Raw genomic sequence first — 136,565 nt, 5'->3', positions numbered from 1 at the left:
GGGTGGCTCAGTCGTTAAGCATCTGCCTTCAGCTCAGGTCATGATCCGGGTCCTGGGATCGAGCCCCGCATCGGGCTCCCTGCTAGGCGGGAAGCCTGCTTCTCCCTTTCCCACTCCCCCTGCTTGTGTTCCCTCTCTCACTATATCTCTCTCTCTGTCAAATAAATAAAATCTTAAAAAAAAAAAAGAAGTGAGGTTCAGGGGCACCTGGGTGGCTCAGTCAGCTGAGTGTCTCTCTCTTAGTTTTGGCTTGGGTCATGATCTTAGAGTTGTGGGATCGAGCCCTGCATCAGGCTCTGCACTCAGCGAGGTGTCTGCTTGAGATTCTTTCCCTCTCCCTCTGTCCGCCCCCCCAAATAAATAAAAGTGGGGCACCTGGGTGGCTCAGTCGATTAAGTGTCTGCCTTCGGCTCAGGTCATGATCTCAGGGTTCTGAGATCGAGCCCTGCATTGGGCTTCCTGCTCAGTGGGGAATCTGCTTCTCTCTCTCTCTCTCCCCCTCTACCCCTTCCCACCACTTGTTCCCTCTCTCAAAATCTTTAAACAGAAGGTGAGGTTCATAAAAAAGAGCAATGCTTGAGGATCCTCTAGGGATATAGGATGAAAGTAAGCAAAAATGAGCACTCAGGCTGGCTTTTAGTCAAGGGGATGCTTCCAATATTTCTGTGGTTGTCCTGATTTTCTTAGATTTGAGATCTGCATTAATCCTATAAAAGTGAGCTCTAGAATATTGACTAAATGGTCAAAGGTAAACTGACTTGGACAGAATTTTTTCTGTCCTCCCACTTCAAATGGGGAAGACTTTGGACACTTAGCTTTCTGGGAGTGGGAAGGAGAATAGTTGTATATCAGGCATGTGGAGGTTGACTTGTTCAAAGCCTCTGTTTACTTTGGGAAATTTTTATGGAGTTTCTAGCTTCATTTCAAGCTGGTGACCCAGATGGGCTTCTCCAAGGTTCTGAGTACTAGGCAAGGAAACTAGGAAAGTAAAACCCTGAGTTGAGATTAAGATGGGCTCCTCCTCTCTCTTTTAAGCCAGGAAAGTCTGTGAGTGAAAATGAATTTGGTATTATATAAGGGTATAATACTGTTTGTTGGATACCTCTGGGCTGCCCTAGTGTTCTCTGTGATGCGGATCGAGCTTCCTAGAGTTGCTCTGCTGTTTGTACACGTTTTCATACACAGTGCTACCTCCCTCTCCCCCTAGACCTCCAGCCTAACTGCAGGCTTCCCATGAGCCCTTAACGCTTGGGAGCCCTAACACAAAGTCTTGGCTGGTGTTGCTACAGTGTCTAAAGATTACCTACCGTGGGGTGATAGCAATTTTGACCTCACTCATCTTTTTGGAATTCTTTGTTTTGATAGAGTATCACACGAACCTAAGGATACCTGTACTGGCAGAGAAAGAGGTTGTTCCAAATATGAAGTATATTAGTAAATAAATAAGAAGTACTCCTCTATTGTCACCAAAGGGAGAAATTGACTCCATATTTTGCGGGCTATTTAGCTGTCAGGGCTAACTGGGTGCTTCTGTGACTAGTTCTGACCAGGCTAGAGCAGTTCTGAGTGTGGTGGCTCCTACAGAATAGATCCTTGCCCTTGTGAATCTTACATTCTAGGAGTAGCAGGACAAAATCCAAACCCATAACTCCCATGGGGGCCCCTGGTGACTTTCTGAAAGTAAGTGTTCTGTCCAGGTCACCAGACACAGCTTGGTGGGCAGCAGCTTTTTGTGAATAACCGCTTGGAAAAGGCCCCCCTTCCTCTATGTGGACAGCCCCATGCCAGGCTCATGGCTTCACAAGTGCCAACAAGAGTGTGATTTGGATTACAACCCCTCTTGCCTCCTCAACTGAGTGCCCTTGTCTGGTGCATGACTGTACATGACCATAAATAGCTTTGATTATTCTGTTTAATGTTCCAGTTGCCTGCCCATTTATAGATGTCTCTCTCCCCCATATCCCCCTCATCACCAAATTCTGTCAGCTCTGCCTCCAAAATACTCCCTTTATGCCTCTGTCACCACCACCCAAGCAGCCGTCTTCCGTGTGGACCACTGTGACAACCTCTTCCTGGCCACTCACTTTCCCTCATCTGTTCATTAGAGAGCAACCAGGATGGCCTTCCTTGGCAGACTTGATCATGGCATTCCCTTGCTTAAAAAATCCTTTAGTGCTTCCTCTTAATCATACACAGTCTGCATTCCATACAATGGCCTACATGGAAGTGCTCACCTTTTCCTCAGCCTGCCTTAGTCTCTGCTCTTGGCAGGCTTTCCTTTCAGCTTCTCAGATGAGGGGCACCTGGCTGGCTCTAGCATGCCACTCTTGATTTTGGGGTCGTGAGTACAAGCCCCATGTTGGGCATAGTGATTACTTAAAGGAGGGGAGCAAATCAGCTTCTCAGATGAAAGCCCTTGCCCATTCTAGGACCTCCCTCCCCCCCAGCTCTGATCTACTGTCTTGGTTCCAGCTTAAATGTTACTTCCTCAGAGATGCCTTCCCTGAATCCCTAAATCTCATAATCAGTCACATCATTTACCTTCATGGTGCTCATCTCATACTGTGATTATATATTTCTGTGGTAATTACATTCCATCTCTGTTAGACTGTAAGTCCGCTCCAGCAGGGCAGGAGCTACATGTGATTTGTTCATTCCATCTTGAGAGTCCAGCACAGAGCCTGGCTCACAGCAGACAATACATGTTTATTGAACGAAGAATGTTTCCTTCAGAGTTTTTAGTGCTGGGGAACAGGGACCCAGCCGATTACCTCTCAGCTGCTGTCTCTAGTTTTCCTGATCTTGGGTATGCTCAAAGACTAGGTTCATTTTAATGTGAGAGTAAAACCCATTTAGGAATGTCCTTCTGTTGCAGAAACATGAAATGTTTGTTAAAGCCTAGTCTCAAGGGTTTGGGTCCTTTCCTGTGGCCATGTTCCTTTCCTTTTGCATAGAAGGAGAGGTGACTGGATCACTTAGAGGGGACCTATATTCATAAATGAAGATTATTCACTGGTTGTATCTTTTTAATTTTAATTCCAGTGTGAACATACAGTGCTATATTAGTTTTAGGCGTATGATACAGTGATCCAACAGTTCCATACGTTACTCAGTGCTCATCACGACAAGTGCACTCTTGGGGCGTCTGGCTGTCTCAGTCCAGAGAGCATGTGACTCTTGATCTCAGGGTTGTGAGTTCAAGCCCCACATTGAGTGTAGAGATTACTTAATTAAAAAAAAAAAAAAAAAAAGGTGCATTCTTAACCCCCTTTACCCATTTCACCCATCCCTCCACCCTCCTCCCCTCTGGTAACTGATGTTCTCTATAGTTAAGAGTCTGTTTTTTGGTTTGTCTCTTTCCCCTTTGTTCATTTATTTTGTTTCTGAAATTCTATATAGGAGTGAAATCATACAGTATTTGTCTTTATCTGATTGGCTTATTTTATTTAGCATTATACTCTCCAGTTCCATCCATGTTATTGGGAATGGCAAGATTTCTTTTTTTTTAAAGCACCCCAACTCTTTTTTTAAGTGCCTTTTTTTTTTTTTTTTTTGAGAGAAAGGGAGAGAGCAAGGGAGTGTGGGATTGGGGAGGGGCAGAGGGAGAGGGAGAAAGAATCTGAAGCAGACTCCGCACTGAGTGCATAATCTGATGCCGGGTTCGATCTCAGGACCACGAGATCGTGACCTGAGCCAAAACCAAGAGTCGGACAGTTAACCCAGTGAGCCACCCAGGCACCCCGACTCTTTTTTTTTTTTTTTGCAAAGATTCCATTTTTTTTATGACTGAATAATATTCCTGTGTGTGCGCGCGCACGCGTGCTGTACCTCACATCTTTATCCATTCATCAATCGGTAGATACTTGCTTGGGCTGCTTCCATAGTTTGGCTATTGTAAATAACGCTGCAATAAACCTAGGGGTGCATATATCTCTTTGAATTAGTGTTTTTGTATTCTTTGGGTAAATACCCAGTAGGGAAATTACTGGATCATAGGGTAGTGCCATTTTTAACTTTTTGAGGAAACTCCATAAGGTTTTCCACAATGGCTGCACCAGTTTGCATTCCCACCAACAGTGCATATGGGTTCCTCACTAGTTGTCTTATTTTTAATTTCTAGTTTTCACAGTACTTTCTTTTTCTTTTCCTTTTTTAAAAGATTTTATTTATTTATTTGACAGAGAGAGAGTGCAGAAGCAGGTGAAGCGGCAGGCAGAGGGAGAGGGAGAAGCAGCCTAACCACTGAGCAGGGAGCCCGATGTGGGGCTCGATCCCAGGACCCTGGGATCATGACCTGAGCTGAAGGCAGACGCTTAACTGAGCCACTCAGGCGTCCTTAGCAATACTTTCAAAAAGACCGAACCCCATTACCAATAATGTCAAGATTACGTCCAAATTATTTTGGCCTAAAATGCCAATTGTAATGGAAGTAGCTTAATATATCCTGGACACTATTCAAAGTAATTACTTCTTACCTTGCCATTTGGGTCTCAATAACATAAACCTCAGAGGCAGCAAGTCAAGAATGCAGCTAAAAGAGGCAAGGTCCTTGTGAATTCTTTCTGTAAATTATAGTAAAGGGCATGACCCCACTCTAGTATCAAGGTGGGTTGGAAATAAAGAGAAAATTGGCCTGAGTCTGGGGCCCAAATCCTTTTAGGAGCCTTGTGATAGAACAAGAAAGAAGGAGAAAGCCAGATCCCATCCCCAAAAAAGAATGTAATAAGAGGAAGTGGTTTATTTAAATTCTTTGGCCACATCTTTTCTTCCAGTAGAATCAGGTTCTTCCTCTACTTTCACTTTTTCTTTTGAATAAAAAATTGCCCCAGTTTCTCATTTCCCATGTTAGGCATGCCTGTGGGATTAGATTTATGTTTGAACCAGCTAGTTGCTTCTTGTTTCTTAGCAAGCTCTGCCATATGATCAAGGGCAGTCTTCTTGTTGTCATGACGACCGACATTTACATAAGCAAGAACTGGGGGAGAACACTGTTGTTTGGAATGGGATTTGTGGTAAACTTCATCGTAATGGAAAGATAAAGCACTGACTTGGCGGGCTAGCAGCTAGAATTGGAACAACAGAGCAGACTTCCTATTCCTTTTAGTGAGATCTATTTGATAGGTACCACTTTTGGCTATCATAAGTAACTGCCATACCTGGAAAAAAAAAAAAAGGAAAGAATGTGATCATCTTTAATTCTGTCTTTAATCACGTTGTCAGTAGCAATCAGGATATTGTGTGTTTGTGGGAGGGGGAGAGAGGCCTGTTCTTCTAAAGCAAAGGTTATTGATCCAGGATCTTTTGACCCCTAGGGGATCCGGAGATAGACCTCATAAGGGGTATGGCAGAGATTACTCATTCAAGTCCATGTTCTCTTCTGTGCACACTGCCTGACTCCCTTGCCGTTGTGTATGACCGCATGATTGAGTTCAGCCAATGGACTGTGCAGGAGTGGCTGCGTCCCTCTCAGGCCTGGCTTATGGAAACCTGCCGCAGGTGCTCCTCCATGTTCTCTGTTTCCATCGGGCTGGAATGGAGCTGACACCAGGGCAGAGACTTCATCCACCTGCCCTTAAATGATTGCACGAAGAAGGGCCTTTCCAGCTTAGTTACCAGCTAGGTAGCAAGAAATAAACTTATGTTCAACTGTTATATGGGGGCATCGGGCTGGGTCAGTTGGTGGAGCACATGACTCGATCTCGGGGTTGTAAGATTGAGCCCCGTGTTGGGAGTAGTGATTACTTAAAAATAAAATCTTTTAAAATTTTAAATAAATTTTAAAAATCTTCTTAAAAAAAACCACTATATGTTTTGAGGTCAAATAGTTGCAGCAGTTAACCCATTCTAATACAAAGGAGTTGAATCGGATAGGCGAGAGGCTAACCAGCTGGAAGGTTATGACCTCATGTGACACCAAAGCTTTGTAGAAATTAGTAAGATGCTAGAATCACCTCAGATAGCCAACAATTTTGTAGTGTAAGTATGTCCCATGTAATATCTGAAATTGAAATTAAACTGAGTATCCTGTTTTTATTTGCTAAACCTGGCAGTTCTATCCCTGGCTGCCCTTTGGAGAAATACTGCTGTGGGCTGCCGCTCCTTCCTCCAGGGGTACTGCCTTCCTTCTGAAGCATAAACAGGCCACACCTGGACATCTGGGGCCAACCCGCTCATTCCGTCCCTCATACTCTTGTCATCTTGCTAATTGCCCCAAGGGTAAGTCCCCCCATCACCTCTCATTTTGTTCCTGGCATCCTCAAGCTGCACTGGGTCTTCTCTGAACGTATGGAACCCCATTTTGGACTTTACTCCATCTTTGAAGCTCTTGCCATCCGATTATGCTCCCTACCCAGTTTACGGTCATCAACCAACCTCCCTCTCATTTATGAAAGATTTTGACATCTGGTTTACAGTGTCTCTTCGCCTCAAGGCCTGCTGTCATCTGGGGTGACCCATCCATTACCTTGGCCTCTCTCTCTTTTTTTTTTTTTTTTTTTTTGTCCGCTTAAAATCCATTATCTTGTACTCTTACATCCTGGAATCTTAAACATTTTACTCTCTGACCTCTACCTTCTAGACTTCCAGTTCTTTCACTTTTCCCAAAGCCCTTCTTTCATTTCAAGGATTCCTCTAGTCCCTAAATTTCTCAACCATCAGCCACCTCCTATCCTTTTATTTTTCTAAGTTAGATAATGAGCAAATATATAAAATATTGTCATGTCTTAGAGATATCTAACTGCCTGCTAGACCTCTCCATTTGGATGTCCTGAAGTCACCACATATTCCAAACTGAATTCATCATCTCTTCCCTTTTCTTCCTCCCTCCCTTCCTTCCTTCCTTCCTTAGATTTTAAGTAATCTCTACACCCAATGTGGGCCTCAAACTTACAAGCCTGAGATCAAGAATCGCATGCTCTACTGACTGAGCCAGCCAGGCACCCCTTCTCCTCCCCTGTCTGCTCCTCATCCACATTCCCTATCTCAGTTCTGTCCGCATTTGGCCAACCCCAAAACCTGGGACCATCCTTTATTCCCTCTTCTCGTTCATCATCCCATTTCCAGTCGCTTACCAAATCTAAACTCCTAAGCATCTATAAAATCAATCCACTTAACTTCATCCCCACTATTGCTACCTTAGTTCAAACTGCCAACTTCTCTCATCCAGACGACCTCAATAGCCACCTAACTGGTCTCCTGCTTCTGGTCTCAGCCCTTCCAGTCCCTCTGTCACATTGCAGTCCTAGTGAACTTTCTTTTTCTTTTTCTTTTTTTTTTTAAGATTTTATTTATTTTTGCGAAAGAGAGAGAAAGCACAAGTGGGGGGGGGGGCAGAGAGAGAAGCAGGCTCCCCGCTGAGCAGGGAGCCCAATGTGGGACTCAGTCCCAGGACCCCGGGATCAGACCTGAGCCAAAGGCAGACGCTTAACTGACTGAGCCACCCAGGCGCCCCTAGTGAGCTTTCTATAATTCATATTATATTTGATTACATTCTCCTGCAGCAGATTAGACAGAAGCTCTTTTATGTTCCAGTTCCTGCTTCTCTCTCCAGCCTTAGCTTTCCTTGCTCTCCCTCCCGTACTCTGGGCTCTAGCCACACTGAATTTCTTGACCTTTCTTTACCCGACCCGCCTACTGGCCCCTCTAGGCTTTCGTTTACAGTCTGTACCTCTATCTGACTCATCTTCTCTCTCACCTTCAATTACCAGTCTTATCTGACACTCTAATTTGGGTTAGATGTCTGTCCCATGTCCTCTGTTGGCAATATGTGCTTACCATTGTAACATCACACTGAACTGAAATTACCTGTACATGTCTGTCACCAGACCAAGATTGCTCATTGGTTTATTTCCAATACCCAACTCTGCTTGAACACACAGTAGTATTTTTGACCCAAAAAAAAAAAAAAAAAGAAAGAAAAAGAAAAACAGAAGATAGGCTAGATATCATCAAAAGCCAAGTGGGAGCAGTGGGCAGTAATAATCCTAGGGACATAAGAAAATTACTGTGTCAGGGCTCCTGGCTGGCTCAGTCAGAAGAGCATATAACTCTTGATATCTGGGTCATGAGTTTGAGCCCCATGTTGGGTGTAGAGATTGCTTAAATAAATAAATATTTTAAAAAAAGAAAAGAAAAGAGAAAGTTACTGTATCAGTTAGCTTTTGCTGCAAAATAAACCATGTCAATACTTAGTGGCTTAAAACAATAATCACTGGGATGTCTGGCTGGCTCAGTCGGTAGAGTATGTGACTCTTGATCTCTGGGTAGTAAGTTTGAGCCCCATGTTGGATAGAGATTACTTAAAAAATTAAAAAAAAAAACAGAACCACAAAATTTTATTTATCTTACAGTTCTGCAGCTTAGCAATTTGGGTTGACTCAGCTGGACCATTCTTCTGGTCTACTTAGCTTCTGATTGTGGGCTGGCTGGTCTTGGATGGCCCTCAGCTGACACAGTTTATCTCTGCTTCATGTCCTCCAGCAGAGTAGCCTGGACTGGTTTTCATGGCTATTAACAGAGTTCCAAAAGAACAGGCAGAATCACACAGAGCCTCTTAAGGCCTGGCCTTAAAACTGGCACAATGCCAATTCCACTGCATTCTATTGATCAAAGTGAGTCTCAAGGCCAGCCAGGATTCCAGAATTGAGGAAATAGACTCCACCTCTTGATGGGATGAGCTGTAAAGGGGATATTGCAAAGGGGAGCAGATATAGGAAGAGGTAAGGATTGTGGCAATTTTTGCAATCTACAGAAGATACCCCATAAAATGAACTATTTGACTAAAATGTATAAAGAAGCACAAATTACTAGGAAGCATCCTAGTGATGACTAGACAAGTCAATACCCAAATGTTTATAGTTTTTCTTTTTTTTTTTATTATTTTTCGGTAGGCTCCAAGTGCAACACGGGGTTCGAAGTCATGACCCTGAGATCAAGAGTTGCACGTTCTACAGACTGAGCCAGCCGGGTGCCCTATAGTTTCTCTTTATTTTATTTTATAACTTGACTATTTTGCATGTGCAAGCATGATTTTTAATTTATTTTATTTTCTTAAGTTATCTCTACACCCAACATGGGGCTTGATTGAACTCGACCGAGAGGAAGAGTCGCATGCTCTACCCACTGAGCCCGCCTGGCGCCCCAACCATGATTTTCAGCACCTGCCAAAGTAGGTGTTTGGAACTGGGACTTGGGGACTGAGAGGAAAGGCACATGGGAAGAGATTACTGCGAATGGAAAGACTCTGACAGTGAACTTCTTAAGGTCAGGGTTGTGTCCAGTTTATTCACTTTTATCTGTAGCACCTCACATGATTACCACATGGAAAACACTCAGCAAATATTTGTTAATGACTAATAGTAAACCTCTCTTTACTATCATAAAGGAGAACTAAATGTCTAGTCTTACTAGCAGTGCTGCTGCGTGTGGATGTAGAGGTTATGACCTAACCAAGGACGCGTGGGGCACGGAGGAAGGGACTTGAAATCCAGCCTGGGCTCTGCTGGCCAAGACTCAGGCCTGGTTCCTGGCTTTACCTGCCTGCAGGGGGCATAGTTTTAAATCCAACCAGCCCCCTTTAGCTTGCTAAGCAGCGAGCCTCTAAGTCTAGGGGTTGGAGGGGCACCGTTTTATAAAGCTCACAGCAGTTCCCTGTGGGCCGGCAGCGCCCTGATAATCTGGGGGAGCAGAGAACGGGTAACTGAGGAACACAAGATGGCACGAAATGCACAAAGCAAGAAAAGCATAAACCTAGAGACACTGTTCTTAAAAATTAACGTAAATGAGGGATTGAGAGAAATAGGAGCAAGGAAAAAAAAAAGGTAGAGTGCAGTTAATATGTCTGAATCCAAAGGAGAAACCAACCAAGAGTTAACAGAGAGACCAAAACAGCGGGGCACACAAAACATGATTTGTTTCTGTAAAGGGCAAATCTATGAGACAGAAAATAGATTAACGGCTGCCTGGGGCTGGGAGTAGGAATGGGGATTGACTGTAAATGGGCTCAAAAGTTTCATTTTAGTGTGATGGAAATGTTCTAAAATTAGATTGCGGCAACGGGTATATAACTCTGTAAATACACTAAAATTCATTAAATTTTATGCTTAAAACAGGTGGATTCATGGTGTGTAAATTATATCTCAATAAAGTTATTTAAAAATATTTGTCTCAAAAAATAAATAAAAATAAATAAATAGTAAAAATATTTGTCTCGGCAAGAAATAACAAGTGTTGGGGTGCCTGGCTGGTCAGTTGGTAAAGCATGCCACTCTTGATCTTGGGGTCGTGAGTTGAGGTCACGAGCCCCGTGTTGGATGTAGAGATTGCTTAAAAATAAATAGGGGCGCCTGGGTGGCTCAGTCGTTAAGCGTCTGCCTTCGGCTCAGGTCGTGATCCCAGGGTCCTGGGATGGAGCCCCGCATCAGGCTCCCGGCTCAGCGAGAAGCCTGCTTCTCCCTCTCCCACTCCCCCTGCTTGTGTTCCCTCTCTCGCTGTGTCTCTCTCTGTCAAATAAATAAAATCTTTAAAAAAAAATTAAAAATAGAAATACCATATGATCCAGTAATTCCATTACTATTTACCCCCAAAAGTGAAAACACTAATTTGAAAAGATATATGCACCCCTATGTTTATTGCAGCATTATTTACAATAGCCAAGATATGGAAGCAACCCAAGGGTCCATCAAGAGATGAATGGATAGGGACGCCTGGGTGGCTCAGTGGGTTAAGCGTCTACCTTCAGCTCAGGTCATGATCTCAGGGTCCTGGGATCGAGTCCCGCATCGGGCTCCCTGCTCAGCGGGAGGCCTGCTCCTCCCTCTCCCACTCCCCCTGCTTGTGTTCCCTCTCTGGCTGTGTCTCTCTCTGTCAAATAAATAGATAAAATCTTCTTAAAGAAATAGATGAATAGATAAAGAAGATGTGGTAGTAAATATATATATATATATATATATAGTGGAATATTACTCAGCCATAAAAAAGAATGAGATCTTGCCATTTGTGACAACATGGATGGACCTAAAGAGTATTACGCTAAGGGAAATAAGTGAGACAGAGAAAGACAAATAGCATATGATTTTACTCTAAAAAACAAATCAAACAAAAAACCAAACAGACTCTTAAATACAGAAAACAAACTGGTAGTTGCCAAGGGGAGATGACTGGGGACAGAATAGGTGAAGGGGACTAAGAGATACAAATTTCCAGTAATAAAAGAAATAAATCATGATAATGAAAAGTACAGCATAGGAAATATAGTAAATAATGTAATAACATTGAATGGTGACAGATGGTGACCACATTTACCGTGGTGAGCACTGAATGATGTGTTGCCAAATCCCCATGTTGCACACCTGAAACTAATATAACATTGTATACTGCATAATAATTATATTTCAATGGTACAGAAAATTTTTAAAAAACCATTGTTCTGAGTATAATAAAATTATTATTTGTCTCTTGTCAGTGTTAGCCACACTAAAAGTGAACAAGACCTTGAGTGTATCTGATGGATACAACAGGAAGCACCACCTCTAAGGCATTAAAATAAAAATTAAAAAATTGAACCTGACTCTAATCCAGCTATCAGTTCACAGGAAATATGAGAAATACAGGAACAAGTTAAATAACCCCATAAGGAAGTGAAGAAACAAATCCAGGATGTGAGATATTCTACAAGACAAATGGCCCAGTTTCTTCTCAAATAAATGGTATGAAAAAGAAAAGGGACAGGAAGGAAGATCTGTTATGGATAAAAAGAGACTTAAGAGCTCTATCAAGTGATATATTTTGTGAGTTTAGTTTGTATCCTGATTCAGGTAAACCAATGGGGAAAAAAAAACCATTTGAGACAAACATGGGAAGTTGAACATGGGCTGAATATTAGATGATATTAGAAAATAGGGGCACCTGGGTGGCTCAGTCGAGTGTCCAACTCTTGGTTTTGGCTCAGGTCATGATCTTGGGTTCGTGAGATTGAGCCCTGCATCGGGCTCCACGCTCAGCGGGGAGTCTGCTTCTCCTCCTCCCTCTGCCCCTCCCCCCTGTTTGTGCCCTCTCTCTCTCAAATAAATAAAATCTTAAAAAAATAAAAATGAATGAATAAATAAATGTTAATCTTGTTGGGTGTAATAATGATATTGTGGCTATATTAACAAAATCTGTTCGTGATACTGTGCAATACAAAACAATGGTCCTCCAAAGATGTCCACATCTTAATCCCTAGAACCTGTGAATATGTTACTTTACATGGCAAAAGGGATTTTGCAGTTGTGAATAAGGATGTCAACATGGGAAGATTATTCTGGATTACCTGGTAGTTCCAATGCAATCACAAGTATCTTTGTAAGAGGGATGAAGGATGAGTCAGAGTCAGAAAAGGAGATATGACAATGGAATCAGAGGTTCCAAGAAGGTGCCTTGAAGATGGAGGAAGGGGCAATAAGCCCAGTAACACAGGCTGACTCTAGAAGTTGAAAATGTCAAGAACATAGATTCACCCCCAGAGCCTCCGGAAGGAACACAGCCGCCCTGGTGACACCTGGATTTTAGGACTTCTTTATCCCCCAGAACTATAATATATTTGTGTTGTTTTAAGTCACAAAATTTGTTGTAATTTCTTACAGTAGTAATAGGAAAACATTACAAATACCTTCATGAATACAGCCTTTGGTTTAACCAAATTATTTTTAGCCTAAATTCCCAGGAGTAGGTTTACTGGGTCATGGCTATCACCACATTTGAATATTTTGCTTTCCAAAGGGTGTTTACCCATTGTCCACACTGCCAGCGAGTAACCTGGAAAGCATGGAACACCATTCGATTTTTTTTCATCATTCAACTTAAAAAAAATAGTGAATTTAAAAGTACATCTTGGGGTGCTTGGCTGGCTCACTCTATAGAGCACGTGACTCTTGATCTTGGGATTGTGAGTTTGAGCCCCACATTAGGTATAGAGATTCCTTAAAAAAATCTTAGGGTTGCCTGAGTGGCTCAGTTGGTTAGACGTCTGACTTTTGATTTCATCTCAGATCATGATCTCAGGATCATGAGAACGAGCCCCGCATTGAGCTTCACGCTCAGTGTAGAGTCGGCTTGTCCCTCTCCCTCCCCATCTGCCCCTCTACCCACTCTCACGAACGCTCTCTCTCTCTCAAATAAATAAATAAAATATTTAGAAACAAATAAAATAAAATATTAAAAAAATGGTTAAGATGGCTCAACTAAAAGAAAAATTTTTAATAAAAAAATAAAACGAAGTTCTAAAAATATAAAAAGGTTAAGATGATAAATTTTTTGTGTATTTTACCATAGTTTAAAATTTTTTAAAAAGATTTTATTTATTTATTTGACAGAGAGAGACTCAGCAAGAGAGGGAACACAAGCAGGGGGAGTGGGAGAGGGAGAAGCAGGCTTCCTGCGGAGCAGGGAGCCCGGTGTGGGGCTCGATCCTAGGACCCTGGGACCATGACCTGAGCTGAAGGCAGACGCTTAATGACTGAGCCACCCAGGCACCCCCATAGTTAAAATATTTTTAAAATTTTAATTTAAAAAATTAATTTTTCAAAAAGTATATCTCAGGCACTTTATTTGTATATTTTTATTACCAGTGAGAATGAATATATTTCCATTTATTTACCCCTTGAATTTTCTCATGTATGAATCAGGTTATACCCTTTTTCTATTTTATTTATTGGATTTACTATTTAAAGATTTGTTTATTTAAGAGAGAGAGAGAGAAGGTACATGTGCAAGCTGTGGGGGGAGGGGCAGAGGGAGAGGGAGAGAGAGTCTCCTAAGCCAGCTCCACGCTGAGCACGGAGCCCCATGCAGGGCTTGATCCCACAACCCTGAGATCACGACCTGAGCTGAAATCTAGAGTCAGACACGTAACTGCCTGTGCCAGGATTTACTATTTATTCAAATAGTCAATTTTTACTTTCAATGCTAAAAAACCTTATTCCAGAGATCTGAGTTATTTGATTCTATTTTATGCTAGTATTTCTCTAAGTTGATTCTTTTTTTTTTAAAGATTTTATTTATTTGACAGAGCACAAGCGGAGGGAGAAGCAGACAGAGGGAGAGGGAGAAGCAGGCTCCTTGGGATCCCGATGTGGGGCTCCATCCCAGGATCCTGGGATCATGACCTGAGCCAAAGGCAAATGCTTAACCGACCGGCACCCCTCTGTAAGTTGATTCTTAACCTTACTTTGTCAAATTTAAAAACCAATTGGCAAGTGGCATAAAGTGTAGACCTAACTTCTCTCTCTAATTTACTATTGTCCTCAAGCCACTTATTAGATAAACTTTCCTTCTTCCTAAGTCATGGAATCTTAAGAGATTTGGAAGTGATGGGTTTTACTAGTGATTTAGAGAATAGCAGACTCTTGTTTGGGATCAGCCACAAAAGCAGAAGGATGCAGATGTGGTGGATTGTTCATACGCCCAAGCCTCTCCTTGGCACCTGACAGGAGCATTGAGGAGAGATGGCAGGACGGAGAGGAGGGGCCCGGGGAGCCACCTGTACTCCCATCTTTTGGCACAATATAAAAGTGGGTATTTTCCGGTGGGTCAAACGAACAAGACAGTAATTTGCTGGGCTGAACCCACTTGCCTGTAACCTACCAAGAGGGGAAGCCCTTCAGAACCCTCCCAACAAATGTACACAGGTGTCCTCAAGCAAGCTAGCCGCTGGCTGCCTGCCATATATATATAACTAAGGAGAAGTTATCCCAGCAGTGTAAATATGAGTCCATATTAATATAATTTACCATACTTACTCATTAAAGAAAAATAGTTCATAAAAATAGAGCCCAAAAAGTATGCAGTAAAAAGTCAACACCCTTTTAAAAAAAATTCTTTAGTTTCTATACCCAGTGTGAGGCTCGAACTCACAACCCCAAGCTCAAGAGCCACAGGCTCTCCTGACTGAGCCAGCCAGGTGCCCCAACACTCACTCATTTTTTTTTTTTCACGTAGACTGCTCGTTTATTAGCACTGGTGCTGCGACATAACGGTTTCCAGTGAAGATGCTGAGCTGCGTGGAGGTGGCAGAACAGGGTGAGGCTCAGATGGGTGAGTGGCGGGCTCCTATTTCTTCCACTCGTTCTCGTCGTTGTCCCACTTGGCTGAGAAGGCCTGAATCGGGCTGACCTTCATGTCGAGCATCCTCTTGGTCTGCTTGACCACTCACTCCTCTTCAAAGGTGTGCGGGCCGGGAGGTGCACATAGTGCTTCTCCCAAATCAGAATGAGAGCGATGAAGCCCAAGAACATGGTGGTGCCCACAACCATCTTCTACTCATTCGTGCTCCTGTTCATTTCAGCAAAGCTCTCGTTGAACGGGATGCGGTACAATCAACCTTCTCATCAGTGGAGGGCTGCTCCAGGGAGCCTTCTCCTTCTCTTTCTTTTATTTTTTATTTTTTATTTTTTTACATTTTTTTTACTGTTATGTTAATCCCCATACATTACATCATTAGTTTTAGATATAGTGTTCCATGATTCATTGTTTGTGTCTCCTTCTCTTTCAAGGCCTTCAGGCTGGCAGAGAGGTTCTTGTCGGGGGCCACATCGGGCAGGGGATAGTCACAGACTATCTGTCCCCTGGACAGAACTCGGGAGAGCATAGCCTTCACTCTTCACGACGCTTCCATGCGCTCGTACACACAGTGAGGTGGAAATTGCTCTCTTGCCAATTAGGCTAAACACTCTGGTAGCCAACATTCGCCCGCTGCCCTCTGCCCACCGCGACCGGAAGAGTTAAACTCATTTTTTTTTTTTTTAAGATTTTATTTATTTATTTGACACAGAGAGACACAGCGAGAGAGGGAACACAAGCAGGGGGCGTGGGAGAAGGAGAAGCAGGCTTCCCGCTGAGCAGGGAGCCCGATGTGGGGCTCGATCCCAGGACCCTGGGATCATGACCTGAGCTGAAGGCAGACGCTCAACGACTGAGCCACCCAGGTGCCCCTAAACTCATTTTTTGATAAACATTCTTACCAAATTAGAAATAGAAGGATCTCTTTAACTTGATTAAACAAACAAACAAACAAACAAACAAAAACTAGGGGCACCTGGGTTAAGTGTCCTACTCTTGATCTCAACTCAGGTCTTGATCTCAGGGTCGTGAGTTCAAGAAAAAACAAAACAAAACAAAAACAACAATAACTACTTATCAGAAACCAATAGAAAACATTACTCTTAATGGTGAAATATTAGACATTTCCATTAAAATATGGATTTTAACAATAAATGCCCATATTGATCTCTTATTCAATATTCCTCTGATGCTCCATAGATATGGAGAAAAGCGAATAGGAGCTATATATGTATTCTAAAGGTAGAGACAAAATTTTCATCAGTGCACTCTGGAAAGCCAAGCCAATGAACTGAAAAACTATTAGAATAGGAGCGCCTGGGTTGCTCAGTTGGTTAAGTGACCAACTCTTGATTTCAGCTCAGGTCATGATCATGATCTCAAGGTTTCGAGATAGAGCCCCTCGTTGGGTCCACTCTCAACGGGGAGTCTGCTGGAGATTCTCTCTCCCTCTCCCTCTGCCCCCCAACCCCGTGCTCTCTTTCTCTCTCTCAAATAAATAAATAAATAAATAAATAAATAACTGTTAGAATAAAGTCCAGTGAGGCAGATGGATGTAAGGTAAATTCAAGAATCCTTAATTCTTGTATATATTAGCAGTGATGATCAGAAATAAAAAGCAGGGGGCGCCTGGGTGGCTCAGATGGTTAAGCGTCTGCCTTCAGCTCAGGTCATGATCCCGGGGTCCTGGGATCGAGCCCCGCATCGGGCTCCCTGCCCCGCGGGAAGCTTGCTTCTCCCTGTCCCACTCCCCCTGCTTGTGTTCCCTCTCTCGCTGTGTCTCTCTCTGTCAAATAAATAAATAAAATCTTAAAAAAAATAAATAAATAAAAAGCAGAAGGAAACCCCATTTATAATATCAATAGTCTCTTAAATACTTGGAAACAAAATTAAATGGAAATACATAAGATCTCTAGAAATCTAATTATTTAAAATAATTAAGATCATACCAAAGACACTTGAAGAAAATTAGAGAAATGTATTCCTAAAGGGGAAGATGTATTTTTTAAAAGATTCCCAATTTTCTCCTAATCAATCTATAAATTCAGGACAACTCGATCAAAATCAAAATGGATCTTGAGAGAATGTTTCAAGTTGATTCTCCAGTTCATCTGGGAAACTAATAATACAAAATGAGTGAAATTTTGAAAAAATTTACCCTATCACATATGATAATGTGCTGTAAAACTATTGTAATAAATAATATCATATTGGGTCACCTGGGTGGCTCAGTCAGTTAAGCATCTGCCTTCGGCTCAGGTCATGATCCCGGGGTCCTGGGATCAAGCCCCGCATCGGGCTCCTTGCTCAGCAGGAAGCCTGCTTCTCCCTCTGCCTGCCGCTCCCCCTGCTTGTGCTCTCTTTCTCTGACAAATAAATAAATCTTAAAAACCCTGATTTTCGGGGCACCTGGGTGGCTCAGTTGGTTAAGCAACTGCCTTCAGCTCAGGTCGTGATCCTGGAGTCCCAGGATCGAGTCCCACATCAGGCTCCCTGCTTAGCGGGGAGTCTGCTTCTCCCTCTGACCTCTCCCCTCTCATGCTCTCTCTCATTCTCTCTCTCTCTCTCAAATAAATAAATAAAATCTTAAAAAAAAACCCTGATTTTAACCTTCTTTTAATGCATTTTTTATTGTTTTCTAAGTATAATTGTATTTTTAACAATGCAATAATACTGAACATGTGATCTTATTTCTTGGCTTTTATACTTAATCACACATTGTGAGAATTTTTTTATGTGCATTTTCATATATACATCTATATTGTAAAGGTAATTCATATATTTTAAAAATTTAAACAAATTCAAAAGATTTAAAATAAAATAATTAGCCTGTTTTTACAAATAAAAACACAATGATAACTTAAAAAAACAACAACAACTAAACTGCAAGGTCCTGGAGGCAATGACTCATCGTATTTTTTTATGTCCTATTTCCTTCTTGTAGTGCTTAGTACACTACCATGTATGGATACTTTACTCAAGACAGGTCAGGTGAGGTCTTGTTTCCATTAGAGGAAATTTTTCAATGAAGTTGGGAGATTTTTAGGTAAGGGCGTGATTTAATGACCTGGTGATTGTTTTAAAGGATTTTCAATGGAGTAGGAAGTACTCATTAACACAGGAACTGTGAGAAGAGCAGTACCATACTGTGAGAGCCACCTCAATACAGCACCATGATTTTCTTTTTTAAGTGATCTCTCCACCCAACGTGGAGCTCAAACTCATGACCCTGAGATCAAGAGTCACAAGTCCTACGGACTGAGCCAGCCAGCGCCCTGTGCACCATGATTTTTTATAACTGTTTATAGTCCCAGATGCTATATCAAAAATGCTTCTGCTTATTTATTTATTTTTAAAAAATTCTTTTTTTTTTTAAGATTTTATTTATCTGACAGAGAGAGACACAGAGAGAGAGGGAACACAAGCAGGGGGAGTGGGAGAGGGAGAAGCAGGCTTCCTGCAGAGCAGAGAGCCCGTTGCCAGGCTCCATCCCAGGACGCTGGGATCATGACCTGAGCCGAAGGCAGACGCTTAACGACTGAGCCACCCAGGCGCCCCTGCTTCTACTTTTTTATTCAACATAGTACTGGAAGTCTGAGCCACAGAAATCAAACAAGAAAAAGAAAAAGAAATGAAAGACATCCAAATTGGTCAGGAAAAAGTAAAATTTTCACTATATTTTTAACAGATGTAAACTATTTATTGAATATTTGCCACCAAATTTTGTTAAATACATTATCTTGCAGCATATCACTTTCAAGGATTGATTATTTATTTATTTATTTATTTACTGGGGGGAGAGAGAGAGAGAGCACAAGCAGGGGGAGCGGCAGGCAGAGGGAGAAGCAGGCTCCCAGCTGAGCAAGGAGTCCCAGGCAGGACTCAATCCCAGGACCCTGAGATCATGACCTGAGCTGAAGGCAGATGTTTAACAACTGAGCCACCCAGGCGCCCTCTGCTTAAGATTCTTTCCCTCTCCCTCTCCCCCTCCTCTCTCTCAAATAAATAAATAAATAAATTACCTTTTAAAAAACTTTCACTATTTTCAGAAGACACGATACTATATATAGAAAACTCCACCTAAAGTCCTAAAGACTCCACCAAAAACAACGATAAGTGATAAGTGAATTCAGTAAGGTCACAGGATACAAAATCAATGTACAGAGATCCATTGCATTTCTACACACTAATAATGAAGTAGTAGGAAGATAAATTAAGAAAACAATCCCATGTATAATTGCACCAAAAATAATAAAATACCTAGGAATAAACTCAACCAAAGAGATGAAAGACCTATACTCTGAAAACTATAAAACACTGATGAAAGAAATTGAAGACAACACAAACAAGTGGAAAGATAGTCCATGCTCATGGATTGGAAGAACAAATATTGTTAAAATGTCCATACTACCCAAAACAATCTACGGATTTAATGCAATCCCTATCAAAATACCAACAGTATTTTTCACAGAACTAGAACAAATAATCCTAAAATTTGTATGGAATCACAAAAGACTCCGAATAGCCAAAGCAGTCTTAAAAAAAGAAAAAGCTGTAGGTAACGCAATCCCAGATTTCAAGATACACTACCAAGCGGTAGTAGTCAAAACAGTTCTGTGGTTGCACAAAAATAGACACACAGATCAATGGAACAGAATAGAGAGACCAGCAAATGACACATCCAATAAAGGGTTAGTATCCAAAATATATAAATAACTTATGCAACCCGAAACCAAAAGAACCCCCAAATAATCCAATTAAAAAATGGGCAGGAGACATGAACAGATGGCCAACAGACACATGACAAGATGTTCAACATCACTCATCAGGGAAATTCAAATCAAAACCACAATGAAATAGCACCTCACAACTGTGAGAATGCCTAAAATCAAAAACACAAGAAACAGCAAGTGTTGGTGAGGATGTGGAGAAAAAAGGAACCCTCTTACACTGTTGGTGGGAATATAAGCTGGTGCAGCCACTATGAAAAACAGTATGGAGCTTCCTCCAAAAAATTAAAATTAGAACTACCATGTGATCTAGTAATTCCACTACTGGGTATTTACCCAAAGAATACCAAAACACTAATTCAAAAAGATATATGCAGGGAGCCTGGGTGGCTCAGTCGTTAAGCGTCTGCCTTCGGTTCAGGTCATGATCCCAGGGTCCTGGGACCGAGTCACGAATCAGGCTCCCTGCTCAGAGGGGAGTCTGCTTCTCCCTCTGCCCCTCCCCCACCCCCCACTCATGCTCCCTTGCTCACTTGCTCTCTCTCACAAAAACTAAAATATTTTTTAAAAAGATATATGCACACTTATTTTTATTGCAGCATTATTTACAATAGCCAAACTATGGAAGCAGCCCAAGTGTCCACCAGTAGATGAATGGACAAAGAAGATGTGGTGTATATACACAATGGAATATTATTCAGCCATAAAAAAGAATGAAATCTTGTCATTTGCAACAACATGGATGGATCTAGAGAATATAATGTAAAGTAAAATAACCAGTCAGAGAAAGACAAACACCTTACAAAACAAGTAAGGATGCCTGGGTGGTTCAGTCGGTTAAGCATCCGACTCAATTTTGGCTCAGGTCATGATCTCAGGGTCATGAGATGGAGCCCTTCGTTGGGCTCCACGCTGGGCAGGGAGCCATCTTAAGATTTTCTCTCTCTCCTTCTGCTTCTGACACCCCCTGCTCCCCCCCCCCCGTTAATTGCATGTGCACTCTCTAGCTCTAAAAAAAGGGGGGGGGAGGAAAAAGGAAGAAAAAAAGGAGACAAACCAAAAATACTTTTTTTTTTTTTTAAAGTAGGCTCCACGCCCAGTGTGGAGCTCAACACGGCGCTTGAACTCACATCCCTGAGACCAAGACCTGAGCTGAGATCAAGAGTAGGACGCTTAATGGGCGCCTGGGTGGCTCAGATGGTTAAGCGTCTGCCTTCGGCTCAGGTCATGATCCCAGGATCCTGGGATCAAGTCCCACATCGGGCTCCCTGCTCCTTGGGAGCCTGCTTCTCCCTCTGCCTCTCTCTCTCTCTCTGTCTCTCATGAATAAATAAATAAAATCTTTAAAAAAAAAAAGAGTAGGACGCTTAATGACTGAGCCACCCAGGAGCCCCCCAAAACACTCTTAACTGTAGAGAACAAACTGATGGTTCGCAGGGGGGAGGTGGGGGGGGTGGAATAGGTGATGGGGATATCCCGATGGGCACTGAGTCACGTATAGAGTTGTTGAGTCACTGTATTGTACGCCTGAAGCTAAGATAACACTGTATGTTAACTATACGGAGATTAACATTTTAAAAAATGTTTCTGTTGATATTTTTGTTGCCTTGTCAGTTATTTCTGTCCCTCGTAGTTCTGTGTGTTGAGAGGACAGGCAGGACAGTCAGAGAATCAATCTCGGTTTAAGATTTCTGCCTTCTCAGCAGTTTCTTAGGAAGAGGCAGCTTCAGACAGACCTCAGCCGGTCTCAGGAGACACTGTTCAGGAGAGAATACCAAGTGGTTGAAAGGAGGTCACCTCAAATCTCTGCATGTCCATGACAGACAGCCCTGTCGTCAGCATGGCAGCAGAGCGAGCTTTGGAGGCTGAGGTACGTTTTGTGAGAATGGGGGCCGGCGTGGCTACCTCTGGAGGCCACTCGTTTCTCTAAAATGACCACTCTCTACCTCTTCACTGCTATTCTTCTCAAGAGAACTCCATACTTACTGTTCCCACTTTCTTGCCTCCTTTGTGCTTTAGTCAAATGCGGTCTGGCCTCCAACATCCCTTTAAAACTGCTCCTGAAGGTCGCTCGTGACCTACTTGCTATATCCAATGGCTTTTCCTCATGGCTTATCTCGATGTCTCTGTAGAATTTAATATGGCTGACGACCTCCTTGTTTTTGAACTCTTCTCATTCGTTTTATATATATATTTTTAATTTATTTTTATTTTTTTAAGTTTTTTTTTTGGTGGGGGGGGAGAGAGAGAGAGAGAGAGAACACAAGCAGGGGGAGGGGCAGAGGCAGAGGGAGAAGCAGACTCCCCGCTGAGCAGGGAGCCCGATGCGGGGCTCGATCCCAGAACCCTGGGATCATGACCTGAGCCGAAGGCAGACGCTTAACTGACTGAGCCACCCAGCCGCCCCTCACTTGTTTTTTATGACACTAACTTCTTTTTTTTTTTTTTTTTTTAAAGATTTTATTTATTTATTTGAGAGAGAGAGAGAGCACATGAGGGGGGGAGGGTCAGAGGGAGAAGCAGACTCCCTGCTGAGCAGGGAGCCCGATGCGGGACTCGATCCCGGGACTCCAGGATCATGACCTGAGCCGAAGGCAGTCGCTTAACCAACTGAGCCACCCAGGCGCCCCTATGACACTAACTTCTGATTCTCGCTCAAGCTTGAACCATGAAAACAATAAATATAGCTAACCTTCATTGAGTATCAGGTTCTTTTCATGAAATCTCCCTTTCAGTTCTCATTTGTATGAGGAAAATATCGTTTCCATTTTATAGATAAGAGAACAGAGGCTTGGGGCGCCTGGGTGGCTCAGTCGTTAAGCGTCTGCCTTCGGCTCAGGTCATGATCCCAGGGTGCTGGGATCGAGCCCTACATCGGGCTCCCTGCTCAGCAGGAAGCCCGCTTCTCCCTCTCCCACTCCCCCTGCTTGTGTTCCCTCTCTCGCTGTGTCTCTCTCTGTCAAAATAAATAAATAAAATCTTAAAAAAAAAAAAAAAAGAAAACAGAGGCTTAAAGAAGTTGAGTAATTTGCTCCCCTTGCACAGGTGATAAGGACCCACGGAACCCAAGGAGTCTAGGAGCAGAACCCACGACCTTAACCATTGTAATGTTTCTGATTGAGCTGGAAGGTATTTCTAGAGGTCAGCAAATTCAGCCGCTTTACTTCATTTCTGGAAAATAAACAAACAGAAAAAGCCTTCGGGATTTTGATAGGGATTGCATCAAATCTGTATTATTGTTGTCTTAGCAATATTGAATCTTCCAGGGTGACTGGCTGTTCATTTGAATTGTTTTGTACTGCCCATTTGCTACTATACAAATATACAACTGATTTTTTGTCTTAATACTTTGTATTGAACTCTAATACAGACATTGTCAGAAAAAAATCCAAGAACTGGGTAAACTACAGATTTGATGGGCATCACACACAGCACTCAGGAACTGACAAATGAGAAGGAAAAAGCCTTGCAGGCACAAACATTAAAAGAAACGAGAAAAATATTTTGTTGTAGCTGTTAGTTATTTTTTTCATTATAAAAGTAATATATGCTTGCTTTTATATGTTCAAATAGTATCAAAGTATATAAAAAATTACAAGTTTCGGGGCATTTGGTTGGCTCAGTTGGTAGGGCATGTGACTCAATCTCAGGGTCGTGAGTTCAAGTCCTACGTTTGGTGTCGAGCTTGCTTACTTAAAAAAATATTAAAAGTTTCTCATTAAAAGTCTTATTAAAAAAATACAACTGATTTTGTGTGTTGATTTTGTATCCCTCAACTTTACTGAATTAGTTTAAAAGTTCTAACAGGGGCGCCTGGGTGGCTCAGTCGGTTAAGCGTCTGCCTTCAGCTCAGGTCATGATCCCAGGGCCCTGGGATTGAGCCCCGCATCGGGCTCACTGCACAGCGGAGAGCCTGCTTCTCCCTCTCCCTCTGCCTGCCATTCTGACTATCTGTGCTCTCTCTCTATCTCTCTGACAAATAAATAAATAAAATCTTTAAAATAAAATAAAAGTTCTAACAGGTTTTGTTTTGTTTTAAAGATTTTATTTATTTGACAGAGAGAGACAGCGAGAGAGGGAACACAAGCAGGGGGCGTGGGAGAGGGAGACGCAGGCTTCCCGTGGAGCAGGGAGCCCGATGGTGGGACTCGATCCCAGGACCCTTGGATTGTGACCTGAGCTGAAGGCAGACGCTCAACGACTGAGCCACCCAGGCGCCCCTTTGTTTTGTTTTTTGTTGGAACCTTTAGGGCTTTCTACTTATAGGTCAAGTCTGCAAACAGAAATTATTTTACTTCTTCCTTTATAATCTGAGTGCTTTTTAATTCTTTGTATTTCCTAAATGCTCTGGCTAGAACTTCCAGTACTATACTGAAAAGCTGGGAAAAGGGGACATTTTATCTTGTTCATGATATTAGGATATTAGGGGGACAGCTTTTAGTCTTTCACCACTGAGTATGATGTTAGCTGTGGGTTTTTCATATATGGTCTTTATTATGTTGAGGAAGTTCCCTCCTATTCCTAGTTTATTACCATGAAAGTTCTTTTTTTTTAAATATTTTATTTTATTTTATTTTTCAAAGATTTTACTTTTTTTTTTAAGATTTAATTTATTTATTTGACAGAGAGAGACATAGCAAGAGCAGGAAAACAAGCAGGGGGAGCAGGAGAGGGAGAAGCAGGCTTCCCGCTGAGCAGGGAGCCTGACGTGGGGCTCGATCCCAGAACCGTGGGATCATGACCTGAGCTGAAGGCAGACGCTTAACGACTGAGCCACCCAGTTGCCCCAAGATTTTACATCTTAAAGTAATCTCTACACCCAGCATGAGGCTCGAACTTACAACCCTGAGAGGAAGAGTCACATGTTCTACCAACTGAGCCAGCCAGACACCCCTAAAGATTTTATTTTATTAATCTTTTTCTAAAGATTTTGTTTTTAAATAATCTCTACACCCAATGTAGGGCTCGAACCTACAAGCTGGAGATCATGAATTGTATGCTCTACCAACTGAGCCAGCCAGGCACCCTGTTAAATGCTTTTTTTGGTATCAATTGAGCAGATCATGTTCTTTTTCCTCCTTCATTCTATTAATGTAGGGTATTAATTACATTGATTTTCTTAAAACATCTTTGCATTCCTGGTTAACTCTTATTTGTTCATGGTGTATAATCCTTTTACTATGCTGCTGAATTTATTTATTGATTTATTTGAAGATTTTACTTTTTTAAAAGATTTTATGTATTTATTTATTCATTCATTTAGAGAGTCAACAGGGGGAAGGGCTGAGGGAGAGGGAGAGAGAGAATCTCAGAGAGACTCCCTCCGGAGCGCAGAGCCAGAGGTCGGCCTCGATCTCACGACCCTGAGATCATGACCTGAACCGAAATCTAGAGTTGGGTATTTAACCCACTGAGCCACCCAGGCGCCCCTCTATGCTGTTGTATTTAGTTTGCTATTACTTTGTTGAAGATTTTTGCACCTATTCATAAAAGATATTGACCTGTAGTTTTCTTGTCATGTCTTTGTCCAGCTTTGGTGTGCTAGGTAAATGAGGTAGGAAGTGTTCTCTCAGCTATTTTTTGGAAGAGTTTAAGAAGGATTGGTGTTAATTCTTCTACTACTTTTTTTTTTCAAGTTCATTTGTAGTAGTCTCTACACCTAATGTGTGGCTCAAACTCACAACCCTGAGATCAAGAGCCTCATACTCCTCTGACTGAGCCAGCCAGGAATGCTATATTAATTCTTTTTTTCTTTATTTTAATTTTAATTTTTAAATTAAATTTATTTTGTTATTATTATTTATTAAATATTATATATTATTAAATATTATAAATATATTTATTTAATATATAATATATAATAATATAATATATAAATAATATTTATATATTAAATATTATCTATTAAATTTATTATTTTATTATTAAAGTTATTTTTAAAATAAATTTATTTTAAATTTATTATTATTTAATTTTTTAAAAAGCTTTTATTAATTTATTTGAGAGAGACAGAGATAGCAACAGAGAGCACGAGTGAGCACAAGCCAGGAGGAGAGGGAGAAGCCGACTCCCTGCCGAGGAGGGAGCCTGACACTGGGCTTGATCCCAGGACCCCGGGATCATGACCTGAGCAGAAGGAAGACGCTTAATGACTGAACCACCCAGGTGCCCCCAGTTTTTCTATTTCTTGAATCAGTTTTGGTACTTTGCATGTGCTATGATCTGTTTCTACACACAACACTTCTGATACCAAATATGTTGTGTTCCCACACCAAACGATTTTCCAATTATCTATGGATAATTGGATATCTATGAGTATCCTGCAAATTAAGTCAATTCTGATACTACCCAGAGTTAGTACAGACCCATGATATGGAGGTTAAGGGTTCCGTTCCACAAGACTGTTCCCCACTTCAGATGCCAATTGCAAGTAGTGGGTCTCCAGGTTATCCACACTTCTGTCCAACTTGGCTGCATTTTATGAATTACCACAATTTTTTCAGGTTTAATAATTTGCTGTAGTAGCTCACAGAATTCAGGGAAACGCTTTACTTATCCTTACTGGTTTATTATAAAGAATACAAACAACTAGATCAAGAAGCACATAAGGTAAATTCTGGAAGGGTCCCAACCACAGGAGCTTCTGACCCTGTGTGGTTTAGGGTATGCCATCCTCCTCCTGGCATGTGGATACATTCACCAACGTGGAATCTCTCTAAACCCCATTGTTTGGGGGGCACCTGGGTGGCTTAGTCAGTTGAGTATCCAACTCTTGATTTTGGCTCAGGTCATGGTCTCAGGGTTGTGAGATGGAGTCCGGAGTCAGGCTCCGAGATGGGCGTGGAACCTGCTTAAGATTCTCTCCCTCTGCCCCTCCCCTTGCTCTCTCTCTGTCTGTCTCAAAAAGGGGGGGCGCCTGGCTGGCTCAGTTGGTTAAGCGTCTGCCTTCGGCTCAGGTCATGATCTTGGGGTCCTGGGATCGAGCCCCGCGCCGTGCTCCCTGCTCAGTGGGGAACCTGCTTCTCCCTCTTCTTCTCCTTCTGCCCCTCCCCTCTGCTCGTGTTCTCTCTCTCTCAGATAAATAAAATCTTAAAAAAAAAAAAATAGAAAGGCGCTTATTATAAATAACAGAAGCTTCTCACCAGTATCACTTTGGAAGTTTTGAGAGTTTTAGGAGCTCTGTTCCAGGAACCAAGGATAAAGGCCAAATATATATATATATATATATATATATATATATATATATATATATATATTTTTTTTTTTTTACTATATCACAATATCACAGTATGTTTCTAGGAATTTGTCCATTTGTTATCCGGTTTATTGGCGTACCATTGTTCAGAATGCTCATACTCCTTATTTCTGTAAGGTTTGTAGTCATGTCACCACTTTCATTTCTGATTTTATACTTTTTTAAAAAAGATTTATTAATTTGATTTTTTAAAAAAGATTTTATTTATTTATTTGACAGAGAGAGACACAGCGAGAGAGGGAACACAAGCAGGGGGAGTGGGAGAGGGAGAAGCAGCCTAACGACTGAGCCACCCAGGCGCCCCCAAAAAAGATTTATTAATTTGAGAGAGAGCACGAGCAGGGTGAGAGACAGAGGGAATCTTCAAGCCGACTTCCTGCTGAGTGCAGAGCCCCACGTGGGGCTCCATCTTACGACCCATGAGATCACGACATGAGCCAAAACCAGGAGTCAGATGCTTAAGTGACTGAGCCACCCCACTGCCCCTATACTTTTTTTTTTTAAGATTTTATTGTAGAGAGAGAGAGTGAGAGTGAGTGCAGGGGGCAGAGGGAGAGAGAGAATCCCAAGCAGAGTCTGCACCCAGCACGAGCCTGACGGAGGGCTCGATCCCACCACCCTGAGATCATGACCTGATCTGAAATCAAGACTTGGACACTCAACTGACTGAGTCACCAGGTACCCCTTGTTTGATTTTAATTTTGAGCCTTTTTTTTTCTTCTTAATCTAATTAAAGGTTTTTCAATTTTGTTGATCTTTTCAAAGAACCAGCTTTTGTTTGGTAGATTTTTTTTTTTTTCCTACTCTCTATTTTATCTCCACTTTAATCTTTATGTTTATTTCCTTCTGCTAATTTTGGGTTTAGTTTGTTCTTTTTGTAGTTCCTTAAGGTGTACAGTTAGGTTATTAATTTGAGATCTTTCTTTTCTAGTGTAGGCATTTACAGCTATAAATTTCCCTCTTAGCACTATTTTTGCTGCATCTCAGAAGTTTTGGTATATCGTGTTTTTGCTTTTATTCATCTCAAGGTATTTTTTAATTTCCCTTGTGATTTCTTCTTTGCCCCATTAGTTATTTAACAGTGTTATTTAATTTCCACATATTTATTAATTTTCCAGTTTTCTTTATTTCTAGTTTCAATCCATTGTGATAGGAAATGATATTTTGTATGATTTCAGTCTTTTAACATTTATTAAGACTTGTTTTGTAGCCTATCATATGGTCTCCAGTTCCTTAAATTACAGAGGAACATGATGTTTGCTGAAGGTCACATATTTACTTATAGAATTAGGACTGGAAAACCTAGGTCTTTTCTCACTTTTACCATTAAATTTGATAAGTATGTTTAAAGTGTAAAGGGGCTTAGTTTAAAATGCAATAAGGAGCCACCCAGTCTCCTTAGCTGGCTCTTCTGCTTTCACAGATCTCTTAAAAGTAGCTATTCTTCAAGGTTTGTTTGGTCTTCTACCTGCACATATTCTCCAGTTGCTTCCATGGCAGCCTCCTTTCAGTTTGGAATGCCAGTCCCCTTTTCCAATTCCATGCTGGTAATTTCTATGTGGGTGATCTGTGAGAACCTTAGAACTAACATGTGCTAAAAGGAATTCACGTCATTCTGTGCAGTACATCAGCAACTTTCCCTACCAATCCTATTTTTTGTTAATGGTACTACCACTCATTATCCCAGTGACTCAGGGTGGGAAGATGGAAAGTCTATTTTAATTTTTGTTTCTCCTCACAAAATCACATCTGATCAGCTACAATTTTTTTTTTAAAGATGTTACTTTTTAAGTAATCTCTACACTCAGCTTGGGGCTTGAACTCACAACCCTGACGTCAAGAGGCACATGTTCTACCAACTGAGCCAGATGCCCCAGCTACAAACTCTTGCAGCTTTTCTCTGCAGTACTATTCCTATTTGTCCTTTCCTTCCCATTTTCACTGCAACCACGTATTCCTTTTACCTGTATTATTGTAGCCTGATAGTTTAATTTCTCCTTTAAGCATGGCTGTGCAATCTTTTTCGTTTGTTTAGTTTTTATTTCATCATCATAAATGTAACTCTGCAATCCAGCTAGACTTGGAGGGGAGTAAGGAAAATATATAATCCATAGAACTGCAGTGAGAGCACAAAGATTATAGAATATTTCAACCAGATGGGTGTGGAAGAGGTGTTCTCCTGAGCCACAGAAGGAATGGTGTGGTAGTTAAAACACAAGTCAAATTTATTAGATTTGTCCCCAGTCAGCAATGGTGATCTTCCTGCTGATCTTGCCATTTCTGGACCCAAAGCTCTCCACGGCTTCCACGATATTCATGCCCTCTTTCACCTTGCCAAAGACCACGTGTTTGCCATCCATCCAATCTCTCAATCTTGGCGGTGCAGACGAAAAACTTTGTGTTGGGTCCTGCATTTGCCACGCACAGATGCCAGAACCCATATGCTTCAGGATGAAATTCTCGTCATCAGATTTCTCCCCATAGACGGACTTGTCAGCACAGCCATTGATGGCCTGTGAAGCCACCACCCTGGCGCATACAACCCCAATAATCCTGAGAAAGCAGGAATCTTTATAACCAAATCCTTTCTTCCCAGTGCTCAGAGCACGGAAGTTTCCTGCTGTCTTTGGAACTTTGTCTGCAAACGGTTTGAAGGAGAGGGGGCCCAAGGGATCCCCATGCAGAGCGCTGTGGAAGAACGCGGTGTCCGTGTCCGTGTCTGGGCCGCAAGGTGGCTCCCAGGCGGCGGCTCTGCAGGGCCTGCTGTGCAGTCTTCATTAATCTTTTCAAAGTGTATCTATGATGGCATCCTCCGTGCAAAATCATAGAAACGTAACTCCCTTGTGCCCACGGCGTAAGGTGCAAACTTCCTAGCTCACCATCCAAGGCTCTTCATAATTTGGTTCCAAACTAGTTTTTTTAAAGTAGGCTCCTCGAACTCAGGACTCGGGATCCAGAGTTGCATGCTCCACAGACCGAGCCGACCAGCAGCCCCCAGTCTACTTTTTATTCCACATCTATCGCACACCCCACCAGATAGTTGTAATCTAACCTGATCTTCAGTCTTGCAACCAATACTCTATTGAGCACAAGTTGCTGGGAATCCATTGGGAAGCAAAACAGGCCAGGTTCTTTCCCAGTTCTGCCTCCTCGATCTCGATTAAGCTTGGTGCCACTCTTCCACACCTTGCACTCCAGACTAGACTTCTCTAACAACTTCCTTGTTCCTATCCATGGTGGGCCTAGGGTGGAAAAGAAGGCTAAAAGGGAGGAGAAAAGGATTGCGAAGTGCAAGGCTGAGCTGAGGTGTGAAAGCTGCGAGGCCCTTTTTCCTTACCATTTATAGCAGACCCCCACTCTTTACCCCGTGTCTAAATGGTATGAAAAGGCCCAGGGCTGGGCTCGGCTGAGAAAACGGGCAAGGTAGGAGAGAAGTTGGTTTCAGTGAGGAAGGCCTGCCATTACAAAAACCGTTACAGTTTTCTCTGCCCGCAGGTCTAGGCGTGGGCCCTCGGTCACAGCCCGGGATCCCTCGCTCACTCTCTTCAGGAGCGGTCCAGGCGGCTCCCCGCCTCATGCCCCCTCTCTCGGGGCTGCTCTCCCTCCCAGCCGTCGCAGTTCCCGCCTCAGCCCTCCAACGCCCGCCCAGCCCAGGGAGGAGGGACGTCTAGCTGGTTCCAGCCTCTTCGGGCTCTGGGCTCCCGGACCCGCCCCCCCGCGCCAGTTGCCAGGGAGCGGTTGCCATAGAGCTGAGCAGTTGTCCGCGTGCGCAGGCGGAAGTCCCGGATTGAGGCGCCGCCATTTTTGCTGCCCGGACACGGAGCGAGAGGCTGAGAGAGTCGGAGACGCTATCCGCTTCCATCCGTCGCGCAGACCCTGCCGGAGCCGCTGCCGCTATGGATGATCGGGAGGATCTGGTGTACCAGGCGAAGCTGGCCGAGCAGGCTGAGCGATACGACGGTGAGTTGGGGGGGCAACAGGGGGCTGGAATTCTCGGACCCTCTGCCGCCGCCCACAGAGGCCGGGAGCAGGAGACAAAATGGCGGCATCGTCTCCGAGCCTGGTCGGGAACGTGGATTCGGGAAGTAGGAAATGGCATGTGGGCTCCCGGATCGGTGGGAGGCCCCAGGCCCGGGAATTTGACCCCTTTGGCGTCCTTTGCTGCAGACACCCGCGGGCCAGGAGGCTGAGGCGAAAGGGTGGAGGAGTTGGTTGTAAAATGGCGGCTGGGGGGAGGGCGAGTCCCGGGGCGGGGGAGGGGGAGGAGATGGCGGGTGCTATCTCCGGGCGAGCGATCCCCAGGGGAGCTTCTGGGCCATCTTGGGATGTGGAGAACAATTGGGTGGGGTGATGGGGGGAAGAAACACCCGCCACATGGGGGAGAGTAGCACCAGGAGCTGCAGCGCGGGCGCCTTTCAGGGAAATATGGCGGGTGGGGGCGGTGGCTTTTCCCCGGAGGCCCAATGTGGGGCGGCGGCTGTGGAGTCTCACAAAGGAGAATCCTTGCGAGCGGAGGGCTTCTTGGGTTTGTGGTGGAGGGCAGTCTGGGCTGAGGGTTGGGGAAGGACAGAGTGGGAATCACTGCACTTCATCCTTGAGCGGAGGCCAGCTGAGATGCTGCGATCGGGATTTCCTTTCTGTAGGCCGGCACACCTTGTGTTGAGGGTTTTTTTAGCCTTTACGTTCAACCTCGCCTTCTTCTGGGGAGGTCTAGGAAAACCTCACTCACGGTCCCTTTCCTCGGACTTCTGGAGAGCTCGAAGTTCTTGTAATCATTTTCTGGCACCGTTAGTTGGGGGTTCTGGTGGATAGAGCTTTGAACAGGAAACAAGGAGACCATGACTCTCAGTCCCTCGAATGCCCGTGCCTCAGTTTACCAGTTTGTAAAAACGTTGATTTTCCTGTTGACACGCACCATTATGACAAATGGAAAGACCTGTGGGAAAATAAAGTTATTTCAAATAACGTTTAGTAACTGCCCTTTGGTCGACTCCCCGGGATCGGAATGCGTGTTTGTACTCCATTGAGGATCTTAACCTATCCCAAGCTCTCACCTTTTGGATTTTGAACATAGGGCATCCCGGAAGATCCTATTTTCTTTTTTCTATTTTAAATAAATGGCTTTGGGTACAGATTTGAACAGTTCTTTGTTCATTGCTTGTTTGCCCCTCAAGGTTCTTCATTTCTTCAGAACTTGATCGAAATGTCCATTGTGTCCGTTTAGTTATTCTCAGGCTGCTTTTTTTAAAATTGCCCCTCACTCCCTTCATTTTGGACCTAGGTACTTGAATTACCCCCATATCCGTTAAACTGTGGTATTATAAAAACAAAAATTCTTAAGTGTGGCTTCTGTGCTTTTAATGCTCTCTAGCGTGAGACAAGGTTGGAATCCAGTGCCATCGATCTTCAGATTTTTTCGTAATTACTGAATGTTTTGTAGGGCCCTTGCTTTCCTTGAATGCCAGGTTGGTCATGTGAATAGCCTCAAGGGTAGTCCCAGTGTATCATCATACATTTAGGATTCAGGAATTTGAAAATTGGGAAAAAAAGGCCAGGAACTCAAATCGAAGAAAGGTGTAGTGCACTAAATTTCGTTTTGTAAATCCTTCAATGTCTCTTTATTGAACAAAAGTCTTGGGAGGGGGAGGGAAATAAGATGGGGAAGTACAGCTCAAGGTCAGATTTGTCTTTATTTCAGTGTTTAAAAGTGAAACAATGTAGGTGTGCTGGTAGTGGAAGTTCTTTTTCTTTTATCCCCTATGCAACCAATGGGTTCCTCTCTCAATCTATTAGTGTCCTTGGGAGGAAACTTGAAATTATATTTGAATGCTTTCTGGTCGTAAGAATTTAGGCTTTGAGTAAACTTGCTATGATAACCAAAAAGGATGTGGAGGAGGTTTTGTTTTTGTTTCTTTTTTTTAATTTGTTTTAAAAACTGAATTTGGAAGCTCATGGTTGTAGCTTTCAAGTAAGTGACGGTTTAGTAGTAATATTTTGGATTTGGGTGCTGAGGAATTTTAATGAAAGCCCTTATTGGTTATTCAGCAGAGCACTATCTAGAGAGAGCCACATCGTTAGTTAAACGTTTTGTCTCCTTCAGGATAGAAAGTGGGAGGGAAATAGAATCTACCAGGTGGGGAGGAACTCCAGTGACTGTTGGGCACAGGACAGGGAGGAATTTATTGGAAAGGAAGAAAAGGAAGGCAGTCATCAGGAATCAGCCTTTACCTGTGTCCACTCTTTTATTGGGTACAGTAGTTCAGTTTTGTTTGTGGTGACTAAAATTCCCCATAGTTTTAGTCACCGAACAATAAGTGGTGTGGGGAGTGGAAGAAAGGAAAAGTGAGTTTGAATGATTTGGTTTTGGGTACTTGGATGTAAATACTGGCTTTTCTTGTTCCTGCAGTATCTTATTTTGCATACCCTGTTGAACTTTTTTGTAGCATTATTTAGTTATATCCTGGGGAATTGGAATCAGTTTATATGGATAATTTAATGGTACTAGAGGAAGAGCTAAGCTGTGTTGAGGAAAAAGACATTTGTGGGTTGCAGATAGGAAATATTGAAGTTTGGGACTAGGACTGTTCACCCTGAAGATTAAATTAAGTCAGAAGTCTAAGGAATAGTTTTTATAACATTTGTAGCTGTTTGAGTCAAATCTATTACCTTTTAGCATTCCTGAACCAAGTCTTACCCTCCCATATATATGAACCACACTAGTAAAGAGAAGAGATGATTTCACATTTTTCAGAGTGGAGGGGTCAGCATAAAGTACATTTGGGTTTGTGAGGTAGTTGCTCGCTTTGTCCTTTCCTTACCTTTTCCCTGTGATGATTGATGCCATCTGGGGTAAGAGTAAAGTTTTGATGGTCACTTTTGATCATTCATTCTGTGAATGCATCAATACTAGGAATGCATCTATTCTAGTCACTTACTTGAGAGCTGTCCCTTTTTTTTTTTTTTTTTTAAAGATTTTATTTATTTAACAGAGAGACAGCGAGAGAGGGAACACAAGCAGGGGGAGTGGGAGAGGGAGAAGCAGGCTTCTCGCGGAGCAGGGAGCCCGATGGTGGGGCTCGATCTCAGGACCCTGGGATCATGACCTGAGCCGAAGGCAGACGCCTAACGACTGAGCTACCCAGGCGCCCTGAGAGCTGTTCTTTTTAAAACACCAGAGCCTCATCTCTTTAGCTTATTCTGGTAGTCCGTGAAGGGTGGGGACGTGTTTTGAAATAACTCCTTAATACATGTTAGGAAAAAAATGGGTAAATAGTAAATTAACTTTATAGATTTATTTATTTTAGAGAGGGAGTGAGCAAGGCATGAGCAGAGGGAGATGGGGACAGAGAATCTTAAGCAGGCTCCACGCCCATCGAGAAGTCTGGTGCAGGGCTCGATCTCACGACCCTGAGATCATGATCTGAACCGAAACCAAGAGCCCGATGCTTAACCACGACTGAGCCAGCCAGGCACCCTAGGAAATTAACTTTAGTAATGAGTTTAAAACAGGTTGTGATGTTCTTTTACTTAGGCTAGTAATTTTTATTACTGCTTTTTCAGTTAATGGAGTCAACTTTATTGTATATATTTTTTCTCCTGCCTAAACATAAGCAGAATTGGGTAATGCAATAGGTAGCTTTTAGTCTTCATATTTAAAGCAGATGCTCTGTTGTGTTCAGAGTTTTATTTTTAGTATTTTTTTTTTTTTTTAAGTAAACCACCACATGTGGTTCTTGAACTCACCGACCCCAAGATCAAGAGTCACATGGCCCACCACCTGAGCCAGCCAGGCACCCCTACTTTAGACTTTTATACAATATTGTGCGTAGTGGGCAAATTTCAGTTTATTTTGTTGGCTTTCCAAACTATGGAATATAATGAAATCATTGTAATCTGAGATGACGGGAGTAAATTCTTACTACTGTGGACATTCCTCGGCATCCTTTTCACCTTTATATGAAAAGGTCTCAATTTGAATTCTGGTAAGAGGTAGAACACACAGTCTGAGCAAAATCTGGATTCAGTAAGTCAAGAAAACACATTGAAAGTTTATACAAACAAGCAGGCTTTTCATAATTATCTAATGGCTTGGTCAAGGGAATATGAAATATTTAAAAAATTTCCTGACTTTCACCTGGTATAGCAAGTGAATTTTCAGTCTGGTAACTTATGTACATAATTTTACAAATGAGTTACCAATACTTTAAGAAGTTGATCTGAAAGCCTAATTTTTTAAAAAGAGGCCTGTAAGGCTGATTTTGCAGCAGTTTTTTTTACGTTATGTTTGTGTGTATTTAATCAGTAATGACAGGAGTAGGGTAAAGGTTAAATTTTTAAACTATGTAGTGCCACATTTACATAGAATTTCACTCACAAACCACTTTCACAAACATTTTTTACTTATTTCACGTATCAGTGAACTAGATAATGTTACTTCCATTTTATGGTTCAGGAAAGTGAATTTGAGATTTAATGATTTTTTTTTTCCCTCTACCACATGACTGGTTGGCTAGTAAATGGCAAAGCCAGAACTTGTCTGGTGACTTTTAGACCAGTACTCCTATTTCTCCTAAGCCACTCACAAAAGACCTATGTGTAACTAAGTAAGGTGGTACCTTGGGGTGGGGGGGAGTGTGCTATTTCTTTAGCAGTTACTTCAAATAATATGTCTTGGTGTTTATGACTGGTATCCATCATAAATAGTAGATAAAATATCTTCATGCTTTTGTAAGGAAACCTCGTGCTTTCAAAACAATCCCATTTTGGGGTACCTGGCTGCCTCAGAAGAGCATGTGACTCTTGATCTTGGGGTCTTGAGTTCAAGCCCCATGTTGGGTTACTAAAAAAAATAGTCTTTAAAAAAAAATCCCATCTCAAGGCACAGTGAAAGAAGTTAGAATGAGGGATTTTAGGTAATCTCAAAATGTGTGTTTGCATACTGTTTCCTTGGTTTGTCATGATGTTTGTGCTGGGGTATGGCTAATGCCATGCATTTCTGCAAAAGCTTTTTTAAAAGCAATCCCCCCACCCCCACTTTTGTCTTGGTGGATGCAGCCTTTTAGTTGATGTAGTCAGAACACTTTTAGGAGGGGGAAAGGTTGGCAAATAATTTGCAAATGTTGTTCCAAATATTAGCCTAGATAGCCGTTAAACAGAATCCATTAAGGGGTAATGAGGAACAGCAACAAAAAGTTATGTCTACTATTTCTGAAATGGTTGGTTAACAGTTTGATACAGTTAAATACCGATGTACCCTAGATGACAAATTGGTTTGCCAACATAATTCTATGGTTTGAGCTCATTAACTAACTATTCATGTTAATGAGGTTACATAATAATAACTGGGTCATAATAACTGTCATAATAATTAAAGGGTCATCCAAATCAGGATGCCTTGAAACGAAGGGGTACCAATTCATGATAGTCCTGGGACAGTAAGCATAAACTATGATTGTCCTGAGCTGCAAACTTGCCTTATGGTTATCATACCTAACACCATTTGTTCTACTCATCTCATTTAGGTACATACAAAAGTTTTTAAGCTTTGTCCATCCCCTCTACCACAGAGGTATCTTAGATTTAAGTCCCTTTCTTTCTGAAATGAAGTCAACATTTGGCAGAACATAAGAGAAATCAAAGGCAGAGTGAAAGATTTCCTCCTTCCCTCTCCGCCAATTGGGAACTTGAAAAGTCAAGGATATGGTAGTTGCTGAAAATAGAGCTTGCTGGCATACCAACTAGTCAACCTGACTGATAGTGTCGGAGCCAAGTATGTTGGTTTTGTATATGTCTACCTTGAGCTAGATCAGTGTTTAAAAATACTTAGATGTTAGCAGCAGTGTTTGTCCCTAAGCTCAGAACTTTTTTCCCCAAATACGTTTTTACAGTCTCACCCATACCTTGTTAGGACTATTCGGTTTAGAACATTGAATTCTGTTTAGTTTAGAAACATGGCCATGATCCTGGTTTATCTTGTTTGAAATTTACCCTCTTGCCTGCTAATTTACAGGGTGGTTATGAAATTATAGGGTTTAGTAAAGGGCAGAGTATAATACTTGCCAGATAATATTATTTGTTGTGAAAAATACCTTTTTTCCAGTATGAAAGATGAAGTAAATGTTTTGCTGCTGATATACTATGGTCATATTAGAAGATGACCTACCTTTTTTGAGTTATTCCTAGCAAGCGTACTCTTGTGGTTTTAGTTTCCAAGTTAGATTTGCATAAAGAAAAACTAGTTCTCAAAATAAAATCCTTAATTGTAACTCAGATCTGAAAATTTGCATATCCCGAAAGTGAAGGTGGCTAACTTATTCCCAAGCAATATAATCTATAATTTGGCCATGTTGAGCTGCTTTGTAGTTCTTTTGATATTAATTTCAGGTTAATATTCAGGAGAATATGACTCTCTCCTTGGCAAATACAACACTTACATGTGGATTTGGAATGAAAGGTTCCGTAGAATAAAAATATAAAGTAATTCAGGGTTAAAATATTTTCTTTAGCAATCTCACATTACTGACTAGGAACATAATGATACTACCTATAACCAGTTTTGTGAATCGGGATTCTAAAGGCTTAGGATAAGCCTTGGGCAGTGAATGGGTTCTAATTAATAGAATGCTACCAATTAATATTACTTAATCCTTGGTGGTTAGTCATTTGAGGTCTTTGGAGGACCTTGGAATGGTTATTGAGAACACCTTTGTGTTGTAGAAATGTGTCCTACTTAAGAATTTGTGTGATTGATTTTGATTAATTGATTTTGTAAAAAAGATTTTATTTGAGGGGGGGAGGGGCAGAGGGACAAATAGACTCCCCACTGAGGGAGGAGCCCGACCCTGAGATCATGACCTGAGCTGGTCATATGCTTAACTGACTGAGCCACCCAGGCACCCCTTAATTGATTTTTTTTTTTTTTTTTTTTTTTGGTAATAGGTTAAATTTTAAGTAGTAAAACTTTATGAAAGTATTACCATGAAAATTTCAAAACATTGTGTGCTCTTTGACTGGAAAATATCACTGACAGTTATGATACTGTTTTTAGGTTTTCCAAAAGGAATTCATTAATGAAATTTTGACTTCTTTCTCACAACTTTAAAACGGCTGAAAAAATTTTTTTTTTTTTTTTTTTTAAGATTTTATTTATTTGACAGAGACACAGGGAACACAATCAGGGGGAGTGGGAGAGGAAGAAGCAGGCTTCCCGTGGAGCAGGGAGCCCGACGCGGGGCTCGATCCCAGGACCCTGGGATCATGACCTGAGCCGAAGGCAGACGCTTAACGACTGAGCCACCCAGGCACCCTGAAATTTTGATGAGGATTTCTTGTCTGTTCAGAGACTTAGGAAAGGTCACATTGGTAATAAATATGAATAAATAGTGTAATGTCTATCTTAAACTGTATCAGTACAAAGGTTATTTCTGGTCATCTTTTTTCCCAGATGTATTCTTTTTTTATTTTTTATGTATTTATTTTTTATTTTTTATTTTTTTAAAGATTTTATATATTTGACAGAGACACAGCGAGAGAGGGAACACAAGCAGGGGGAGTGGGAGAGGGAGACGCAGCCTCCCTGCCAATCAGGGAGCCCGATGCGGGGCTCGATCCCAGGACTCGGATCATGACCTGAGCTGCAGGCAGATGCTTAACCATCTGAGCCACCCAGGCGCCCCAACCCTGATGTATTCTAAAACAAAATTTTAATGTTTCTTGTTTGTGTCTTCTAATTCTACAGGAATTATGAGAAGAAATTTAGACCTTGAGCTCTTTTTTCCTTTTTCCCCCAATATATCAGTGTCTTAGGTCACTTACCTTGCCAATCTCTTACTTTCTGCCTCTATTTTCTTTGCACCTCATCTTTTTGGTTCTGCCACAGTTAAACATGTTTGGCTGCCTGAGGGAATATCCTCTTAAACTCTAAAAGGAGAAATCTCCTGCTTTGATGGAGGAAGAGGGAATTCCCCACCTCCCCCAATATTGAGACTGATAGGAGAGAGGTACTGTTTTGCAGTCATAATTACAGAATCTGGGTAGGTTGTCTTGTTTTTTACCTAACAATCTAATTGGAAGGTCTTTAGAAGGCTTAAACAAAAATTTTTCCCGTTTCTAGGGGAGATAGGAGTTAATTTTACAGTGAGAGGTACTTCTGTTTAGGCTGGTACCAGAAGAAAAGAAATAGTATGTGCCTGAATGTCAAGATTATTGGTTTTTTTTGAAAAGCTTTAGTATTTAGAGTATTAAAAGTAAGTTCCAAAGGCATTTGACAAATACATATTGAGATCCAACTATGTACCAGGCACTGTTCTAGACACTTGGGATTCATCATTAAACAAAATAGACAAAAGGTCTCTTTAAGGAGCTTATATTGTAGTGAATGTATAAATAGTTTTAGAATTATTCTTCTGTTAGTATGTGTAATTGAGTTAATTTGAATTAGTAACAACAGTGGTGTTGACCAGAATGGACTATATATACCTAATGCTGGTCCCTGTCCCATATCAAAGACTAGAAAACTACATGTGCTTTCTTTTCCTTTCTTTCTTTTTTTCTTTTTTTTTTTGAGTATGCTCCACGCCCAGCATGGAGCCCAGCATGGGGCTTGAACTCAAGACCTGAGGGGAGATCAAGAGTTGGATGCTTAACTGACTGAGGCACCCGGGCGCCCCTTAAACGTACTTCCTTTATTGACTACTATTGTCAAGTGGTGCTAATAAATTGAAAAGCTTTTAAAAATTTTTCATTGACTATATGATTATAAAACTCTATACCATTTATTATTAACAACTGTATGCCAGGTGCTTATCATTTCTCTCAATCCTCAATTAAAAAAACCCTGCAAAGTAGATATACCACCCATTTTACCGGTAAGGATTAAGAACTTTAGGAAAAGGTGACAGGTAATGGGTAACATCACTGGGATGGATCTCTCACTCCCAGGCTGATAAGACTGCCATACTTGTATGTAAACATTAAACTGCTTGAAGCACTATTTCTGTTCCTTAGATTTTAATTTTATAACTTAAAAGTTGCTTTGAACTTAATGTCTTTCTGTTTAGCATTTTCTTTCATACGAAGGAGACAGAAGGGTATGTAGGTTGAGTATATTTTCCAGTGGAGAGGCAACAAGAGACAGAACAAACACTGGACCAGAAGTCATTAAATTTAGGGGGGGGGGGTCCTGTAATGTCCAGACTTTACCTCAATTACTTTCCCTTTAGACATGTTACTTTCAGGGCCTGTTTTTCCCATCTGTATAATAAGAGATTTCGGAAAGTTATTTTATGAATTTGCGGCCTGATTTTTTTTTTTCCCTACTTCAGCCAACTTAGCTACTGGTTCGTGGAATAGAAAACTCCCATTCTCCAAATTTGCATTTATATTTGTACTTGTGTTGAATGAATTATAAGGTTGAACTATATGAAATTGCCAGTTTCAGTCATTTTTTTGGTTGAAATGTAGTTAACATATGATGTATACAGGTATACAGTGTGTAGTGATTCAATAATTCTATACATTATGCAGTGCTCAGCACAATAAGTGTAGTTATTGTCTGTCACCATACCAAGTTATTACAATATTATTGACTATATTCCCTATGGTGTATGTACTTTTTATCATTGTGATTTATATAACTGGAAGTTTGTACCTCAGGTTCAATCATTTTAAACCTACAAAAATGATCATTTTCTGTGGTACAACCTAAGTTAAGTGGTGGTTGGAAGGTCAGGAAGGTGAGACCTCCATTTCCCAAAAAGGCATTAAGCTTTTAAGGAAGTACCAGGGTAATTGAGGTACTGTACATGAATATTTTCTGAGGTTGGTTTTGCTTTTTGTACTTAGCTAATTGATTTTTACCTGTTTTCGTTTTCTAGGTCTGTCGTCTTTTTTTTCTCTCTCAGGATAATAGATTAAATTTGCTCTGTTTGCAGGTTGTTGTTTTTTCTTTTTTCTTTTCTTTTTTTTTTTAAAGATTTTATTTATTCATTTGACAGAGATAGATGCAGCGAGAGAGGGAACACAGCAGGGGGAGTGGGAGAGGGGGAAGCAGGCCTCCTGCTGAGGAGGAATCCCGATGTGGGGCTTGATCCCAGGACCCTGGGATCATGACCTGAGCCGAAGGCAGACGCTTAACGACTGAGCCACCCAGGTGCCCCTCTTTTTTCTTTTGTTTTTAAGATTTTATTTATTTGAGAGAGAGAGCGGGCATGAGAGGGGGAGGGTCAGAGGGAGAAGCAGACTCCCCATTGAGCAGGGAGCCTGATGTGGGACGTGATCCCGGGACCCTGGGATCATGACCTGAGCAGAAGGCAGTTGCTTAACCGACTGAGCTACCCAGGCTCCCTAAATAAATCTTAAAGAAAAAAAAAAAACCCAAAAAACTGGGTGCCTGGCCGGCTCAGTCAGTTAAGCGACTGCCTTCCGCTCAGGTCATGATCCTGGGGTGCGGGGATCGAGTCCCACATTGGGCTCCCCCTGCTCTGCAGGGAGCCTGCTTCTCCCGCTCCCTCTGCCTGCCACACCCCCTGCTTGTGTGCTCTCTCTCTGTCAAATAAATAAAATCTTTAAAAAAATTTTTTTTTTTTTTTTTAAGATTTTATTTATTTGCGAGAGAGACAATGAGAGAGAGAGAGCATGAGAGGGAGGAGGGTCAGAGGGAGAAGCAGACTCCCTGCTGAGCAGGGAGCCTGATGTGGGACTCGATCCCGGGACTCCAGGATCATGACCTGAGCCGAAGGCAGTCGCTTAACCAACTGAGCCACCCGGGCGCCCCTTTTAAAAAATTATTTATTTGAGAAAGAGACCTGGTGGGCGTACGAGTGGGGGTAGGGCAGAGGGAGGGGGAGGGAAAGAGAGATTCCCAAGCAGACTCCCCACTTAACCTGGAGCTCCACATGGGGCTCCATCTCACGACCCATGAGATCATAACCTGAGCTGAAATCATGAGTTGGATACTTAACCGACTGAGCCACCTAGCCGTCCCTGTTTGCAGTTCTTTTTTTCTTAAGATTTTATTAATTTTTTGAGAGAGAGAGAGTACAAAGGGAGAGTGAGAGGGAGCAGCAGACTCCCTGCTGAGCAGAGAGCCTGATATGGAAGTCGGCCCCAGGACCCTGAGATCATGACCCAGGCGTCCCTACAGTTCTTTTAACGAAGCACTTTTAGGGTCACTGTGTAGTACAACTTCTGGAACTGTGTAACAGGTACTGCAGATACGTTTTGAAAATTTTGGAGAAAAGGTGGCACACACAGTTTTTTCCCCCTCAAAATGAATCTTTGTTTTTTGTTTTTTTAAGGATTTTATTTAGTTTTTTGACGGAGAGAGATAGCAAGAGCAGGAACACAAGCAGGGGGAGTGGGAGAGGGAGAAGCAGGCTTCCCGCCAAGCAGGGAGCCCAATGCGGGGCTCGATCCCAGGACCCGGATCATGACCGGAGCTGAAGGCAGATGCTTAATGACTGAGCCACCCAGGCACCCCAAAATGAATCTTTAAAAAAAAAAAAAGATTTTTGTTTATTTAGATTTCTTTATTTGAGAAAGAGAGTGAGTGCACAAGTGGGGGGGGCAGAGGGAGAGTAGCAGATTCCCCTCTAAGCGTGGAGCCTGACTTGGGGCTGGATCTCACAACCCTGAGATCATGATCTGAGTGAAAATCAAGAATTGGGTGCTGAACCGACTGAGCCACCGAGGCACTCATAAAGATTTTATTTTTGAGTAATCTCTGCACCCAAAAAGGGACTAGAACTCAAAACCCTGAGATCAAGAATTGCACACTCACCAGCTGAGCCAGCTGGGCAGCCCAGAATTTATCCTTTTTGGCTAGTTGTCAGAATAAAAAGAATGGAAAAGACCACTGTACTTACTTTTCTTTCCAGAAGAAAATTGGTCTCAGTGATAATATTTCACAGTTGGTAAACTGCAGTTGTAAAAACAAGTTTGGATTTATTAGATTATGTAGTAGTAATATGCTTCCTTAACTGTAAACAGTAGAATCTCATTTGTAAATGTGGAAGTTTTCTTACTATTTATTTATTTATTTTAAAAAGATTTTACTTATTTTGAGGGAGAGTGCACAAGCAGGGGGAGGGGCAGAGGGAGAGGGAGAAGCAGGCTCCCCCACTTGAGCAGGGAGCCCAATGCGGGGCTCCATGCCAGGAGCCTGAGACCATGACCTGAGCCAAAGGCAGATGCTCAACCAGTTGAGCCACCCAGGCTCCCCTCTCTCTTTTTTTAGAGAACTGATACTCTCCCTCTTATCCCTCTCCCATTTCTAGCTTTGAAATCTAAGAAATCCTTGACTTATTTCTCAGCCTTCTAGCTTTTAACATGGCCGTTGAGTATGTTGAAATGTTATTTAATCAAGGAATAGAGAAATTAAAACAATGTTGAGCATAAGAAAATTACCACTGTTCGTAACTTCTTGATACGAGAGTAAAGCTTTATAACGGGCTGGATAGGAGAGAAACTCTGGGAACTTAATGATACAGCAATATGGCCCTCTACTTTTTTTCTCTTTTGAGTTTTATTTATTTAAGTAATCTCTACACCCAAAGTGGGGCTCGAACTTATGACCCTGAGATCAAGGGTTGCATGCCCTTCTGACTGAGCCAGCTGGGTGCCCCTGGCCGTCTACCTTCTCTTTATGTACCTTTTCAATATGTGGCTTTTTTTTTTTTTTAAAGATTTTATTTATTAGAGCACAAGCAGGGGGAGTGGCATGTAGAGGGAGAGGGAGAAGCAGTCTTCCCACTGAGCAGGGAGCCCAATGCGGGGGACTCCATCCCAGGACCCTGAGATCATGACCTGAGCCGAAGGCAAGACGCTTAATGACTGAGCCACCCAGGCGCCCTTTGCCAACATTTCTTTAGTCATTTTGTCTTTACCTTTAATTCTTGTCTATCAGACTGCAATAATATTGTTTACCACTTTTTCCTCCACTTTAAAAAGCTGAAAGTTTTGGAACACTAGTATATGTATAGTAGTCTATTTTATTTTAGTTTTGTATGGCTTTGAAGATCATTAGATTAAGAGAATGTTTGCTTTATGCCTATTTTAGGGACCAGTCTAAAGTCTTTAGGTCAAGTCTTGAGGTCAAGTCTAGATCAAGTAGATTTATTTCACTAATCAAGATGTTTAAAGAATCAAAATTACTTTTTTCTCTTATTTTTGACTTTCGGGTTTTTAAGCTTAAAAATCTGAAACTGATTTTTTAAGTTTACTGACACTTGTGAAGCAGAGGAATTTAGGAGGACAGTCATTACTAAAAATAGTAGTCGGCTAAATTGCATTAAAATTAACTTGAGCAACTGGGATATTTTCCAGCTGAAGTATCTGTTCAGTGTATTTTCTGGATTTTTTTTTTCAGTTTTGATATATTTATGTATTTATGGAAAATGTGAAAAATCAAAGGTAGGAAGAAAACTTGTATGAACTGGTGTTTTCTGTGCAGTAGTTTTTTTTCTTTTTTAAAGATTTTATTTTACAGAGAGAGACACAGCGAGAGAGAGAACACAGGCAGGGGGAGTGGGAGAGGGAGAAGCATGCTTCCGGCTGAGCAGGGAGCCTGATTCGGGGCTCGATCCCAGGACCCCAGGATCATGACCTGAGCCCGAAGGCAGATGCTTAACGACTGAGCCACCCAGGCGCCCTTGTGCAGTAGTTTTTTGTTCTGCTGTTTCATTGTGGGGTTTTTTGTTTGATTGTTTTTTATATATCTCTATATCCGGTTTTACTTAATTTTGCACTTTTTTTTTTTTAGACCTGAAAATATTTAAAATAAGCTCTGTGCCCAATGTGGGGCTTGACTTCACAACCCTGAGATCAAGAGTTGCATGCTTATGCTCCACCAACTGAGCCAGCCAGGTGCCACTGGTTTTACTTAATTTTTTTTAAATAAGGAGTTACTGTTTATATATTAGCAATAAGTATTTTATTTTTTATTTATTTTTATTTATTTATTTGACACAGAGAGAGAGAGAGCACTCAAGCACAAGCAGGGGGAGAAGCAGGCTCCCTGCTAAGCAGGGAGCCTGACGTGGGGCTCAATCCCAGGACCCTGGGATCATGACGTGAGCCAAAGGCAGCCATTTAACTGATTGAGCCACCCAGGCGCCCCTGGTTTCACTTAATTTTGTATCATGGACATTTTTCTTCTATCATGAACTATTTATAAATTTTTTAGAAAGAATTTATTGTTTTAGAGAGAGCAAGTGAGCTGAGTGTGCATGTGAGAACGGAGGGGAGGAGGGAGAGGCAGAGAGAATCTCAAGCAGACCCCTAGCTGAGTGCTGCGCCCTGAGCCCAATGAGGGGCTCAATCTCAGGGTGACCTTAGCTGAAATCAAGAGCCGGACGCTTAACTGACTGAACCACCCAGGTGCTCCTATTTGTAAATATTTTTTATTGGCTATAGACCTGCCCACTGACAAATTACTATAAGTTTTTGGGTAGTATATTGCTAGTAACAACTGCAGTGAAATACTTCTATCCAAAATAGAATTTTCTTTAATTTGGGCTATTTGCTTAGGAGAGATTCGGAGGAGTGGAATTTACTGGTGAAAGTAAATAAATGTAAAGCTTTTGGCTTCTTTGCTCTCGTTGTTCTCTGAAAGGATTTTTTTACAGTACCACCAATTTATAAATGTGCAGTGCATAATTTTTTCACCACAAAACTTCATATATTTAAGTATTTTAAATGTTACTTAAAATGTGAAATGCATACTTTTAATTTTTGAATTACAAAAATCTAAAATAAAATGTAAGAAAGTTAAATTGTGTAGTCCCACGAAATAAATACTGATAGCTACTCCGCCCTGCCAGTAGTTACTATTGTTATTGTTAATGGTTTGAATATACTTTGAGAACTTCATTTTGCTCAAGTGCTAATGCATGTATAAATGCAGAAACATACATCATTTTATAGACACCAACATGCTGTTGATTTAGCATGCATTATTATTTTAAATAACACCAATAAAGGAAAGTGCTGCCAATTGCACCATTGACACATCACTAAGAAAAATCTGGATTTCATTGATGTTACTGTGAAAATGTTTCCTAAAATAGCTGATGTACAATCTGCATTATATTTTTTTTGTGGAAACATAACATATTATTTAGCAACATGCCTTTTTTTCTCAACCACACATTGTGAATATTAAAAAATACTTTGGGGCAACTGGGTGGCTCATTTGGTTAAGCATCCGACTCTTGATTTTGGCTCAAGCCATGATCTCAAGGGTTGTGAGATCCACTCTCGGCATGGAGTCTGCTTAAGATTCTCTCTGCCCCTCCACCCTCTTAAAAAAAAAACTTTAAAAACAAATTGGATGGTTTTAGCCAGACTAACATGAAAACTTAACAAATGGTGTGTTGATATAGGTCAGTCTAATCTCTAAAAAAGAAAAACTTAAGGAATTTTAGTGTGCAGCCAGGGTTGAGAACCACTGGAATCAATCATTGTTTCTCATATGCCTCACTGAGTGTACTTATTAAAAATTTAAGCGTTTGGTCCGTATCTAAATTTAATTCATGTCTCTGGGTATACGGCTGGGTTTGACTAGATGACCTTGTAATGTTCCCTTCTGTGGGCTGTCTCAGCTGTTTTTTCAGCAGTTAAGTAATTGCCAGGGATTGAGTTTTAGAATATTGGAAGCTGTGTGTAGAATATTGGAAGCTGCATAGCTTTTTGTTTAAGTTTTGTCTGTTAAACTTTTAACAGACGATGGTTAATGGTTATGGATATAGTTGCCCAAGTGTGGTATTACAGGGTTAGTTACTGCCTTGCAAATGATGGAATATTTAACATAACTTTAGCTTTACTTTTTTTTATTTTTAAAAATTTATTTATTTATTTTTAAAGTAGGCTCCACCCCCGGTGTGGGGTTTGAACTCACAACCTTGAGATTGAGAGTTGGGTGCTCTACTGACTGAGCCAGTTAGGCACTCTATATAAATTAAGGTTTAAACTTAGCTATAAATGCTTATCAAATTTAACCTGACTTAAATACTATTTATCTTGTTTCAGGGTTGCACTGCACGCCTTATGGTCTAATGTTTCTTCCCTTCATTTACTGTAGCTTGTTGATTTCTGTCATTTTCCCCTGTATTGGCTTCTGTATTTTTTTTTTTTTAAAGATTTTATTTATTTTAGGGAGAGAAGAGTTGGCGCGTGTGCGCACAAGCTAGCGGAGGAGCAGAGGGAGAGGCACAGACTCCTTGCTGAGTGCAGAGCCGGATGTGGGACTCGATCCTGCGACCCTGAGATCATGACCTGAGCCGAATTCAAAAGTCGGGTGCTCAGCCGACTGAGCCAACAAAGTATTCCCATTCTTGGGGCTTTTTAATGAATAGATATTTCTTTAGTGAGTTTTGGGAATGAGTTTCCCCTTATAAATGATAAAAGAATTTATCATTGTACCTAATATAGAAGAGCTTACAGTCTAGTTTAAGGAAAATTGTGTCTAAAAAAAAGAATGAGGGGCAACTGGGTGGCTCAGTTGGTTAAGCGTCTGCCTTTGGCTCAGGTCATGATTGTAGGGTCCTGGGGTGAAGCCCCGCATGGGGCTGCCTGCTTGGTGGGGAGTCTGCTTCTCCCTCTGTCTTGTGTTCTCTCTATCTCTCAAATAAATAAATAAAATCTTAAGAAAAATAAAAACTGATTATTGCTAACTTCTGTGATAACAGGAATTTCAGAAAAGGGGAACTGAAGGCATTATGGGCTGTGGTTATCAGGGAAACTTGAGTAATAGAACCAAATAGATAGAATGAATTCATTGGGGTGGGTAAGATTTGGGTGGTGGGAGGAGGAGGTTCTTTCAGATACATCATCAAAAGTATAGTATTGGAATTAAGTACATGAGGCTTAAGAATGGAGTATCTAGGCTAGAAAGAAGAAATGGAGACAGATTATGCAATAGGTTGTATATATTAGGCTTAGATTCTAAACTCTTGTGTTCTTTATTTAGCTCATTAGTACATGAAGCACATTGTTAACATTTCTCTAAAGGGCTTACATCCTCCTGGATTCCTCCCTCCCCCTTTTTGTAAATCTTGGAAGACAGGCAAGCAAAGAAAAGCATTTTAACATATTGAGTTCTGTTATGTGCCAGAGAATTTGCCTATGCACTCTTAAGTCTCAGAAGCCAGTGAGAGATGGGTATCTCAAGTTGTAGATGAGGAAACAGGAAACAGTCTCATAGAGGTTATGTAATATAGGTCAAATAACATGTATGTAAATACTTAAGCCAGAATGAAAGTCTCATCTAAGTCTTTCTGGCTGTAAAGGTGGTGTTTTCCTAGCATTGCTGTGTTTCTCACAGTGTGTGTGTGTCTTTTGGTCCACCTAATAAGAGTACAAGTGATAAGTATATTTGACAAGAACAAATAAAATCTTAAAAAAAAAAAAAAAATGAAGTGTTATTAGAATAGGATGTCTTTAAAGAGACTTCCCCGTCCTCCTGTTTTCTGTTTCAAAAATCCTTTTTCATAGTACTCAACACAAGTGTACTTCTTTCTTTCTTTTTAGAGATTTTATTTATTTTAGAGGGAGCATGTGTGCCTGTGGAGGGGAGAGGAAGAGAGAAACCCAAGCAGACTATAAGCTGAGCACAGAGCCCGATGTGGGGCTTGATCCCATGAACCTGAGCCGAAAGGGTCAGATGCCTAACCGACTGGGCCCCCCCCCCGGCGCCCCCCACAAAGTGTACTTCTAAATCAATTTGTAATCCTGTCCACTTTAAGCCATTTAAACATTTGCTTAGTGGGGAACCTGGGTGGCTCGGTTGGTGTGTCTGCCTTGGCTCAGGTCACGATCCCAGGGGCTTGGGATTGAGCTCCACGTGGGGCTCCCTGCTCAGCAGGGAGCCTGCTTCTCCTTCTCCCTCTGCCTGCAGCTTCCCCTGCTTGTGCTCGCTCGCTCTCTCTGACAAATAAATGATATCTTTTAAAAAAGATTGGCTTAAAGAAAAATCCCAGGAGCAGTGTACAAATCTTGCCAAATTGTTCACTTCAAAGCCAAATTGTTTACTTCAAATTATTCCTTCCTTTATAACTCTTCTTCGTCTTCCCTTTTTTTTTTTTTAAGGTAATTTTTACATCCAATGTGGGACTCGAACTTGTGACCCTAAGATCAGGTGTCCTTTGCTCTACTGACTAAGCCAGCCATGCACACCTTTGTAATTCTTAACTGACTCTTAGGATACATGTCCTGGGGCACCTGGCTTGCTCAGTTGGTAGAGCATGTGACTCTTGATCTCAGGTTGGGGGTTGAGCCTACTTAAAATACATACATATATATATCCTAATATTTTGCGGGTTTTTAAATGTAGTCATCTTTACCATATTACAATAGCGTTTTATCTTTATAGGAAAATATAAGTGATACAAGACTCCTAAAGCTCACCTCAGGTTTTTATTGTAACCTTAGATCCTTTCTATATTATTTGCTATTGGAATTAAAGTAGTTAAGATTTTTGGGGCGCCTGGGTGGCTCAGTTGGTTAAGCGACTGCCTTCGGCTCAGGTCATGATCCCAGGGTCCTGGGATCGAGCCCCGCATCGGGCTCCCAGCTCGGCGGGAAGCCTGCTTCTCCCTCTCCCACTTCCCCTGCTTGTGTTCCCTCTCTCGCTGTCTCTCTCTACGTCAAATAAATAAATAAAATCTTTAAAAAAAAAAAAAAGTAGTTAAGATTTTTTTTAGGGGTGCCTGGGTGGCCCTGTCTGTTGGGCGACCAACTCTTGATTTCAGCTGGGGTCCTGGGATCAAGCCCTGCGTTGGACTCTGTGCTCAGTGGGGAGTCTGCTTGAGAATTCTCTCTTCCCCTCTCCCTCTGTACCCTTCACCCCCATGCTTGCTCTCTCTCAAATCTTTTTTTTAAAAAGTGGTTTTTTTTTTATAGATTATAGTTTTGAGTAATGTAAAATCTCAGTGTTTTAGCATCCCATAGAGCTCTTAAGTGATTTGGAAGCACACTCATACCAATGCAAATAGCCTTTAAAGTGATGGTACCACAACCTTTGAGTACACCTAAACAGATGAATTATTTATTTATTAAAGATTTATTTGAGAGAGATTGAGAGTGTGAGCAGGGGGAGGGACGGGCAGAGACGGGCAGAGGAAGAGGGGGAGAGAGAATCCCAAGCAGCCTCCCCGCTGAGCATGGAGCCTCACTTGGGGCTCAGTCTCACGACCCTGAGATCATGACCTGAGCCAAAACCAAGAGTCAGATGCTTAACCTGGGGTGCCTAGGTGGTTCAGTCAGTTAAGCATCTGACTCTTGGATCTCAGCTCAGGTCTTGATTAGGCTTGTGAGTTCGAACCTTGGTGGAGCCTACGTTAAAGAAAAAAAATGCCCTCACTGGTTTCATGAGACCAGAAATATCCAAGTGAAAACTGCTTCTCATTTCCTGTTACTATTTCCTTTTTAAGTAAAGATTCATATGGTAAGTCCCTCTTACAGTACGTTGGAAAATTCCCCCCAATAAACTTGCATACTTCTTTTTTATAAATAACAATAAAAACAATTTAACTTCAGACATTTTTTTTTTTTAAAGATTTCATTTTTTTTAGAGAGCGAGCACAGGCGGGGGGGAGGGGCAGAGGGACAAACAGATTCCCCACTGAGCAGAGAACAGGATATGGGGCTCGAACTCAGGACCCCGAGATCATGAACCAAAGTAGATACTTAGTTGACTAAGCTACCCAGCCACCCCATAACTTCGGACATTTTAAGTTGTTGCTTTAATTGCTGTTAAGCATAGACAAAATTTATGGTCTTATTAATTAATTGTTCATAATTCTTAAGTGTATCTCAGTGTCTGACTTGACAGCCTTTTTTTTTTTTTTTAAGATTTTATTTATTTGAGAGAGAGAATGAGAGAGAGCACATGAGAGGGGGGAGGGTCAGAGGGCGAAGCAGACTCCCTGCTGAGCAGGGAGCCTGATGCGGGACTCGATCCAGGGACTCCAGGATCATGACCTGAGCCGAAGGCAGTTGCTTAACCAACTGAGCCACCCAGGCGCCCCCCCCCCCTTTTTTTTTGAAGATTTCTTTATTTGAGAGAGTGCAAGTGAGCATGAGTGGGAGGGGCAGAGGGAGAGGGAGAGAGAATCTCAAGTGGACTCCACGCCGAGCACAGAGCCCCCAATTTAGGGCTCCATCTCACAACCCAGAGATCACTACCTGAGCTGAAACCCAAGAGTCTGCTGCTAAACCGGCTGTGCCACCCAGGCGCCCTGACTTGATGGCCTTTTTTATTTTAGTGTGGTTCCATTGGCTTTTCTTTTTCTTTTGACACACTGTAGTACTCCCTCTCCTCTTTTCCCAACTTCTGTACTTAGGTGGAAGGGCCATGTGAGCTGTTCTCATCAGTGAAACTTGAGCAGAACTTATGTAATTGTAGAGGCAGTGAAAACCCCTTTCCTGATTATTTTGTTCTTCCCTCTTCTGCTTTGACCAGGAATCCTCAACTACCAAAAGGGATAGGTCCTCATTTAAGAAACCTTTGTTGTGTGAAGTCTCTGAAATTTGGGGAGTAATTTGGTTCCCAAGCATTCCTATCCTATCCTTTCAGAATACAGAATTATCAGTCACAATTTAGGGTTATATCCTCCCCCTGCCCCCGGGGTTTATCAGTTCTTTAGAAAAGGTTTAAAACATGTTTACAGCCTGTTTTGTGTTTTCAATTTTGAGATGCTAAGTAGATTATATCTAGTCTACTTTGCTTTCCAGAATCTTAGGGGATTGTTTAAAATTATGTGCTAGCTTTGGGGCGCCTGGGTGGCTCAGTCGTTAAGCATGTGCCTTTGGCTCAGGTCATGATCCCAGGGTCCTGGGATCGAGCCCCGCATCGGGCTCCCTGCTCCGCGGGAAGCCTGCTTCTCCCTCTCTCACTCCCACTGCTTGTGTTCCCTCTCTCGCTGTGTCTCTCTGTCAAATAAATAAAATCTTAAAAAAAAAAAGTTATATGCATCCTTTTAAAAAAATAAAATTATGTGCTAGCTTCTTTGAAGATGAAAATTGTCCTTTGACTGTTAGCTTGAATACGTGCATGCCATATGAAGGACACTTTACTTCCATGGCTACCTCAGAACATGAATGAATCGTAAAGGGGCATGACACTTAACTTCTCTGTGTAGACTAATTCTCTGGTGGAATTCCTTCTTTTTATTCCTTAATTTCTAAACTGCATCTCTTAGAACTATGTACTGATATTTTAAAGGAGACATTCATCACATTAAAGTTCTGGCCAGCCAGAGCTCTTTTATCTTTAGGTCTTTTCGTTCTCCATTTGGCCCTCAATCTAGCACTTCTCCCAATTTATTTGCTGGCACAGGTCTGGGTTTATGTTTTTTATTCATTTGGGACTCACCCACCCCTCCACCCCCCATGCAGACATCAGGTTTTCCTTTGCTGCTGTACTTACTCCCTTTTTAGCCCAGAAGACACAAATATTTTTTCTACATATGGTGCAAGAGACATTCATCTTTTTTTTTTTTTTAAGATTTTATTTATTTATTTGACAGAGACACAGCGAGAGAGGGAACACAAGCGGGGAGGGGGAGAGGGAGAAGCAGGCTTCCTGCGGAGCAGGGAGCCAGATGCAGGGCTCGATCCCAGGACCCTGGGATCATGACCTGAGCCAAAGGCAGACGCTTAACGACTGAGCCACCCAGGCGCCCCTCAAGAGATATTCATCTTAATGCAGGGATCTCTGCTCTCATTGTTAACAGTATCTCTGATAATCATAAGATGGGAACATTGCTAAATTTAAGCTGTTGACACTCCTTCTAAGTTCACCTCTTTTTTATCATCAAAGGATAAAATACCTTTTTGCAGCAGCTGGGAAAATGCTGGAAGATGTTTTTTCTCTTACTTCTTGCTGTTCTGTTCTAGTGCAGATGGCTTTCTGTGATGGTAAGTCTCTATTGTATTTGTCCTTGTTTTTAGATTTTTGGTTATTTGTGAAGTATCTGTGTGGTAATTAATAGTCCTCATGTGATAAAGGAAAACTCAAGATGGTGGCATTTTATTGGGATGTATAGGTCTTAGACTGCCACTTACAATTGTACAGTAGATTCTCCTTTTTTTGGTAGAAGTATTCTGCATAGAAATTTTATCTCAGGTAAAGACTTCTCTATTGGTATATGCATATAAAATATATTCTGGTATATCTCAAACAATTTCAAACAGCCAGGCCTGAGAACTAATAATTAGTCTAGAGAGATTTTTACTCAGATGATTTTTATAATTATACCAAGGTGAATTGTACAGTTTTACAATTTACAGAGGTATCTTGCTTTTTTCTTGACCCCCCTCCGTCCATGATAGTTCTGCGTCATCCCTAAGATTGCTTTGCATTCTTTCCATTTGACATAGTGATTTGGGAAACTTGCCTTCATGCAAGCCAGTCTTTGGAGGAGTTTCTTTTCAACAGTCTCCAGTCAACTGAAGATTCCACTGTCGTCATCATCATGTTGTCATCCAAGTTACTTTTCACCGAAAGGGGGACTAGAGTTTGGAACGTAGCTACTTAATTAATTCATCTTAGTTTATTTTTTTAATTGTGTTAAAATACACAACAAAATTTAACCATTTTTACTTTTTTTAAAGGTCTTTATTTCCCTTAAAGATATTTTAGAGAGTGAGCGAGCGAGCAGGGGAGAAGGGCAGAGGGAGAGAGAGAATCCCAAGCAGACTCCCTGCAGGGTGTATAGCCTGAGGAGGGCCTTGATCCCAGGACCCCAAAATAATGCCCTGAGCTGAAACTAGGAGTCATTGGCTTAACCGACTGAGCAACAAAGCCCCCCCCCCCAAGATTTTATTTATTTGAGAGAAAGTGAACACGCACTTGCTGGGGGAGGAGGGGCAGATGGAGAGGGAGAGAGAGAATCCCAAACAGACTTCATGCCAAGTGCAGAGCCGACGTGGGGCTCGATCCCAGGACCCTGAGATCATGACCCGAGCCAAAATCAGAGTCTGATGATGAAGCGACTGAGCCACCCAGGCATCTCTGTCTTAACCATTTTTTTTTTTTTTTTAAGATTTTATTTATTTTACAGAGACACAGCGAGAGAGGGAACACAAGGGGGGGGGGAGTGGGGGAGGGAGAAGCAGGCTTCCCGCAGAGCAGGGAGCCCGATGCGGGGTTTGATCCCAGGACCCTGGGATCATGACCTGAGCTGAAGGCAGATGCTTAACAACTGAGCCACCCAGGCACCCCTGTCTTAACCATTTTTTTTTTTTTTTTTAAAGATTTTATTTATTTATTTGAGAGAGAGAGAATGAGAGACAGAGAGCATGAGAGGGAGGAGGGTCAGAGGGAGAAGCAGACTCCCTGCCGAGCAGGGAGCCCGATGCGGGACTCGATCCTGGGACTCCAGGATCATGACCTGAGCCGAAGGCAGTCGCTTAACCAACTGAGCCACCCAGGCGCCCCTGTCTTAACCATTTTTAAATGTACAATTCACTGGTATTGAATACATCACATTTCTGTGCAGTCATTACCACCATCTATCCTCCTATCCCTTTTCATCTTGTCAAACCAAAACTGTATACCCATTAAATAATAACTCTCCATTATCCCTCCCCCCAGCCTGTTACAATATCTGTCTTTATGATTTTGACTAAGTACCGCATGTAAGTGGAGTCATAACGGTATTTGTCTTTTTGCGATTGGCTTCTTTGACCTGGCACAATGTCAGGGTTCATCCATGTTGTAGCATATTGCAGAATTTTCTTTTTTTAAGGCTGAATAATATTTTATTGTGTTCATTTATTACATTTTGATTATCCATTTATCCAGTGATAGACACTTGGGTTGTTTCCATGTTTTAGCTATTGTGAATAATGCCGCTATGAATATGGGTGTACAAATAGTTTTCATGACCCTGCTTTCAATTTTTTTCATTATATTCTGAGAAGTGGAATTGTTGGGTCAAATGGTAATTGCATTTTACAAAGTTTTTGAGGAAAGAGCATATTGTTTTACACAGCAGCTGTACCATTTTGCATGCCCACCAACAGCACAGCGTCTTAATTTCTCCACTTCCCCCCCAATGCTTGTTTTCTGTTTGTTTGTTTGGGTGGTAGCCATCCTTAGTCTCTTTTTTTTTTAAGTTTTTATTTAAATTCCAGTTAGTTAAAACAGTGTAATGCTAGTTTCAGGTGTACAAAATAGTGATTGAATAATTCCGTACACATCAGCTGGTGGTCACCACAAGTGCACTCCTTAATCCCGATCACCTGTTTCACCCATCCCCCACCCACCTCCCTTCGGATAACCGTCAGTTTTCTACAGGAAAAAAAAGTCTGTTTCTTGGTTTGGCTGCCTCTTTTTTCCCCTTTACACATTTGTTTTGTTTCTTAAATTACACACATAGGTGAAATCATACGGTGTTTGTCTATCTCTGACTTACTTTGCTTGGCATAATATTCTCTAGCTCCATCTATGTTGGAAATAGCAAGATTTCATTCTTTTTTATGGCTGAGTAATATTTCATTGTGTATATATACCACATCTTATCATTCATCAGTTGATGGACACGGGCTCTTTCCATGATTTGGTTATTGTAAATAATGCTGCTATAAACATCGGGGTGCAGGTATCCCTTTGAATTGCTTTTTGTATTCTTTGGTTAAATACCTAGTAGTGTCATTGGTGGATTTGGAGGATAGTTCTATTTTTAAAACTATTTTTAGAACTTTTTATTTTATTTATTTATTTGAGAGAGAGAGATCATGAGTGAGCATACAAGCAGGGGGAACAGCAGAGGGAGAAGCAGACTACCCACCGAGCAAGGAGCCCAAGTGGGGCTCTATCTCAGGACCCTGAGATCATGACCTGAGCTGAAGGTAGCTGCTTAACCAGCTGAGACACCCAGGCACCCCTATTTTTAACTCTTTTTGAGGAACCTCCATACTGTTTTCCACAGTGGCCACGCCAGTTTGCGTTCTTAGTCTTTTAAATAGGATAAAGGAAAGAGCTAGGATTTTTCCTTCACTCTCTTGGTCTAAATGAACCCTAGGGGTTTTTGATTGGGAAAAGTGGCATTTTTTTAATCCTCTGCTATAGATTGCTTTGATGGGCTTATTTCCCACCCACCCCCCTTTTTTACACCAACCAGTCACTTTTCTGTATAAAAGACAAAGTACAGCCCTACTTCTTCTGCCTGCCTTTTCTTGATAATCTATAGCAGAGGAATTGGTAAGGCTTCTAGACCAGGTTCTCAGAATATCCCCAAATGCTTTGACTCTTGTAAATTATGAAATGGTGATAAAACCGTTAGTCCTTTGGTGTATAGGTAGGATTCAAGGTCAGATACTTAAGTCTTGTTAATTATTGTTGTTGTTTTTACAGAGCTGGGGGGGGGGGGGGGGAGAAAGAGAATCTCAGCCTCAATGCCCAGGGCTCCATCCCACAATGCTGAGACCATGACCTGATCCAAAATCAAGTCAGACGGTTAACTGACTGAGCCACCCAGGAGCCTTGTTAATTGGGAATATTATTTGAATGTATAGGCACTTGACCAAAGTGTGCTAACATAGGACACTATATTAAATTCCCCTTTATATATTTAAAGAACAGACCTCAGACCTTCAGGATGATACTTTGGGTCTCAGAGGACTTCCTCAGGGACAAATACAACTAAATTTTCTGCTAAATAATACTAGGTGCGGGAAATGGGGCACCTGGGTGGCTCAGTCGTTAAGCGTCTGCCTTCGGCTCGGGTCATGATCCCAGGGTCCTGGGATCGAGTCCCGCATCGGGCTCCCTGCTTGGCAGGGAGCCTGCTTTTCCCTCTCCCACTCCCCCTGCTTGTGTTCCTGCTCTTGCTATCTCTCTCTCTGTCAAATAAATAAGTAAAATCTTAAAAAAAAAAAAAATACTAGGTGCGGGAAAAAATGGCTATTGAAACTGCTGAGAAAGGACTTTAGACTCTCTGGTCCTACCTAGAGAGGGAATCCTTAAAGATTGATTTACCTCTGACCTATTCAGTCAGGGCCACCAGAATATATTTGTCATTCTTTTTATTTAACATATTTTGTCTTACCATTTTTATTCTTTCATCAAATGTTCGTGTGTCTTTTGTGGCATTAGATACGGTGTTCTTCTGGGAATATACAGATGAAGACACAGTTTATGCCCTTTTAAGAAGGTGATTAAATTTTTTTAGGAAGGTAATATTTGATGGGAGAAAAACACTGATCCTCAATACAGAGAAATATGAACATGGATTGAAAAGTACAGGAAGGCTTTACAGAAGAGATGTTTGAGTTTGATTCAGAGGGATGAATAGTTTCCCAGGCAGAGGAAGGGTCATTGGCCAACTAATCGACCTTTACATAAAGCAAACCAAAGATCTCTCCAGAACTTTGAGTGATAGAACCTTTTTAAGGCAGTGCCTGATGCTCTGGCCCTTTTCTTCTCTTGGGGTGATTACTTTCAGTGTTCTAGGACTTAAGAATTTGTTTCTTTGAGCACTTGGAAAGTTAGTTGAATGGAGTGGTTAAGAGTTCAGGCATTTAGGTTAGATTGTCTGGGTTCGAATTCTGGTTTTACAGCTTACTAGCTGTGTGGCTTGACAAGGCAAGTTATTCAGCTTTAAATTTTTTTTGTCTTTGAAGTCAGGATTATGTTTTGTAACAGCTGGCAATGTTTTATCTATGTTGGGAGTGATTATGGTTACGACCCTGGATGCTTCTTGAGTACAAGGTACATTAATTCTGTCAGCCAGTACAGTGCCTGCTCGTTTTCCCATGACTGATTCTGAACAGTTTGCTTCCATCCTGACCCTGGGTCTCATTAGGAACTGTAGAATTAGGCTTTGTGGTAACTTGTAGTCAGTCTAATAGGTGGAAACACACCCCCTTGCAGATTTGTACTTTATAAGATTATAAGACTCTTGAATCTCAACAGAGACTTGCTTTACCAGCTGTCAGGGACAGTCTTGGGAGAATGCTGTTTACTGGGATGTTGATGTAGAAATACTATTGGCATGGGAGTATCTGTCCTGCTAGGCATTGGCATTAAGCTTTTTGGAGATAATTATTCTGGAGGGTTAACTTGGTGGAAAAAGATGTGTTTTAAATGGGAACAGACCACGTTTTAATGTATTAAGCTTGTGTCTCTTGTCGTTGCAAGCATTTATTGCATCTGTTCTTAGAAAATCAGAGGATCCTGGGGCGCCTGGATGGGTGGCTCAGTTGGTTGAGCGTCCCGACTCTTGGTTTTGGCTCAGGTCAGATCTCAGGGTCCTGAGATGGAGCCCCATGGCGGGCACCTCGCTCAGTGGGAGTCTGCTTGAGATCCTCTTCCTCTGCCCCTCCCCCTGCTTGCATATGTGCTCCCTCTCTCTAAAAAATAAATAAATCTTAAAAAAATAAAAGCAAAGGATCCTGTCAATCATACTTTTAATGGAAAAAAAAGAGCAAGATCCCCATTCAGATGAATTCAAATAAATATTCAAATTTGAGGTAATATGATTAAATCACAGTACAGCTCTGGAGTCAGATTGTCTGGGTTTGTAATCTACTGAATTTGTGATTTTGAACAAGTTTAACCTCCATATTTTTCAGTTTCCTCATAAAATGGGGATAATACTGCTACCTACTTCAAAGGTTTATTGAGAAGGTTAAATGCGTTAATTCATGCAAAGTATTTGGAACAGTGCCTGGCATGATGTGTTTTATTTGTGAATGAGTTTATTGAATGAATATATTTACACAAATACTTCAAAGAGCAAAACCAAGAACCAAAGCTAAATTAAGGTCAGGATGAAAAATAATGGGACTCTCCTTCTGGTAGGATAGTCCAGTAATGAATAGAGGCAAGCTGGTTTAATGTAATGGATGTCTAACTAGGCTGTTACACAGTAAAGGGGAAATGACCTGGAACCAAACAGGCTTATTATTATTAGTATGTTTGATTAAGATGCCTTTTCAGTTGTGGATATTACAAATTTCAGAGTTTTTGTAACTGGTGATTTTCATTCAGGTACCCATTGTCCCCAAACTAATTGGAAGTCCCCAAAATTTTATTGCCCAGACATTATGTACCAAACTGCCTGTGCATCCACGTTGTAGTCATTGACTCTCCATTCGCTAGTTCATTAGTTATGATCATACCTGTTGCAAACCGATTTGACAGCCATCCTCCATCCCAGAAATGCTTAGATCACATTGATAAAATAGTTGTTGCAAAGATTTTATGAGGGGTGCCTGGATGGTTCAGTCAGTTAAGCGTCTGCCTTTGGCTCAGGTCATGATCCCAGGGTCCTGGGATCGAGCCCCACATTGGGCTCCTTACTCAGTGGGGAGCCTGCTTCTCCCTCTGCCTGCTGCTCCCCCTGCTTGTGCTCTCTCTCTCTCTCTGTGTCAAATAAATAAATAAAATCTTTAAGAAAAGATTTTATGAAATACTAGTTATGTTGAGAATTTTATGTGAATATAATTGTGTTAATTCTCTGCTGATGGTGGTTTTGAGGGTATGCCCAGTTTTGGGTAAATCTGAGCTTTCACATAAAGTTTTGGGATACATTATAGTTAGGATCATGTTTCTGTTGCTGATGTTAAAAGGGTAAGGATGACACCAAGGTTCTCCTGAGAGCTTCATTAGAGACATAATTTGTGCAAATTGGTACAAAGCATTGGTATAGAACTCCTAGGGGCTAGTAGGAAGTGCTTTCCTTTTCTGACTAATGCTACTACTCTCTCCCTTAATCTACTACCTTCAGGAATGGAGAAATTCCTGAAGATGAGGGGCTAAGAGGAGTAGGGTTTTAAAAGTTAAAGTAAATAACTCCTGGAATGCCTGGATGGCTCATTTGGTTAAGCATCAGCCTCTTGATTTTGACTCAGGTCATGATCTTGGGGTCATGAGATAGAGTCCTACGTCAGGTTCCATGCTGGGAGTGGAGTGGAGCCTGCATAAGATTCTCGCTCCCCACCCCCCGCACTCCTCTTCATAAATAAATAAATTAATAAACAGAGGTAAATAACTTCTACAACTCAGTAATAAAAATGCAAATAAGCCAGTTAAAAGGTTGGCAAACCAGGGTGCCTGGGTGGCTCAGTTGGTTGAGTGTGTGACTCTTGGTTTTGGTTCAGGTCATGATCTCAGGGTCCTGGGATCCTCCCACATCCAGCTCCGTGGGGAGTCTGCTTGTGATTCTCTCTCTCCCTCTGCCCCTCCCCCCCTTGTGTGCACACCCGCTCTCTCAAATAATTAAATTTAAAAAGGCAAAACATCTGAATATTTTTCAAAGAATACACAAATGGCCAATACACACATGAAAAGATGCTCAACATCATTAGCCATCGAAGAAATAAAAATCATGATCTATACAACTTTACATGCACTAAGGTGATTTTTTTTTTTAAAGATTTTATTTAGGGGCGCCTGGGTGGCTCAGTCATTAGGTGTCTGCCTTCGGCTCAGGTCATGATCCCAGGGTCCTGGGATCTAGCCCCGCATTGGGCTCCCTGCTCCGTGGGAAGCCTGTTCTCCCTCTCCCACTCCTCCTGCTTGCGTTCCCTCTCTCACTGTGTCTCTCTTTGTCAAAAAAATAAAATCTTTTTTTTTTTTTTTTTTTTTTTTAAAGATTTTATTTATTTATTTGAGACAGAGAGAATGAGATAGAGAGAGAGAGCATGAGAGGGGGGAGCGGGAGAGGGAGAAGCAGACTCCCCGCCGAGCAGGGAGCCCGATGCGGGACTCGATCCCGGGACTCCAGGATCATGACCCGAGCCGAAGGCAGTTGCTTAACCAACTGAGCCACCCAGGCGCCCCAAAAAATAAAATCTTTAAAAAAAAAATATTTATTTATTTGAGCGAGCGTGAGAGAGCACAAGTAGTGGGAGCCAGCAGAGGGAGAGGGAGAGGGAAAAGCAGGCTCCCTGCTGAGCAGGGACCCAGTGCGGGGCTTGATCCCAGGATCCTGAGATCATGACCTGAGCCCAAGGCCGACACTTAACCCACTGAGCCACCCAGGCGCGCCCCCCCTTCTAAGAAACTAGCAAATATTGGTGAGAGTATGGGGAAATTAGAATCTTCCTATATTGTTGGTAGGAATGTAAAAATAGTGCATGCCTCGAGAAAAAGAGTTTGGCAGTTCCTTCTTCAAAACGTTACTATGCCAGGGGAGGGGGTGGGGGGATGAGTTAGCCTGGTGATGGGTATTAAAGAGGGCACGTTCTGCATGGAGCACTGGGTGTTACACGCAAACAATGAATCATGGAACACTACATCAAAAACTAAGGATGTAATGTATGGTGATTAACATAACGTAATAAAAAAAACGTTATTATGCCTGCAGTTTCACTCCTAGGTATATATGCAAGAGACCTGAAAGCATACTTACATAAATTTATGTTCATAGCAGCATTATTCATAATAGCCAGAAAGTGAAAATTCACCTCAAATGTCCATTAACTATAAATGTATAAATAAAATGTGGTATATCCATGTAGTATATGAAGTATATGGTTAGGTGCTGCGCTCTGGGTGAACCTAGAGAAATGCTAAGGGAAAGAAGCCAGTTACAAGACAACATGTTACAGGCATACTTGGTGATATTGAGGGTTTGGTTCCGGACTACCGGAATAAAGTGAACATTGCAATAAAGCGAGTCAGATGAATTTTTTGGTTTGCCAGTGCCTGTAAAAGTTATCTTTACAATATACTGTAGTCTATTAAGTATGCGTGTCATGTCTAAAAAAAATTACATACCTTAATTAAAAATACTTTATTGCTAAAAAATGCTAACTGTATCTGAGTTTTCAGTGAGTCATCTTTTGCTGGTGGAAGGTATTGCCTCTCTGTTGATGGCTGCTGACTGATAAGGGTGGTGGTTGCTGAAGGTAAGGGCAGGTGTGCCAACAAATGAAGTTTTTCTGCATCGATTGACTTCTTTTCAGGAGCAGTTTCTCTATAGTATGGGATGCTGTTTGATGGCATTTTACACATGGTAGAATTTCTTTCAAAATTGGGAGTCGAGCTTCTTAAACCCTGCCGCTGCTTTATTAACTAAGTCTAAGTAAATTCATCTCAAGATACCATTTTCTTAGTTCCATTCATAAGAAGCAACCTAATTTACTTGTTTTATCATGAGATCGAAGCAATTGAGTCAACCTTCAGGTCCACTTTATTTTGTTACTTTTTTTTTTTTTTGAGGTACAGCTTACAATGTTAACTTTAGTTTCAGGTTTACAACATAGTGATTCAATGACTATGCATTATGCTGTGCTCACCACAAGTATAGTTACCATCTGTCACCATACAACACTTGTTTTTATTTTTTAAGATATTTATTGGGGCGCCTGGGTGGCTCAGTCGGTTGGGCATATGCCTTCGGCTCAGGTCATGATATCAGGGATTGAGTCCTGCATTGGGCTCCTTCCTCTGCAGAGAGCCTGCTCCTCCCTCTGCCTGCCACTTCCCCTGCTTGTGCTCTCTCTCTCTCTGATACATACATAAAAGAAATCTTAAAAAAAAAAAAAAGATTTTATTTATTTGAGGGAGAGAGCACACACGAGCTCAAGAGTGCTCGCTCAGTTGGGCGGGGGCAGACAGAGAAGCAGACTCTCTGCTGGGCAGGGAGCCTGATGCGGGGCTTGATCCCAGGACCCTGGAATCATGACCTGAGCCGAAGGCAGACGCTTAACCAGCTGAGCCACCCAGGTGCCCCACCATACATTATTAGAGCACCACTGACTATATTCCCTATGTTGTACCTTTCACCCCTGTGACTTATTCATTCCATAACTGGAAGCCCGTACCTCCCATTCCCCTTCACCATTTTGCCCATCCCTCTACCTCCCTTTCCTCTGACGACCACCAGTTTGTTCTCTGTATTTATGGGTCTGTTTCTGCTTTTTTGTTTGTTCACTCATTTATTTTGTTTGTTAGATTTCATATATAGGTGAAACCATATGGTTGTCTTTCTCGATCTTATTTCACTTAGCACAATACCCTTTATGTCCATTCATGTTGTTGCAAATGACAATATCTCATTCTTTTTTATGGCTGAGTAATACTCCATTATAGGGATATGTGTGTGTGTGTGTGTGTGTGTGTGTGTGCGTTTATACACACGTATCTTCTTTATCCATCTACCGATGGGACACTTAAGTTGCTTCTCTGTCTTGGTGGTTGTAAATAATACTGCGATAAACAGAGGTGCATATATCTTTTCAAATTAGTGTTTTCATTTTCTTTGAGTAAATACTCAGTAGTGGAATTATTGGATCATATGGTATTTTTGTTTTTAATTTTTTGAGGAATCTCCGTACTGTTTTTCCACAGTGGCTACACCAGTTTACCTTCCCCCCAAAGGTGCGTTAGGGTTCTTTTTTCTCCACATGCTTACCAACACTTCTTTCTTTCTTTTTTTTTAAGATTTTATTTACTTGACAGAGACACAGGGAGAGAGGGAACACAAGCAGGGGGAGTGGGAGAGAGAGAAGCAGGTTTCCCATGGAGCAGGGAGCTCGATGCGGGGCTTGATCCTAGTACCCTGGGATCATGACCTGAGCCGAAGGCAGACGCTCAAGAACTGAGCCACCCAGGTGCCCTATTTCTTGTCTTTTTGATACTAGTGATTCTGACAGGTGATATATCTCATTTTGGTTTTGATTAGGTCCACTTTTTAAGAGTTTATTTATGTAATGTCTACACCCCACATGGGTCTCAAACTCATGACCCGAGATCAAGAGCCTCATGCTATACTGACTGAGCCAGTCAGGTGCCCCAGGTTAGGTCCACTTCTAATTCTTGTTCTTTTGCTATTTCTACCACATCTGAAGTTAACTTCCTTCACTGAAGTCTAGAACCCCCTCAGAGTCATCCATGAGGATTGGAATCAACTTCTTCCAAACTCCTGTTAATGCTGATATATTGACCTCCTCCCATCAGTCATGAGTGTTTTTAACGGCATCAAGAATGATGATTCCTTTCCAGAAGCTTTTCAGTTTATTTTACCTGGATCCATCAGAGGAATGACTATGACAGCTGTAGCCTTACAAAATTCTTTCCTCCCCTCCCTCCCTCCCTCCCCTTCCTTAGTAAGCTCTACACCCAACGTGGGGCTTGAACACATGACCCCAAGATCAAGAGTTGCGTGCTCTACTGACTGAGCCAGTCAGGCACCCCTCAAATGTATTTCTTAAATAATATTTAAAGTTGAAATTACTCCTTGATCTTTGGAATGCAGAATGGATGTTGTGTTAGCAGGCATGTGAAAACATTAATCTTGTCCAGCTCCATCAGAGCTCTTGGGTGACCAGGTGCATTGTCATTGAGCAGTAATATTTTGAAAGGAATCTTTTTCTGAGCAGTATGTCTCAACAGTGGGCTTAAAAAACTCAGTAAACCAGGGTGCCTGGGTGGCTTAGTCGGTTAAGCCGACTGACTCTTGGTTTAGTCTCCGGTCATGATCTCACAGTTACTGGATTGAGCCCCATGTTGGGCTCCCCACTTGGTAGGGAGTCTGCTTGGGATTCCCTCTCTCCCTCTGCCCCTCCCCCCCAATAAATAAATCTTAAAAAACACTCAGTAAACCATGTGCTGTCATCCAGATGTGCTGTCATCCAGGCTTTGTTCCCTTAAACAGTACAGGGAGAGTAGATTTAGCCTACTTGTTTTTTCTTGTTTTTAATATATATATATATTTTTAAGATTTCTGTTTATTTGACAGACACAGCAAGAGAGGGAACACAAGCAGGGGGAGTGGGGAGGGAGAAGCAGGCTTCCCGCGGAGCAGGGAGCCGGATGGTGGGGCTCAATCCCAGGACCCTGGGGCCATGACCTGAGCCGAAGGCAGACGCCCAACGACTGAGCCACCCAGGCGCCTCTTAAGATTGTAATTTTAAGTAATCTCTACATCCAGCGTGGGGCTCGAACTCACAACCCTGAGATCAAGAGTTGCATACTCTACAGACTGAACCAGCCAGACACTGGATTTAGCATAATTCTTTTTTTTTTTTTTAAGATTTTATTTATTTATTTGAGAGAGAGAGAGCCCAAGAGGAGGTAGGGTCAGAGGGAGAAGCAGACTCCCTGCTGAGCAGGGAGCCCGACGTTGGACTCGATCCCAGTACTCCAGGATCATGACCTGAGCTGAAGGCAGTCGCTTAACCAACTGAGCTACCCAGGCACCCTGGATTTAGTATAATTCTTAAGGGCCTAGGATTTTCAGAATGGTCAATGAGCATTGGCTTCAACTTAAATTCACCAGCTGCATTAGCTCCTATCTAACAAGAGTCAGCCTGTCCTTTGAAATTGTGAAGCCAGGCTTTGGCTTCTCTTTGGCTGTGAAAGTCTTAGATAAGGCTGTTTCCTCTACACTGAGAATCTTTTGTTTAGTGTAACCACCTTCGTTAATGATGTTAGCTAGATCTTTTGAATAACTTGTTGTAGCTTCTACATGCTTGACCTTGTTATGGAGATGACTTCTTCCCTTAAACCTCATGAACCAAACCAACCTCTGCTGTCCTGCAACTTTTCTTCTGCAGCTTCCTCACCTCTCTCAACCTTCATATAATAGAAGAAAGTTAGGGCCTTGCTCTGGATTAGGTTTGGCTTAAGGGAATGTTGTGGCTTGTGTGATCTTCTATCCAGACCACTAAAACTTCCTCCGAAACTATCACTGATAGGGCTGTTTTGCTTCTATTCCTATGTTAACTGGTAAAGCACTTTTCATTTCCTTCAAGAACCTTTACTTTGTATTCACAACTTGGAAGATTGTTTGGCGTAAGAGGCCTAGCTTTTGGCTTGTCTCAGCTTTCAGCATGCCTTCCTTACTAAGCTTAATCATTGCTAGCTTTTGATTTATAGTGAGAGATGTGTGACTCTTTCTTTCACTTGACTTAGGGGCCATTTTAGGGTTATTAATTGACCTTATTTCAGTATTGTAGTGTCTCAGAGAATAGGGAGGCCTGAGGAGAGGGGGGGAGAGATGGTGGAGGGTGGGGAGACATGACATGGCACTGAATGGCAGGCAGGTCAGTGGAACCGTCAGAACACATTTGTCGATTAAGTTTGCCATCTTATGGGTGTGGTTTGTGGTGCCCCAGAACGATTAGAATAGTAACATCAGAGATAACTGGTCACAGATCACCATAATAAATATAATAATGAAAAAGTTTGAAATATTGAGAGAATTATTGTGACAGAGAAACATGAACAAATGCTGTTGGAAATCAGATACCGATAGACTTCCTTCACACAGGGTTGCCACAAACGTTCAGTTTGTAAAAAAAAAAAAAAAAAACAAAAACAATTCTGTGAAGCATAATAAAACAAGGTATTTCTGTATATGGTTCCATTTATATGGAATATCCAGAATGGTAAATCCATAGAGATTAAAGTAGGTGGTTACTAGAGTTGAGGGAATTGGGGGTAGGTGGGAAGTGACTGCTAATGGGTATGGAGCGTTTCTTTTTCAAGTGATGAAAATATTCTAAAATTGGTTGTGGTAATGGTTGTACAACTTTGCGAATATACTAAAACTACCACTAAATTGTACATTTTAAATGGGTGAATTGTATATGTGAATGATCAATAAAGCTGTTACTTACTAAAACTGGACAACTGCTGCTTCTGTAGTTGTACCATGGTCTGTCTTGCCTTGTTTTTGGCTTTCTAAATGAAGAGAATGTTATATTTAATTGAATCTGGGATAGAATATCATTGAGTGCTTTAAATATATTTTTCCCCTTTCTTCCCCCCTTACTGTAAAAATATTGTTGAAATGTTGAGAAATTTTGGGGCGCCTGGGTGGCTCAGTCATGAAGCGTCTGCCTTCGCCTCAGGTCATGATCCCAAGGTCCTGGGATCGAGCCCCACATTGGGCTCCCTGCTCTGCGGGGAGCCTGCTTCTGCCGCTCCGCCTGTTTGTGCTAGCTCTGTCAAATAAATAAACCTCTTTAAAAAATGTTGAAAAATTTTAAAGCATAGAAAAGTGAAGGAAATGTAAATTATTATTTTGGAATAGTACCCAGAGACATACTTTTAAATTTTTGGTGTGGTATTAGATATTTGTGTATAGTTTTTTTCATATATAATGTTGCAGAGTCCTACAGTTTAAAAGGATTAATGGTCTTTTTGGTGTAGCTAGGTTACTTTTTAAATTGCTTTGTTGGGGCCAATTTAGAAAAGCGAATTACTGGTTCACTTCTGAGGCATGTTTAATTTGTTAGTTTTTGGAAAAAAAACAAAAACAGAAAAAACTAGTATGCAAGTGAGCTTGAAATTACCCTCTGACTCCACTGCCCCTGAATTTACCTTTTTTTCCCATGACTGTACTTCTTTTTTTTTTTAAAGATTTTATTTGACAGAGAGCACAAGCAGGTGGAATAGCAGAGAGAGGGAGAAGCAGGCTCCCCGCTGAGCAAGGAGCCCGATGTGGGGCTCGATCCCAGGACCCCAGGATCATGACCTGAGCTGAAGGCAGTTGCTTAACCAACTGAGCCACCGAGGTGCCCCTTCATGACTATAATTTAAAAAAGATGTTTCAAATGAATGCCAGGCTTCCACAAATGAATTAATGGTCTTACTACTGTACTTCCTAATACATTTTTTTTTTTTTAGAGATTATTTATTTGACAGCGAGAGAGGGAACACAAACGGGGGCAGTGGGAGAGGGAGAAGCAGGCCTCCTGCTGAGCAGGGAGCCCGACGCGGGGCTCGATCCCAGGACCCTGAGATCATAACCTGAGCCGAAGGCAGACGCTTAGTGATTGAGCCACCCAGGTGCCCCCTAATATTTTTCTCTAATGTTCCAGAATTACATTTTAGAAATCTGCCTTATTAAAGTATTTGGATACGATAAAATCTCTTTTACGTGTACAGTTGACAAGTCTTTAACAACATGGGTTTGAACTGTGTCAGTCCACTTACATGGCAGATTTTTCGGATTTTTTTTTTCCCCAGTAAATACATTTTTTCTCTTACAATTTCTTTATAACATTTTCTTTCCTTTAGCTTGCTTTATTGCAGAATGCAGTATATAATGCATATAATACACAGAAATATGTGTTAATTATCAGCAAGACTTCTCGTCAACAGTAGACTATTAGTAAAGTTTTTGGGGAGTCAAAAGATATACTTGGATTTCTGACTGTGACTGCTTGGTGGGTCTGCCCCCTCTGCTCTCCTGTGTTATTCAAGGATTAAGCTGTACATTTCAGTGTTTCGATAAATCTATTCAGTGTTTTGATAAATCTATTCAGTTGTATAACCACCACAGTAGAACAACTCTTACTCCCCAAATTTCCTTTGCACACAAGCTCTCCTCACTTCACCCCCATACTTTGGTAACCACTTTGTTATCTTTATAGTTTTGCATTTTCTAGAACTTAAAATGAATTAGACAGTTTTTTTTTTTTTTTGGTCTTTTTTCAATTAGCATGATTTTGTACATCCATGTTGTTACTCATATCCATGGTTTATTTTTTGTTCTTGAATAGTATTCCATTGTGTACATGGACTTTGGGGTTGTTTTCATCTTCTCTATTTTGAATAAAGTTGCTGTGAATGAACATTTTTGTAAAAAGTCTTTGTGAAGATATGTTTTCATTTCTCTTGGGTAATACCTAGTAGTGTAATTGCTGAGTCTTAAGGTGTTCTAACTGTATAAGAACTACCAAACTGTTTTCCAAAGACCTTACCATCTTAATGTTTCTATTAATTTCCTGATATTCCTGAAAGGATAATGTTTTTAAACGTATTTCCCTGGGATTACACATAATTTAGCTATTAAGCAGTGTTTCATAAAGTTAACATCTGCATCGTACCTTAAGGTATTCCTTATGTTTAGTGTTAATGTAAGCTAAGGGTGCTTGTTAAAATGCAGATTCTTGGGTCTTAGGACCAAAGATTCTGAATCAGTGAAATTGGAGAGCTATGCATATGGTAATATGGCGTTTAGTCTTTTCTAAAGGCATAGTTTTCATTAATATATTTATTAGGTTAGTGTTCATTGAGCTGTTTTTGGTTCTTCCTCTGCATTCACATGCGTTGTTCTATTTTTTTAAAGATTTATTTATTTATTAGAGTAGAGAGAGAGCATGTACGCAGTGGGAAGGGGCAGAGGGAGAGGCCGCGATCTCACAACCCTGAGATCAGGACCTGAGCCGAAATCAAGTCAGACGCTTAACTGAGCCGCCCAGGTGCCCCTTGTTTTAAGTAGGCTCCTTACCCAGTGTGGGGCTTGAACTCATGGCCCTGAAATCAAGACCTGAGCTGAGATCAAGAGTCAGATGCTTAACTGACTGAGCCACCTAGGGGCCCCTCATGTGCATTGTGTTACCTATTTTTTCCTTTACTTGGGGATCTCCTAAGATTTATCTGGGCCCCTTTCTTTGGTCGCCACCTAGTGGTAACAAATAGGAACCATTAGAAGTTTTGCTAGTTAATTGAATTCATATGAGGTGGACAATGTCCTAAAGGAGGAAGGATGGAAACATCCAAAGATAAGTTTGGTTTGTGTTTGTGATTAACTAGATGCTCAGATGTTATGTTTGCTATATGAATGTTCTTTCCTCCCATGACTTTGAAATACAGTTTATTTGTATTTACTTGGGAAATAATTTATTTGTAAGAAAATATATTTTAGAGCCTATAACTTTTTTTTTTAAGATTTATTTTAGAGAGTGGTGGGGCGGGGGTGAGGGGCAGGAGGAGAGGGAAAGAGAAACACAAGCAGACTCCCTGCTGAGCGCAGGGCTTGGCCCTTCCACCCTGAGATCACAACCTGAACGGAAACCAAGAGTCGGACACTGAACCGACTGCACCACCCCTGGCGCCCCTAGAGCCTATAACTTTTTAATTTTTATCTAAACTGCCAGCTCAATTATTTGTACTAGGAAATGGGCAGGTGTCTCCCTAGTTCCCTTTTTATTTTTTAAATATATATATATTTTAAGATTTTATTTATTTGACAGAGAACACAGCAAGAGAGAGAACACAAGCAGAGGGAACACAAGCAGGGGGAGTGGGAGAGGGAGAAGCAGGCTTCCCACTGAGCAGGGAGCCTGATGCGGGGCTTGATCCCAGAACTCTGGGATCATGACCTGAGCCGAAGGCAGACACTTAATGACTGAGCCACCCAGGCGCCCCTTTTAAAGATTTTTTATTTGTTCATTGGAGACACAGAGCACGAGCAGGGGGAGAGGCAGAGGGAGAAGCAGGCTCTCCACTGAGCCAGGAGCCGGACGTGGGGCTCGATTCCAGGCCGATGCTCAACCATCTGAGCCACCCAGGCGCCCCCCCCCCTTTTTTAAAGATTTTATTTATTTGACAGAGTGAGAGAGCACAAGCAGGGGGAGCAGAAGGAGAGGAAGAAGCAGGCTCCCTGCAGGGAGCCCTATGTGGGGCTCCATCCCAGGACCATGGGATCATGACCTGAGCGGGAGGCAGACGCTTAACCATCTAAGCCACCCAGGTGCCCTCTCCAGTTCCCTTATTTAATGAGTTAGATCCTTCCAAACCATGCTGTGAATTACAGTTTTGAATTATATGAAGTTTTGATTCTATACGTCTTTTATTACAGATTCTCTTGTTCTTGGCTTTTAGTTTACTTTCTTTTACATGTTTTTAGTTTTTTTACTCAGTTTTTTAAAATTTTAAAAATTTCATTTATTTGTTTGAGAGAAGGGGCAGGGAGAAGAGAGGAGAACCCCAGTGCGGGGCTCGGTCCCAGGACCCCAGGATCATGACCCGAGCCAAAGGCAGATGCCCAACTGAGTTACCTAGGCACCTCTCCTAGTTTCGATGATTGTATTTTTGTTAAAATTCTTGCCTTTTTGGGTGCCTGGGTGGCTCAGTCGTTAAGCGTCTGCCTTCGGCTCAGGTCACGATCCCAGAGTCCTGGGATCGAGTCCCACATCGGGCTCCCTGCTCGGCGGGAAGCCTGCTTCTCCCTCTCCCACTCCCCCTGCTTGTGTTCCCTCTCTCGCTGTCTCTCTCTCTGTCAAATAAATAAATAAAATCTTTAAAAAAAAAATTCTTGCCTTTTTATACTAGCTTGACAGAAAAAAAGACCTATTGTGAAGGGATATTGTATAACAAAACTTACTCTGTAAGGTCTGATTTTACTTTTCCCTTACAGAAATGGTGGAATCAATGAAGAAAGTAGCAGGGATGGATGTGGAGTTGACAGTTGAAGAAAGAAACCTCCTATCTGTTGCATATAAAAATGTGATTGGAGCCAGAAGAGCTTCCTGGAGAATAATCAGCAGCATTGAACAGAAAGAAGAAAACAAGGGAGGAGAAGACAAACTAAAAATGATTCGGGAATATCGGCAAATGGTGAGATTATCATATCCTACACATCTTTAAAGAAAGATGCCTTCTTGGCATCTGGTTTTGGATATTTTATTTTAAAGTTTTATTAATTTAATCTCTATACCCAGTGTGGGGCTTGAACTCATGACCCCATGATCAGGAGTGGCATGCTCTTTCTGGCTAAGCCAGCCAGGTGCCCCAGGTTTTGGACATCTCTTTTAAGATTGATTGATTCATTGATTTGAAAGCGAGAGCGCGCGAGTAGGGGGAGGGGCAGAGAGGAAGGGAGAAGCAGGCTCACCACTGAGCAGGGAGCCTGACGTGGGGCTCCATCCCAGGACCCTGGGATCATGACCGGAGCTGATGGCAGGTGCTTAACTGACTGAGCTACCTTGGTGCCCCGGTTTTGGACGTTTTATTTTATTTTTATTTTTTAATTTTTTTAAAGATTTATTTGGCAGAGAGAGACCGCAAGAGAGGGAACACAAGCAGGGGGAGTGGGAGAGGGAGAAGCAGGCCTCCTGCTGAGCAGGGAGCCTGATGCAGGGCTCAATCCCAGGACCCTGGGATCATGACCTGAGCCGAAGGCAGACGCTTAATGGCTGAGCCACCCAGGCGCCCCAGGTTTTGGACATTTTAGATCACAGCCTAGTACGCATGTGTTGTATACGTGTGTAATAACATTTTATATTTTAATGGATTTGCATTTTTTACTTACCTGGATTAGGGAATATAGTCTATACAATATTTCAGGAAAGAGATGAAGAATTTTTCTCTGGAAGCTGCAGAGGGCGTTCAGTTTTGAACACCACACAAGTAGAGAAATAATTTAATCTTTATTTTTGTTGAGTTAGCTGCAAAATGCTTCATTGAGTGACTTGAAATTACCATTCAGGAGAATTTAGCAAGTGTTTTTGTACTTCTTAAGAACCACACAGGGGCGCTTGGGTGGCTCAGTTGTTAGGCATCTGCCTTCGGCTCGGGTCATGATCCCAGGGTCCTGGGATCGAGCCCCACATCGAGCTCCCTGCTCAGCGGGAAGCCTCCTTCTCCCTCTCCCACCCCCTGCTTGTGTTCCCTCTCTGGCTGTGTGTCTCTCTGTGAAATAAATAAAGTCTTTACCAGAAAACAACAACAACAACAACAACACACAATTTGCTAGGTGCTGTGGTGTGAAGATGAGACAAATAATGTTACTATGCTTATGGAGGCTCAGTCTAGTCATTGTTTTTTTTTTTAATTTCTTATTGTTATGTTAATCACCATACATCATTAGTTTTTGATGTAGTGTTCCATGATTCATTGTTTTCATCTAACACCCAGTGCTCCATGCAGAACGTGCCCTCCTTAATACCCATCACCAGGCTAACCCATCCCCCCACCCCCCTCCCCTCTAGAACCCTCAGTTTGTTTTTCAGAGTCCATCGTCTCTCATGGTTCGTCTCCCCTCCGATTTCCCCCCCTTCATTCTTCTCCTCCTGCTACATTCTTCTTCTTCTTCTTTTTTTTTTTTTAACATATAGTGTATTATTTGTTTCAGAGGTACAGATCTGTGATTCAACAGTCTTGCACTGTTTTTTTTTTTTAATAGAATAGAAAATGTTAGAGGGCATTGGACGTTTCATGAAGTTACTGTTTCAGATATTACATTTGTTTATATAAATACATGTAATTTTTCTTACCGTGAGTTTTTGTGAAAAAAGTACAGTAGCTATTGATCTAGTCAGTGGTTTTCAACTAGAGGTGATTTTGCTCTTCAGAGAACATTTGGCAATCTTTGAAGACATTCTTGGCTGTCACAACTTGGTGGGTGCTACTGGCATCCAGTGGGTAGAGACAGGGATGCTGCTTGCTGTATATCCCCTTGGGCATAGGACAGCACCACAGAGCAAAGAATTATCTGGCCCAGAATGTCAATAGGACTACTGCAGAAACTGATCCTGGTGAAAGAGGCACATATATACATGTTTAGAATACAGCGAGGGAAATTTACAGGAAGACTCCCGAAGTAGCCCGGGGAATGAAATTGGTAGGAAGAAGGAAAACAGACTACCTTTTTTTTTTTTTTAAGATTTTATTTATTTATTTGACAGAGAGAGACACAGCGAGAGAGGGAACACAAGCAGGGGGAGTGGGAGAGGGAGAAGCAGGCTTCCTGTCAAGCAGGAAGCCCGATGTGGGACTCGATCCCAGGACCCTGGGATCATGACCTGAGCCGAAGGCAGACGCTTAACGACTGAGCCACCCAGGCGCCCCCCCCCTTTTTTTTTTAAGGATTCTATTTATTTGTGAGAGAGAGAGAGCACAAGCAGAGGGAGAAGCAGGGTCCCCGCCAAGCTAGGAGTCTGATGCGCGGGACTCGATCCCAGCATCCTGGGATCGTGACCTGAGCTGAAGGCAGAACACTTAACCGACTGAGCCACCCAGGCATCCCCAGAAACTACATTTATTAATCATCTCTACCTCTGTTGGACACCATTTTGAATGGGGAGATATTTTTTATAAAGTACATATAATTGTGCAAGGTAGGGTATTTAAATGACTCTGTAAAGAATAGGTTATTGTTTTACTTTATAGATGGGAAAACTAAGGTTCTGAGTGATTGATTAACATACCTGGGGTCACAAAGAAGGATATCAGTGTGTCCATTAACCTCAAATATGTTGGAACAAGAATATGGATTGTCAGTAGAAAAGTTTGGTGTCTCAGCAGGATGATGAAATGAGAAAGTTAAAAGTGCTGAAGAGAGAGAAGTCTCTGTGCTAAATTGTGGCATATGGACTAAGTAGGGAAGGAAGCAAAGAGAGGGACTGATAAATTGGGGAAAGATGAAAGATTCAAGAGGCTGGGTGTCTTGATGTGTCCCTAAGTAGGAATAACAGGAATAAAGGAAGTAAAAAATGAAGTTACAGTCCAGTAGTAAAATAGTAGAATTTAAGACTTGGATAAAGCAACAGAGTTAGGGATATTGACAAAAAAGGTCATGGAGTTGAGATCAAGGAACTGTGTTGAAAGGAACATGGGTGTAATACCTTGGTGTGATACCAGGTATTAGAGGGATAGGCTATGAATATGGATGAAAGACCTATAGAGATCCACTGATGACAGATTCTTAGAAATTAGAACATGGAGGATGAGCTTCCAAAGAGGAGCTGTTTGGAGTAATAGCCAGTTATACTGAGTCGGTGGGGAGCTAGGAGAATTCAGAAGTTGTCTTGGTCCTCTAGTAATTGCCACTTGAAAAGACACAAGGGAGGTAGTTTTTTCAGGAAAGATCAGGATGAGATTATAGAAGAGAGAAGAGGGGAATTCTTTACAATGGAAAGAAGGTTCCGGACGGCATAAGAAGAACTTGGAAAGGTCAGTAGTGTCACCATGAATTAATAGAAAACAGAGAACAAGATAATGTATGTGTATTCGGTGGTGGTATGCATTTTTAGTGTACAGATTTTTGGTGCTAATAACGGACTATGGATCTCAGCCACTAAAGTGATTGGCTGTTGAGCATAGTAGTGGTTAGAAATACGGGCATTGGAGGCAGACTGTGCCTGGGTTTGAATTTTTATTCCATCCCTTGTAAACTGTGACCTTAGGCTTTACAGCCTGTCTGGGTTCAAATCCTGGATCTCCCTTTTGAAGTTCTTTAAGTTGTTGATTTTTGGCCAGATACCATAATCTTTGCTTCCCCATGTAAATGGAGACATAGTTTCTACCTCATTAAATATGCTAATTAGTATAAATGTGCAGCATTTAGTAAGTAGTAATTAGTGTTACTCTCAGTTCTGTAGCTGAATCATGAGGTTGTTGGTTTGTTTGTTTTTGTTTTGTTTTGTTTTAAGATTTTATTTTTAAGTAATCTCTACACCCAGTGTGGGGCTTGAACTCAGCTGTGCGATCAAGAGTCACATGCTCCACCAGCTGAGCCAGCCAGGTGCCCCTGTGTGGTGGTGGTGGTGGTGGTGGTGGTTTTTTTAAAGCACTAAACTAACAGCATGTAGAAGGAAGATAATTACTATAACCTGGAGACAACTTTTCTCTGCTTTTTTATCAAGAGTGGGGAAGAAGGTTTGGAGAGAGATGTTATGTTTACTGTGGCTCTCTTCCTCAAAACTAGAGGGAGAATGTGTCAATTTATGTAATTTCTTAGACTTAAACAATTTTTGACTTCTTTTTTTTCAGGTTGAGACTGAGCTAAAGTTAATCTGTTGTGACATTCTGGATGTACTGGACAAACACCTCATTCCAGCAGCTAACACTGGCGAGTCCAAGGTTTTCTATTATAAAATGTAGGTTCTATACTAGAAGGGAAAATGTCAGATTAAATGTTGGCCCCCTAGAATTACTTTTTCTGTGTAGGTGTTCAGCTTTCATTGAAAGAATAGTTGTTTAATGTTAGAAGGATAGTTACATGGGAGGAAGGATTTTTAAAACTTAATTTTTGAGTGCTCATTTGTGTATTCACTGCTAATGAACAATTATTGTTGCATTTAAGGTGGTCAGACTGTTTATTTGTAAGAGTACTAGATTTTAGCTATTTGCATTTGTTTTTGTGTGGAGTTACCCACCAGCTGTAGCAATGTATTACAGAGTTCAATTTTAACATTTTATGTACAAGTTTTATTTCACAATTAACAAACTGTCATGCCGTTTTTTTGGAACCACCTTTTTATGTTTGATTGTAGCCAGTGATACATTTGTTGATTTTTGAGGCTTTCCAGTTAATTTCTCTAGGATTTTGCTTATTTGGTATTCTGAACTCTGAGGAGAAAAACTGAATAGTCCGTCTTTGCTGAAAGAGACTTTGTGAAATTATTGAAGTATCCATGTTAATTATTAAATATATTTTTGTCACATATTTCATTTTATAGACTATAAAATTTCGACAGTTTACTTTCATTTAAAAAGTTATTTTTCCTAATTCTATTTGTTTTGTTTTGTTTTAGGAAAGGGGACTACCACAGGTATCTGGCTGAATTTGCCACAGGAAATGACAGGAAGGAGGCTGCAGAGAACAGCCTAGTGGCTTATAAAGCTGCTAGTGATATTGCAATGACAGAACTTCCACCAACGCATCCAATTCGCTTAGGTCTTGCTCTCAACTTTTCCGTATTCTACTATGAAATTCTTAATTCCCCCGACCGTGCCTGCAGGTAAGTCATGGAAGAGAAACAAAAGCTCTCACTGTGAAAGTGGAAAAAAGTTACAAAAGAGAATTGTTTTGTTTCCTGGGATTGCCTTTGCAGCCTTGGCCATGTAACAGAGAATTCTTTTGGCTCTTAATGAAACTGTTTGGATGATTTTAAGACCAACCCTATCTCAGCTCACTAGGATAGCAGTTTTGGATTATGTTGATGGGGAAAATTTTTGTTGGTAGGTTGAATTTTTAACTTTATAGTGGGAGAGTGGAATTATAATAGAATTTTTTTTATATTAGCTTTTAGTCTTTGTAGGCATGTTAATATAGTTATGCTCTTAGTGTACATATTTTCTATTTTATTATGAGTCGTTCTCCATCTTTGTATGTTGGTTCCATTTTTTTTTTTTTTTTAAGATTTTATTTATATATTTGACAGAGACAGAGACAGCGAGAGCAGGAACACAAGCAGGGGGAGTGGGAGAGGGAGAAGCAGGCTTCCCGCTGAGCAGGGAGCCCGATGTGGGACGCGATCCCAGGACTCTGGGATCATGACCTGAGCCGAAGGCAGACGCCTAACAACTGAGCCACCCAGGCGCCCCCATTTTTTTTATTTTTATTTTTTAAAGATTTTATTTATTTATTTGACAGAACATAAGTAGGGGGAGCAGCAGAGGGAGAGGGAGAAGCAGGCTCCCCAGTGAGCAGGGACCCCCGATGTGGGGCTCGATCCTAGGATCCTGGGATCATGACCCGAGCCGAAGGCAGATGCTTAACTGACTGATCCACCCAGGCACCCCTATGCATTTGCTTTAATTTTTAGTGTTCCATTCATGCTCTTCTCCTACCCTTTAAGATGAGTTCATATTTGACTTCCTAATTTGCTCGTTCTCTAGGGTTTAAGTACTTTCTCCAGAGTAGCACTTCATACTTGTTTTATAATAGTTTTATGTATCAGTCCTCTATTCTTACATGTTCATTGTGGACTGGGAGTGTTTCTTCTGTTTCTTCACTAGTGTCCCGCATCACTTGGTGTACATCATACAGCGTACCCAGTAAATGTTGATTTTGTTTCTTTTAAATTCTAGCAAATGGCTTATATATCACATTTCTGTGAGTTCTATATTGCCTTTTTGTTTTTGTTTTTTTTTTGCTTTTGTTAACATTAAATTCTTTGGAATTAAACTGAGCTGTCCAACATTTCATCTTTTTACATTAAAATTTTAAATAAGTCAGCTGTTGACTAGAACTTCGTAATACTTTTATTATGCATATATTTTGGTGGTGGTTCAGGTTAGAGTTTGGTCTGTGTATTCTGTTTACTGATATGCTTGTCAAAAGCCTAGTAAGAAATGGTGCTCTGGGGTGCCTGGCTGGCTCAGTTGGTAGAACATGTGACTCTTGATCTTGAGGTCAGGAGTTTGAGCTCCACATTGGGGGGAATGTTTGTTTTTCTTAAAAAGAAGTACTCCAAAAATTTGCCTCCAAATTTGCTAGATACAAAATTAAATAGAAAGTTAATTTTCATCACTTACATCTGTTTTTTCTTTATTTCGGTATTTAAAACCCAAGATACTCAGTGTCACTATTACGTACTGTAGGATAACTGAAGAAAAAGTTTTTTGTTTTTTTTTTTTTTTTAAAGATTTTATTTATTTATTTGACAGAGAGAGAGACAGCGAGAGAGGGAACACAAGCAGGGGGAGTGGGAGAGGGAGAAGCAGGCTTCCCGCCGAGCAGGGAGCCCGATGCGGGGCTCGATCCCAGGACCCTGGGATCATGACCTGAGCCGAAGGCAGACGCTTAACGACTGAGCCACCCAGGCGCCCCTGAAGAAAAAGATTGATTTCTAAAATGTCATTTCTGTTTTTGGGCTTATTTTTGTAATATATTTATGTAAATACTTTTAGGTTGGCAAAAGCAGCTTTTGATGACGCAATTGCAGAACTGGATACGCTGAGTGAAGAAAGCTATAAGGACTCTACACTTATCATGCAGTTGTTACGTGATAATCTGACACTATGGACTTCAGACATGCAGGGTGATGGTAAGGAAACTCCGAAGTTAAATGCATCTCTTTCAGTTGTTGGGTCTTTTTACTCTTAGGAATTTCTTGGTATTTCTTCACATTAAGCTACAGTTTAGACTCAGCCTATCCTCCAAACTATCAAATTTTAATTATTGCCTTTATAACAAATGATCTCAAAGTACAGTTTTCGTTTGGGGCTATACGATTATGTATAAAAGACTTGTTTGGAAAGGGGGATCTTTTTTTAATATTCGAAGCTTTAAAAGTTTTGTCTCTAATGTTAGCTAAACTTAGTTTGCTTCTCTCACTGTTTTGGAAGATGGAGGCTCAGGAAGCAGCTCATTTTATCTTTCTCCGATTCAATTTTAGGGATCTAAGTAATTGTATTTGAATGTCATGATCACTGCTTGGCTGACTAGTATCCTCAGGTTAAAACTAGTTGGTGTCAGTAAATATGAATCATCTTCTCTGGAAATCTTTATCTAAAGAAGGAACTTGTTTGTCTCTGGATTTTATAGAGCAAATGGAATGTCCTGCTCTTAGTCCTTATTTAAGAGGTCTGGTGTAGTCTCTGTTTTTGTTGTTGTTTGTTTTTAGTTATAAATAGTATTTTACAAAGCTTAGTCTTGTGATGGGGAGTTAATATTTATCCTCTAAATGCCCAGATTTGCATAATTGTTGATTTTAAAGGAGATTTTAGTCTGCTTATTCCAAAGAATCTTTTTTATCCATGATAGATCATTGAAGGGTGGGTGGGGGGAGGTGGAGGGCACAGAGTGCAAAAACTAGAGTGATGTGATCATTTTATGAGCTAGCTTTACAGTTGGTGGTGGTGGTATGGGAAGTGGAAACAAAAAGTTTGTCAATTTTAGTTGCAGATCCTTTAAGAGTATATTACCCAAATTGAATCATATGTTGTATTGCTTGAGGCTGGCTGTGTCTGTTGGTTAAGCCAGCATGCTGGACTGTCTTTGGAAGCGTTCCACTTCTTAAATGTACCTCTGAAAATGGGTTTTCCGGGCTTGTATGTTGTGTTTCCTTACTCTGGAAGGATAGAGTCAGATCGTAGACTTCTTAGGTACTAAAGTGAGAATTAGGTGACTCATTTAAAGCCAGCTAGCTTTATGAAATATTTAGATATTTGACTAAGGTTGGTTTGAGATATGTGGCACATGTGACCTACTTGCACACTTACCCAACAAAGCCAGATGGAGCCACATACTACTTTCCAACACAGCACTTCAGGCAACCGCTGCCAGTCTGGGGGATTCAAAACCAACCATCTCTGAACTAATGACTTGAGGTTCCTTCCAGCTTTAACATTCTGTTGTATTCTAAACAATAACTACTCAGAAGAATGGCCAAACAGCTCTGGACTCTTCACAGTCACCCTCAGAGAAGACTAATAACTCTCCCTGTTTGAGGGGATAAAAGGAAAACATGTGGAGAGTTTGGTAAGCGGTATTGACCTAAGTAAGGTATATACCCCTCTGACCTCTGGGGGCATTTTTCTGAGGGTGAAAATAACAAGGTCACCTGGGTTGAAACATTGCTTTTTTTAGACATTTCATGCCAACTTTTATAACTAAGCTTGCTAGATTATAAAATTAAATGGAAATAAAGTATATTTTCTAATGTTTTATTTATCACTGGTAACCAATAATTGATTAATCAGAGTAAACTATATGTCATTCTGTTTTTACATAGAACCAAAGATAATTCTTTTTCTTGGTAATCAAACATTTTATGAAATAGATTGCCTTCTACAATAGGGTATTTTCTTGAAACTACTTTACATAGTTGCAAAGGTTCTTTGTACAGAGATTTTTTTTTTTTTTTTAAGATTTTATCTATTTTTCAGAGAGAGAGAGATAGGGAGAGCAGGAACACAAGCAGGGGGAGAGTGGGAGAGGGAGTAGGAGGCTCCCCGCCAAGGAGGGAGCCCGATGTGCGGGGCTCAGTCCCAGGACCCCCCGGGATCATGACCTGAGCCGAAGGCAGATGCCCAACCGACTGAGCCACCCAGGCGCCCCTGTACAGAGATGTTTTATTACATTTCAGCATAGATTTCTCTTTAATCCTAAAAGAGTTTTATTTAAATATAGTAAAATCCACTTGATTCATAGTTCTTACGACTTTGTAACTCGGACCACTGATTAAATTTGGTTGAAACAGACTAATTTTTATTTAAGAGCTTTTTGATAAAATATTTGAAATTATGAAACATACGTTTAACAGTGAAAAATTCAAGTAGTCTCGACATTTTAGTAAGATTAACAAATTATCTGAATTTACAAATTGTTGTGGTACTAGTAATTTATTCGCTATTTTCCTAAAAGGTATAGTATTACATATACTATATGGAAATTGGTTTTTATTACATTAGTTTTATTAATTTGGTTTTTGTGTCTTAGAATCTCTGCAAAATTGCAGCCATGAAATTGGCAGCTTCCCAGGATGTTGGATTTAGTTGAGCATTATTTAGATAGTTTTCTTTTTAATTTTATTATGAAAAATGGTGTAAAAAAACACTTGAATTAAAGGTTTCTAAAGGAAGAAATGTGTATGTGATTCCCGAGCTTTTACTGAGATGTTTTTTTAACTGCAAAATATGTTTACTTCTGTGTTGGAACATCTTTATAAACATTACCACTATTTCTCATCAAGTGATTTCAGTCCTTTTCTCTTAACCTATGTTCAGAGGACCGTTTCATACACAAGTCCATAGAAAGGAAATGTGTGTTCTCTGCCTGTTCCCTTCTTCCCCCCCAAATCAGGAAACAGTGGGCAAAGAAATACATATCCAAAGAAACCTTTTTTTCCCCCTTCTGTATACCTTTTAAGAGGATATTATTTCATCCTTTTAAAGGTAAGAGGAACAGATACTTTGTAGAGTGAACTTTATACAAAGTTAAAAAGACCCAAATCTGACTCCCCTAAATCATTGATGTTTTCTTTTGTCCTGCTCTCTGGGTTTATTTTTCTTGTAATGTTGCTTTCATGTGATTGTTCTCCCTCCCTTTCTCCTTGCAATATAGATTCGTAAAGGAAAATCCAACTCTTCCTTTCCTAAAAACTCTACTTTGTAAGTCATTATCATGGCACAGCAAATTCTGCTTTTTAGTTTTGGTTCTTCACTAATCATGCCTGCATATATCATCATCCTTTTGCTTACAAAACTGCCTGTTCTACATTCTAGGATGTGAAACCTTCTAAGACATTTATGATCTGCTACCCCTGTCTACCTCTGGTTGGGTGTGACTCATCTGACAATATTCTATGCCAAAGTTACTTGGAACTTTTGGCAAATCTAATGGTTGCTTATAAATGAATTAGAGTGTGCTCTGTTAACCATATTTTGTGGCAGTGTATTGCTGTTAAAAATGAGCGTGAATGTTACTATCATTTCCTAAGTTCGAATACATTTTTTTGGGAACCATTGGGTGGTGCATCATTTCTTTCCTCAGTAAATGGTTTTTTGTCTTTCTTTGCATGTCTTTTTCTATATATATGAGTCAAAAATTTTTATGTACCTTAAGTACTTTTTAAGAGTCACATTTCAATATCAAACATTTTTGTCAGAGAAGAAATTAAAATGTCTAAAACTATATTTACCTAATCCTTGTTGCTGTAACTGCATTGTTTATCATATCAAGGTCTTTCAGACTGTTTAAAAAGCACTCCTCTGGGTTAAATGCTTTATGTTGGTATGCAGCCAGTCTTAGTGTCATTTGTCCATCCTAATTAACAAGCAATATGAATGGATGGATTGTCTGAACCGCAATGATTGTTGGATTAGTTAATTGATACTTATTTTGATTCAAAGTATTAACTACATAGGAATTGTAGTGATTTGTTAGAGCACAAAACAATGTAACTTTTACCTGTTTCATTATTATTTAGCAAAAGCCTGCATGCTTTCTGTATTATGGCTGACTTATTTAATGCTTATTAATAGGTAGATGATTCTCCAGTGAATAAGCTGGCTTTCTGTTGCATGTCATAGTGCAGTTGAAACTCCTCAGGCCAATCATCATGTTTTAAGGGAAGAGAAAAATGGCATGAGAGAACTGGTCCAAATGCCCTTCTTTAATAACCTCAGCGGTCTGGTTTACTTTGAGCATGCCGTTTCACTCTGGAGTAAGAAATTTGGTTTATGGTTTGGTGTGACTGGCTAAGATACAAAATGTAAACTCGTTTAAAAAAAGCAGAACCCTCCCTCTAAAACTATAGAACTTCTTTGGAGCATTTTACTGCTCAGTTTTCTACTGAAGCATTTCACATGGAGCTTGTTGGGTAGATTTTACCAAAAAAAAACTAAGTACCCTTGATTCTTGAAGAGGTGAGGTTATTGAGAAAGTATTTTGGCCCAAGATATACATGAAAGCTTGAAAATCATTTAGTAATATGGTTACGTTGGCTGTCTACTTTTAAGAGCTTATTTAGCATAAAAATAGTTTTACTGTGCATCAGTTTTTTTCATCCTGATTATTGACCATTCAGGACCTTGATCCAGCAGCAGTTCTTGGCTTAGGCATCTCGGGTGTCAAGGAGGATAGAAGTCCTTTGGCTGTCTGTGTTTAATACCATTTGTAGCAAATATAAGGAGTCTATGCTTGGAATGATACCTTTCTTTGTTACCACAGAGTCTAATTTAGTCAGTATAAAATAATTAACTCATTCTTCTTTGCAGGTGAAGAGCAGAATAAAGAAGCGCTGCAGGATGTGGAAGATGAAAATCAGTGAGACATAAAAGCCAACAAGAGAAACCATCTCTGACCACCCCATTCCTTCCCATCCCGCTCCCATTGGAAATTCCCCCATTGTCACTGAGAACCACCAAATCTGACTTTTACATTTGGTCTCAGAATTTAGGTTCCTGCCCTGTTGGTTTTTTTTTTTTTTTAAACAGTTTTCAAAAGTTCTTAAAGGCAAGAGTGAATTTCTGTGGATTTTACTGGTCCCAGCTTTTAGGTTCTTTAAGACACTAACAGGACTGCATAGAGGCTTTTTCAGCATTACTGTATTGTCTCCTGCCAGATGTGGCAAGATCACCATTAGAAATGGAAATTACATTCGAAAGCCATTAAATTTCTAGGTGATGCAAGCATCTAAGAGAGAGGTTAATCACACTATAGAGGCATTGTGGTATCATTTTTCCTTTTTCTAATTGTTTAAATCGAATTTTATACCAATGTTTAAAATTAATTGGGTGTTAGCTTGAAGTGGTTAAAGATTGCTTGGAGAGTTGTTGTAATGGTTTTGCTGTAAAAAGTGTTTCAAACTCTGCTGAAATGTTGCTGAAAAGCATGGTGCTGGTAACAGTTCAACAATCCGTGGCTGCTCATTCTTGCCTACTTTTACTCTCCCTCTAAAGCAGGTTAGCATTGAAGGTGGTATGGAAAAGCCTGCATGCGTGTTCAATTCTTTGTTTCTTCTCCTTCCCTTTCCCCCTGGGCCCCCCCCCCCCCTTCGCTCGCTCAACCTCTTTTGTTCAGTATGTGTAACTTGAAGCTAATTTGTACTACTGGATATCTGACTGGAGCCACAGATACAGAATCTGTATTGTTCTTACTGAAACACAGCATGGAATTAACATTAAACTTAAATAAAACAAACCTAAATTAAAAATGCCAAATATTATTGCGCCTCCATCCTTTATCTTTCTAAAATAAACTCTAGTCCAAACACATTGACAGTATTGTTTGCCTGAATGTGGAAAGATTCCTCCCCTTCTTCCACAAGTCACTTGTGTTTCCCAAAGATGATGCGTATTTTTAGAAAAAAAAACTTTCTCTACCTGTAACCTGGTTGTTGAAGAACACCCAAGTCAATTCATTCCTATCCTATCTTCTCAACCAGGTAGCAGCACGGTATTTATTTTAATCATTAAAGTACAAACTCATACTTACACAAGGTGTAGTTATGGGTCATTTTCTAGCATGGAATTTTGGGTTGTAAACCAAATAAGGCTGAATGTGTCAGAATAATCTTCCTTAGGCTGAAGTAAAATTACTTTACCCCCGCATTACCACTTCTAAAGGTCAGTGGCAGGAGCAGAAAATAATTACATTCATTCTCAGTAGTACATGTACACATGGTAGAACTGTGTGGCCACCCCCTTACTAGAGACACTCATTGTTAAGTAGTTTCTTCTAGAAATAGTTTATACATCAGTGTGTGTAGGTATTTAGTTACTATAGACCATTCTGTATCAGGCATTTAGATCTAATTTGAGTGACTGTGTAACCTGGATGTACTCCTGATTTTTTTAAAACTAGTTGACTCCTTTTGGACATTCAGATTGTTTCCAGCCTTGCTATTATAAATGGTGCTGCATTAAATATCCTTGTAACTGTCTCCACTTAAATATTTGCATGTGTATTTGTATGATACATTTCTGGATTTCCTGTGGGAGGGAACATAACTTTTCAACTGATAAATACTGCCCATTTCCTTCCAAAGGGGTTGTTCCACTTTCATAGCGTGTTCCCACCCCCCATCAGCAATGTGTGAGAGTATCCGCTCCATCACCACACTTGACTCATTGCTGAATGAGATGTTGACACCAAAAGTATACCCTGGCTTAATTCTCAGTAGTGAAGCCTTAGGAAATTAACAGAATAGTGATGTGTCCTAGTAGTTTGTATCTTATTAAAATATGTGTATGCCCATAATTAGAATAAAAAAGGTTTTTTTATATTGCTATTCCATTAGATAGTTGGAGAGATGTGGATCTGTGTCCAAGAGATTTTCAGGTTGATACGTTTTTTTTCCAGCAGTAAAGTGGCCGAATGTCTGCTGCGTCAAGGTCCAAAACTGAAGGAAGGAATTCTTAAACTTGTATCACAGATTTTTAAAGATAATGGGACTTGGGGTTTTGCAGTCTGCTCCAGTACTAAACACTAATGCACAGGTGCCTGGACTTGAAGAGTCAAACACATGGGTAATGTTTTTACAAAATAGTCTGGCTAGTGGGGGTGATTTCTGTCAAGTTATGTTGTTACAGGTGTGTGTTTAGTGAAAGCGTTCTCTAGTTGGCTCTGGATGGACTTCTTGTATTCAGCAAACTCAGGATACCATGAGCATGCTCAAGAATGTAGCAATCTTGGTATGGAGAGAAAAGAACTTGCCACCCAAAGAAGCCATTAACGGCACTTGGGGAAGGATTGTGATGATTGGTACAGGTCTTTAGATCCCTATAAGAAATTGAAAGACCGGCAACCAGGAAAGACTGCAGAAAGGTGACAGCCCTGTAAGGACAGTGTCACTCCCACTTCTGTCTGCGGTCTGAAAAGGTGGAGTTGTTTCAGCTCTCTTTAGTGCTCTGAGGATCAGTTGGTTTCAATAGAAACTCGAGATACCATTACAATTTGAATGCAATTTATGTTTCACTAAGAATGATAATTCTTAGTGTTTTGCTTTGAAAAAAAATGTTTTAAACCCAAAGGTATTTTAAAATGTTGGAAGCACCAATAAATGTGTCTTTTCCTGCACTTGGGTTCTGGAACTGGTGGCCAGAAAAACAAATATGCAAAGTTATGTTTTGCTTCTTCAAGGAAGATGAGAATGAACTTTTAAGTTGGATTATTGTAAGGGGAATTTGATGGAATAAATGTAAACCTCTAACTTGGCTTTTGCCTTGAGAGTTTAGTAAGATCACAAATCAGCTGCTGTGCTATTGATCCTAGGACAGTAGGAGAGTGAGCGTGCTGAGATGGCATTTTAAAGATGAATCTTTGTTTTGAAAATTGTAACAAGTAATAGGAGTCACTGGTGAAATTCTAGGATGGGTCATTAAAGGAATTGTGAGCTTTTAGAGGAAGTTATTCTGGATCCAGTCGGCTAAGCAAAATCAAGCCCTATCTTGATTTATGTATCATTTGAGTTACTAATCCTGTAGTTGGTAGAACAACTAATAGCTAACATTCAGTATTGGCTGTGTACCAGGCACTGTGCGAATTTTTTTAATTTTAAAGATTTTTATTTGAGAGAGCACGAACACGGGGTAGGGGCAAAGGGAGAGGGACAAGCAGACTCCCCACTGAGCGTGGAGCCAGAAGTGGGGCTTGATACGAGGACCCTGAGACCATGACCTGAGCCATAGTCAGGCGCTTAACTGACTGAGCCACCTAGGTGCTCCAGCACTGTGCTCGTTATTAAGCAGTGTCTTTGTAATCTAGCACATAAATACTCAATAGTTCTATGAGTTGTCACCTGCATTTTGCAAATAGGGAAACGGAGAAGGTGAACTTGGCCAAAGCCACATAGCTAGTTGTATTCAAACAGGATTCATAGTTGGGTTTGTACGACTACAGAGCCCATGTTTTTAACCATTAAGCCGTTCTTTTTGTTTATCAAAATTAATGTTTGAAATATTTTCTCTAAAGTGACCATTTAAAAATATTTTAACATTTCTGAGATCATCTGTTTTGCAATTGATAGACTCCTTTTCAAAAGCTATAATATGCATGTTAAACGAGCCCTGTGCTGTCTCCGTTACACTACTTTGGGGAAGACCCTGGGTTGGCACTCTTGTAGGATCAACTCACTGTGCCAGGTTGTATGTACAGGTCTGCTCTGGGTAAGGGAGGGCTGAAGATTGTTTTTCTTAAAAAGTGCCTTGCTTTGTGGACATTTGCTGCTTTCGTAATTGAAGTAAGAGTGTGTAGTTGCACAACCCGGGAAGTATGAATCCTGTCCAGAGGCTACTTCTAAAGCTACAATTCACCATTCTTCCAGTTGTGCTGAAACTCCTGGCACTCATGCTTCCATCCTATATTGTTTGTTTCTAGGTCTTCCCCCAGGCCCTTTCTTTTCCATTTAAAATTCTGGTGTTCATACGTTTGGGATGATAACAGGCCACAGTAACTGCTGAGTCCCCTCAGAATTTGCTTTTGATGGAATTCTAGGAACAACTTTTTTTTTATAAAGATTTTATTTATTTATTTGACAGAGAGGCACAGCGAGAGAGGGCACACAAGCAGGGGGAGTGGGAGAGGGAGAAGCAGGCTTCCCGCTGAGCAGGGAGCCTGATGCGGGGCTCGATCCCAGGACCCTGGGACCATGACCTGAGCCGAAGGCAGACGCTTAACGACTGAGCCACCCAGGCGCCCCATTCTAGGAACAACTTTTAAGAACATTTTTTCCCCACTAAGCCTTGTTCCTCATTAAGATGTAAGCCAGAACATTTAAGAGATGCTCATTTTGCCTAGGTAGATTATAATTGTTAATTAGCAAATAATAGATTTATAGAATAATCTGTTGTGACGATGTGGAGAAATATATACTGTTGGCATTCTTTTAAGTTTTATATTCAAGTATGAAGAAAATACTTCAGAAGCATACAGCTTAATACACTCCCACAGAGGGAATACACTGTTTAACCATTACTCACATCAAGGAATAGAACAAGACCAGCATCCTAGAAGACTCTCTCATGCCCCCTTCTCAGTCTGTAATTACCCGCTTACTCCTGCAACTGAAACCAGTATCTTGATCATTGCTATCAGTTTTGCCTGTTTTTGAACTTATATAAAAGGAATCATACAGCATTTTTTCCCCTCAATATTATGTGCGATCACTCCATGTTGCCTGTAATAATAGTGTGTTTTCATGGCTATATAAGTATTCAGTTGTATTAGTATACCACTGTGTATTCTGTGGATGGACATTGGATTATTTTCCATTTTGGGATGTTACCAGTAATGATATTGACGTTCTTGTACATCTTCTGGCATAAAAATCAGTGTTGCATATATACCTGAGAATGGAATTACTGGTTGTGGGGAATACGTATGTTCAAGCTTTCGTAGATAATTGCAAAACAGTTTTCCAAAGTAGTTGTGCTGTTTTACAGTCCTTCCAGCAATGTATGAGAATCTTAGTTGCTCCACATCCTCAGTGGCATTTGGTATGACCGCTGGTTTTAGTTGTAGTCTTCTTATGGGTATGTTGTGGAATCGCATTCTGGATTTAACTGGCATTTAACTGATGACTAAAGAGACTGAACACTAAAATACGTCTACTGGACATTTGTATATCCTCTTTTGTTAAATACCCACTTTTGCCTGTTTTTCTGTTGAGTTGTCATTTTCTTACTGATATGTAGAAAATATATATTAGGAATAGAGTATGTTTTTGGAGTTGTTACTGCAATTATCTTCTATATTCTGTGCCCTGCTCCTTCATTATCTTGGTGTCTTTTGACAAACAGATGTTAATTTTAATGTAGTGTAATTGATCCATATTTTCCTTTAAGGTAAGTGTTTTATATATTTTAGTTAAATATTTGCATACCCCAAGATCATTAATCTTTTATGTTATTTTTCTGGAAGCATTGTTTGACCTAGCATATCTAGATCTAGAATCATCTAGAATTTATTTTGTATGTGGTAGTAGGGAGATGTTAAAAATACTACTTTCCTGTATGGATATTCAAAAGGCCAGCACCACATACTGTTTCATTGGTCTGTTTGTCTCGGTGCCACTGCAGCTCTGTATGTTCAGTATCTGGTCATGTGAGTTCTCCAGCTTTTTGTTCTTCAAGATTGCACTGGTTGGTCTTGGCTCTTTGCATTTCCATATGTTTTTTAGAATTGGCTTATCTATTTCAACAGTAGAACAGCAACAACAAAACCTGCTGGGATTTTGATAAGGATTTTAATATAAATTTGGGAAGAATTAATATCTTTATACAATTATGTCTTTTTGATCTATGAACATAGTATATTCCTCCATTTCTCTAGATCATTAATTTTTTTTCAGTAATGTTTTGTAGTTTTCTTTGTAGAGGTCTGATACCTTTTGTTGGTCTTATTCCTAGGTTTTTTATTTTTTGATGTTATTTTAAATACTATTTAAATTTTTTCATTTTCACATTGTTGCTACTTAATTTTGACTATTGTATATTATCTTGTATTCCATGACCTTGTTAATTTATTAATTCCAAGTTTGATGTAGATTCTGTGACTTTTTTTCTTTTTTTTTTTTAAGATTTTATTTTTAAGTAATCTCTACACCCAACATGGGACTCGAACTTAAAACCGTGAGATCAAGAGTCGCATGCTCCGCCGACTGAGCCAGCCAGGTGCCCCGAGACAGGTTTTTTAGAGGATTATCTGACAAAATAAATGAAATTTTAAACATATGCATCCTTTGCTTTGCATATAGTATATGCTTACAAATACATGCAGAATATGTCCATTTCAGCATTATAGTAGCAAATTAGAAATAACCTAATGCCCATCAGTCATGGTACATCCTTGCTATGTACACTATGTTGTTTAAAAAAAATGAGATAAACCATTTCTGCTAATATAAAAAGATGTCTGCATATGTTAACTGAGAAAAGTAAGATACATAATCTTGCATGTAAAACAGGAAAAATGTATGTGTACTTGCCTATCTTTAGAAAATTTCTGAAAGATGTAACTTTTTAAAATAAAAAACGCTCCAGCTTTCTATTGAGGTATAATTGACATATAAAGTGCATGTACTATACAGTTTGATAAGTTTTGGCATGTGTATATACCTGTAAAACTATCATAATGAAGATAGTCAATATAGCCTCCACTCTCACAAGTGTCTGTTGTACTTTGTTATTTGCTCTCTTCCATTCCTGATCAAGCACTAATCTGCTTTCTGTTACATTAGTTTGCATTTCTTACAGTTTGATATAAATGGAATCGTATAGTATGTACTCTTTTGTTTTTAGAGGGAGTGTCTGGCTTCTTTCAGCATAATTGTTTTGAGATTCATCCATGTTGCATGTATCACTTCATTCCTTTTATTGCTAAGAAGTATTCCATTGTTATGATATACCACAATTTGTTTATTCACCTATTGATGGACAATTTGGTTGTTTCCAGTTTTTGTCTGTTACAAATAAAGCTGCTGTGAATGTTTGTGTACAAGTCTTTATGTGGGCATATATTTCCCTTGTTTTGTGGATAAGTAGAAGTGGAATGGTTGGATAGTATGATAGGTGTATATTTAGCTTTTTAAGTCAAACTCTTCTTCAAAGTGATTGTGCCATTTTATATTTCTACCAGCACTGTCTGAAAGCAGTTTTTCTTTTTCCACATTCTCTCCAGCACATTGTATTGCCAGTCTTTAATTTTTCCATTCTTATAGGTGTATAGTGGCATCATGCTCATTGTGTGTGTTGTTGTTGTTGTTGTTGTTTTTTTAAGTAGGCTCCACGCCCATCACAGCCCAACTCAGGCTTGAACTCATAACCCTGAGATCAAGACCTGAGCTGAGATGAACCAGTTGAGCCACTGCGGTGCCCCTCATTGTGTTTTTTAATATTTTCCTAATGACTAATGAAGTTGAGCATCTTTTTATGTGCTTACTTGCCATCTGTATATCTTTGATGGAGTGTGTTTTAATAATATTGAGTCTTTTGATCCATGAACAAGGTATATCTAATAGTTTAGGCATTCTTTAATTTCACCAATATTTTGTACTATTCAGTATACAGGTCTTTTCACGTCTTTTGTCAGATTTCTAAATATTTCATAATTTTTGCTATTTTTGTAAGTGCTTTTTATTTTTATTTTCTCAATATTTTATTCATTTGATAGCACAAGCAAGGGGAGCCGTAGAGGGAGAGGGAGAAGCAGTCTCACCGCTGAGCAGGGGCTCGATCCCAGGACCCCGGGAACATTACCTGAGCCAAAGGCAGATGCTTAACTGCCTGAGCCACCCAGGCGCCCCAGTTCCTGCTTTTTAAAATTCAATTTTTAATTGTTCATTGCTAGTATATAGAATAGAATTTGATATTTGTGTATTGATATTATACCCTGTAACCTTGCTAAACTCACTCAAGAGGGTTTTGGGTTTTTTTGGTAGATCTCATCAGATTTTCTTCATAGACAATCATACTGTCTGTGAATATAAAGTTTTCACTTATTTTTTGCTCCAATCTGGAGACTTTTTATTTTGCGTGATTGCTCTGGCTGGAACCTCCACTACAATGCTGACTGGAAGTGGTATAGACATCCTTGTATTGTTCCTGGAAAGATTTGATGTTTCACCATTAAGTATGATGTGAGTTCTAAGTTGTTCATAGATGCCCTTTATTAGGTTGAATTTACTTAGTTTGCTGAGAGTTTTTTATCAGGAATGGAAGTTGGATTTGTCAAATGCCTTTTCTGTATCTATTGAGGTGATCATATGGGTTTTCTGGTTTGTTAATATATGTAATTAAATTGATTGCTTTTTGAATATTAAACCAACCATTCCTGGGATAAACTCCAGTTATGTATTATCCTTTAAAAATATTTTTAGATTTGCTAGAATTTTGTTTATTGTTTGTACTAATATGTTCATGAGCCCATCCATACCTGAAAGTTCTGGGGTGATGAAATGTTAATAGCACCAAAAGTTCTTCTGTGGCGCTGTGGACAAAATAGAACAGCTGGCTTTCACAACGGGTCTGCATGAAGGAATGGAAGAACACTTTAAATGGTAAATATGAAGGTAATATAAAAGTCTTAGATTTTCAAAGAAATTAAGACGTGTTTGAGAGAAAAAGGGTAACTATAATGTGGGGTTTATAACATACGTAGGTAATCATACATATGGTTACTATAGCATAAAAAGGCAGCCAGAGGGTGGTAAATGGATCCATTTTGAATGCAAGTTTCTCACATTTTACTTGAAGTGATACAATATTAACCATGAAGACCTTGAGAGATTAAGGATATATGGTAATATCTGGCAAGCACTACATAAAAATAATGAAAGGTATAGCTAAAAATATGTAGATAAACTAAAATGTAATTGTAAAAAAGTACTCAATCCAAAAGAAGGCAGGAGAGGACAATAGCATTTGTGCTGCCAAATCTTCTCTCAAGGAGAGATTGAAAACTCAGTAAGACCTAATTTTGACAGCTGGGAACATTTGTTCTTTGTTTTTTTTGTTGTTGTTGTTCTTTGTTTTTTTGATGACTGGAAACTTCTCAACAGTGTTGACATTTGGAAATGAATCCTCTGAGCAAATTACAGAACAGTTCTGCAGATTATGCCATGTTGTGCTTTTTGAAATAAAGTCAACATTAAAAAATAAGCCCAAATAATTTTCTCATCTAAAAATCTGTTGACTGAACTGACATTTCAGCTGCCACCCACTGCTGGTGATACAGAATTTATAGTTTTGATTTCAGCCAAGTAATTGTCTGATAAAAATTAAGTCTTTAGCCTAACAGAATCTAGAGTCTCATCATTTACAGTAAGCTTGGAAACAATCCAAAACTCAGCATATGAAGAAACAAAAACGTGACCTATACTCGAGACAACCAATGGAGATTATCCCTGAGACGACCTAGATATGTAATTAGCAGTTTTATTGTTCTCCCACCATAGCAGACAAGGATTTTAAAGCTGTTTATTATTATAACTGTTCAAGAAGGAAAGGAAAATGTGTTTGTGACCAATGAGAAGAAATTCCTGCAGAGATACTGAAACTATGATAAACGGGCACCTGGGTGGCTCAGTTGGTTAAGCATCTGCCTTCAGCTCAGGTCATGATCCCAGGGTCCTGGGATCGAGCCCTGCTTATCGGGGAGTCTGCAGTCTGCTTCTCCCTGTCCCTCTGCCCCCCCACCCCTCGTGCTCGCTTGCACTCTCAAAATCTTAACCTTAAGTGGACATTTTGGAACTGAAGAATAGATTATCTGAAATAATTCGCTGGATGGGCTTAAATGATGGAAAGATCACTGAACTTGAAGTTAGCTCAATAGAAATTACCCAATCTGAAGGAGAGAGAAAAATAATTTTAAAAAATCAGGGGTGCCTGGGTGGCTCAGGTCATGATCCCAGGGTCCTGGAATCGAGCCTCACATTGAGCTCCCTGCTCAGCCAGGAAGTCTGCTTCTCCCTCTGCCCCTCCCCCCACCACTCGTGTGTGTGTGTGTGTGTGTGTGTGTGTGTGTGTGTAAATAAAATCTTAAGAAAGCACAACAGCTTTAGGGCACTGGTGAGATAATATGAAAAGGTCTAACATACATGTAAATATAGTTCCAGAAGGAAAGGAGAGAGGAAAAGGGGATGGAAAAAATGTGAAGTATGACTAAAATTTACTCATATTTTGTAGAAGACAGTTTTACAAGAAGCCCAGTGAAAAATTAAAGAAAATGAACACTTAGGCACATTATAATGAAACTGCTGAAAATTTAAAACTATTGAAAATAGCACACATACTGACAAATTATATACAAGGGAACAATGATTCAAATCATTGACTTTTCATTAGAAATAACTGAAGCCAGAAGACAATGTAACAGCAAAATTAAAGTGTTCAAAGAAAAACAGCCAGTCCAGAATTCTATAGTGAAAACATCCTTAAGAATGAAGGTGAAAGGGACGCCTGGGTGGCTCAGTCATTAGGCGTCTGCCTTCGGCTCAGGTCATGATCCCGGGGTCCTGGGATCGAGCCTTGCATCGGGCTCCCTGCTTCTCCTTCTCCCACTCCCCCTGCTTGTGTTCCCTCTCTGGCTGTGTCTCTCTGTGTCAAATAAATAAATAAAATCTTAAAAAAAAAAATGAAGGTGAAATAAAGACATTTTCAGATAAAAGAATGAAGAATTAGTTGTGAGCAGATTTCACAATAGAGAATGTTGAAGAAAGTTCTTCAGGCTGAGAAGAAACTATACCAGATAGAAATGTAGATGTTTAGGAAGGAGTGAAGAGTGTTTAAGACAGTAACATGGAAGTAAATATTCTCTTTTTGATACGTTTATTTTTATTTTTTTATTTAAGTAGGCTCTATGCCCAGCACGGAGCCCAGTGCAGAGTCCAACACGTGGCTTGAACTCATAACCCTGAGAACTAGACCTGAGCTGAAATCAAGAGTTGGATGCTTAACTGACAGAGCCACTCAGGTGCCCCTCTTTTTGATATCTTTGTGCTCTCTCACTCTCTGTCAAATAAATAAAATCTTAAAAAAAAGCTTACCACTTTAAATTTATAACATCATATCGTGGGGTTAATAGCTACATATGGCAACTATAACAAGTACAAATAACTGAAACACTGGGGGGGTTCGACAGAAGATGTGGGCAGGTGGAAGAAAGGGTCAATGAACTTAAAGAAAAGGTAGGAAAACTGGATATCCACATGCAAAAGAATGAAGGTAGACATTTACCATACATATAGAAAAATTTATGAGCTAAAACTATAGAACTCTTAGAAGAGGGGCGCCTGGGTGGCTCAGTCGGTTAAGCATCTGCCCTAAGCTCAGGTCATGATCCCAGAGTCCTGCGATGGAGCCCTGCATTGGGCTCCCTGCTCAGTGGGAGCCTGCTTCCCCCTCTCCCTCTGCCCATCCCCCCTGCCCGTGCTCTCTTATGCTCTCCCAAATCTTTAAAAAAAAAAAAAAAACTTAGAAGAAAATGGGTAAACCTTCATGACGTTGGATTTGGCCATGATATCTTAGGACAGCAAAACCACAAGCAACAAAAGAAAATAAATTGGTCTTTTTTTTAAAGATTTTATTTATTTGACAGAACCAGCAGGGGGAGCAGCAGTGGGAGAGGGAGAAGCAGGCTCCCCGCTGAGCAGGGAGCCCGATGTGGGGCTCAATGCCAGGGCCCCGGGATCACGACCTGAGCCAAAGGCAGACGCTTAACCGACTGAACCACCCAGGTGCCCCTAAATTGGTCTTAAAATGAAGAACTTACTGTACATCAAAGGACACTATCAAGAGTGAAAAGACAACCCGTGGAATGGGAGAAAATATTTATAAATCATATATCTCATAAGGGATTAATATCCAGAACATATGAAGAATCCCTACAATTCAATGAAAAGAACTTAATTCAAAAGTGGGCAAAGACTCAAGTGGGCATTTCTGCAAAGGAGGTATATGGATGGCTAATAAGCACATGAAAAGATGCTCAACCTCACTAGGTATTAGGTAAATGAAAATGAAAGCCGCAGTAAGATACCACTCCACACCCATTAGGGTAGCTATTATAAAGACAAACAGAAAACAGTAAGTTTTGGCGAGGATGTGGAGAAAATGGAGACTTCGTCCATTCCTGGTAGGAATGTGTAATGTTGCAGCCACTGTGGGAAACAGTTTCGTGGTTCCTCAAAAAGTTAAAGGTAGATTCACCATATGTCCCAACAATTCCACTCCTAGGTATGGACCCCAAGAACCAAAAGCAAGAACTTAAGATACCCGTATAATATTCCTAGCAGCATTATTCACAAGAGCCAAAAGATGGAAACAACCCAAGTATTCATCAACAGATGAATGGATGGGGCGCCTGGCTCACTCACTCAGTAGAGCATCTGACTCGATTTCTGGGTCATGAGTTCAAGCCCCACTTGGGGCATAGAGCTTACTTAAAAAAAAAAGAGGGCGCCTGGGTGGCTCAGTCATTACGCATCTGCCTTCGGCTCAGGTCATGGTCCCAGGGTCCTGGGATCAAGCCCCACATAGGGCTCCCTGCTCCTCAGGAAGCCTGCTTCTCCCTCTCCCACTCCCCCTGCTTGTGTTCCCTGTCTCGCTATGTCTCTCTGTCAAATAAATAAAATTAAAAAAAAAAAAAGAAAGAAAGAAAAACCATACAGATGAATGGATAAACAAAATGTGGTATGTTCATATTTTTCAGCCATAAAAGGAACAAAGTTCTGATACGTACTACAACATGGAGGAGACTTGAAAGTATTACGCTGAATGAGATAAGCCAGTCATAACAAAACAAATATTTGATTCCGATTATATATAAGTTACTTAGAATAGGCACTTCCTAAAGACAGTAAAATAGAGGATACCAGGGGCTGAGTGTGGGGGAAATGGGAAGTTCTATTGTTTAATGAGCACAGAGTGTCTGTCTGGGATGATGAAAAACTTCTAGAAATAGTTGAGATTGTTGCACCAGATTATGAATGTACTTAATGCAAGTGAATTGTCAACTTAAAAATGGTTAAAGTGATTTTTTTTTTCCTGAAGAAAGGCAGACTGCCACATGTGGTGCTTCATTTGGATGTGCCTAGAGTCTTGGAAGCTGACTACCCTACGTTTTCCTACAAATGGACCTTGAAAGCTGGTTTCGAGATTCTAGCAGGTGAGGGCAGCTACTCATATACCCTTGACTGAAAAACGGTCCTCCTCCATCAGGGAAGGTTGTCCTCTTGGGGCACACAGCTTCGGAGGGACATGCATGGAGTGGTGGAGAAGGAAGGAGACACCTGCCTAGGCAGCCAGATCAGCTGAGTCAACCTTGGTGATCAGTAGGGTGACAGATGTCACAGCCAGATTGCCCTCACATCCTAAAATGAAAAATTTTATTTATATTTTACCACAACGAAATAATTTTTTCCACAATGAAATAATTGAAAAGGATTGCCCTCCACACTCAATTTTAATTTTTTTGTTCCCTTCACTTTCTTTTTTTTTTTCTTTTTTCTTTTTTTTTTTTTAAAGATTTTATTTATTTATTTGAGAGAGAGAGAGAATGAGAGACAGAGAGCATGAGAAGGAGGAGGGTCAGAGGGAGAAGCAGACTCCCTGCCAAGCAGGGAGCCCGATGTGGGACTCGATCCCGGGACTCCAGGATCATGACCTGAGCCGAAGGCAATCGCTTAACCAACTGAGCCACCCAGGCGCCCTCCCTTCACTTTCTATCATACATTTCCAAGACATCTCATCATGTTTATAAATTAAAAATGGAAATGACTACATGACTCTCTAGCCTTCAGATGGGCCATAATGGAAGTTAGGTCCATTCCTTGTTTCTGTAGTGTTTTGGTTGTTTACCAGTCTTTGCTTTTCGAATGGTTACTGCCCTAGAATACTATGGCGATGCTTTTTGGCTTTTGTCCCCTTTTCTTCCCTTGGCTGGCACCTCTTCCTCCTTTCCCACTGGCTCAGGGACTTCTTTTGAAAGACATGCTTGACCCTGTGTGCCTTGCCCATAGCCATGGTTTTATTATATGACCTCACCCTGGCCCTTTGACCCCAAGGAGGTGAGTTACAATCTGAACTGAGCCATTTCTCTCCTGAGAAGCTAAATAAGAGTCAGAAAATATTCCAAGGTAGCAGTGGCTGAAAAGCCACCCCAACTTGGGGCTGAGGCCACCATTTTGGATCATTTATCTACTAATGAATCAGAAAGCCTGTGTTGACAGAGGCAGGATGGAGGAAGGTGCAGAGCAGTGAAGAAAACCTAGGAAGCTCTGAGAGATCTTGGTTTCCCAGTTTTCTGATTCTCATAATGTAGTAATTCCACTGGCTCACAGCTAGCCCCTGGGAAGCCACACAAGTGCTCCCCAGTTCAACATGTTCTCTAGATAAGAGATCACGCCTACCTGTGGCCAGGGGACACACAGAAGGGAATTGGGGCCCGTGACAGATAGGAACCCACTGGGCAAAGGTGAGCATCGCCTTTGGTCAAGATGACAGCAAGGACCCTGAGAGTCAGCCCTGGAAAATCTTTCCTGGCTGAGCAGGAGCCTGCTGGTTCTGGGAGCTTGGGGGATGAAAAGGGTGAACCTACAAGAAACCCAGTGGGACCTGGGCATCTTCCACTAGACCTGGCAACACCATTTGCTTCTTATAGCAGCATAGGGTAGAGATTAAGAGTATGGATCCTGGAGCCACAAGGCTTGGGTCCAAATCCCAGCTCTACCCTTTAATTATTCCTTAAGCATGCTCCTCTGTTCCTCAGTTTTCCCATCTATAAAATGGGGACTGAAACAGTATCATAATTATGAGGAATAAATGAGTATAATACTTAAAGCAGTCTACATGTCTGAGAGCTCTATATGGGTGTTACTACTGCTAATAGTTCTGGCACCTTCTCTCTGGTTCCTATTATTTTCTTAGAGTCCTTAAGGACTCCCTTCCTGCTGAAATAGTGCAAGAACTAATTGCCTTGCCTCAAACGATCTCTCTCTTTTTCCCCTCCCTTAGCGCTCTGGGCTCGTGCGGGGTTTGCTGCCTTCACTGGTGGCGGAATGTCTAAGAGGGGAGACTATAGGTTTGTCCTCTACCAGGTGGCCTGTTACAACTGAAATAAGCTCCCATCTCACACAGAGTGAAAACCAGTCTTTATAAAGTCCTACTTGACCTGGTCCCCTGTTCTGTGCCCTCATTTAGGGCTCTTCCCTTGCCCCACCCGGCTCTTGCTATTCTCAGTCATGCCACACCTGCCCCCATCACTAGGGATACTGGCCATCTCCCCCACCTAAACAGTCCATTCCAGGTATCTCCATAGCTCCCTTCCTCATCCCCTCTGAGTCTTAGATCAAAAGTCACTTTCTTTGGAGGTCCCCCTCACCTGCCTATTTAAGCCCAACCCCCCACAGCTAATTCCTTTGTCTTTTTTTTTAAAGTAATCTCTACCCCCAGTGTGGGGCTCAGACCCATGAGCCAGAGATCGAGTCACATGCTCCGGAGCCAGCCAGGTGCCCCTATTGCCATCTTCTCACATGCTAGAGTTGCTGTGTGTTGGCTGTCCTGCTGATGACTCTGCCCCAGGTGCCTAGACCAGCGCCTGGTGGTAGAGTTAATCCTCCACAGCTGTTTGTTGAATGAGTGCACGGCAGCATGGCATGCTGATCCTGGCATCCAAAGTCTTGGGGGGCATTAGTTGGATCCTGGTTGTGTCACTTACCAGGTGTGTGATTCGGCACAAATATTTAACCTCTCTGAGCCTTCGTTTTCCCACCTGTAACTCGAGACCTGCCGCTAATGAGTTCTTGGTGACGCGTTAAGGGAGACAGTGTGCTGAGTGCGCCTCGGTTGCCATCCTCCCGTTCTTTCCGGGCCTTTCATCCAAATCTATGTGAAGGAGTCTCTCAAGCCAACGCGATTGCAGTGAACGTTTTCATTTACTTTGAATTATAGGTCATTATAAATATTAACAAATAAGACTTAAAAAGGACACCCTCGAGTAGGTAAGACGAAAGTACAAAAATCGAGTGTGGGGCTGCAGGTTAAGGACGTGTTGTGCAGCCGCCACATGGTAGCAAAACGGTGGTAAGCAGTGCGCGAGCATCCGCGTCGACGACAGCCAGAGTCCATGCATCGGGGTCCCGCTGTGAGAACGAGCAAACGGAAGGACATGCACGGGCCGGGAGGCGCAGTTCCCGCTCTCGCCGCTAGGGGCCAGGCGCTCCCCGCTTCGGGGGTGGAAGGCGGGCCCGTCTGGGACTGGCCAGTGGGGGCGGCGGGAGGCGGGCGTGGAGGGCGCAGCGCGCCGTCGGGCCACTTCCTGGTTACAGACACCAGACTCGGGAATGGCTTTTGGCCGTGGTGGGGGAGGGGCGTCAACGTTCCCGTCTTTTTGTGGGGCTGACAGACCAGAGGAGGGAAGCCAGTCTGAGGTCGGAGGCAGAGCGGATGACTGCAGCTTCCGAAAGAGCTGTCACAGAAATCCAGTCCGCGAGGGGTCAGGAGCAGTGCCCGGCCCTGGCGAGGAGTTCCTCACTCCCTGGGGGGCCCTCCTCCCTAGGCGCCCCACCCCCCACTTGGGCTGGTTGTCCAGAAGACCCATCTTCCATCCTGTCCCTGGGGTCAGCTGGGACCAAGTCTACCCTTGCACAACCTGGGGCAGTAGAGAGCCCTAAATGGGCTCCTTACACTCGCTGGGCCTCAGTTTCCCTGGTGTCTAACAAGGACGTTGTATTGGGTCAGACTCACGGCCCCTCCTAGCCTTGCCCTTCAGCATTTCAGTATCTTCACAGAGCAGCTCTGCAGCTCCTTTCCTGAGGCCCTCCCAGAGGCAAAGCTGGAAGACACCCAGGCTCACCCAGCCAGGAGGCCCCTCAAAAATAGGCCATCTCTTTCCTTAGTCCCCCAGAGGTTCCCCCATTCCAGCCCTGTGGAGAAGAGAGGAGCCCTTGCCTCAGCCCCCACGGGGAGGAAGGTCTGGCCCACGGACTCAGAGGTTAGGGAGGGATAGCTGAGTTCCGGGCCTGGACCCTGGGGACCTCTGGGGAAGTTCTAAGTGGATCAATGATTTCAAAGCCATCTAGGGGATGAGGCAGCAGGACAGCGCTGTGGTCCCACCCCTTCATCAGGCGCCAGAGCTTCCCGAGTCTTCTGAGTGTATCTGCTGAGCCCTCCACAGCCCAGGAGGGAGAGGACTGGGGAGTACTATCTCCCAGCCAACCAGAGGATGCGGCAGTCACAGGACCTGGGCTGAGTCCTGGTTTGCCCTTGCCCTGCTGTGTGACATTGACAGACTACTCAGCCTCTCTGAATCTGTTTCTTCATCTGTCAAATGAAGATGACAAACCCACCTCACAGAATTGTGAAAATTCATTAAGACAGTGCATGTAAAAACCCTTAACATACACAAAGCCGCTTCAAAGACAGGAACACCAAGGCTCTGTGACCAGCCAAGTTGCCAGGTACTGTGTGGGGGCCAGAGTCCTGTGGTCCCTGCAGACCGGGAAAGGGCTGATGGGCACTTGGTGGAGTTCGAATCATCACCCTAGGCCTCAGATGGTGATGTGCTTTGTGTCTGCGGCCCGCAGGGCTGAGCCCCAGGCAGGAAGCTAACAGGACGGGCCTCCTTCCCTTGAAGCATGGTGTCCAGAGCTCTGGGCCGGGGGTGAGGCAGGGGCCAGGGAGCCTGGCCTACCCCAGCTGTGGCGGGGCAGGGAGGCCTCACTCAGGCTCGTCACCTTCCCTCTCTGGGCCTCTGTTTTCCGTTAGTGCAGTGCTGGGGCAAACACACAAATTCTCTGGCTCTGCATTTGTTCATACAGCAGTCTTGAAGGCCCCTTGGTAGGCAGGAAAAACTTGGGACTTCACACGTGGGCCCCCAAATTGCGATGCCCTCAATCTGACTCAGGGTGCCAGGCCCACCAGGCAGGGTGTCTCTCTCAGCCCTTGGAGGTAGGAGCCAGCCGCACAGGCCCCTCAGAAAGGAGGCCCTGGATTGCCACCCAGCACTCCTGAAAGGGACATCAGTGGCCACAGTAAGGCCAGGATGTGTGGGCGTTCACCTGGACCCCTCACTCCCCAGGCCTGGACTCAGAAGTGGGGGGTGGGTGAAAGGAAGAAGAGGGTGAAGATGAGGACTTTTTGCTTCATGAAAAAAAAGGGGGGGGGACCCTTTTCTTGATTACAGCTGACCTCATGCTTAAGCTGGTAAGAATGAGAGCCAGGTTCCTTGGGAGGAGAAAGATTAAAGTGGGGAGAACTGGGTCTGAGGACTGAACTAGACCCTGCCCCAAGATCAGTTTCACCACAGTGCTTCCATCACTTCCCCCAAAGCTATGAGCTGGGGCTGGCCTGGCAGGCAGGGGTGGGGTGAGAGCAGGGGTGGGTGACATCACCTCTAGGCCCCACTCCTGTCCTAACACACCCTGTCTCCAGAGACCCCAGGTCTTGCACAGCGACCCTAGCCCAATCACCATACCCTCCCCTCTAGGCTTTTATCTAGGCTTTTATAGATCATTCCCACTGCACACATTGCCCTTCCCCTTTGTCTGCCCAGAAACTCCATTCACCCTTCAAGGCCTTGCTGAAGCATCACCTCCTCCGGGAAGCCCTCCCTGCCTCCCAGTAGAGTCAGAGTCCATGGCACTCACAGGTATGTCAGCCCGGCCTTGGCATTCCTCCCTCCCTGTTGTAATGGTTTGTTTTTAGCTCCTTGATTAGACAAGGAACTCTCAGAGGGCAGGCCCTGGGTCTCATTCATCTCCAAGGGCTTGTGGAATCATTGAGTGAAGTGCTTGCCAATTGCCCATGTTCAGTGAGAGCCTGTGGGAACTTCACCTCGCTCCTTGCTCTCAGGTCAGCTTTTTTCCACCCGCCCAGTAATGCCAGAGATGAACGGATGTAGTAAGAACCTCTTTTTTGGGAATACTTCCCCAAATCTCCTTCCCCCCACGCCCCGCTCCCTAATGTCCCTCTCGGGAGTGCTCACTGGCCTGCCAAGGCGCCCCTCCACTCCTGTTCTCTCAGCCTGGGGTCCCCCTGACTTACTGCTGACCTCCAGTAGGGCCCTCAGCCCCCGGACGGCCCCGTTCCCTTCCCTGGGGTGGGCGCCGAGGCCAAGGTCCTCTCCCCCCTCCCGCCTTCTTGGGCCCCAGGGGCTGAGAGCAGGCCCAGCTCTCCGGCCTTGCTGTGCCCGGAGCGGCGGAGCCCCCCTCAGCCTCCGAGCAGGGGCCGCCGTGGCGCAGCGTCCGAGCGGGCATCCTGGATCTCCCCTAAGATGAGGGCCGAGGCCCTTGGTGGCAGCTGAGGAGGCCCAGGGCCAGGCCGGTGCCGGGCCAGGAGACAGGCAGGGGTGGGTGCGGCGGCAGGTGGGGGCTGGTCAGTCGCTGAGCACGGCCCCCGGGAGCTCGTTGGTGAGCGTGTGCCAGCGCTCGATCCGCTTGTCCTTGTTTTTTAGGCAGTCAAACCAGTGCTTCAGGCGCTCGCCCTTAGCGTTGATGCCCAGAACCACACCGCCTGCGGGAAGGGAGCCAGCGGGGTGGCCGGGGACACGGTGACTCCCGGGGGCCTGGGGGCAGGTGCCCCTACCCCAAGGCCGCCCCTCCCGATTCTGTGCTCCAAGGCTCTTCTCCCCACCCCACCCACCGGGCTCTGAAGCTGGGCAGTGGTCTGCCAACCACACCGCACTCTTAGCCGGCCCTCCTGCCCCCGCCCGATCAGGGCCCTGGGATCCCGTCCTTCCCCTCTCCAGGACCACAGCGAGGCGGGGGGTGAAGGGCAACGTCATGCGTCGGGGGCCGAGGGATGGGCGCAGTTCTACTCTGCACAGCCATGAAGCTGACCAGGAGTTCGGGGCCACAGGGCTCAGAGGCCAGCCCAAAGCACTGACCATCATCACCTCACACCCCTGCCCCACCAAGACTGCTGTGTGGCCCTCCCAGGCCTCTCTCCCTCTCTGGGCCTGTCTACTCCTCTGTCACATGGAGTCAGGCTGGGTAAGGTCTGAGGCCCCCTGTGTCTGAGGGCAGACAGTCTGGGGAAAGCTGGGGCCATAGAGGCCAGGAAGGAGGGGCTGTGGCCTGGATTCGGACCCATGTGGCCAAACAGCATTCTCATTGTGTGCTCTTACCAATGAAATCGTTGGATTTTCCAATGTCATAATCCCAAACAGTAACTTCCAGAGTCTTCTTCGCTAGGTCCCCATGCTTAATCTCGTAACAGAATTCCTGGTGGCCAGAGGAAGAGAGTCAGGGCCAAGGCCACAGGGCCTGGAACTTGGCCAGTGGCCAGGAAGGCTCTGAGGTGTGGTGAGGGGTGTGGTGAGGCGGGGGAGGGAGGGAGGGAGGGAGGAATGGGAGGGTGGTCAGTGCTTGGTGGTGGACGAGGGCAGATTCTCACCCATTCCACCCACTTCTGCCTGGAGCCTGGCTGGGGTCCTCAGGGTCCCCTGCCCTCCAACCTACCTGCTCCTCTGTCCCTGAAGCTGCTCTCTCCAGATCCCCAAGAGCTTCCTTACTGCCAGATCAATACACACGAGCTGGCCTTGGTGTGCTTGACCTCTCTTGGGTCTGCTCTGCTCACCACTCCCTTCTTTGTGAAACGCTCTCTTCCATAGACACCTGGGATGATCTGACATCTGGTATCCCCTTCACCCTCTGGAAGCATCTCCTTAGTCTCCTCTGCCTGCTCCTCAGTCACTCAGGCTCTTCCCTAGGCCCCTCCGCTGCTCTCCAGATGTATCTGCCCCCTGGGCTGAGGACCTGGGTATCCACCTGGACCAGACCTTCTCAAGGCCCCAGGGCATCTCACATTCTCGCATCCCACCCAGAGCTTCCCCCACCTCACTTGCACCTCCCCTCTTGCTGTTGGGCTCCCCCCATTCCACCTCCACATCCTACACGGCCATGTCCCATCAATTTGATCCTGGAAAGAGCTTTCCAGGCTTCCCTGCCCCTCCATCCATACCACTTTGGCCTGGTTCAGCCTGGCCTGTCTCTCCCCTGCCCCCACAACCCCACTGTGGCCGAGGGCTCTCCTGGGGGCCCCTCCTACCCCTCAGTTCCCACAGTAGCCCTTGGAAAACTCAGCCCCCCCCAGGCCCCCTGCCCTGGGGGAGAGCAAGCAGCTTCCCAGCAGCTTCACCAGCCCCTTGTACCTCATTGAACTCGGGGTTCAGGGTCTTCTTCTTTACTGCTGTCTTATGTTTAGATTTCTTGTCCACATCTGGCTTCAGGTATCTGAAATTATAACCAACCAATGGGCAGAGGGTGGGGAGAAGCTGTGGCTACAATTGGAGCCAGCAGGGCTTGGAAGAGCTTCTCGCGCCCTGGGCCTCCCGTTCCTACTAACCACAGGATACCCAGCACTACTCTGTGGCAAAGGTTAGTGGTCAGCTGCAGGGGGGAAGCAAGTGGTTCCTTTGTCACCTAGACTTCTGTCTGCGCCTGTTTCTGAAGTTAACCACAGAGTCTCCTTCTCTCCTAGAGGTTTTTCCTTGTTTCTGGAAGTCTAATTTTCATAAAGCTTTCATTTCCCACCAGAAAAACATTTTTAGCAGAGTTGGTCCCTTGTTAAGAGATTACCCTTTTTTTAAAATAGATTTATTGACATACAATCCACATACTATGAAAATCCTCTTTCTAAAGTATGTGAATTATCAGATGTAATTATATAAATACTGTCTGCAGTATGTAATGTATTCGTATATTCCCAGAGCTCTACGACCGTCACCTCAACCTCACTGGGGCTTTGAGGGAGAGGGAAGCCTGGCTTGTGAGCAGCTCCTCTACAGCTCTTAGCTCCTTAGACTTTGATGCAGAAGAGTTTTCATCAGGCTCAGAGAGGTAGAGGGACTTGCCCAAGGTCACACAGCTGCTCAGCACAGGGATGGTACTCAGAAGCCGGGAAAGGAGCTCCTTTGCAGAACTTCTTACCCTGTCCCTGAATAGACACTTGAGTGATAACTGTCCTGCCTCTGCTGAGGGTGCTTTGGGGGTGGGGACAACCCCTGTCTCACCAAGGGCTTCCCGGCACCCTGCTGGGGGCTCAGTACACTGGGTAGGTCAGCAAACACCTGTTGCACGGCTGAATTCCTAGAAGTGAAATTACCCACCCAAAGGCACACATGCGTCAAGCTTCTTGCTCCATTATGCCAAAGTGTCCTCTGAAAAGACCAAATAGATGATGCACAGTACCCTCAACAAAGCTGAGTATCGTTGCCTTAAAAATCCTTGCTGGTTTGCAGTAATCTCTTGAACGTCAGCCTTAGTAACATATTTACGGATGTGTCTCCTCAGGCAAGGGAAACAAAAGCAAAAAATAAACTATTGAGACTACACCAAAATAAAAAGCTTTTGCACAGCATAGGAAACCATCAACAAAATGAGAAGACAACTTACTGAATGAGAGAAGATATTTGCAAATGATTTATCTGACAAGGGGTTAATACCCAAAATATATAAAGAACTTATGCAACTCAACACCAAAAAACCCCAAATAATCTGATTTAAAAATGGGCAGGGAGCCTGAAAAAACATTTTTCTAAAGAAGACACACAGATGGCCAACAGATACATGAAACCAGTAATCATCAGGGAAATGCAAATCAAAACCATGATGAGGTACCACCTCACACCAGTCAGAATGGCTAGTATCAAAAAGACAAGATGTCAGTGTTGGTGAAGGTGTGGAGAAGAGGAGGCGCGCCTGGGTGGCTCAGTCGGTTAAGCGTCTGCCTTCAGCTCAGGTCATGATCCCGGGGTCCTGGGATCGAGTCCCGCATCGGGCTCCCCCCTCAGTGGGAAGCCTGCTTCTCTCTCTCCCTCTGCCTGCTGCTTTCCCTGCTTGTGCTCTCTTTCTCTCTGTGTCAAATGAATAAATAAAATCTTAAAAAAAAAAAAAAAGATGTGGAGAAGAGGGAACCCTCATTCACTGTTGGTGGGAATGTAAACTGGTGCAGCCACTGTGGAAAACAGTATGGAGGTTCCTCAAGAGATTAAAAAATAGAAATACCAAATTTCATTACTGGGTATTTACACAAAGACAATGAAAACACTAATTCAAAAAGATATATATACCCCTGTGTTTACTGAAACATTATACGTAATAGCCAAATTATGGAAGCAACCCAAGTGTCCACTGATAGATGAATGGATAAAGAAGATGTGTGTGTATGTATGTGTGTGTGTATCCGTATATACATACAGAGTATATATAGTTGTGTGTATATAAGTATATGTACACACACACACACACACAATGGAATATTAACCATAACACAGAATGAGATCTTGCTATTTGTGACAACATGGATGGACCTAGAGGGTGTTATGCTAAGTGCAAAAGTCAGACACACACCATATGATTTCACTTATATATGAAGTCTGAAAAGCAAAGCAAATGAACAAAAAACCAGAATCATCCTCATAAACAGAGAACAAACTGGTGGTTGCCAGAGGGGAGGGAGAGGAAGGGGAGGGGACAAGTGAAATAGGTTTAGGGAATTAAGAGGTACAGACTTCCAGTTATTAAAAAAAAAAAAAAGGGATTAACATAACAATAAAAAATTTAAAAAAAAATCCTTGCTGGTTTGAAAGGCAGAAAGTGGTATCTCATTGTTGATTTGTATTACATAAATAACACTAGTTCATTATGAAAACACTACAAAATATGTATTGAAGAAAGTTGGATGTGGGAGAGAGAAATGAAGACATAGATCCACACAAACACCTGTTCTTTAGCAGCTTTATGCAGTCATCAATAGCTGGCAAGTCACAAAAACCAATAGGAAACACTTAACAAAATGGCAATAAGCACACACCTGTCAATAATTACTTTAAATCTGAATGGTCTAAATGCTCCAATCAAAAGACAGAGGGTGAGAGAATGGATAAAAAAGACTAGACCCATCCATATGCTGTCTACAAGATACTCAGTTCAGACTTAAAGACAGACTGAAAATGAAGGGATGGAAAAAAATATGCCATGCAAATGGAAGCAGGGGTGAGGGTGAACAGCAGGGGGTGGGGGTGGGGGGATGCCGAGGTAGCAATACTTACTTACATCAGACAAAACAGATTTTAAAACAAAGACTAATAAGAGACAAAGAAGGACATTATAGATGAGGGGATCAGTCCAACAAGAAAATATGATAGTTATAAATATCTATGCTCCCAATATTGTAGCATCTAAATACATAAAGCAAATATGAACAGACATAAAGAACAAAATTGACAGTAATACAATAATAGTAGGTGACTAACACCCCAATTACATCAATGGATAGATCATCCAGACAGAAAATCAATAAGGAAACAGTGTCTTTGAATGGCACATTAGACCAGATGGACTCAAATTAACAGACAAAACAAACAAACAAACAAAAACAGACATGTACAGAGCTTTCCATCCAAAAACAAGGCAACACACATTCTTTTCAGGTGCACATGGAACATTCTCCAGGATTGATCACCTGTTAGGCCATACAACATTTAAGGGGTGCCTGGGTGGTTCAGTCGGTTAAGCATCTGACTCTTGATTTTGGCTCAGGTCATGATCTCAGGGTTGTGAGATCGAGCCCCATGTCAGCTTCCATGCTCAGCATGGAAATCTCTCTCTCTCTGTTTCCCTGTCTCTTTCTCTCCCCCTCTCCCTCTCTCTGCCCCTCCCCCTGTTCTCTCTCTCAAATTAAAAAAAATTTTTTTTTAAACTCTACATTTAAGAAGATTGAGGGGTGTCTGGGTGGCTCAGTCATTGGGCATCTGCCTTCAGCTCAGGTCATGATCCCAGGGTCCTGGGATCAAGCCCTGAATCGGGCTCCCTGCTCCGTGGGAAGCCTGTTTCTCCCTCTCCCACTCCCTCTGCTTGTGTTCCCTCTCCACTGTGTCTCTCTCTGTCAAATAAATAAATAAAATCTTAAAAAAAAAAAAACAACATTGAAATCATATCAAGCATTTTTTTCCAACCACAACAATATGAAACTAGAAATCAATTAGAAGAAAAAGCTGGAAAAACTCACGAACACATGGAGGATAAACAACATGCTACTAAACAGCCAATGGGTCAACAAGAAATCGAAGAGAAAATGTAAAAAGCCATGGAGGCAAATGAAAATGAAAACACAATGGTCCAAAATCTTTGGGAGGCAGCAAAAGTAGTTCTAAGAGGGAAATTTACAGTGATACAGTCCTAACTCAAGAAACAAGAAAAATCTCAAACAATCTAACTTACACCGAAAGGAACTAGAAAAAAAACAACAAACAGGGGCGCCCTGGGTGGCTCAGTCGTTAAGCGTCTGCCTTCAGCTCAGGTCATGATCCCGGGGTCCTGGGATCGAGTCCCACATCGGGCTCCTGCTCAGCAGGGAGCCTGCTTCTCCCTCTCCCACTCCCCCTGTTTGTGTTCCCTCTATTGCTGTCTCTCTGTCAAATAAATAAATAAATTAATTAATTAAAAACAACAACAACAACAAACAAAGCCCAAAGTTAAAAGAAGGAAATAATAAAGATCAGAGTAGAAATAAATGAAATAAAGTCTTAAAAAATAGGAAAATACTCCCCCTCAAAAAGGAAAATACCAATGAAACCAAGAGCTGGTTCTTTAAAAAAATAAACAAAATTGATAAACTTTTAGCCAGACTCATTAAGATAAAAGAGAGGACCCAAATAAATAAAATCAGAAATGAAAGAGAACTGACAACAATATAAATGATTATAAGAGATTACTATGAAAAATTACATGCCAACGAATTAGACAACCTTGAAGAAATCAATAAATTTCTAGAAACATACAATCTTCCAAAACTAATGAAAAAGAAATAGAAAATCTGAACAGACTGATTACTAGTAACAAAATTGAATCAGCAATCAAAAAAACTCCCAACAAACAAAAGTCCAGGACCAGATGGATTTGCAGGTGAATTCTACCAAACATTTAAAGAAGAGTTAATACCTATTCTCTTTAAACTATTCCAAAAAATGGAAGAGGAAGGAAAGCTTCCCAATACATTCTATGAGCACAGTATTAGTTTGATACCAAAACCAGACAAAGACACTACAAGAAAAAAAAAAAAAGGGAAAGAAAGAACTACAGGCCAATATCTCTAATGAACATAGATGCAAAAATCCTAAAGGAAATATAAGCAAACCACATTCAACAATACATTAAAAAGATCATTCACCTGTGATCAAGTGGGATTTATTCCATACATGTAAGGATGGTTCAATATCCACAAATCAATATGATACACCACATTATACGATTATCTCAAGAGATGCAGAAAAAGCATTTGACAAAATTCAACATCGATTCATGATAAAAACTCTCAACAAAGTCAGTTTAGAGGGAACATATCTCAACGTAATCAAGGCCACATATGACAAACCCACAGCTAACATCATACTTGGCAAAAACCTGAGAGCTTTTCTTCTTAGATCAGGAACAAAACAAGGACACTTGTCACTTTTATTCACCATAGTACTGGAAGTCCTAGCCACAGCAATCAGATAAGAAATGAAAAGGCATCCATATTGGTAAGGAAGAAGTAAAACTGTCACTATTAGCAGATGGCATGATACCATACACAGAAAACTCTAAAGAGTCCACCAAAGATCTGCTAGAATAAATAAATGAATTCAGTGAAGCTGCAGGATACATAATGAATATACAGAAATCTGTTGCATTTCTATGCACTAATAATGAGTTAGCAGAAAGAGAAATTAAGAAAACAATTCCAGGGGCACCTAGTTGGCTCAGTCAGTTAAGCGTCTGACTCTTGATTTCAGGTCAGGTCATGATCTCAGGGTCATAAGATTGAGCCCCACATTGGGCTCTGCTCTGGGTGTGGGGCCTGCTTGGGATTCCCTCTCTCCCTCTGCCTCCTCCCTCCCCTGCCCACGTGCTCTCTCTAAAACAAACAAACAAACAACCAAACAATATGGTACTGGTGCAAAAACAGGCACATACATCAATGGAACAGAATAGAGAGCCCATAAATAAACCCATGCTTATGTGGTCAATTAATATACAACAAAGGAGGCAAGAATATACAGTGGGGAAAAGACAGTCTCTTCAATAAATGGTGCTGAGAAAACTGGACCACTTTTTTTTTTTTTACACCATATACAAAAATAAACTCAAAATGGATTGAAGACTTACATATAAGACCTGAAACCATAAAACTCCTAGAAGAAAATATAAGCAGCAATCTCTCTGACATCAGCCTTAGCAACATTTTTCTAGATATGTCTCCTCAGGCAAGGGAAACAAAAGCAAAAATAAGCTGTTGGGACTATATAAAAATAAAAAGTTTTTGCACAGCAAAGGAAACCAACAACAAAATGAAAAGAAACTTACTGAATGAGAGGATATTTGCAAATGATATATCTGTTATCAGGGTGAATACCCAAAACATGTAAAGAACTTATGCAACTCAACACCAAAAATATCTGACAAAGACATCCAGATGGCCAACAGACACATGGAACGATGCTCAACAACACTCAGCACCAGGGAAATGCAAATCAAAATCACAATGAGATATCACCTCACACCTGTCAGAATGACTAGTATAGAAAGACAAGGAGTAACAAGTACTGACAAGAATGTGGATGGAGAAAAAGGAATCTTCATGTACTGTTGGTGGGGATGTAAACTGGTACAGCCACTGTGAAAAATTGTCCAGAGGTTCCTCCACAAATACCAAGGGGAGGGGCGCCTGGGTGGCTCAGTCGGTTGGGCATCTGCCGTCGGCTCAGGTCATGATCCCAGGGTCCGGGATCAGGCCCTGCATCGGGCTCCCTGCTCTGCAGGAAGCATGCTTCTCCCCCTCCCACTCCCCCTGCTTCTGTTCCCTCTCTCGCTGTCCCTGTCAAATAAATAAATAAAATCTTAAAAAAAAAAAAAAAAAGATGTGAGACAGACACAGGAATATTACTCAGCCATAAAAAAACACAATCTTGCCATTTGCGACAACATGGATGGAGCTACAGAGTATGATGGTAAGTGAAATAGGTCAGATGGAGAAAGACAACTACCACGTGATTTCACTCATATGTGGAATCTAAAGAATGAAACAGGGGCGCCTGGGTGGCTCAGCTGGTTGAGTGTCTGACTCCTGATTTCAGCTCAGGTTATGATCTCGGGGTCATGAGACTGAGTCCCGCGTCAGGCTCCTTGCTCAGCGTGGACTCCGCTGGAGATCCTCTCTCCTCCTCTCCCCCCCACTTCTTGTACTGAATAAATACATACATAAATAAATAAGTAAGTAAAATTGTAAAAAAAAAAAAAAAGAATAAAACAAATAAACAAACCAGAAACAGACCCATAAACACAGAGCAAACTGGTGATTGCCAGAGGGGAGGGAGGTGATCATGGGGATGGGCAAGATGGGCGAAGGGGTGTGGGAGGCAGGGGCTACCGGTTCTGGAAGGACTGAGGCACGGGGATGAAAGGCACAGCATGGGGAACAGTCAACAGTGCTGCAACAGTGTTAAATGGTGACAGGTTAGCGACACTTAGGGAGGGCAGAGCATAGTGTATATGACAATCCAGTTACTATGTTGTACACTGGAAACTAACATAACATTGTGGGTCAACTATACTCAAAAAAAAAAAAAAAAACGAAACTCAAGTGCACTTCAACATAAAGTGAACTGAACAACTTGTGGTGGTTGTTGTTCTACTTGGCAATAATGAATCTCCAATGCATTATGCTATATGAAAGAAGCTAATTCCAAAGGCAACATACGGAAAGTTTGCCTTTAGAAGAAAGTCTGGAACAGGCAAAACTATTGGGACAGAAAACGTATCAGTGGTTGCCTGGGGCTGGAGGAACTTTCTGGGTGACAGAAGGATTCTGTATCTTGACTGTGGTGGTGGTCACAAGATTGTATACATCCCTTGAACTTCAAAAGGGGGGAAACTTACAGTGTGTAAATTCTATCTCAATAAACCTGACTTTTTTTTTTTTTTAAAGATTTATTTATTTGACAGAGAGAGACACAGCGAGAGAGGGAACACAAGCAGGGGGAGTGGGAGAGGGAGAAGCAGGGGGAGTGGGAGAGGGAGAAGCAGGCTTCCTGCCGAGCAGGGAGCCCGATGCGGGGCTCGATCCCAGGACCCTGGGATCACGACCTGAGCCGAAAGCAGACGCTTAACCGACTGAGCCACCCAGGCGCCCAAACCTGACTTTTAATCCAGCATAGGACCCTGGAATTCCTGTCAACCTGGCTGGTGGACACTGAGCCAGATTTTAAAATCTCACCAGCATTTGGGCTTTGGATTGTCTTTCCTTCCGTCTGGGAACTCTGGGAACTCTAGCTTCCCAAGTACAAGTGCAGTCACTTGGTTGCCCTCCCCAGCCCCTCCCTCCCCAGAGACACCGCTACTGTGACATTCTCTGCAGGGTGTGAGATACACAAATGTACAGAAACAGTATCACACTGTGTGCACTGTTGCGAAGTTTGCTTTTGGGATCAGCATGTTTGGATAGCTGTCCATGTTAATTTACCTAGTCCTAATGTATTCATTTTAACTGCATAGTACTATATTATATGCCTATGCCACATTTTATGAATCTACTCCTCTGCTGACAAATGCTTGGCTGTTTCCGGTGTATGGCCGTGATGAGGAATGCCGCAGTGCGCAGCCCTTCACCCGTACACGGGTTTCTAGGATACAAAACTGGAGGGGAAATAATGCAGCCAAGAGGGTGTGCACACTGGCCTCGTTGACTGGATATTACTGACTTTCCCTCCAATGGTTATAAAGAGTCTCTGGCTGATCTTCAGAATGGTTATGGCATCTCCTCTCACAGTGGTCTCTAATCCACCGGAAATCACAGTTTTGTTAATGGTGAGGTGGGGACCCAATCCACTGGTTTTTTTTTTAATGTGGAAAACCAGTAGTCCCTACACCATGTGTGGGGAACACCCTTCCCCCAGTGGTCCTGGTCAGCTTCCCATTGTGCCTGGCACTGCTCCTGGGCCTGGTGGCATTGGATTTTTAAAAAAATAACGGCTCGGGGCGCCTGGGTGGCTCAGTTGGTTAAGCGACTGCCTTCGGCTCAGGTCATGATCCTGGAGTCCCGGGATCGAGTCCCACATCGGGCTCCCGGCTCGGCAGGAAGCCTGCTTCTCCCTTTCCCACTCCCCCTGCTTGTGTTCCCTCTCTCGCTGTCTCTGTCTCTGTCAAATAAATAAATAAAATCTTTAAAAAAAAAAAAATAACGGCTCTACTAAAATATGATTCACATGTTGTAAAATGCACCCTTTTAAAGTATACAATTGAATGGTTTTTAGTCCATTCACAGAGTTGTGCAACCGTCACAATCAATTTTAGGACATTTCATCTCCTCAGAAAGAAATCCGGTTACTCCCCCATCCCCCCCACCTCCTCCCCCAGCCCCTGGCAACTACTCATCTAATCTGCTTTCTGCCTCTGGATTTGCCTATTTTGGACTTTCATATAAATGAAATTATATAAGGTGTGGTCTTTTGTGTTTGGTTTCTTTCAGTTAGTATAATCTTGTAATAATCTTTTCAAGGTTCATAGATATTATAGCATGAATTATTACTTCACTTCTTTAAAAATAAGGTTTTTTTTAAAAGATTTTATTTATTATTTGACAGAGAGATAGAGAGAGAGAACAAGTAGGCAGAGAGGCAGGCAGAGGGAGAGGGAGAAGCAGGCTCCCCGCTGAGCAGGGAGCCCGATGCGGGGCTCAATCCCAGGACCCTGAGATCATGACCTGAGCCGAAGGCAGCCGCTTAACCGACTGAGCCACCAGGCGCCCCTAAAAAAAATTTTTTTTTTGGTGAGTGAGTGAGCACACTGAGGGGAGGGGGGGCAGGAAGAGAATCTGAAGCCGACTCCACATCCAGTGCGGAGCCTGACGTGGGGCTCAACCCCATGACCTCAGATATGACCCAAGCCGAAATCAAGAGTCGGACATTTAACCGAGTGAGCCACTCAGGCGCCCCTTCACTCCTTTCTATAGTTGAATAATATTCCATTGTATGGATATGGCCCAGTTTGTTTCTCCATCCATCAGCTGATGGACATTTAGGTGGTTTCCTTTTGTCCATTGTGAATAATGCTGCTATGGACATTCACGTACAAGTGTTTGGGTGGACATGTTTCCACTTCTCTCGGGTGTGCCCCTGGGAGTAGAATTGCTAGATCATGCGGTGACTCCATGTTTAACTTCTGAGGAACTGCCAGACCGTTTTCCAAAGTGGCTGCACCATTTTTGTAATAGGATTTTATTTCTTTACTTAAATAAAATCTTTAAAAATAGTCTCTAGAGGGGCGCCTGGGTGGCTCAGTCATTAAGCGTCTGCCTTCGGCTCAGGTCATGATCCCAGGGTCCTGGGATCGAGCCCCGCATCGGGCTCCCCGCTCTGCGGGAAGCCTGCTTCTCCCTCTCCCACTCCCCCTGCTTGTGTTCCCTCTCTCGCTGTGTCTCTCTCTGTCAAATAAATAAATAAAATTAAAAAAAAAAATAGTCTCTACACCCAACATGGGGCTCGAACCCACAACCCCGAGATCAAGAGTCACTTGCTCCGCTGACTGAGCCAGCCGGGTGCCCCTGTAATAGGATTTTAAAACCGACAGAAATAGAATAGTGGCCAGTGGGAATGGTAGCCCCAGAGTTGTGCGTGCGGTAGCCCTGGCCTCCCTCGGCCTCTGGCACCTGGGGCTCCCCACCGTCCCCTCAGGCCAGGCTCATCCCTGCTTCTGTGTCTTAGCTCCTTTATTCCTCCACCTAAGCAGGAATGCCTCCTTTTGGCTGAGCCAAATTCCTCCCCACGTCCCATCCTCCAAGGAAGTCTCACCGTGAGCGCAGACTAATGGCCACCTTTTATTTGCGGAAGGCCCAGGGCACTGAGGGTGCTCAGTGAGCCGCCTGCTTCCTTCCATCGGAAGGGCCACCAGCTCCTGCCTTCCCCTCAGAGCAAGGACCACAGCCTAGCCTGAGGCCCATGTTGCGTCGCACGGCCCCTCGCCTTAGGGTTTCTCTCCAGCACCACCGTGAGCCCCGCTGGGAGGCTGGGTGGCCCCTTAGCAGCACCCGTGGCACCAGCACAGGGCTGGGCGCACACGAGCAGCACTACGTCCTGGTGGAGCTTCTTCCCTGGATCTCTGGTCTGGCCCAGGCCCACCCCCTCCTCCAACCTAACGGCCCCTCCTGAGGTCACAGTCAAGGGGAGGTCTGAATGCGGAGTCAGGAGAGAACTCCCCTCTCTGCATGACCTGGGAAGCCACTCAAGTCCCACAGGCCTCAGTTTCCTCATCCGTGAAATGGGGCTGGCCAGACAACCCACAGTGTTGCCAAACGAGTCCGGCAGAGGCTACGCCCCTGTGGGCTCAGCGCCCGCTGTGCTTCTAGAGCTCTGTTGGTGCTTGCTCCACTGAACTCCTGTCCTTTGAGGGGAAGGGGGAGGAGATGGCTGGCCTGGGCCACACACTCACGTCTTCACGTAGGGGTCCGAGTAGCCGTTGGCGTCCATGGCCGCCAGGTGGGCGCAGCGCACAATGCCGACCAGCAGGCCCTGCTTCTGTGAGCTGTACTTGAGGGAGATCAGGATCCGACCCCGCTCCTCTAGGGACTTGTCTTCGGTCTTGTCCACCTGTTGGGCAGGAAGCCACTTGGCTATCCTCACCTGCTCCCACACCCTCCCTCAGCCATGGGCTACTGAGGCGGTCTGCTGGCCCAGGGGATGGGGAGGGCTCACCTTGGCCTCAGCCCCCTGCAGGTGCTTCCTGGAGCCCCCTTGGGGAGTACCCAGAAGACAGAGCTTTGACATATTCCTAACCCCAAGGGGAGCAGGGAGGCAAAGAGGGGCTGCCCAGGCCTCAGGGATCAGACCTCAGCTAGAGGTGTCCCCCTCCACCTCCCTGCCCCAACTAGCCTGAGATTTTCCATTCCTTACCCTCCTGAGGCCACTTTCCACCGTCTGGCTCCTGCTCTTCTGGAACTCCTTCTCCTACCCTCTGTCCACCTAGACACCCCCAGCTAGAGCTCCCAGGGCCCCTCCTTAGGCCTCTCTGCCAGGCTTCTCTCACTGAAGTCCCAGCCATGTCCCTTTGCCCATGAGGGTCCTCTGCTTGTCACTAAAGGGATGCTCCACGTGGCTCCTCAGAAGCAGGGGCCATGCCTGCGCCTCTGGAGCTGGGGGTCCTGTGAGGCCAAGTGAGGGCCACCTTCCCCAATTCCCACAGCCACAGCAGACATGACTAATTGATTGCTGCATTTACTCTGAGCTCAAAGGAAGCCTCAGCATCTTTTAGTGCTGGCAGACATTATTAACAGACCAGACTAGGCATGCGACATTGAACGCTCTGCCACTCTGGCCTGGGGCTCTGTGTAGATGGCCTCACTAAACGGTGATCTTGTGCTAGTTTGCGTGAGGTGTGAAAATTAAACAATATAAATGAGCAGGAGCGTTTTCAGCCGTCTTTCTGGGGCTGGGACATTATACATTGGGTTGTTTCATAGGAAGCCCATTGAATTGGGCGTTGTTCAGTACTTATTGAGAATGACTAATGTTTACACACCACGTAAATCTAAAATGTACCATCAAAATGTGTCTCTACCACCAGAGTACTCATCCTGAACTGCACTCCTGCGGCCACCGTATGTGTCTGAATCTAGAGTGACGAGCACTAGCAAATTCAAGCAAGGCATGCCCATACTCCCACGCAGCCACGTGCATGAACACGCGCACGCACGCACCCCACATCCTTGAAAACATGGCAGACAAACGCTCGCACACACGCCCCTGCGCGCTCACGTCCCCACACAGCTGTTTGTTACACCAGGGTTCAAAACTCCAACACAACTGTAGTAAGAGTTGATGGTGCCTTTTACAAGTGACATAGATCATTTGGGAAAACTGAGTTTTGGTTTGTGACTAATAATAAAATAAAAAAGGCTATACCCATCATACAAATGTCTATGAGTAGGAAAGAATGGGACAAGGGAATAAAATTTGATCATATTATGCAAAAAGGCAGAGCTGGGATCTTGGCCTCAGGCTGACTTCTTCCCAGGGCTTGACTTGGGCCAGCCTGCACAGGGCACTTGTCCCAGCGCCTAGGCCCCACCAGGGAGGGACGGGTTGGCCGCTGGGCTCTGTCCTCTTGAACTTTCCCCTTGCCCAGGCCTGTAGGGGGGAAAATGTCCTAAAAAGGGAGCCCTGGGATCGAGCCCTGCATTGGGCTCCTTGCTCGGCAGGGAGCCTGCTTCTCCCCACTGCTCCTGCTCTCTCGCTCGCTCTGTATCTCTCTGTCTCAAATGAATAAATTAAAAAAAAAAAAAAAAAGGGAGCCCTGAACACTGGGCTGCTGGAAGGTCTCGGGACCCTGGGGCTTCCTGGTCAATGCCTCCCAGCCCTTCTGAACAGGGTAAAGGCCAGGCCAAGAGATGGGTAAGGGGAGAGGGGAGGGAGTAGGGGGAGAGGAGAGACACAGATGGACAGAGCTTGGGTGGGCTCAGCTGCTGCAGACAACAGGAGGCAAGATTGGTTTTGACATTATTTTCAAAAAACTGCAATTTCTAGGAAAGAAGTATTTTCTGTCTCCCCTAGGTAGCTCACAGGCACCTCACGCCTATCACATTCCAGTTGAGCTCTCGAGCATCCCCAGCTGCTCCTCCCACAGCCTCCACATCACAGTGAGTGACCCCTCGTCTTTCCAGGTGCTCCCCCGACCCACGTCTGGGAATGCTTGATCTGCCAGCACTTCTCTTCCTCTGCTGGGGCCCCGGCCCAGGCTGGGTCAGCCTTGTCCCCTCCCAGCCCTCCCCATCCTCAGCCTCCTCTCCCTCCCAGCCTCCACTCATCGAGCCTGCTAAACAGTCAGATGCCCTCGCCCCTGCCTGGCATCCCCCAGCGGCCCGCCTCACTCCCAGCTCCCCACCCACCAGCCTCTGATCTCCCCTCCTAGGACCCAGTCCCATCCTGCTCCCTGCCCCACGCAGAGGGCATCTTGCTTGTGCCTCCAATGGCTTCGTCCCTGCTGTTCCCTCTGCCCGGAATATCCCCCGAACCTCCAGCGAAACCACTGAGCTCTCAGGCTGTCCATCGCAACCCCGATCCCCGTCTGACATAGGCTCTGTTCGGGTCATTCACCTGGTCTGGAGTCTGTCTGCTGCCCAAGCTCCATGCAGCAGGGATTTAGGTCCATTCCGCCAGCACCTGAAGCCGTGCCAGGCATCGAGTGGGTGCTCCCGGCAGGGAGGGCCCTGCACAGCCCGTGGACCCCGTCACCCACTCACCGGCAACTGCTTCTCCAGGCAGATGCTGAACGTCTTGGTGTGGTTGGCTTTCAGCTTCTTCAGGGGCACGCGCGTCTCCCCGATGAACTCATTGTGGCGGAATTTGTCCTCATCGCACACGGAGATCCTGGAGGACGGGCGGCACGGCCTGCTCTTCAGACACACGGGGGTGCTCCCACTTTGCTTCCCAAGTCAGTAGGGATTTGCGGGGGCGGGGGGGAGGGGTGGCTGCAGGTGAGGTGGGGGAGGGGTGGGGGGGCAAGGAGTCTGGGGCCCTCACCCACCGCAGGGTCTTTCGAATCATGTCTTCGTCTGTGATCCCGTAGTAAGTGAGGGTCTCATTCCACGTGGGGTTCAGAGTGTTTCGGAGAGTTTTCGTTCTGAGTTTATTTGCCTGGTGAGAGCAGAAAAGATGCTCTGAGCATCAGGGAGCTCAAGGGGCAGAATAATGGCCCCAAAGATGGCTTTGCCCGGTCCCCAGAAACTGAATACGCTGAGGGGAATCAAGGTTGTTAATCGGCTGACTTTATCTTTTTTTAAAAGATTTTATTTATTTATTTGACAGAGAGCAGGGGGAGGGGCAGAGGGAGAGGGAGAAGCAGGCTCTCCACTGAGCAGGGAGCCCGACGCTGGGCTCCATCCCAGGACCCCAGGATCATGATGCGAGCCCACGGAGGCAGACACTTCACCGACTGAGCCAGCCAGGTGCCCTCAGCTGACTTTAAAACACAGAGATTATCCAGGTGATCTGGGCAGGCCTCATGCCATGTGATGACAGGGCCCTTGGAAAGAGAGGGGCAGGAGAGGAGCGCCAGAGGGACACGGAAGGAGGGAAGAAGTTCCATGGGGGTGTTGGCGAGGAAGATGGAGGGAGGGGCCGAGAGCCAAGGAGTGTGGGTGGCCTCTAGGCGCTTGAAAAGGATGGGAATCGCATCTCCCCAAGAGCCCCCAGAACGGACTGTGGCCCCGCCGCACTGGACGTGACCCGTGTGGGAGCCGTGCCACCTCACCCGCAGCCCTGGAAGGCAGGAAACGTGTGGTGCAGGCCGCTGAGAGGTGGAGGTAATTGGCCACTGCAGCTCTCGGAACCTGGAACCGGGGGGGCTCCCCGCCGCCGGGCCCCAGGTGTGTGCTGAGGGGGTGCAGAGGTTCCGCAGAGGGGCTGGGGCTGCCGGGGGGCTCTCCCACACACCTCCTTGCTTGTGCGCGGGCCGTGCCCTCTCCCTGGAACGCCGTCTCTCCTAGGAAAGGCCTGTGGGGTGGCGTGTCCAAGCTGCACGCTGCTTCCCCTCCTTCCCCTGCGCTTCTCTAGCTCTCGGTCCTCGGGCTCCTCCCGGTCCTGCCCGTGCAGACTCAGCACCATGACTGCGTCCCCTGGATGACCGCCACCTCAGCCCGGCTCTGAGGGGAGGCAGGCCTGCGTCCCGAGCCCCGCTCCATCACCTGCCTCAGCCCCGTGCAGCCCAGCAGCTTACTTACCCTCTGTGAGCGGCAGGCTCCCCACTGTATAAAAGGGCATCATCATACCCCAGGAGCCTGCTTTTCAGAACCCACTGCCCTATGGGGGAAATCCTGTCTGTGTGGGAAGATCCCTATGACTCAGCCTTGCAGTATTGCCGATTCTAGGTCCCGTGAGTCTAGGGACTCACAGCCGTTGAGCTCCTGAGCTGGGGACACTGCCCTGGTCACACTGCCCTCACAGCCCTGGGAGTCCTGGCTGCAACAGGAGGACATGGAGGCCCGGAGCCGTGAGCAGCTTCCCTGGGCATACACAGGTGGTGGGCCACTGCCCTGCCTTCCCAGAGGCGGAGTCATCGCCTCTGTCGGGTGGCCCTCCTGGACTGGCGGGGAGCCTCGGCCCTTACACACTGGCCCAGAGGGCTTGGGCCTCTGCTCAGCCCCCAGCAGCCCCGGGCTCCTCAGCCTGGGCGCAGGACTGCTCAGGTGGCCTGGAAGAGTCAGTGGCGAGGGAGGCCCTCTGCCCAGGACAGCGTTCCCGTTACAGGCTCCTCTCATCAGGCCACTTGAAGGTCAGGAAGTAATCCCCCAGCTCTTGGTTTCTTAGAAAGAGGCCGGGTCAAGAACACCAGCCACTGGGCCCTGCTGCTCACGCTCCTGTGTCTTGGGGCCCATGTGCCCCTGCCCCCCTCTGGTCTCCTCTTGGAAGCAAAGCTGCTAGTCTCTAGTTGGTCCCCATCCCCTCCCCAGCACCGGGGCCCACATAACCTGCCCCTTGAAAAGTCGTGGGTCCCAGACCCAACTCTGAAAAGATGATCTAACCCTCCCTCCCATGAAATTAAGAATAAAACACCACTGAGCTGTAAAACACATGTAAGAAGTCTAAACACTTCTGATCTTCCAGTGCTGAAGGTCACCTTGATGCTTTTGTTTAATAGCAAATTGTTTTCTAAAAAATTTCTCTTTTCCTAGGCGTACCAGTGCTTGGTCGGCCTGCTGGGTCACCTAGTACAGGAACAAGAGTTCTGTGGTCCAAGAACTGGGCAGAATCTATCCACTCATTCCCCCTTGTGGAGTGTCGCAGGGCAGCCCATCAACATGTTAAAGGCTCTGATAAGTCCTAGAGTAAAGGAACCGGTTTACCAAGGCTTCCCAATGTTATCTGGCCACAGAGCCCTTTATTCCCCACCCTCCCCACATAGTAACCTCCAACTGAGTCTGCTTCTTATAAAATGCTGGCTTAGAAAGTCTCTGGAGGGTTTCCCCAATTCATCAGTCAAGTCAGGCCGACTTGAGGTTCCCGAGAAGTCTGGGGGCTGTGGGGCTGACTGGGTGCTCTGGGTGGAGGTGAATCACTGAGGCCCCATCAACTTGCTTGGTCTGTGAGGGGGTAGGGGACGTATGCCCCTCCCTGGGTGTCCCAAGCTCAGCCGGGGCCCCGGTCACAGCAGGCAGAGCTGGTTGGCGGGCCTGGGGTCGACCCCCTCACCTTACTGGCTCCTGGCAGCAGATGCAGCTTGACGTAGGGGTCTGCCAGCCCGTTGTGGTCCATCGGCTTCAGGCCCTGAGTGGAGGCGAATGGCAGAAGGTGTGAAATGGGAGCTGGAGACACGGAGCAGCCAGGCACCTCGCTGGGCAGGCATCCCTTGTCCCCAGGCCTCCTGGCGGGGTCCATTCATTTGCAGAGCCCCCCCCCCCAGCCCACACTCTCACAACAGGGAGGATGGCTCAGTGCTGGTGTGCTCTGCCTTCCCCCCAAATGTCCTGGCCCAGGGCAGGTGTCACGGCGTGACTTTGTCAGACCAGCCTTTCTCTTTCTAGTCTCCCTTTCATGGAGGCCAGGTGACCCCTCCTCTGAATGAGCTCCTCATTATCCTGCTTTGCTAAGGCCCTTCCTTCTTCTGGATTCCCCTTCCTCCACTCCCCCAAATACGGGGACTTCCCTCACTGATCCTATGTCCCCGTGACCCTCTGTCCCCTCACCGACAGGGTTCCCTCTTTACCATGGGCACACGTTCTGTGTCCTGGAGACCAGGCCCAGTTTCTCTCTGGATTTGCCTCAGCTCCCTGCCAGCCTGAATCCGAGGAGCCCAGACAAGCTGGCTGGCTAGGGAGGGTCCCTCCACAAGATGGCATCCCTCACTAACCTGGAACGATCATCAAGTGTGCACAGCTCGGGAGCCGAGGCAACCGTAAGCAGACGGGGGCTGAGCTGACCTCGGGACTGCTCTTATCTCTGAAAATCATACTCTTTCTCACCCGCGGAGCCACACAGGTGTGCGGGGAGCAGCTGAGACACGGGCGTCCCAGACGGGCTGCCAAGCTGGCCGCTCGTGCCCAGCCCCACCTCCAAGGAGAACGGAGGCTCCCACCCCACTACCTTGGTTTGGTTCGGAGAGCGGGGGGCTCGGGGGGCTGAGACAGGAGGTCGGGTCCTCCACCCCCCGCCCGCTGCTCTGCTGCTGGGAGGGAGCACGCAGGCTTCAGAGCCAGGCTGGCTGCGGCCCAGATCCCGGCTCCTGCACTATTAGCTGGGAAAGGGGAGGAGTTGCTCTGCCCCCAGAGCCGCAGCTTTATCGTCTGTACAAGTGGTTGCTGGTTCCCACTTCCCAGGGGTGGACCAGGAGTGGAGGCGGCAATGGTGACGCGGCGCCTGGCCGTAGGCCATTTGTGCCCCTTCCCCACGTGGCAGGCCCCTTGGAAGATGCCAGAGAGGCGGTGGAGGGCAAGTATAAGGGCACCTGAGCTGTGCGGGAGCTGCTGGGGCTCCGCGGCAACCGCAAGCCCCCAATGGCGAGGACGCGGCCTCCCGGACGCAAGTCCCTCATCTCAGCCTCACCACCTGTCCCTGACGTGCCCAGGACTGGCCGGCCGGGCAGCACTTTGCGGGTCCCTCTGAACCCAAGTCCCCAGGTGTCTGTGTTTGTGTGGGTGGGGCTGGGTGCCTGCCACCAGGCAGTCCTCCAGGATGGCAGCTGGGACTGAGCACTCACTCAATGCTCGCAGCCACCCCACAGGTGGGGTGATTAACCGTTTTATAGATGAGCAAACTAAGCTGCTCTGCCTCCCCAGAGGGTAATGGCCAAGTTAGGGTCCAGCTCCACAGCATCTGGCCTCCTCCCAGAGCCCCTCAAAGGGCTCCGCCTGTCAGCCCTGCTTCAGTCTCCTTAACCCCCCTTTTGTTCCCTGCCCAAACCCCGAACCAGAGCCCCAGTTCCTCCCAGGCCTGCACCACCCCCTCCCCTGCAAAACCAGATCTAAGCAGACAATGACCTGGAGAATGGGGTCCTTCTGTGGCTTGGGGTCCTCTCATCCCCCACCTCCGATGCTTTGAATGACACACCCCAAAGGACACACACATATGTGTGTGCACACACAGGTGCCCATAGAGACCCATGTAAGCACACGTGCATCCCCCGCCCCCCCTTCACTACAACCCCACAGTCCTTCTAGAGCCTGGGTAGGGAAGGCAGGGCACACAGCACAGGAAGGGCCCGGTGTCTGGGATGGGGAGGAGAATGGATGGCTTTGGCCAGAGTGGCCTGGGAGCAGGTGCCTATTCCCAGTTCCCAAGCCTGGACAACCTCTACAAAGCTGGGTGGAGGGAGAGGGAAAGGGATCTGCCCGGGCCCTGCAGCCTGCCCTCCACCTTGGCATGGCCGGGGAGTGACCGTTCTCAGCTCCTTCCCTAGGGGCAGGTCTGGAGCCCCAGCACCACAGCCCGGGCAGCTCCCCAAGGAGAGGGCAGGGCCAGGACGGCACATGAGGGCCTCTCCGGTGCCCGATCAGGGCCCTCGGCCCGAAGTGGACACTGCTCCCCACCGCCACGGCGGTCTGGGTGTGCTGGCCCAGGCTGGGTGGGGACAGCTGAGGAAGACCCAGGCAGCCGGCCCCTCGGAGTGGGCAGAGCCATGGGTGGGGGTGCTGAGGGGCACAGAAGCGCACAGGTAGGACTGAAGGTGGGGTCTGGGCCCAGGCGGCTCCACTGGAAGCTGCTTGCTCTGAACCTGGCCCAGGCCCCTCCACGGCTCTACTGGGAGTCCTACTAGGCTACGCTACCACCCTTACCTTGCGAGAGAACATCAACTTCGGCACCTTCTTCCCAGAGGGATGGATGCAGGGGGCGAAGGGGACAGCATGGCTAAGAAGAGAGCTGATGCCTGCCAGCCCAAGGGGGAGATGCTCACGGCTTCAGCCCAGAGACCAGAGAGCAAGGCTGGGGCCCTGAGCCCACAGGAGATGAATCTCCTGCCTAGAGCCCACCTACTCCTCGAGGAGTCTGCTTCAGGAGGCCAGAGGCAACCAATCCAACCCCCCTTGGCCACCAGGACAGACCTGTCATCTCTCCCCTTCCCCTCCTCCCCACCACAGACCCTCCCCAGCTCTGCCCCCCCACCCCCCTCCCCCATGACTTCCTTCTCTCGTTCTCTTCTTGCTTTTTTGTTCCACTCCTTCCCTGAATGTCTGTCTGGGCAGGGCTTTTTAGGGCAGCGGAGATGATTTAGGCAAGAATTCCCCTCCCTGCCCTGAGCCCGCGGCGCAGATACCACAGAGCCTGGAAGGAAACAGTGGCAAGGACAGGCCTTCGGACCTCAGCCCCTCACCTCCGCCCAGGGCCCTGGAACCCCGGGGACCGTGGGGGCCGGCGGGGGCCTACCTTGGCCTTGCTGATGGTGCAGTGGAGGGCGTTGTTCTCCTGGTCGTAGAGCAGGCTGAAATCCAGCGTGCCCAAGGCAGCTGCGGACAGAGGGCTCAGCTCATGCATCGGCAGCACGGGGGAGGGGCGTCACCCACCCGTGTGGTGGGACGAGGTGCCACAGCGCCTGCCATCGATGGAGCACCTACTGCACGCAATCCGTCCGCCCAACCTCCCAGTCCCACCAACGCTGGGAAGTGCACGATAGCCCCCTCAGGTCCAGACGAGGGAGGAGCGGAGGCTCGGCGAGGTGAGGTCAGCCCCTGGGCGGGGCTGTGGTGCTGGCCTGTGGCCCATTGTGCCCCCTGTACGGGACACTCAGCTAAAGGTTCCTGTCCTCCTGTCCTCCTTGTGCAACTGCCAGCTTGGCTCCATGCCTCAGTTTCCCTGACCTGTTAAATGTCCCAGGGGTTGTGTGAGAAGGCAGAACAGACAGGGCTGTGAGAAGCGCTGGGCCCTGGCCGGGCTGACTGGCTGATCCACCCCCAGCAACACTTAGGGCTGCAGCTCCCCAGTCTCTCTGGTCCCTTGGGGGGCCCGGGGGCCGGCTGCGAGGAGCCAGCTGGGTCCTCACCCTGCTACCTGCCAGCCTCTGAAAGGGCAGGCGATTCCCTAGGGCAGGGCAGAGCGTGCAGCCCTAACTGGGTGCAACAGCAAGCCCTCGGGGACAATCACACGCGGCAGCTGCGGCCGGCCATGTTCACGTGGCTCCTGGCGTGAAGGTGGGGATTGCAGGGGGGAGGGCGGGGGAGGCCTCAGGGGGCAAGTCTCCGGACAGCAAGATGCACATTGACAGGATGTCTTTAGAAACCCAGATCCTGCGCACAGACTGCTGAGCTGCTCCAACTGCCATCCCATTCATTCATTCATTCATTCAATCATTCATTCATTCTTCTTTACCAAGCCTTATTACAATAAGCCGGACTCCAGGGATGAAAATACCAATAAGGCGGGGTTCCTGCCCCAAGGAAAGCATAGCTTAATGGGAGAAACAGATGAAAAGAATCAGCCCTAGCAGAGCCTGGTAAGCCAGGAGCGATAGAGGTTCAAGGGGTTCTCCTTGCCCTGCTCTGAATGGGGGCCACCAGGGAGGGCTCCCCAAAGGAGGTGACGCTTCACCTGAGCCATGAAAGATTGAGTAGGAGTTGGCCAGCGCACAGTGGTGCTGGGGGGGAAAGGGCATTCGGACCTCAGACCAGCAGGAGGTGGGGGGCTAGGCGACTGGGAGAGGCAGGGGGGAGGGCAGGGCTTTGTTCTTCTGGCCAGCGGCACCCAACATGGTTCTAGATTCATGCCGAGCCTGGCCACGCTCATCTCTTTACATCTGGTCCATGGTTGCTTTTGCATGACAACGCCAGAGCTGAGCAGATGCCGTCCGCCTGCAGATCCCTGGGCTCCTGTGGGGCCCCCCAGCATGGCAGCATTTGGCTTTGCAGAGAAATGGGCAAATTAAGGCCCATGTGTGCGGAGCTGCCCTTTATTCTGAGGTGCAGGCACTGAGTTGCATTTGTCTTGCTCTCTAGCTCCTGAGACAGGGTAAGTAAGGCACCCGGCCCAGTCTCTGTGCTTGCCTGGGAAGTCACATGTGGGGCACTGAGACCCGCCCTCTGCCACCTGACCCCGGGGACAAGTCCTGGCTGCACGCTTCCTTGCTGTGTGACTTTAGACAGCGTTTCTAGCCTCTTTGTGCTCAGTTTCCTCATCAGCATCTTTGCTGTGTGACTTTGGTCACACAATAGTATCCACCGCACGGCATTGTGCTTCAACAGCCCCTGGGGTACAGAACAGCTCAGTACGCAATGATAGAAGGAACAGATCCATTTAGGTGAATTTTCTAGATAACTGTACTTGCTCCTCTGAGACGCCTTCTGGAATGAACTCATTCCAAACTGGATCACTCCCCTCCCAGCCTTTGTGATGAGAATATACAAACAGTCACTTACACTCTTCTGCATGACCTGAGGCGTCGCGAGGACCACGACGACCGTTCTGGGCACCACAGTCGCGGCCCAGGCCCAGGGATCCCCAGGAGCCACTTCTTGAGGTTTTCCTAGGTTTTCTCCATTCGTCTGCCTCCTCCTTCGCCATCACCTTGAAACTCCTCTTAGAATACTTGCCTCTGATAGCACAAACAGCCCTCCTTCCTTCTCAATAGTCCCTCGTTTCTCCTACGAAACCAGGCGCAGATACTTGCTAGAATTGTGTCCAAACTGAGTCAACAGGCCCTGAGTGGAGCCCAAGGTGCTTTTCCTAAGTAGATCTGTGTGCTTTGGTGCTAACCGTACCTGGCCCTTTGCGGCATGTACCCGGGCTCCCATCTATGCAGGGGGACGGGTGGGGGGGCCGCAAGTGAGGGACGTATCACCGTGCCTGTTACAACGAACACAGCCACGGGCCCAAGATTCTCCCGGTCCACGCTTTTATAATAGTCTCCAAAGCTGCTGGCTTGACGTGACAGTCCATCAGTCTGCTGTTCCGGTCAGGCCTACCCATGGCTTGTTCTCTCAAGACGTCAGCCTCCAGACAGGAGGGACCATGCCTCAGCCACGCCAGTGACACCAACAAAGAGCAGATGTTCAGTCTGCACGGCCGGTCTGTTCAAGCCAGTTTGCTCTCCGCTGTTCACAGGAGCGGGGATTTGGTGATGCCCACGTGTTAAAATGCACACTCCACAATCTCTGCCCACTTCCCGCTCCCAGAGAGGGACAGCCAGCCAGACGGTGGGGCAACCTGCTCCCCACCGGGAGACTCAGGTCCAGGAGAAGAGAGGAGCCCCTTTTGCTGGCTCTGCAGACATCCCTGTTTAAGGAGGGCTGACACGGCTCAGTGAAACCGACACCCGTCACCCATTCCCAGGAAGGAACAGCGCACCCAGCGCCCCCACCACGCGATGATTTTTTTTTGAACTCCAATGGAGGTTTTGTAAGAAATAATAGTTTATTAATAGAAGCATGGTCACCATTTTTAGAGATCTGCTGGTGGTGGATCTTACAGTCCAAAGTCTTCATTTCCCATTGAGAAATGAGGCTCAGAGAGGGGAGGTGACCTGGTCAGGGTGGCCCAGCAGAACTGGACATAGAATCCAGGCCTCTTCACTTCCATCCTGACAGTTCCTGCCTTAAAGCCTAGTGGCTTCCAACATTTTTTTTCTTTTTGTCTGCTACTTTGTGGAGCTGAAATCTTAGGGGGATACCGTGGAGAAATAGAAAGAGAAAAGCAGAGTGGCTCTCAGGGACGGGGAGGCTGGGCTGCCATCCTAGAGGGGCCTCTGAGTTGGAAACACAGCTGTGGGCTTGTGGTGCAGGTGAGGAGGGCCCTAAGGGCAAGCGAAGGGACTCGTCTGCTTGAGCCACAGGGTCCTGCCCTCCGCGCACAGAAATCACATGTCCTGGCTGAAGTTTACATCCTTGGAAAAATAATGAGGGTTGGTCACTAATGGCCCTTGGAGAGTTGTCACCCGCCTGTCGATAATTATAGAGCTTTAATGGGGCTAATTCAGAGAAAATCAGGCTCAAGCCCCGGTCGGTTCCTCTAAGGCCAAACGTCCCTTTACTCTGCTGATGGGGACTGACAACATCATTCTGACCTTGGTTTGTACCTGGACCTTCCTCACCCGTATACCCTTGGGAATAGGAAATCGGCCCTGGCTGTTCTTTCTCTTTCTTTCTTTTTTTTTTTGAAGAAAAATGTCAGCCTCTCAAATAGTTTTTAAAAACTGTGGCAAGAACCACAGAAAAATGGTCAAGCCTGAACTGATAGCATTTCATAGTTGGGGAAACTGAGGCACTGAGCCAAGCACTGCAGGAGGTACAAAGAAGAATGAGTCATCTGTCCCCGCTTCCCAGGAGCTCAGAGGCAGAGAATTAGAACTTTAGGACCTTCAGAAGTCTATTCATTCTCCTTCTTTAAATTAGTCAAAGGTTCACACAGCCTCCTGGACTCAGTTTAACCTCCTTGGTGTAGCATTCAAGGCCCTCTGTGATATGACCACTTGGGCCTCATCATGGATCTTTTCCCCTTACTTCAGCCACTTGACTATGGCACCTCTGCTGGGCTCTTTCTTCCACCTCTACCTGTGCACACGGCAGTCCCCCTGCCAGGAGCACCTCTATTTCCTCCTTCTACTCAGCCAGCCTGCTTCCTCCCTTCTCCCAGGCTCGGAGCAGAGCCTTCTCTGTGGGTAAACTCTGTGCAAACCAGTGCTTCCCGTTTGGGTTCCTGCCTCCCTGTTGTCACTGCTGGGCTATTTGCGCCTCTCGGTTTCCATGAACTCCCTCATGTCAGAGACTGAGTCTCAGGCATTCTTGAGTCTCGCACAGTGCCTGACGTACAGCTGGTCTTGTAATGTTGAGTACCTAAAACTATGGTCTGGGTGGTACATGACTGGGCTCCAAGGAAGGGGGCTCACAGCCAGTGGGGACTGGGAACCGCTCCCAGCCGAGGGCCTTGGGGACGGCGCTTCCTTCACTCTATCCCTGCCCTGGGCCTCCATGGGCACCACTCCTGACCCAGCCCGGCACGAACCATGCAGGGGCAGTGTCAGCACGGGTATGTGATGCCAGGCTGGCCGATGGGACAGAAGGGCAGGTCTCCTGGGGACTCTGGGAGAGCTTGCCTCGATTTTCAACTGAGATACGGGCAAGGAAACGTGTCCTTGTCAAATTGAGGATCTTACTGTTACATGTGACACCCGGACCTGAAGCAGCCACCCAGGACCAGGAAGGAGGTCAGCCTAAGGGGAGCAGAGCACAGCCAGGGGGAAAGGGGGACAGAGCCATCACCTTTGAGGATGCCGATGAGCCACTGCATACACCTACTTGGGTGTCACGGGATCCCAACTGTCCCCATAGTTTAAGACACTTTGCATTTTCTGTTACTTGCAACCCAAACATTCTAGTCCTTACAGCTTTGAAGAAGGGCCTGGGTTTCCACAGGTGGAGGCTGGGTGGGAGAGCAAGGGCAGGGGAGGGGCACCTGCGGACGGTGGGGCCCGGGGCCTGGCTGGGGGGCAGCAGGCAACAGAGTCCAGCTTGGCCAGGCCACACTGTGGACCAGTGGGAGGGAGGATACTTCTAAACCCAACGCTCACTGCCTTTGCACCCCATCATGCCCCCTATTAGATCAGTTTGGAACGTGTGAATTTTGTGCTTGGGTCTTGAGGTGACTTAATAAAGGATGAGCTTTAAAGAGAATGGGGAAAAAAGGCTGAATAAATAAATAGCACTTCATTCTCAACCTTGGACAACAGAACAACCGCCCTAATTTCTTTTTGTTAGAATAGAGATAATCCAATAATTAGGGCAGCAAATAGCATAACCCTGGCTAAAGCCGTAATGAACCATCTGGCTTGAATCACTTAGGCTAATTCTCAGGATCTGGTTGTCAGAGTCGAGAGGGGGCCTGGGTCTGGGGTATGGGCTGGAGAGCGGTTCCGCGCCAGAACCCGGTCCCACCACAGGAAGGAGCCGAGATTTCTGTGTTCCCGTGCCTGGGAAGTCTGCTCAGCCACTGATGGGAGCCAAGGCTGGGGCGGGCTGCTCCTTGAAGGGGACGAGGGGGCCCAAGCTGGCCCTGGCTCAGCCACACGCCCTCCTCCTTAGCTCTTTTCAGCAGACTGCGTGGTGATCTGGGTGTGGCCAGCCCACCATTCAGGCTGGCAAGGCTGTGTCCAGGATGGCCTTGCACTGCAGACCTCAAGTGAGTCTGTCCCCTGCTAGGACACATGAGCTCCCTGGGTCCCGAGACCCAGTCCTGTTCCCCTTTTCCCACTCTCTGCTGCTGGGACAGTGCTCACTGAAGGAAGGACTGGAGTCGATGGGCTGGAGGTGAGGCAGTGGGCCTGAGTTTGGGACTTTCCCTACCCTTTCTTCTGGAGGTGGCTTTGGGTTCAGGGCCTCCAAAGGGGTGACTTGGGTCCCAGTTAGGGCCTGCCCAGATGCACGGCAGGGGAGGGGGTGTGATCTGCCCAGGGTGCCAGGAGCTGGGGGGTGGGGAAGATCCAGGGCACAGCCCCGAGGGCATAAACTCTCGACCCAATTTCCCCAAGCTGGTAGGAAAGTGGAGGGAGAGGACTGCTCCCCACCCCCAGGCTGCGCTGTCCGGCCTCAGTACACCCGGCTGCGGCCAGAGTGCCGAGGTCCAAGCCCCCACAAAGTGCACAGGGGACAGTTTGCCCTCCCCGGAGGGCGGAGGACAGGCCTCCTCCAGCTCTCTCCTGCCGGGCCTCCCTAGGTAGGCCTATGAGAGGTTGGCCGCCTCCCCCAGTGGCACTGGTAGTCTCCACCTTCAGCTTCCAGAGACACATTTTATGCTTGGGGAAACTCCAGCCGCCCCCCACCACCACCCCCGGCCCTAGGCCCACGTGAACATCCAAACCAGGCGCGGCCACCCTCGCTGCGCTGCACGCGGGGGACCCGGCCGAGCGGCCCTCGGCTAAGCCGGCGAGACCCCTACCCGGAAAGGTCCACCTCCGGGGCAGGGCTGGTGTGGCAGGTCTGACAGTGACGCGGCTGGGGCTACGGCGGGGCTGGGGCCCTAGCGAGCAGCGCTACCTCCCACCCCCACCCCCATCTCGCTCCAACCCCTTCCGAATCAGGCGGCGACCTCCTCGGCCTCGGTTTCCCCTCCAGTCCCGGGTCCTGCGCGGCAGGCACCTTCAGAGACCGGAAAGGCGAGGAACGCCCGCCGGCCGGGCCTCGGCCCCGGGGACCCCGGCGCTTGCCCACTCCCTGGGGCTCGGGGTTCAGCCCGGGGAGGGGGGGCCCTTCCTGGCGGTGGTAAGCGGGCGTAACAGGTGGGCGAAGGTCGGCGGCCCGGGAGAGCGCCGCGGCGGGGTCCACGGACGCGGGAGGAGGAACCGCTAAGGTTTTTCCAAAGGACAAGCGGCCCCGCGGTGCTCTGGTGCTCGGCCCGGGCGCCAGCAGAGTCGCTGCGCTCTGCGGGCCGCCGGGCCCACTCGGGAGGCCGGCCCGGCCCCAGCCCCCGGCCTCTCCTCCTCCCGCCCCAGCCCGGCCCCTCGGCTGCGAGGCCGGCCCGCAGCGGGCTCCCGGGCGGGGAGGACCGCGCGGCCGGCAGCAACTGGTGTCTCCCCCGGGCGCAGCTCCGCCCTTCCCGGGAACAAAAGCCGCCGCCCGCACCGGAGCTCCCCGCGGGCGGGCCGAGAGGGGGCGCGGCGCGGGCTCGGAGAACCGGGCCCCGCAAATGGGACGCCCTCAGGGGGCGCCCCCAAACTTCCCACCGCAACAGCGCAGGTCTGCAGGGCGCGCGGAGGGCGCACGGAGCAGGCGAGGGGCCGCCACGGGCGGGGGGTGGATGCCGGCGAAAGGGGAGACCGCAGGGGGCCGGGGGACCGGCGAGGTCGGGGGAGCGCGGCGGAGGCCGGGCCGGGGGAGGGGGCGGGAAGTCGGCGAGTTGGAAACTTACTGCAGTCGTCCGACTCGTAGCCGTCGGCGTCCGGCTCGTCCTCGGGCGGCTTGGCGGGCGGCCGCGCCGGGCTGGGGCCGGGGCCGGGGCCCGGGCTGGCGCCGTAGGCTCCGAAGAGCTGGTCGACATCCTCGTCGTCCGCGCGGGCGCCGTCGGAGGGGCTGCGACGGCCGGCGCTGGCGGCGGCGGGGCGCGCGGGGGCGTCCGGGGGCGCATTGGCGCGGGGCCCGGCGGCCGGGGGCAGCCCCCGCGGGAAGCGGGGGAAGTAGTCGGAGATCTGCTTGATGGGCCGGATGGGGCCGGGGCACACGTCGATGGCCATATGCTCCTGGATGCTGATGGTCGCCTTCTCCCCGCGCCGCCGGAGGGTCATGCAGGCAGCGCGGCCCCGCCCGGGCGCGGCCCGGGGTGGGGAGGGTGGGAGGGGGCGGCTCAGCAGGCCCGGCGGGGCGCGGCGAGGGCTGCGGGCATCGCCGGCGGCGCCCCCGGACGGCCCTGATGCGGCTGCTGCCTGCTCGGCTGCTGCCGGCTAGTGAGTGCCGGGGAGGGGAGGGGAGGGGGAGGCCGGCAGGCGGGGGGCGGGCCCAGCCCGCGTCACTCGGCGGCAACCAAGCGGCGTGAGTGTGCGGGCTGCGCGGGCGGGCGCGGAGCGGAGCGAGCCGAGCGGCGCCGCACTCACTCGCGCTGGCAGCGGCGCGCGCACACCCGCGGGCCCCGCGCGCCTTCCCCTCGTGCACACCGGCAGGAGCGCGGGGAAGCGGAGCCGGGAGCCCGTGCCCGCCCTGCTGGGTTCTGCTCACTCTCCTAGGACGCACGCGGGGGTGCCAGATCTCTCCGAGCACGCAGGGGCGTGTGCAGACGCTCGGCACAAGCGTCCCCTGGCCCACACTTGCAGGACACACACAGACACGTACCCGTACGGAGCTGGCCGAGGCTGCTGTGGTACAGGACGCCCCCCGCACACCCCCGCCCGGCGGGACACACAAACACGCCCCTGGAAGTGATCGGGGGACTCCGAGCGCAGCCCTCCCCCCACCCCACATCAGCGGGACACACGGCCACACTCCTAGGAGTGTGGGGACAGGTTGCTGCCACACCGCTAGGACATGTACATCCTCAGTGGTCCAAGGTCATTGTGGGCACAGTGTGTTCACACTTCCTCTCAGGTCACACACAGACACACACTCTCTCAGCCTGAGCCAGTCCCTCACACGGTTAGTGAGCAGCTCGAGGACCCCGTCCCCCCTCTCCCCATGGGCATAGGGTGGGTGAGAACCTTGAGTGGTCAGGAGAGCGGAGAGCAGCCGGGGGCCTGGGCAGAAGACACCTTCCCAGGGAGTGATGGACGAGGCGGAGGTGCGGAGGCAGGGCGCCGCCTGCCACGGGCTCAGGCCTCCCGGGCGGTCAGATAACTAAACAAATCTGGACAGCCCAGCCCCAGTGCTTTCCGGGAACGCAGCTCTGCTGGGAATGGCAGCTGCTTACGCAGGTGTGTCTCCGGAAAGCCCGGGCCGGGACAGAATCCTGTTTACTCCCTGGTGTCTAGTGACACACCAGAAATGCTTATTTTCTTGGCTGGGTCCCTTCCATGAGCCTGGATGAGGGGCCCCAAGCCTGCGTCCCTCCCTCCACCATAACCCCTTGAAAGGGGTGGGGAGCAGAGAGAAGAGAGAAGAGGCCCTTTCTCATCACTTCAGCTGCTACGTTCTGACAGATCCTTTGAGCTCTTTGAACCTCAGTTTTCTCGTCTGTGAAATGGGGCTAATTCCAACCTAACAGCATTATGGTGAGGCCCTTGCTAGCACAGAACATGACAGATCAGAGGTGCTCAAGAGCGTTGGCTTTCTCTTCTCCCTTGCCTTGGGAGACAAGTCCCACTGGTGAGAAATGATGGAGAACCATATGCTGTTTTGTGGTCGGTTCTGCCCTGGGTGGTGGCAGTCACTCTGCTATATCAGGAACATTCACAGCGCTCATCACATTGATTCCTTACATTATTCCTTACAGGATACACTGTTCTCATGTTCAGGTGAGGAAATTAAAGCTCAGGCACAGGGGCGCCTGGGTGGCTCAGTCGTTAAGCGTCTGCCTTCAGCTCAGGTCATGATCCCAGGGTCCTGGGATCGAGCCCCGCATAGGGCTCCCTGCTCTGCGGGAAGCCTGCTTCTCCCTCTCCCATTCCCCCTGCTTGTGTTCCCTCTCTTGCTGTGTCTCTCTCTCTGTCGAATAAATAAATAAAACCTTAAAAAAATAGATAAACCTCAGGCACACTTACCCACAGTGACTGCCGGCTTGTAGTAGAGCTGGGATGAGAAACCCAGGTGTCCTGACGCCCCCCTCCTCTGCCTCTTCCTCCCCACCCCTACAAAGCTTGAGGGGTCAGAGCAGAGCTGGGAACGCAGGTAAAATGTTGTCCCCCAGAGCTCTTCCTGAGCTTCTGGGATGGAGACAGCCCGAATTAAGGAGGAAGAGGAGGGTTAGAGGGAGGGGGCCAATAGCCTCAGGGGTTACGGTGGGAATGAACCCACCTGCAGGCTCCCTAAGGACAATCTGGGATCCTGGTGGGAGAAAAATTCAGCCTTCCAGGAGTCAAAGGCCAAGGGAAGGACAGGAGAGCCTGGAAGCCTAACACAGTGGGTTTCTCATTCCTGGGAATGCTTAAGGGGATTAGTCCTTAAATAGGCACAGAGTGACTTCTGTGCCGAGGTGCTGCTTTACAGAGTGATTATGTAATGATATGGGTATTAAAATACAGACACTGAACCATCATTTCATAATTCCTTCACTTGAGGAGAAAGAGAGTGCTGTCGTCTTTTTACAGTTGGGGAAACTGAGGCTTCAGGAAATCAAGTGACTGGGAATGAGTGTGCATATCCTGACCCCTGACCCTGTGCCCTTTTGACATCAAAGGTATACCTCTGAGGGCGCCTGGGTGGCTCAGTCGTTAAGCATCTGCCTTCGGCTCAGGTCATGATCCCAGGGTCCTGGGATCGAGCCCCACATTGAGCCCCGCATCGGGCTCCCTGCTCAGTGGGGAGTCTACTTCTTTCTCTCCCTCTGTCCTTCCCCCTGCTTGTGCTCACACTCTCTGTCTAATAAATAAATAAAATCTTAAAAAAAAGGTATACCTCTGTGCTCAGTGGGGGTGGGAATAGAAGGGCGCTGACCTCTCCCTCTGGCCTCTTGACCTGTGGGTCTGGCTTTTTGGAGGATCAACTCACAGCTTTTGGCTCTGCAGCTGCTGGCTCTCAGAGGGTCTGGAAGAAGTGAAGCAGGCCCAGCCTCCAAAGCACTGAGTCAGGGAGCCCTGGGATGTCCCTTGGAGAAAGAGGTGGCATATGTGGGGCCAGCCTCCTGCAGGTGGCAAAATGGAAAGCCACTCTGAGGTCTGAGTTCCTCCAGCTCTGAGCCCCACTAAGATGGGGTAGAGTCCCCTGGAGGGGTAGAATTGGTGTTATCTGGGCAGGTGTCCATTTTCTAGAAAGTATGGGCTGGGAGTCAGGCAAATTTAGATTCAAAACCAGTGTCTCCCAGCTCCTAGGTGTGTCTGACTTTGGGCAAGTTGCTTCACTGATGAGGATGGATATAAAGTGCCCGGCATGCAACAGGCACTCAGTCAATTATAATTCTCTTGCCCCTACCTTCTTGGTGCAACCCATCTCCATATGCCCTGTGCCTGCCTCAGTTTCTCTACCAGTGAAGTGCAGGGGGCCACCCTCTTCTTGTCTGTTGTAAAGACCGGGTGAGGATGCTTGGAGAAGTGAATGCACTTGCCAAGGCTGGGGTGCCAGCTGGCAGGAATGAGGATCTCTAAGCCGCTGGACCTGTCCAGACCCCATCATGTTGGGGTGCCCATGAGCCTTCCATGTTGGCAGCTGGATCGGCCCTTAACAAAGTTAAGTGGGACAGTCTGCCCTTGGTCACAGCCCTCAGGAACCCTGGGCCCACGCTTCCCCCGTACACCTGCTTCTCCTAACAGGCTTCTAGCAACCCCGTCCAATGAGGTAGAAGTGGGTTCCTCGAAGGATGGCCCAGGGGTCTGTACCAGCAGGACACCTGTTAATAACGCAGATTCCAGGTCCCTACCTCACACCCACTGACTCAGATATGTGTGAAGACTCAGGATGCATCTTAACAAGCACCCCTGAATTATTTTTATGCACAATTATTTTTATGAGAATCGCTCGGTTAGAAGGTGCTGAGGTTTAATACAGTGATTCTCAACCCGTTTTGCTGCCTCCACACTGTTCAGTGTGAAACACCCAGGTGGGGGTGGGTGTTGGA

At 44.8% G+C, this 136,565-nt stretch overlaps 2 protein-coding genes and 1 pseudogene across 2 annotated transcripts; 1 reads left to right on the top strand and 2 right to left on the bottom strand.

Annotated features, from left to right (window-relative positions):
- Positions 1 to 14,979: 14,979 nt before the first annotated feature.
- Positions 14,980 to 15,719, bottom strand: LOC116647274 (annotated as a pseudogene).
- A 14,920-nt stretch (positions 15,720 to 30,639) lies between these two features.
- On the top strand, positions 30,640 to 84,160 carry YWHAE (tyrosine 3-monooxygenase/tryptophan 5-monooxygenase activation protein epsilon). Its single transcript, XM_032428489.1, has 6 exons — positions 30,640 to 31,038; positions 71,184 to 71,383; positions 75,539 to 75,645; positions 76,303 to 76,509; positions 78,404 to 78,540; positions 83,216 to 84,160. The coding sequence occupies exons 1-6, from the start codon at positions 30,975 to 30,977 to the stop codon at positions 83,266 to 83,268; spliced, it is 768 nt and encodes a 255-aa protein (XP_032284380.1). The 5' UTR covers positions 30,640 to 30,974; the 3' UTR covers positions 83,269 to 84,160.
- Positions 84,161 to 100,783: 16,623 nt separating this feature from the next.
- On the bottom strand, positions 100,784 to 132,654 carry DOC2B (double C2 domain beta). Its single transcript, XM_032428843.1, has 9 exons — positions 132,282 to 132,654; positions 124,821 to 124,900; positions 121,653 to 121,727; positions 118,990 to 119,099; positions 118,706 to 118,832; positions 115,900 to 116,057; positions 104,586 to 104,667; positions 103,560 to 103,656; positions 100,784 to 102,946 (listed from the first exon to the last, which is right to left on the bottom strand). The coding sequence occupies exons 1-9, from the start codon at positions 132,652 to 132,654 to the stop codon at positions 102,810 to 102,812; spliced, it is 1,239 nt and encodes a 412-aa protein (XP_032284734.1). The 3' UTR covers positions 100,784 to 102,809.
- Positions 132,655 to 136,565: the final 3,911 nt, after the last annotated feature.

Source organism: Phoca vitulina, unplaced genomic scaffold (genome assembly GCF_004348235.1).
Source record: "Phoca vitulina isolate PV1807 unplaced genomic scaffold, GSC_HSeal_1.0 scaffold40, whole genome shotgun sequence".
NCBI lineage: Eukaryota > Metazoa > Chordata > Mammalia > Carnivora > Phocidae > Phoca > Phoca vitulina.
The sequence above is the reverse complement of the archived record's forward strand: the minus strand, read 5'-3'. Positions and strand labels throughout refer to the sequence as shown.

Excerpts from the sequence above, each read along its gene's own strand:
- DOC2B (XM_032428843.1), bottom strand. The coding sequence starts at position 132,654 with ATGACCCTCCGGCGGCGCGGGGAGAAGGCGACCATCAGCATCCAGGAG. Across the intron at positions 121,728-124,820 it reads GCACCATCAGCAAGGCCAAG|GGCCTGAAGCCGATGGACCA; the intron begins GTAGGCCCCCGC and ends GCCTCCACTCAG. Across the intron at positions 118,833-118,989 it reads ATGATTCGAAAGACCCTGCG|GATCTCCGTGTGCGATGAGG; the intron begins GTGGGTGAGGGC and ends CCCGTCCTCCAG.
- YWHAE (XM_032428489.1), top strand. The coding sequence starts at position 30,975 with ATGGATGATCGGGAGGATCTGGTGTACCAGGCGAAGCTGGCCGAGCAG. Across the intron at positions 75,646-76,302 it reads AAGGTTTTCTATTATAAAAT|GAAAGGGGACTACCACAGGT; the intron begins GTAGGTTCTATA and ends GTTTTGTTTTAG. Across the intron at positions 76,510-78,403 it reads TCCCCCGACCGTGCCTGCAG|GTTGGCAAAAGCAGCTTTTG; the intron begins GTAAGTCATGGA and ends AAATACTTTTAG.